General features: G+C 47.8%; 10 protein-coding genes across 17 annotated transcripts; 5 read left to right on the top strand and 5 right to left on the bottom strand.

Annotated features, from left to right (window-relative positions):
• Positions 1 to 24,233: 24,233 nt before the first annotated feature.
• On the bottom strand, positions 24,234 to 30,026 carry FBXO2 (F-box protein 2). The gene is made up of 6 exons (XM_068414310.1): positions 29,946 to 30,026; positions 28,171 to 28,446; positions 26,934 to 27,060; positions 26,740 to 26,835; positions 26,215 to 26,350; positions 24,234 to 25,786 (listed from the first exon to the last, which is right to left on the bottom strand). The coding sequence occupies exons 2-6, from the start codon at positions 28,418 to 28,420 to the stop codon at positions 25,652 to 25,654; spliced, it is 744 nt and encodes a 247-aa protein (XP_068270411.1). The 5' UTR covers positions 28,421 to 28,446; positions 29,946 to 30,026; the 3' UTR covers positions 24,234 to 25,651.
• A 90-nt stretch (positions 30,027 to 30,116) lies between these two features.
• Positions 30,117 to 33,543, top strand: LOC137671071 (F-box only protein 6-like). The gene is made up of 5 exons (XM_068414309.1): positions 30,117 to 30,566; positions 31,196 to 31,322; positions 32,042 to 32,137; positions 32,472 to 32,607; positions 33,315 to 33,543. The coding sequence occupies exons 1-5, from the start codon at positions 30,308 to 30,310 to the stop codon at positions 33,459 to 33,461; spliced, it is 765 nt and encodes a 254-aa protein (XP_068270410.1). The 5' UTR covers positions 30,117 to 30,307; the 3' UTR covers positions 33,462 to 33,543.
• A 1,162-nt stretch (positions 33,544 to 34,705) lies between these two features.
• MAD2L2 (mitotic arrest deficient 2 like 2) lies at positions 34,706 to 41,528 on the bottom strand. Its single transcript, XM_068414311.1, has 9 exons — positions 41,451 to 41,528; positions 38,883 to 38,934; positions 38,516 to 38,634; positions 37,931 to 38,002; positions 36,949 to 37,049; positions 36,732 to 36,826; positions 36,567 to 36,640; positions 35,503 to 35,595; positions 34,706 to 35,204 (listed from the first exon to the last, which is right to left on the bottom strand). Exons 2-9 carry the CDS (start codon positions 38,920 to 38,922, stop codon positions 35,163 to 35,165), a joined length of 636 nt encoding a protein of 211 aa, XP_068270412.1. The 5' UTR covers positions 38,923 to 38,934; positions 41,451 to 41,528; the 3' UTR covers positions 34,706 to 35,162.
• A 7,197-nt stretch (positions 41,529 to 48,725) lies between these two features.
• Positions 48,726 to 54,319, top strand: DRAXIN (dorsal inhibitory axon guidance protein). Its single transcript, XM_068415194.1, has 6 exons — positions 48,726 to 49,185; positions 50,524 to 50,705; positions 51,258 to 51,369; positions 51,722 to 51,811; positions 52,068 to 52,157; positions 54,207 to 54,319. The coding sequence occupies exons 1-6, from the start codon at positions 48,726 to 48,728 to the stop codon at positions 54,317 to 54,319; spliced, it is 1,047 nt and encodes a 348-aa protein (XP_068271295.1).
• A 6,875-nt stretch (positions 54,320 to 61,194) lies between these two features.
• On the top strand, positions 61,195 to 69,631 carry AGTRAP (angiotensin II receptor associated protein). Of its 2 annotated transcripts, XM_068414803.1 has the most exons (5): positions 61,195 to 61,300; positions 66,564 to 66,598; positions 66,821 to 66,932; positions 67,525 to 67,723; positions 68,728 to 69,631. In XM_068414803.1, the coding sequence occupies exons 1-5, from the start codon at positions 61,274 to 61,276 to the stop codon at positions 68,832 to 68,834; spliced, it is 480 nt and encodes a 159-aa protein (XP_068270904.1). In that variant the 5' UTR covers positions 61,195 to 61,273; the 3' UTR covers positions 68,835 to 69,631. The 2 variants fall into 2 exon arrangements, with proteins under 2 accessions (XP_068270904.1, XP_068270905.1); XM_068414804.1 differs by lacking the exons at positions 61,195 to 61,300; positions 66,564 to 66,598 and adding an exon at positions 66,637 to 66,728.
• Positions 69,632 to 73,146: 3,515 nt separating this feature from the next.
• On the top strand, positions 73,147 to 88,353 carry C17H1orf167 (chromosome 17 C1orf167 homolog). 5 transcript variants are annotated; one of them, XM_068414719.1, is made up of 20 exons: positions 73,147 to 75,826; positions 76,384 to 76,427; positions 77,011 to 77,230; positions 77,410 to 77,585; positions 78,068 to 78,165; positions 78,537 to 78,720; positions 79,149 to 79,330; positions 79,657 to 79,843; positions 80,016 to 80,238; positions 80,837 to 81,006; positions 81,172 to 81,268; positions 81,674 to 81,816; positions 82,330 to 82,538; positions 82,887 to 83,031; positions 84,733 to 85,000; positions 85,577 to 85,826; positions 85,933 to 86,164; positions 86,273 to 86,408; positions 87,181 to 87,291; positions 87,994 to 88,353. In XM_068414719.1, exons 1-20 carry the CDS (start codon positions 74,534 to 74,536, stop codon positions 88,051 to 88,053), a joined length of 4,428 nt encoding a protein of 1,475 aa, XP_068270820.1. In that variant the 5' UTR covers positions 73,147 to 74,533; the 3' UTR covers positions 88,054 to 88,353. The 5 variants fall into 5 exon arrangements, with proteins under 5 accessions (XP_068270820.1, XP_068270821.1, XP_068270822.1 ...); XM_068414720.1 differs by having other exon boundaries at positions 73,923 to 75,826; positions 77,047 to 77,230; XM_068414721.1 differs by having other exon boundaries at positions 73,923 to 75,826; positions 85,577 to 85,685.
• A 1,024-nt stretch (positions 88,354 to 89,377) lies between these two features.
• MTHFR (methylenetetrahydrofolate reductase) lies at positions 89,378 to 99,454 on the bottom strand. 3 transcript variants are annotated; one of them, XM_068414469.1, is made up of 12 exons: positions 99,279 to 99,454; positions 97,450 to 97,701; positions 96,081 to 96,319; positions 95,657 to 95,767; positions 95,279 to 95,472; positions 94,554 to 94,804; positions 93,692 to 93,826; positions 93,203 to 93,383; positions 92,627 to 92,809; positions 91,140 to 91,241; positions 90,784 to 90,903; positions 89,378 to 90,250 (listed from the first exon to the last, which is right to left on the bottom strand). In XM_068414469.1, exons 2-12 carry the CDS (start codon positions 97,689 to 97,691, stop codon positions 90,053 to 90,055), a joined length of 1,956 nt encoding a protein of 651 aa, XP_068270570.1. In that variant the 5' UTR covers positions 97,692 to 97,701; positions 99,279 to 99,454; the 3' UTR covers positions 89,378 to 90,052. The 3 variants fall into 3 exon arrangements, with proteins under 3 accessions (XP_068270570.1, XP_068270572.1, XP_068270571.1); XM_068414471.1 differs by lacking the exon at positions 99,279 to 99,454 and adding an exon at positions 97,256 to 97,343 and having other exon boundaries at positions 97,450 to 97,537; XM_068414470.1 differs by lacking the exon at positions 99,279 to 99,454 and adding an exon at positions 97,287 to 97,343 and having other exon boundaries at positions 97,450 to 97,537.
• A 203-nt stretch (positions 99,455 to 99,657) lies between these two features.
• CLCN6 (chloride voltage-gated channel 6) lies at positions 99,658 to 116,646 on the top strand. The gene is made up of 23 exons (XM_068414749.1): positions 99,658 to 99,741; positions 100,772 to 100,831; positions 101,886 to 101,951; positions 102,507 to 102,572; positions 103,267 to 103,333; positions 103,753 to 103,859; positions 104,040 to 104,166; positions 104,783 to 104,850; positions 104,959 to 105,017; positions 105,678 to 105,810; positions 106,708 to 106,821; positions 107,074 to 107,240; positions 108,128 to 108,254; positions 108,597 to 108,723; positions 109,066 to 109,219; positions 109,318 to 109,477; positions 109,620 to 109,726; positions 110,341 to 110,527; positions 111,141 to 111,298; positions 111,986 to 112,142; positions 113,644 to 113,751; positions 114,421 to 114,546; positions 115,904 to 116,646. Exons 1-23 carry the CDS (start codon positions 99,658 to 99,660, stop codon positions 115,982 to 115,984), a joined length of 2,610 nt encoding a protein of 869 aa, XP_068270850.1. The 3' UTR covers positions 115,985 to 116,646.
• A 10,411-nt stretch (positions 116,647 to 127,057) lies between these two features.
• Positions 127,058 to 129,537, bottom strand: LOC137671579 (natriuretic peptides A). Its single transcript, XM_068415176.1, has 3 exons — positions 129,372 to 129,537; positions 127,507 to 127,792; positions 127,058 to 127,241 (listed from the first exon to the last, which is right to left on the bottom strand). The coding sequence occupies exons 1-3, from the start codon at positions 129,489 to 129,491 to the stop codon at positions 127,225 to 127,227; spliced, it is 423 nt and encodes a 140-aa protein (XP_068271277.1). The 5' UTR covers positions 129,492 to 129,537; the 3' UTR covers positions 127,058 to 127,224.
• A 4,457-nt stretch (positions 129,538 to 133,994) lies between these two features.
• Positions 133,995 to 135,012, bottom strand: LOC137671578 (natriuretic peptides A-like). Its single transcript, XM_068415175.1, has 3 exons — positions 134,740 to 135,012; positions 134,313 to 134,607; positions 133,995 to 134,136 (listed from the first exon to the last, which is right to left on the bottom strand). Exons 1-3 carry the CDS (start codon positions 134,851 to 134,853, stop codon positions 134,111 to 134,113), a joined length of 435 nt encoding a protein of 144 aa, XP_068271276.1. The 5' UTR covers positions 134,854 to 135,012; the 3' UTR covers positions 133,995 to 134,110.
• Positions 135,013 to 135,582: the final 570 nt, after the last annotated feature.

The raw sequence follows: 135,582 nt of genomic DNA, 5'->3' as shown, positions 1-135,582 counted from the left end.
CCCTTTGGTTGCCCCTTGGCAACTCTGTGCATGGGCCAGAAGTACCAGCTGTGCAGGGCTGGGGATCCTCTTGCTGCTGAAAACCTTGTCTGAGGCTCTTGGGGGCAACAGGGCTTTGGTCAGCCTCTGCAGAGGAGGTCTGTGTCCTCAGGGCTGTGCAGCTCTTCGGAAGTGGGGAGTTTGTGCAGAGCGTTGAAAATAATGCAAAAAAGTGTAGCTTGCCTCTTACTGGGTATGTTGTCCCCATGCCCCCCACTTAAGAAAATATTGCCCTCCAAATTCAATCCTGTAGCCCATTATTCATGAGGTCATTACTGTTTAATTTAATCACCAAATGTCAGCAGAATCCCATTTATTCTCCTAGCTCACTAGAGATTACCTATTTATTTTACATTTCAAATGAATTGCTCGTTATTCTGTCATTCTGGGATTTTATTCTGTAATTTATTTTGTGGGCCCTGACAAGTTGAAAATGAGCCCTGGCTCTCTCCTCTGTCTTGCATGTTAATTGTCAGGCCCACGGTTCAGCTGTTCACTTGCAGGACCGAGGGACCTGACCCAGTATGCGGGGAGGGAAGGGAACCAGGCTGTGTAATCCCCCAGCTGCTGTTGCTGATTCAACTGTGACAAGAAGGAAATAATTTTTCTCTTCCCTCACTCCCCTGCCTCTCAGGTCAATGTCAAAGGACAGATTACCCTGTGCAACTTGCTACTGAAATACATCGGGGCAGTTCAGAGGTGTGCGGCGTCCCTTACGGTGTGTGGGTGTGCGGTTGGAGACCTGAGAGCAAAGGCTGCAAAATAAAAATGTTGGGAAGAATACACCAGGGTATAAATCAGCCTTCTGTTTAAATGAGGTTACGATGAAACGGTCTTTGATGAGGGCCTGTCCTTAGGTTGCCTATTTCTAGCTGCTCTTTTCCTTTTCTTGCTCTTGTTTTTGTCCTACGTTGGTGCTGGAGAGGATGGACCAGCGCTCTGTTCCAGCTAGCCAGGTCCCAGGCTCCCGTGGTACCCCCTTGCCTGGATGAGGTCCTGCTGTCTGCTGGAGGTCCGGGTGGCTGAACTCATGGATCAGCTCCTTGCAAACAGGTTGTTGAGCTTGTATGTTTGCCTGGCTACCGAGATCACTGTGAGCAATCTTGAGCCCCATCCAGCCTCTTTCTCCTTCCTTTTGCAGAACACACAATATTATGGAAAACCAATTTTCTTCCAGATTAGTTTTTTATCTGCCAATTGAGAGCTCTGCGCTATTTCTCAGCTGCCCTGTGAGCTGCTGGGACCCATGGGCCCTGCACACTGCCCCTTTATTATCCAGCAGAAGAGCAGCTCTTTTGTGCTGGAGGGAAGACTTGTTAAGAAAATTCACAAAAGGCCAAAGACACTGGCAGGCACTAGAAAGAGCAAGAGGAGAAACTGAGAGGATACGAAGGGGGATTTCAATCTTCAGGCTCATTTCTTGGTGGAATATAAGCTGAGCATGCTCTCAGCTCGATGAGAGCAAATGGCAAAAAATCCCCCGGGTTTGTCTGATGCTTTCCCTGACTGACACAAATCTAAAGCACCTCATTGATTTTCTGCTTTGCCCAGCCTGATATCAGCAGTATGAGATTGCTCCTATTTGCTGGGCTGAGTTATTGCCTGCTGCTTCCAGGGAACTTCCCTGGCAGGTGTGAGTTGGATGGGGTGGACCTATTTGGCTTTTTTCCGAGATGCTGCTCCTGGACACAGTATTTTCCCACCCTTCTCAGCCCACGTGATTCAAGGGCATGTTTTTGGAAGTCACTGTTTTACAGGACTGGGAAAAGCTTTCTTGGATCTGCCTCACCATCTCTGGGAAGTAAGCTACATCGGTCCAGGCCAATACTCATGTAGCCCTACTAAGAAATCCTAGTGCTGTGAGTGGCTGTAGTCAGACTGTGCTCCCTTGCCTGCACATCTCCACTGCTCAGCCTGTCTCGTCTGATTACTAATATCCAGGGCAGTGGCTAAGAGACATTATGGGGTGCTACTCTGCAAGGGGCAGATGGTTCTGCAAGCCAGGCTGGTCTGGCTGGGGGTCTCCTGTGGTCTCAACCCCCCTGCAGAGATCAGCAAGGCCCAGTGTGTGCTGGCTGAGGCTGTGGGGTGGGGTGGGGGAGCTACCTGAACAAGCCAGCTGCCTCCTGATGTGCACTTATGCTGTAAGCTGCTTGAGGAGCACCTTTCAGTCCTGCTTTGCACAGCACTTTGTGCTGAGAGGAACATGTCCTGAAACAGGGTCTTTCAGACATGGCTGCAGTACAAGCAATTGCAGGGAAGGATGGGGTGGCCAAGTGCTCAGTGTTCGTTCTTGTGAACAATGGCTTGCAAAGCATAATTTTCCAACCGGATGTCAGGCGTGTTTATTTCTGGATACTTAAGTACTCTTGACTTGGCCCTAACTGAATTTGTGTCCTAGCATTTTTCTTAATTATGCTCTCTGATTCCTTTGTGTCAGTGTTTAATTGGAGCTTAATTGGGAGAAGCAGTGGTATGCATCCTGCTAGAGGAAATGGATCATCTGCGTGTCTTGTTCGTGCTCCTGGCAGGCTCTCAGGAGGAGCCCAGTTAGATCTTGGCCTCATCCTCCCCGTTCAAGGTCAGTGTCTCCTCTGCTTCCCTCTCTGCTGCCCCACTGATGCCAGGGATGGCTGCTGAGTCTTTTGATCGGCACCTGTCCCGGAGCAGGGTGGCTGTGCTGAGAAACACGAGGGGCCAAGCAAGCTCTCCCATGTGTCTCCCTGCACCCTGGCTCTTTGGGGTGTGATGGGGAGGGGTGTCAGACCATCAGTAGGTGCTCGGTGGAGGAGTTCAAGTTCTGCGTGGTTAGATCCTGCTAGGTGAAAGGCTCTGGAGCCCTACTGAGCACTCCTGGCTCTGCCTTCAGCTGAGCATGGGATGACGAATAGAGGTTATTCCCGCAACTGCTCCTTCCGCCCATTAACAAGCAGTTAATGGTACAGAGATCCAATAACAATCCCTCAGACTGGCTCCAGAGGTTGTATGGCAGTGTTCCTGCCAAGCAGCACCTCTTGCATCCTCCTGTGGCTGGAAGAGCTGTGAAGGGGATGAGAGGACTGCTGCAAGGGGAGCGGGATAAATTTAGAGGCTTCAGCTCCTTACTCTGCCCCCATAAGGTGAGTGTAACCATGACTGACATAGACATAGCAGCTGGTGTCCCTCTGATACCCAGGGAATGCAGGTCTCAAAATCACTGACACTGCTGCAGGCAAACACTTGCTTTAGGCTCATTTTCCCCAAGACTCAGTGTTCCCAGGCAGGTCGGGAAAGCAAGGAGCAGTCTTGGCTCAATTCAGTAGGCTGTGTGCTGGTTGGGGTGGCTGTTTGATGTTGCAAAGCTCCTTGTACCTCTTAACTGTAAAAACTCCTGCTCCTTTTGAAGCTGTGTAAGCAGTCATATTACTGAGAGCACTAAGTAGAAAATGGAGCCCCTCAACATCTTCCCTGCTGGTAACACTTTGTGAAAAGCTTCCTTTCCTTTTAAAAGGGGTGAAGAGCCTTGCTTTACTGCCAATAGAAGACGCATTTCTCTGGCAATCGGTGTAAAATAAATCTATTTAAATAGAGGTAATTTGGTGCAAAGGAATTGATTTTGCTATCACAGTATGTTGGATAACGCTAGTTTGTTTCTTTAAAAAAAAATGGGGAAGGACTACAGTTTGATACTTTGCAGAGCCGTATAGCTGTCTCCCTCCATATTTTTGCAGCCTGTCTCAGAGAGATGTTGCTGGCCCTTCTTCCCTGATAGGTTTAGTTTTGCTGTCCCATTTAGCATGAGAAATGGCTGGCTGGTTAGTCCAGTCCCACACTCCAAAAATGCTCATTTAATTTTGGATGATCCCACTTCTAGAGGAGATGAGGGGTGGCATAGAGATGGCAATAGTAAGGCTTTGGACACCCACGAGCGCTGGTAGAAGATGCAGGGGCTTAGAGCATCCAGTAATTGTGCCATTGGTTACCTGCAGCTGAGTACTAAAAAATGAGGTGTCTAAGGAAAATGGATTTTTGGTCAGCTTAGGCTGTCGAGTGGTAGAGCTGGCTCGTTTTGTCTCCGTTCTTTCCCTCTCTATCAATAGGGTGCTCTCCAGCACTGCCAAATTACCCCAAAGCCAAGTCAGGACATGGAGGAGAGCAGAGCCCTGGCAGGCGCTGAGCAGCAATGCGGTGGGGATGGAGCTGACCCGAACACGTCTCTTCTCCTCAGTGCCTTCAGCCATCAGACCTTTGAGGGTGGGGGTAAGATGTGAGGGGAGGGTTGAATCATGGCTTGAAAAACACCAGATTTCTTGGGGTTTTTAATCAGAAAACCTTTCAAATTTACCTCTGTGGCCTGGCTAGTCTAATAATAAATTGATTTCTCTGCGCCTTGGCATGTTTTACAGAAGCCCTGTCAATATAAGGCACTTGATTTAGTCAATAAGAAATGGGCTGGGGACTTCAGACTGGGATTTAATCATTGCAACATCACTGGTGACATTTGAAGTAACAGATTTCCCATTAACCTGGGGAACCCTGTTTGGCTTGTTCCTGCAGTGCCCTCTGATCAGCTGCTGTTTGGGGGGGAAATCCCTGCACAGACACTGGTGGTTGTGGCTGCAGGAGCAGGGAGCTGAGCAGTGATGGGGAAGGGAAGAACAAGACTCCAGACCGGGCTAGTGCTGCTGACTCAGCAGATGCTCTGCTGGCTCGGTACTCATGTCCTACTGTCGTGCTGCAAACTTAATAATATTTGTCAGCAGCTAATTAACACAGTAACAACTGCTTTCTGCCAGGAAGCTGCACAGACCCTGCAGATCAGAATGCTCTGCCCTGTTGGGGCGAGGCTGGGGCAGAGATGGGTTTGACCCCAGTCTTCAGTGAGTAATAGCAATGCTGCTGTGCACCAAAGGTGGTGTGAAGAGCTCTTGTTGCTTCCGAGGAAAGGTCACCGCTTGCAGATGGCAGAGGGTGGTGCAGCCTATGAGCACAATGGGGACTCATCAGACATGGAAAGAGAAGTGAACTGGGCCCTGCTGCGAGGTGGGGAGTCACGCTCTCCAGAAGCACAGCCACACCACTTGACCCATCTGCTAGTTGGCAGGTTTTTAGTGTATTCTGTCTGTGTGCAGCCAGAGTGTGCTGTCTGTGTGTGGTGGTTCTGACCTGTCCAACCAAACCTTAGTGCTGGTGCAAAGGCTGTTCAGGCAGGGGTTGATTTGCACTTGGATGTGGAATGTAGTCTGCAGGGCTGGTAGCTGGACTGCTGCAGCAGTGGGTCTCCTGCCAAGCCACTGAAGTCCATGGAAACCTGAGACTTCAGCAGGCTCTGGAGTACAGGGATGTCCAGGAAACCACACTTCTCCATCTCCCATCAGAGCTAAGTGGACATGAGGCATTGAGCTTCTCCCTGCAAAGACACGTGCTGCGCTCATTATGTCATCTGGGTAGCGAGCTGTCGCTTGCTTCACTTCCATGAGGGTGGCATTTCCCCCTGACTTGGGGCTGCCTGCGTGAGGCTCTGTCCAGACCCCCTTCTCCACACCATCACTGTGCACCATTCCCTTCGCTGCTGTGGGAACAGAGGTCTCTTCCTTGCTCCAGTGGAGCTGAGATGCTGCCTGCTCCTCCTGGGCCTGGAGCAGGAGTTGCTGCCCATGGGTTGCTGCCAGCTCTCTGCCTTTCATGAGAGCCCTTTCTTCTCGGCAGGGCAAACAGAAAACCCATGACCCCCTCTGCTGGCAGTCATCTCCTGGTGAAATATTATTTCAACCCAATATAAAATTCATTCACATCATCATCAGTGTGAAATGAGGAGGCAAGGGTTTTCCTTGCTTTTCCCATTAAGAATAAATCTACCCTCAGAGACAGCCTGTTTACTCCTTTAATGAGCCTCCGCTGTCTGAAGCGGGATCACTGCCTGCTCGGCAGGATGAGCCACGCTTGCTGAGCACCCTCTTGTCTTTCTGTTCCTCCTACCAGGAGTGGGAAATACCCCCGAGTCGCCTGGGTAAGAGCACTGCGCGTTTTGCTGTCTACGGGAACTGGATAATACCCTGAGCTGGCCCTGCTTGGCTGCAAAGCACTCTTCTCTGGCTTGACCTGGATTGTGCAGGAGGGTGATGCATGTTTACTCCAGCTGCGGTGCTGACCTAGTAACTAGGAAGTAGGGGTTTTTGTTAAAGGATGGAATTGGTCCAATTTGGTCTGTACAAAGCAGCTTTTTAAAGCTGGTCCTGCTGTGTGAGTTGAAAAACAGTGCTGAAATTTAAAAAAAAAAAAACTATAAAGAGGAGATCTTGAAGACTTTATCTGAATCGTATGAATGCTTTCTGCATTAAAGCATTACTGTAATGAGAATGTGTCAAAGGCTTTGCTGGAAAAGCTATTAAAACAGATTAGAGCATCTATCTGCACCATAAAAAGGTCCTTTTAGTAGAACTGCCCATAATTCCAGCTGTCACAAAACAAGAGACTCCTGAAATGCCTTGTGAGCAGCCGTTAAAACTAGGGAAGACTCGGCCACATGGTCTTGCTTTGATTGTTTTCAGTGCACAAAAAGTACTTTGACCCTTGGGCTGTCATTGCTCAGGGAACCTCTGCCTAGAGGGATTAATGACCTCTCATTAAACCAAGAAAATCGTCACCTCAAGTCCCAGCAGACTGTGGGGAGGAGGATGGAGGCAGTGCTGTGTGATGTGCTGCATCAGCTGGCTTTCCCTTGGTGCCCAGACCTGTCCCCACCTCCCTGAATGCAAATGTGAGCTGGTCAGACAAAGGCTGGTGTGACCCAGGGCCCGAGAGGAGCTGGTGTCAGCACAGCTGGGGAAGAGCAGTTTGCAGAGACCTGGGTATAGGTAGAGATGCTAGCCTAAGGTGGGACGAGAAACTTTGGTTTCTTTAGAGCTATAACAATCAGAACGTGTTCTTTTCAGTGGAACAACTTCTATTTTTACCCACATGCACTCCTTTCTCCAGCAAATATATGGGTTCTTTTTAAAAATAAAATCCTCCCCCATGTCTGAGATTTTAGCTTGGCTAAAATGACATTTTCACTTGAGGAAGGATAACAAAGGAGGAGAAATATCTAGTCACCTTGGTCATGATTCCCCCCATCCCCAATGAAGTAGTGGAGATATAAGGACAGATGTACAGAGCTGAAGGAGCTGGGGAGTATCTGAGAGACAACAGAGGCAGGATCAGTTTAGCATTAATGCTTTTGGGTTTCTGCCCTAGTAACAATTCAGACACCAGTCCCCAGATCCTTGTTTTGATCCTTTTGAGCTGGGAATATAAAAGGAGTGCTCCTCCATATTCAACAGATGCATCTGAAGAAGGTACAAAGGGGAGAGAAAGTGCCAGATCCTTTAACTTCTTTGAAGAACTGAGCATATGAAAGAATAGTTTTTATTTTAAAAGGGGGGGAATTAGCAGGGTTTAAAACTTCAAGAAAGGGAGGGGGAGGAGAGGGAAACAATTTTAACCTATAATTGTTCTCTCTGCATTCATTTTACTACTCCAGAGGCCGTTCCTTGTGCTGTGACTCCTCGCAGATTTTCTTACTGTTGTCCCCGCTCCTAAATGCCCTCTTTGGGCATGATGCTGCTTTGTCTCCTCGCCTCCCCGTTTTATTCACTGCCAAAGAGTGAGGTGCAGCCCTGGGAGGAGACCTGGCCTCGCCATTACACTCCTAGTGTATGGCTCATGTCAGCACAAAGCTGTACCTGCCTCTGTGGGTTTTGGTTTTGTGGGGTTTTTTTAACCTGTCTCTCCTTTGTCCATGTGTCTTCAGCCACCTCTTTGTGCTGTGATGGTTCTGCTTCAGCCTAGAGTGAACAAACCTTGCAAGCACTGCGTGGTGTTTGAGATGTCCCCTCTGATCACACAACAGAGCTTGTTTAGACAAAGACCTTGGCACGGGCAGATGGTGTCTCTGCTGTCTTTGCTTCTGGCATTTTACCTTGAACATCGTGCTTTTAATGCATCCTCCTTTGGAATAATTTGTCTTGCAGTCTCCACCTTGTGCTCCTTTCCTTTGCTGATAGCACCAGGTTGTGTGTCAGACACAAGCATTTGGGATGGTGTCTGTCTCTCCATCCTTTAACAGATGCTTATGCCAGCTGAAAAATATGCATTACATTACCAAGCAAATAGCCATGGCTTTTGATGGGTGAAGAGGGACAACTGTGCTTAGATTTGGGGGCACCTGTGCACACCCTCACTTGTGATAATAGTTGCTGGTTTAGCAGTGAGACTGCATTTATTTTCCAGTGCTTTGGTTGTATATATAAATGAATTTATAGTTCCGTTTTCTCCATTGAGATCTGTTGGGGAATGCTACTTTTGTATATCAATTCTTTTAACGACTGTGTAGGAGGGTGACTAGCCCTTACAGCGAGAGCATCTATGAAAGTGGTCCCTTGGCAGCAGCGTGGTTTGCAAAGGGTCAGGTTGCTTTAACAGACATGCAAATTACTGTTCTTGTATTGAATCCCAAAGCAGGTGGAATCCTTAAGAGAAAATACCAGGACAAGCCACATCATCGCTTTGCTATTACTGCAGAGCCCTGAGCAGTGACTGTAAAGTGCTGTTGCGTTTTATTTGCTTCCATTTACAGTCAATTGACTGACCTGCGTTCTGCATAGACAGGCACATGATTTGAGCTTAATGAGTCGATGGCATGTGGGACAGAGACAGGTGGCTCCTCTAAGCATGGGTGAAAGGCCCATTTATATGTCTTATGTTAAAATTGATGGGAGTAGATAATATCCAAAGTACGTTGGCATTTAACAGCCATGGGGACAGCTGAGAGAGTTTGTAATGCTCACCCATACGAGCACCTTGTAGCTCCAGGACCCTCTGGGGCTGGAGGTGGTGTGGGTGGCAGATGCAGCAGTGGCTGTGTCTCCTGAGGGCTCATTCCCAGTGGAGAGCTGGTCTCCTGGGGCAGGTGGGAGGCAGCTGCATAGCTTTGTCCTGTTTCTTTACCAAAACAGCTTGTGCATCTGCAATATTCTGCTGCAGTGATTCCGGAGGGACCCTCAGCAGGGGCAGAAGGCACTGCTGTAGACATGTCAGCCGTGGTTTATGTCTGTGCCAGCTTCAGTTGTGAAGTGTGGAGTTGTGGGTTTCTTCCAGGCTGCCTCAGTTTGAGAAAAGGCACCAGGACCCAGCCCTTAACAGAGGCAATTCACTGTCACAGGGCGTCTGGCTCAGGCACAGTGCCAGGCTGAGGGCTCAGAGCATCCCCCATCTGATTGTTGCTAGAACCAGCACGGCCCAGAGCTAAGATTGGTGAACGATCCCCTTGCTCCTGCTGCTTTGTAACATGGAAATAAACCATTTTCTATATATGAAAGCCTGCAAGGTAATTAATATCCTAGCCATTAAATTCCACTGTAGTATACTCAGTGTTAATAAGCTAGCTAAGAGCTCTGCTTTAAATTAATAAGTTGCAAATGACCCGAGGGCCACTGCTTCATGCTTGCTTTTTTCCCCATTTACCCACCCAAAATTACAGAATTTAAATAGAAAGACAATTTTCACTTATGAGCTAGTATCATTATTCATAACTGGAGAGTTGTAAGGAATAAAAAGCCCTTCTGGTTAATTAGAAACTTCAGCATCTCAGGGAAATTTGGAAGGGAAGAAAATCTGGTTTTGACGGAGGTGTGCAAATATAAAGCACAAATTAAAAGGAAGGGTAATGTAATTTGTGCAGAAATTTCAAAATGCTTGATCCTAAGGGTCCAGCTGTCCTGTGCAGGCAACGATCTCGCTGCAGGGAGCATGGAGCATGCCAGGCAGAGTTGATGCATATCCAGGATGTTTCCCCACCTCCTGGCTGCTCTTTCTCAGGAGAGGAAGGTAGATGGATGCGCTCCAAGAAGGAAAGGGGGAGAAGAATGGCCTGATCAGCTTCTGATCGGAAAGAGCATGTCCCTTTTTCTGGTCATGCTGTACAACTCTGGAGCTTTCTTCTGGCACTGACCTGCTTGGTCTGCCCTTGGTGAGCTGCGTGTGAAATGTGAGAGAGGCGCTTGGAAGGGAGCAGGAGCAGAACTGGGCAACTCCCCTCGAAGTCACAGAGCTGGGACTACTGGGCCAAAATCCCCTCTGCCCTTTGAAAAGGGTCACGATGGGAGAAACTTGGGATGCTTTTGTGTGTAACTATGGCTTTTTTTTCTCGCTCTCAGGGCTGTCAGCCTGCTATCCCTTACCAGCAGCAGGTTCTCTAATTAAAACAGATTAAGGGGAGAACACCTAGAAGTGTAGAAATGCTCTGCTAATTATGTGGCTTGCTCAGCAGGAGGGCTGGGCTGTGGTTTTGTTAGTGGCTTTTCTAAGAGAAGGTGGCACTGCTCAGAGATGCTGGGGAGAGAGAGGGAGGGAACAGTCTTGGAAACTTGGGTTATTTATATCCAATTTGTGTGTGTTGATCGGCCCGATTCCTGTATTAACGCCGCTCTTCCCACACTCTCAAAACCTGGTGTTTCTACTGAGCTGCTGTGTTCAGAAGCATCTCTGATGTTGTGTACAATCCCCCTGCAGCTCCAGATGCTCGTCTTTTCTTCCATCCCTACCCCATCCCTTAGGGACAATTAGGGAAGAGCTTGTAAATTCATAATTTACGGACCTTTTCAAACCTAGATTAGTTCCTCCAGTCTATCAGGTGAATACATATTTATAAGTGTTCTTAAAAATGCGCCATCCTTCACTCAATGAGGTGTAATGAATCCATCATGTAAATACATGCTCAGGTGCAGAATGGAAGAATCCTTAGGGAATTTTTTAGAATTATTAAAGGGATGTTCCTTGAGTAGCTTGGCTTCTCTCAAAAGTGATAATAAAAGTGACTTAACGATATACAATGCACAGATCACTTAGTGGATGTTTCTTCTTTATCAAAAGCATACTGGTGCTCTTCAGGCAAGCAGGGTCTTGTATCTCTGCAGCTTGGTTCATGTTAAGAGTAGTAAGTTAAAAGCACTTAAGGAATAACTCACCTATGCTGCTGAGATCAGACTCTGAAGAGTGCATCCTCCAAGAGTGTGTTTTCCAAATATAAACCCAAAAAATTCAGTTATTGATACAAGAAATGGTGTTTGAGATGCCTGAACCTGAAACTACTTGCTCTTTTCTGCTCTGGTAAGACATAACCAGTTCTGCATTTCTAGTTTGGGTCTGGTAGGCTCTCAGGAGGAGACTGACTTGTGTGCTTGTTGGCTCCGGTGCTGACTCATGGGTAGCCTTGAACAACCAGGTCTGGTTTCCTTCCTTGTACTGCAATGTCTCCGACTGCAGAACCTAGCATTTATTACTGTTTTGAGTATTTAGTTTAGCATTTTTCTACTCACAAATGTTGGTAGTGAATCTTAAAATAACCCTAGGGTGTGTCTCTGGGACATACCTGTGATTACAGTTCATCAGGGCTGTAAGTGCCTCATTGGACTGATGCCAGGGCACTCAGTCACTCTCAAAGTCAAACTTGCCTCAAATCCTCCTGCTGCTAAGTGGAAGAACACACTTCCTCCAGGTTACTGAGTGCCAGGGGAGAGGAATACTCAGTATTACAGCTGGAAGTGAGCCTTTCTCATCTTTAAAACAGCTTAGGAAAACTTGCAGACTCCTATCCTGACCCTAATTAATAGAATCTATTCTACTTTCATTGCATGCAGCTACTTAACTTCTTAGAAAGGAGGAAATAATTATTCTGGAGTGTTAACAACTATCCTAATTTAATGTTGCATGGAATAGCTGATGCAGAAAGAAATCTGGGATTTTATGGCTACAACTCTTCAGAGTCTGCCTACCCAAAGGGAAAGGAGCTTTTTACCCAGAACAAAGGGAGCATATTTTGCAGAGCAATGAGTCAAGAAATACATAGAAAAGGGGCAAAACATTTTTCTCCAATGCCCATTTTCCTGCAGATTTGTTAATTGCTGTGTGCCACAGAAGACAGCAGTTGCTCCTTGTCGGACTAGCAGGAGGAAAGATGTATCCTCAGCCCAAGTATTTGCAGGTGTACGTGGTAGCCTTTGTCTGTGCTGCTGAGTTACCTCTCTGCCTTGATGTAATTTACAACAAAACTAGAGGTACCAGAGTCAAAAAGTTGTGTGTGCATTGGGAAAACTGCATGTTTCTAGTCCAGACTGAGTTTGTGTGAACCCTACTCTCGTTAAATCCATGAGCAACTGAGTGCACGCTGCACGTTACCAGTTGCCACCAACCATAGTCCCCAAGTTTAAAAATACAAAAATAGGTCAAGTATCTGAGCATGGGCCTGCTGGGCAGAACGGAGATCAGCGTGCAGGAGAGGTACCTCCTTTCCTCCTGTCAACCCTTTTTCTCATAAACAATACACTTGTGTGTAGGTGCTCTGGTTTAAGCTGGGTTGATGGTGCATAGTTCTCTTTCAAGGCTCTGGGACTCCCCCACTGAGCTCTGATACAAAGAAATTACTTTTGGGTGCCTTTCTAAACCCTGATTGCTTGTAAGCAGTTGTGGGACTCTGTGTTTGGGATGCTAAAGTCAGGGCTCTGCCAGCACAGAGGTATTCAGGCTGTTCAGGTATGGCCTTCCCAAGGGCTCTGTGTTCAGGTGTGCCAAGCTGCTGGAGAGGATCCTACCACCTGCCCCTGCCCACCCCCTGCTCTGTGGGAGGCTGCAGAGAGGTTTGACTGTCGCTGCTGGCTGGCAGGTCATTGATGGGCGAGACCAGCTCCTGGCACTGGCTGCCAGCAGATCCTTCCCCAGTGATTTCTTTTCTCCTTTTATAGTGTCCTGTTAAGTTTGTCTTAAAAAATTACCATTTCTAATGTTACAGCCTGAAGAGGTGGTTGAAAAGTTTCATTAATTGTTACAGCTTATTATGGTTTTAATTACTGCATTTTTTAATGTGGGCTGAGCTTTCTGTAATGTGGATGTTTGTGCTCCCTTTTTTCTTCACATAGAGTGCTTTACTATCTAATTACAGTGGACTTCACAGAGTTAGCTGAGGGGCAATATTAATTACCCTTTGTCCTAGCTCGTCTCTTGATGCGTTTTCTAATTTCCCAATTATTTCTTTTTATGTTCTTTGCACTGTGAAGCTAAGGAATAAAATTGAATAACCACGAAGGTCAAGGTTTTGGGAGGGGAGTTGTGTGCAAAACCTCCTCAACTGGTTTTCTCCACTGTTGATCTGTGCTGCCACAGCTGGATGCAGCAGGGAATCCAGAGCTGGGGCGTAGCTCTCTCGGTGCTGGTTTCCCTGCTCCCTGTTCTTTTTCTGCTCCTGATGTTGGAGTGATGGATTTCACCCCCTGCCACCACCACAGACTAAGCCTAATGGTAAAGGGAGCAAGTAGGGGAGATGGAAAGAGGCAGCTGGCAATGGTGCTGTGTCCAGGTACTCATTAAAATCTCCTCCAACTCTCACAATACCCACTAATGACTAATTAGTTGTGCTCCCAGTGCCCCCACTGCAGTACTGATTGATTTAATAAGCCTCTCCACTGCACGCAGTACCCCTACAGAAAAGGGGGGTTACACATGGCACGCAGATGCCCTGCTGGCACTGGGGCACTCCCAGCCTGACCAGTGGCCAAGGAGGCGGGTGTGCTGTTGTACCCGCGGTTGGTGATGGGTTTGTCTGGGCATCTGTGAAGCCAGCTCTGCTGCTACAGGCCTTGTCCCTGGCAGTGAGCAGTGGGGAGTGCTGGCTGCTCTCCTGCCCCAGGAGATGGGGAGCAGGCAGATAACTTGCGGCGTGTGCTGATGGTGGCCTGCATGCTCCTCTGGCTCCTGCTGTAATTTACTGAGGCCCCGTGGTTTATTAACTGTAGTCTTGGAATGATGGATGGTGCTTGTTTAATGCAAACCTGCCTTTGGTGCTGCTACTTCAGCAGCTGCTGATTTGTTTTCTTCCCTCCTCTGCATCAGAGCCGGCAGTAACCTAGCTGGGATCAGGATAAGGCACTGTTTGCTCTGACCTTGATACAGGCATGAGCTTGTCCCTTTCCTTCCAACTCCACCAGCCCTCTCCTCTCCCCCTTGCCTTGGTAAGAGCCAGGTACAGGGCAGAGAGCACTGCACACACAAGCAGGAAAGCCGTGGGTGGGTGGCTGGTGACAGCAGGGCAGCACCCCGTGGGTGCCAGTGGGTTTGAGGGCAGGAGTGGGGAGCACACGCCTGCCAGCTGGACAGAGCCAGCACAGGGACACCGAGAGCCGCCTCTCTGGTCTGCAGCTGCACCTCGGGAGGGGACCCCGCTCTGCCCGGCGTTCAGAGGACATCCTGCCTGCGGGGCCTGGAGGAGATGAACGCACTCCCCGGCTGCACTGCCTGGCTCTCCTGTGCAGCCTCCAAGGGAAAAGAGGATCTGCTGCCCTGCCAGCACCTTGGCGCTGGGCAGAGGCAAGAGCCAGCCCTGCCACAGGGGACAAGGAGGGAAGGAGCAGTGGCTGTGGGGCAGGAGTGAGCTGGCCTGGCCCCTGCTGGTGTGTGGCGGGGAGGTTTATTAATTCCTTTTTGCTGCTGTGTTACATGGCCCATTTGCAGCTTTTTCTTGTCTGTTTTGCAACTGTGAAATGAAGCACAGTAATCAAGGAGGGTTTTAATAACCATCCCAGCTCTGACATTTAAATTACAGATGGCATTTTCAATTAAACCGGCACTCTCAGCAGGTTTAATTTAGCTATCAGTTCTGCTCTGTTCTTTAAGTGCTTTCTTTAAAACAGTGATGAATTTAAAACTTGCTCCGAAGGGAGAAGGAGCTGAGGAGGGACTGAAGCTGTCTGGAGAAGGGGAAGCCCCTTCAGGGGACACTGAATGTGCAAAGGGAAGCCAGAGACTGAGGAGATGAGACATTCAACTCCCCCAGCACAGATTTGTGCACAGGATGCCTGACACGCTGCTCTTCCCAAGTGTCATTTGGTGTGCCTACGTGTGTGCACACAGTCGCAACACTGCTGTTCCCAGCTCTGCTTAAACCTGAGCCTGACAAGAGAAGACCAGGAAGGGCATGGTGGGAATTACTGGTTTGGTTTAAACTTAATTGTCTCCCTGATGGCTCTGGCTTGCTTTCCTCATTAGTTACTGGATGTACTGGTTGCTGACACACCGAGCTTGGTTTGCAAGTCCTTGTGGGCCCTGGGAGCTGCTGTTGCTTGGGGCTGCCTGTGCTGAGAAGTGTCCTGCCCCCAGGCCTCTCCCAGGAGGAGGCAGGGAGCAGCAGAGGAAGGGAAGCAGCATGTGAGTTGTGTCATTCAGCTGGGGTAAGTGCTGCTTTTGAAAGCCTGTGTGGCCTGGCACTCTGAATCTCGGTGGCCTGCAGGCAGAATGGTACCCGGCTGGAACTTGCTCTATAATGGAGGCAAGGATGAAGCTGGGACAACCCCAGCTTCTGTGTGCCTGAGCCTAGTCTGCTGCCTCGCTTGTCAGGTGGACACAGCTGCTCTGTACTTAGTACAGATAATGCCTGGTAAGCGGCCCTGGAACGTGGGCTGTGTTTTCCCTCGCCTGTCCTTCTGCACGTGGTGCACGAGTCTCTGGGTCCTTGTGGCCCTGCATGCTCAGGTCCTGCTCTTCTCCTCTCTCGGTATGGCAGCCATGGTGGACAGCCAGTCTGGGTACCTGGTGCTTTCAGAGGATGAAGTTATAGGGCTGCCTGCTTCCAGATCACTTCCTGATCTCCAGGAATGATATCCTGGCTGATTTTTCTCGAGGCAGGTGTGCTTCCAGTCCTCTGTGGCAGAGCTCATGATCCCCTAGAGGTCAGAAACATCTCCTGTTCCCTCCATACCCAGGTGAAACAGCTGGAGTTCTGCCCAGCACAATTACAGGGCAAGAATCACTTGTGATACTGATGAAGGAAACTCATTTCAAGTAGCACAATTTGGGAAAGTCCTGCTTGGACCAGAGCTCAAAAAGGGGATGGGGTTGGGAATTGTGATGTCGATGGCCGGCACTGCGGAGTGTCTTGCTACAAAGACCTGGAAGTCGTAGCTCACGTGAGGGTGTAGTTCAGGACAACTCAGCCATTGTGTGTTCTTATGGTCATCAGCTGGTGAGTTCTGTGACAGAGGTGTGTGGCATAAATTAAGACCCTGGCCCTGAGCCGTCCTTTGGGGGAAGCCTGCTTACTAGGGGCTGCTGTGGCACTCGGAGAAGAGCCTTTCCCCTTGTGCCGAGGAGCGCGTCTGCTTCCTCGCAGCTGTCGCGTGGAGCCTCCTGCGTGTCTCTTCAGTGTAAAACAGGGCTGGATAATTTCATCACCGCTAATAACATTTCTAGCGAGGCAAGCTACAATAATGATAAGGGTAATTGAATCTCACGCTTCAGGGATAAGTTGAGCTCAGGAGGGGGATCAGGGAGAAATTCATTTCCCCCTTCCCTGTGGAAGCTGCTTTGCACGGTCGATCATTTGTGTTGAAAGGTTGATGCTTTCCCTGGCACAGGGGCTGGGCTGACCCTCCCAGCTGGGCTCCAGAAGATCCCTCTTGCCTGCTGTCTGTCCTGGGTGCTCTGGTCCGTGCTGGATGGTGAACCGGATTTGCCTGCAGTCATTCTAGGAGAAAGTGGAAAGCGGTGATAAGGGGAGGTGAAGCACTGCTTGCCTGAGGCTATCAGTCAGTGTGAGTGGGCAAGGGTGCCAGGAGGAGCAGAAGCAAACTGCAGAGTTAGCCCCTACGTGTTGTGTTCCTGTGCAACTAGCTTGCTGTAGAAAAAGCATCTGAACACCTGAGAGTGGTAAATTGTTCTGTGCCTAGAGCGCTGCTTTGACTTTTAACTTTGGAGGGATGAGCTGACCTATAGGGACGTGCGATGAAATGAAGAATATGAAGCCAGGCTGTCCGAAGAGCTGCTGAGAGAATACCAGCTCCGTGGTCAGCTAACAGCTATGGGCTCTGGTGAATCTAATCCCCAGGACCTGGAAAGTCTCCTCTTAACCTGTTGTCAGAATAGCTAGGAGTTCTAATTACTGCAATCGCATTACAAAAATAGTATTTGTGGTGCAAACTTAATTTCAAATAGTGTAATTTGAGAAAATTCTGACTGGGTTAAATCTTAGAGGGGGCCTAGGAAGCTAAATGTGTCTGCATAACTGGTTTGTGTTATCCTCCCAGCTCCTAATACCATCTAGAGGTGGATGCATTTCAGTGGGGTCTGAGGGGATCTCGTGATACCTTTCTCTTATCTCAAAGGATCGTTGTCATTTAATTACCTCATTTATGCTTGTTGGGAAGCTTAAAGCATTCTGAGCTGTGGGAATGAAAGGGGCTATAGCGGATAGTGTGTTATCTGTTAACAGTGATGCAGCTCAGCTAAATGGAGCTTTCAGGCCTATCTGACAGGGTGGGAGCTCTTGCTCATAGGACCTGGCTGGCTGAGCTGGAGAGAGGAGATGCCTGGCACACGATGGGAGAAGGATGTCTGTAGCCAGCCATCTGCCCCAGTCCCCTCGCTGTACTTCATGACCATCCCTTCGGATGGATTTATTTCCCCCAGTGCTTCATCTGGATAGGATTAGGCACTAGAGCTGTCTCAAGGTCTGTAAGTGGCCATCTGAGACCTTGAAAATGAAGTGACCTGTTCAACAGCCATGCAGGGAGACCGTGCAGAACAACATATTGAACCAGGCAGCACAGAGGTGTCCAGGAATGCTCTGGAGTCTTTCTTCACTTCTAGGAGAGAAACCTCCAAGCTCAGCTGGGCCAGTCCTGGAGGGAGAGCCCAGGAGACAGGAAAGCATTTCTATTCATTTTTCCCCTTAGCAGCTGTGAATTATTCATGGAACTCCACTGACGGAGTGCTGGGGAAAGGATTTCCTCTTCATTATTTACTGATCTCTTCAGAAGCATTACACTTTTTTCTTCTTTCTTTTTCTTTTTTTTTTTTTTTTTTTTTTCCCCCTGGGATCTCTTTAGGAGCAGAAGTTTGTCCCCCTGGACTTTCAAGGAGTCCTTCGCCATGTGCCTTTGTTATTTATTCTTTATAATGAAGCCAGTGTAAAGAAACATCCCTGTCATTAAACAGTCTTCAGAGCTGTGGTTAAAAGATTTCCAAGAAGCAAATGAATGCCTCGGTGGACTCTGTGTCAATTGACTCATGATGTGATTGATGGTGTCTAGTCTCTTATCGAAGCTGTCCTTGATGTCTATCACATAGTTCCTTCCCTGACTGTGAGCATGGGATGAAAAGGATGCAGTGGGATGCACAAAAGCCCTGGTGACCATTCTGGGAAGGCGTCCAGCTGTTTGGCCTGGGACTAGGTATCTCTTGAGGTTACCAATCCCCAAATATTGGGCTAATACCCTTGGATTTTTTGGTCAAGGCTGTGGTATGTGAGATCCATGCCTTGTAGCAGTGTCACTCCTTGTTCATCAGACAAAGTCTGGGTCATGTTCCTGTCACCTCTGCATCGTGGGGTTTCTGACAATCAGAGAGGCTGGTCTGTGCTGGCATGTCCTCTCTGTTCTGGGGTTGGGTGCCTGAATGAGACAGTGACACGTCTCCTACCTACAGGCCCACACATGATGGCATTCACACGCGTGCCTGCACGTGCCAGGAGACACACTGAGTTTGCTTCTCACTGGAGTTTTGCTCTTTTTTCTCTTCACCTCCAGCCCTAGCACTTTGTACAAACACAGGTGTTGCAGGCTCTGCCTGTTGTTTTTATTGGACCATTTGCTGTATTTCTAAAGGTGGTGTTCATCCTTATCTAGTGACTTGCAGATACACGTAGGGTAATTTCTCCAGGTCTGTTTCCAGGTGGAACTGTGGTAGTGTCAAGTCGTTAATTGGGCTATGTGGTCTCTGAGGCCAACTTTAGACTCCTGATTACCTGTGCGGAGGAGCCAGGGAACTGCTGCTGTGCATATTGATGAAGACAAGCTTTCTGTGGGAGCCTGCCAGGCTGGGGGGTGATGAGCAGAGCTGAAGGTAGGACCCAGAGAGGGGAGTGATCGCTGGTATCAGGGGAGGAATGGATCAGAGGGTGTGAATGGCACAGCAGGCGTCGGTGCAGGTGTGGCTGTGAAACAGACCCTGCAGTGTTGCTCTTGCAAGCAGGGCAGTCGGCCAGAGCTGGAGCAAAGCCCTTTCTGGGACACTGTGGGCAGAGAGAAGGCACTGACACTGCGGCTCTTCCTATGGGGCTCTGTTGGTGTGCTCGGACTGTTGTGTGTTACATCCCCTGTGTTGTTCTCTGTCTGCTTTTGTTTGTGCTTGCCGTGCAAGGTCTGCCTGCCCGTTCGTAAGGCGCACAGCTCAGCGGGACTCTGGTTCCCAGGAAAGCCTCCTGGCAACTTCTGAAAGACCAGAGGAGCAAAGTGGATTGAGGCATGAAACTTAGGCACAGTCCGAAGGAAGGCAGCAGTTCATCTGGACAGCAATTGCTCCCAACTTGGCTATTCCCACCTCCTATCCAAGATCGTTAGACTTAAGAAGGAGCAAGTGCAAAGGAAGGGTTGAAAGCAGCCTGGAAAAGCTTGGCTGGGGTTTCTGGGTCGGAGTATACAAGTCATGAGGAAAACAGCAGCCCCTCTACCTCTCTGTTAGCTCTAGCACTCTCTGCAGATGCAGGGTAGCCGTCTGGCCAGGCTGCGGTGTGGGTAGACAGAGAAACAGGCATGCTTAGATTATTCAGGCAGTTCAAAGGTCTCTGCAGGCAGCTGCTCCTTGTGCATGTGTAGGGGAAGGTTGTAGCATTGCTGATGAGTATAACCTGTAAGGGAGGAGACCCAGAGTGTGTTGCTGAAGCCCGGCAGTGCTTGGCTCAGGGCTGTTCCCAGGTTGGCACTGACACCCAGGAGGGGCTCGGCAGGACAGGCTGCCAGTGTCTTGCAAGACAGATGTCACTGTCCAGCACTGCCACTCGCTGTGTGGTCCCTTTTTGCCTCATGTGGTAGACACTCATCAGGCACCCCGGGGGTGTTTCCTGGCTGTTTCTCTACCTGCTGGACATAACAACCCTTTTCAGCTACTTTCTGCCACACAGATGTGCAGCAGTGATGTGCTCAGGGAGGGAGAGCTTGTGTGGATTCCCATCTGACACCAACCGGATGGTGTTACTGAGGGAAGCAGACCTTGAATGCTGATGGGACTTGGAAATGAAATGAAATGAAATGTCATTCATTTTGCATGCAGGCAAAAAGCACAGTAAATGAAAAGATTAGATGGAGTATGCATGAAGGGAGAGCTCTTGTCCTGATCAATAATTTAAAAATTCCCAGGCAAGCGAGAGTTAGGGCTGCATGTAGAGAACAGTTATTTGAGGCTTAAAAAAAAAGGCAGCAGCAAGAAAACCTTCCAAGAAGCTATTAAAAAGACTAGTTTGTTCAGATTTATTGGTTGCGCTTGAGCTGAAGGCTGCAGTTAAATGTAACTGGAACTTTTGCATGTATAGGAATTCATAGTTACTTGTATTAAAATTGCCTTAAACTCTGCACGCCATGATAACATAAGGGAGAATAAAAAAACTAAGAGAGCCCTCTCCACTTAGAGGAATGGCTTTGTCGTACTGAAATCGTAACAATTCAAGTGCTTTTTCTTAATGTGTGCTGATTGTGTCCAAACTTTTATTCTGCGTGGCCACTTGCTGTGATGGAGGCTGTACGAGGCAGTGAATGAGGCTTGGCTGGGGGGGCAACGTGGTTCAGAAAACAGGGCTGGGGGCTGGGAATGCTTGGCTGTACCCGCAGGGTTCCTGTGTGACTCCCAGCTAAGGCAGGCTTATGTCTCTGCCATCCCTGTGGTAAAATAGGGATAACAGCTCATGGATGGTAGTAAAATCTGCCGGTAGTTCAGAAGCACATAGGTATATTGTGGCCCTCGTTCCTGGAGCAAGCACTGTCTAGATACAGATCAGGAATTGAGGCATCCCATGTTTTGTTTTTTTTCTTTGTAAAGATATCTTGCCCTTTAGGCTTGCCTGCCTAAAGCCCCTTTCCCCACCTATTTTCCATCCATACTGAATCCCAAGCTCTCTGCTAAGAACAGAAGCACTGACCTTCATAAGTTGTCCATCAGCAGCATCTCCTTTACTGTAAGGAGTGTGTCAGACCATAAATACAGCAGCTTCTCAACACCCAATGGCAACAGATCAGTATAATTTCCTTTGTTTTATCTGGTTTTCCTCATAATCACTGCTACCATCAAAATTTCGAGAAAAGAAGAGTCCTCTGCTCCTTCTAATGTACCATGGTACCTTTTCAGCAGTGGCATAGTGGCATCAGGTATGAGTGTTCCTTGCTCTCTGTGAAAGGCTGATTTGAGGGGTCTCAGCTCAGATACTCCAGCGAACAGCCCCCGGTGGTGTCATCTAGGAGCTGTCGTGCTGCCTCTGGGATCCCCAGATCCGGGTGTGCCAGTTAATCACCCCAAGCAAAGTGTCAGAGCCTTGCAAGTAAGGAGAAGGGTCAGCTTGTGTGTGCTGACAGGGTGGCATCACTGTGGGCTTGGATCCCCTCATCTCCTTGGATACACCAAGGAGTGTTTTCCTATTTGTTGTAATGGCTTTGGATCGGTGAGTTATCCCCCTGTCTCTGCCCACTGCTGCCCAGCCCTCTCACACATGAGTGCTGTGTTTCTTGGCTTTGTGCCCGTGGTTTTGCTTGCCAACAAGAGCTGCCTTGTAGGGGTTATTATGTGTCCTGTCACTGCTGGGTGCACTTGAACCTGCAGGTCCCCGAGGGTGCAGTGGGAAGCGTGGGCTGGAGCTGTGCTCTGCTCGCCCAAGCCCAGGGTGACTGCGAGTTTATGCCGGGCAGGATGGGGGACGCAAGCATCTGCAAAGGACGGCTGGGGCTGCTGCCTCATTTCTTTTTTAAAATGTTGCTTAGAAACCAAACTCGGTATTACCTAACTGCACCAGATCTGCAGTGCAGAACTCATTGCACAAGGGGAAAAGAGGTTTTTTTTATTTTTATGATTATTTTCTACTTTTTTCCCTTTACAAGAAATAACTCACTTTTCAGCTGTTGGAGAAGGTAGTAATTGATCTAGAGCTTTGCAGCTTGCCTACCAGAATGGTTTTATTCGTAATGTAGGAATAAAACTCTGTTAGGTCAAATACACAGCAATAAATACAAGAAGCACATTAGTTTTAATATATTGGATTATTCCACTTGGTGGTGATGGGGAAAAAAACAAGATTTAATTCCCCTGGCAATGCAGGCAAATAAAATCGCTTTCCCTGCCCATTTTTTTTCTGTTAAGTCATTTTTGTCTGCCAATGCCAGTGCTGCAGGCTTTGACAGGGTTTAATTTTTTTTACTTTTTTTTTTTAACCTGGTGTGAAAGTAAGAAGTATTTTTCTCCAAGTAAATTGTCCACAAGTTCACTCAATGCCTTTTATTTCTAGCCGTTACAGGTTCCTTCCCTGGTGGGATGTAGGGAGCTCTCAGTACTGTCAGAAAAACGGGGATTGCCATGAACTGGCTTTTAGCTTCACTCTGCTGATGGAGCAGGGCAGGGGGTTCAACACAGCTGTTCCCCTTTTTCCAGGCAAGCTGGTGTTGGTTTCTGTTCCTACCCTGAAGCTTCCCAGCTTCTCCATGCCAGCTGTTTCTGTGATGTGATGTACCACCCGCCTTCAGTGCCACAACATCTGTTGCGTCTTTCCTTGTGTCCCACAGGCTAGTGGTGGCTCAGGGCTCCCGCAGGGTGGTGAATGTACCCAGCAGCACGTGGATTTCTACCGTGTGATGTGCCTTGCAGTGCTGAAGTCTTTTATCAAACCCCATAGTCATTCCTTGTGCCAAGCCTTCCCTCATTTTCCTGGGAGAGCAATGACATTGGGTCCTTTTCCTACAATTCCTGCTCTCCCCCGAATTTCTATTTTGTACCAGGAAGAGGACAGATGAGAAGAGGCAGGAATGATCTTGTTTGTCATCCTGGCAGATAGGTAGAAGGTGGCTCTGCTGTGGACCAGGCAAATAGCAGAGAGGCTGCAGCAGAGATTTAGCTTGGATAACAGAGAGGAAACATCTGAGCACGGTGAAGGACTGTAAGGAAGGATTTGGGGGAGGTAAAGCCTTCATAGCCAGAAAGCTTTGAGAAAAGGCTTGATGGATCTGTGTCAGGAGTGATGTACAGATAGGGAGGGGTCTGCTATGGGCAGGTGAAGGGGACTTAGAGCAGGCAGGACTGGGGGGAGTGTGTATATGTGCTGGTTTTAAAGTATCCTTGTGCAAATTGGCAAGAGAGACTGGGGAAAATAGCCAGGTAAGAGTCTCCCTGTGGTTAACCGAGTCTTTGCACGGTATTCATCTGTCCGGGCAGAGTTACCGCTCCAATAAGCAGGGCTCCTCCACCAGCACCTAGGCTCTATCTGATTGTATTTGTGTAAGATGAGAAAGACTTCACAATAATCCTGCTGGCAATTAATTGGCTTTTGTTCAGCAAGAGTGAACAAGATCTCATCTTAATCTGTTTCATTATTTCTCCTTGTATGGCGCAGTCAACACCAGATTAGGTTTAATTTACAAAAAAATGCAAAGTCATTACTCATATCTGGATCAGGATTTTATCTGCTTTGTTTTGCAGTGCTTCATGTGTTGATATTAATGAGAGGAGCTGCATAGTGTGTGGTGGGGTGGAAATGGCACTGCTTGACTTCAGGACCTTTTGGAAGGATTGTAAGTAGCAGAGCTCTGATATCATCTTTCCTCTACCCCCATCTCCTGCCCTTTCTTGAGGAAGAAGCTTTGTGCTCAGGAAAACTGCCCAGGGCAGTGGGCCACAATCACAGAAGGGTTAGGGTTTGTCCTGAGGTGAGATGGTGGCTTAGGAGAGGCTCAGTTTAACAGTTGCATCACGATGTGGAATATTGGTCCTCTTGCTGTACTGGTTCCTTAGGGACAGACAGAGGCCTCATTTCTTCTGTGGGGCAGAGAGTTGGCAGCCAGTTGAATATTAACTAGCAGCTTTGCCAGCTGTATTAAAGGCTGTGGTGAATAAAGCTGTGTGACAGGTTCAGGCTGCTGGGTCGGGGAACAGAGCAGGTGCCTCTTTCTGGGAGACTCCTGGTATTATACAAGCTACGATGACTCCTGGTTTTTGGATAGGACTGGTTGACATCACACCATGTAACAGAAAAAGCATGCGTAAGCACAGGACACAAATACCCAGCACACAAGGGAGGATCCACACACAATAGTGTCACTTTATTATGTTTGCCTGGACCCTGGCTTGGCACGGCTGTGGTCTGGAAGGCCAGTGTGCCCTGGGCATCCAGGGGCAGCAGTGCAGGAAGCCCGATGAAGCAGAGCGTGCACAAAGTGACCAGCTCGGACGCTGCCTCCTTTGGCTCCAGGTAACGGTAGCACAGCGCACTTGTAACGGTGCACTTGGATGCAAAGTGGCGTTCAAGTATGTATGCACTGGCAGCTGGGGAGGGGCAGACAGACAGATGGACACAAGAATGTAAAGTGCCTGTTTCTCTAGGCACCGCCAGGTCTATGACGGGGATGCTCTCCCAAGAGGACTGACTAGCAGAGACAGGCTTGGCTCAGGGAAGCTTTAGGTGTCTTTGTTCAGAGTGGGGGCTCACAGCCCTGAGTGACAGCGAGAGGCACTAGTGGGAGTACGTACGAAGCGCTGCCTTGTCAGAGAGCACACGGAGGGGGGGCAGATGTGTGCTCTTCTTTTCGCAGACACTGTCAGTAGGCAGGAAGAACTGAGATCGAGTGGGGCTAACGACAGCTTTGTGTGAGGATCTCCTGCCTGCCAAGAGCCATACTGTGTGACCAGGGTGCTTGTTGCATTGAAGCATGCAGATGCCAGGAAGGGGCAGATGAGTTTTGTTTTCATTTGTTCCTGGACCCCCTCCCCAATTTGCTTCTGACCCATTTCCCTAAGTCCTTGTCACCTTTCCCAGCAATTACTCTCAGTTGCTGTCTGATTGAGGGAGCCAAATGAAGCCCCAGGGTTGGACACCAGAGAGGTTTCTGTTCCCAACACTTTCCTTGATAAATGGATGCTGGGAACAGTGTAAGAGAAAAGGATCCAATCCCTATTGCTTTGCATTATCACTAAAAATTAAACTGGGAACGCAGAATAGCACTTGGTGGCCAAGCTAGAGCTCCTGTGAGGCAAGCAATGACATCTATTTCTTATAAATGGGAGAAGCCAAGATTCTCACTGCAGGTCATGGAAGCAGGTGGTGATAGAGGTGTGACAGGGCTCTGCATTTCCCTGGTCTGTTCTCAGACACAAGGTCTATGCTTTTCTTCCTTTTTTTTTCCTGCTCTTTAACTTCCAGAAAATATGTGCAAAGTACCCTTTAAAGTGCTCAAGTCTAGGAAGCGGGCAGGAGGAGTGTCTAGCCCAGGCTGGGTGCGAGGGGTTAGTGGCTTAGGAGAGAAGTAAGGTCTGCAGGATTTTTAGGTGATCTCATGTCTGATGGAGAACATCAGTGCAAGCAGCGAGGCTGAGTCTCATGTGGTGCATTCACAAATCTATTCACATTCTTTGCATAGTCCTCTTGAGGAAAGATGGATGGTGGCCCCTGGCATCTTGCACGCACGTTCATACGCAGAAGGGTTGTATGCTCTACAGCCCGGAAGCAGCACCATGCAGAAACCATCCAAAGGCCGTGGGATGCCCTGAGGGAAGTCAGCTCCAGCATGCAGGCCCCAGTTCAGCATGGCTATGGCTCCACTGTCACGCTGCTGTTGGTAACACGTACGCCATACCATCCCTTCCAGAACAGCGTGTCCTGGCCACCGTGTTCAAAGCGGACAAAGCGGACCCCAGGCCCATAGTTGGAAAAGGTGTGGGAAATCTTTGGGACAAGAGACAAAATGGTTGTTGGTAAGCAAACCATCATAAACCTACCCTTCTTTAGTGCACAGAGCCACCAACCCGACCTGCCTGAGTTACAGCTACCAGGCTGGGTAACAATGAGGACATTTACAGGGGGAGTTACTGGGAGGAGCTTTGACCCCATTGTTGTTCAGAGGCCACTGAACCTTTCCCAGTTGGGCATCTCCTTCATCTTACACCTGCAGTGGTGGCTCAGCAGTTTCCAGGTGTTGTGTAAGGTAGCCTCCCAGTATAATCCCTCTGTTCAATCCCAGGGTCATGCCTCCACAGAACACATGACAGAGCCCTCTCCTCCTCCAGCAGAACTCTCCTGCTTCTCTCTGCTTGCAAATATTCCCAGTTCATGCAGGCTGGGTGTCACCTGCTGAGCCCACAGCTGTAACTCACCTCAGTCCAGTTGGCATCGTTGTCCTGTGGAATGGCAATAGTCTCACTTTTGTACTCAGCCAGAACATCCTCATTCTCTGAGAGCAGCTTCACACAGAGCTCGTAGAGGCAGCCGGCATCACTGCGTCCTGCATACCTGCAAGGAGATCCAAGCTGCTCGCCTTACCTGTGTGAACTCTGCGAACAGCCAGAGCACGCAACTGCATCGTGCTGAACGCAGGCTCTGCCAAATCTCATCAAGTTACTGGGGCCTTGGTTGAGGTGGAAATCTGTAATGGTTCTTACCCCAACCCACCACCTCCCCTCATTCACAACAGGAACCTGGTCTTTAGGGGCCACCTCCACCAACAATTCCAAGCCTGTGGGAGCTGCCTATGGTGCTGTAAGCCAAGACCCAGCCCTGTCCCACATCTAGGGGATCCTGGCAGCTGAGGTTTTAAGGCCCAGTGCAGGTATATGCCCTCCCTGCCCCTCCTTCTCTCTCTTGACTCTCTGCCTGCCTTCTGAGGCACCCTTGCTACTTACCAGTCTTTTACCACAACTTTAGGCTGGGTTGTATCCATCAGCTCTTCCCAGTAGCCCTCAGCCCTAAGGTCAATGACCTGAGCCTTTCGACACCATCTGAAACACAAGATGTTAGTTGGTACCACAGTCTCCCCTGGGACTGGGGTAAACCAAGAATGTCCCCTTCCCTGAAGAAGAGAAGCAAGCAGCCTTACTCGTAAGATGTAACAAAGTATTTATGGACCTCTTCACTAGGGAATTCTTTTCCAAAGTCCCCAGGGAGCTCTTCGATTTTCCAGCCATCACCTCCATTCTCTACCTCTCCCCAGTGCTGCAGGTCTTCTGCAAATGGCAGAAAAGAGACTCGGATGAGCCGTAGTTTCTGTGGGCCTGAGGAACCTGACCATCTCCCGCTGGGCCCTTTCTCTGGCTGGTGAAGGGTGTGCTGTTAGATGCAGCACTAATTTGGTATGTAGATTACGGAAATATTTGTTAAGTAGAGGTCAGGCAAAAACCTTTAGTCCGTCTGAGCTTAATATTAACAAACTTTAACATTCCCCACCAAAATGGCTCTGTACGTGTGGGTTTATTTAAGAAAGGACTCCAGTGAAATTACTGAGGTATTCTGAACTGTGTGTCAGCACTTGCAGTGTCATAACATAGGAACAGCCTGGGGAGAGATGCAGATTGCTTTATTTCTAAATTTTCTAAATTGCTAAGTGGTATTTCAGCAGTATGGCCTTAAACACTGGGCTTTGCTGGTCTTAGCCAGGGGGAACCTGGATGTGGGAAAAGCTTGCAGAAAAATAATCTGTAAACAAAATGGAGAAGCTGTGTTGATATCGTTTTGGTCTGTGATGTGTGAAATGTATTTGTTGCTGCTTGGGTTGTGAGGCTTGGTCACTGCTGAGCATCTTGGAGATCTGGCAAGCGAAGATTATCGGAATAATGGCAAATGGGTACGCGCACAGCTCTGTAACATGGGCTGTGGTAAGGAGGGTACAAACAAGATTTGCCTGAGCTGCTTGAAGGAAGGGAGCCTGAAGTGCCTGGTGAGCTCAGGGCAGACTAGCTCCTGCGTGGGGAAAGGCTTGATCTTTCCTGTCATGGTTTGGCAAGAAGCAATCTAGAAATGCAGCTGCCTCTGCCATTACTGCATTGGATGGGGGGTTCTGTAAAGGATACTTTTGTGTCTCAAATGTGATTCAGATCCCTGCAGGGGCTTATATAAAGTTGGCATCAAGTACAGCCCTTTGCAGAGGCTGATTATCAAAGGCCTTCATGCCCATTACATGATTTGACTGTGTGCATTAAAGGATTTGACTCTTGGGCAAGAAGAAAACACTGCAACCTGATAGCAACTAAGATCTTTTTTCAAACACTGGAGATGTCTAATTCCCAGTGACTGGTCATCTCTATGAAATCTTGGGGCTTGTCATGTTTGTCTCTCACCTTCACCACATGGGTTCTTGATGAGATTCTTCCTTTTCTTACTCAGGAAGTAGAAGTTTTGCCAGTTCTCTGCGTTCTCCTGAGACTCAGCTCCAGTGAGGCCTTCCTGCTGACACTTCAGGATCCAAAGCGCGGCTCCATCGACCAGGTTCTTCCACTGGCAGCAGACCAGGCGGCACGCCAGCACCAAGTCCACCGCAGGTATGGAAGCCAGGATTCTGATCAGGACTGCTTCAGGGAGGGACTCCATCCTTGGGCCAGGCTGGATGGAGCTTTCTGAGAAAGGGGAAAGGAGTGGCGACAGTGTCCTTCAGACATGGGGCCCCCACCCTCAGTGATGTCAAACTGATGCATTAGAAAAAAGGGAAAATAAGCATGTTATCTGAAAGCATGATTTTGGGGGCATAGCCTGCTTCCTAACCTCCAGGTCTCTTGACCCCTATTTAAGTTAATACCCTGAAACACATCAGCAGGTTAATATTTAATGTTCTAAATAAAACCCTTAGTTAAGTCCATCCACAAAATGCGAGACTTTGACATCTGCAGTCGTGGATGGTTTGTCAGTTTCCCAGACTGGAATCAGTCCTTCCACAAATCTCTGCTGCTGCAAAAATCAGCTGCTTAGTAATGACTTTCTCTGCAGAGGGAGGCACCCGGGTGTTTGTTCTGCCTTTAAGACCATCACTGATAACCAGCGCTGCAGAGCAGCACCTAAAGATCAGCAGTGAGCATCTTGCCAACCACATTTGTGGTGGTTTCATTCTGTATCTGAAAGGCTTTCCCTCAAGGGGCTGGCACTTAATCTCCTTAGTCATGAGCCTGTATAAAGCATAGATCTGAAAATAACTCGGTTGATATTCTCTAATATTCCTTTTTCGGTGGCCTTATAACCTGAGCAATTAAGTCAGAAGTGTGTGCTTTAACTTCATGTGCTCATTCTGCACGCTGACTCCCAACAGCTCTCTGCTGCCCTGGGGTGTAGGGCCGGGTGCTGCAGGAATACGGGAGGATGAGTGTGCAGATTCAGAGCCCGTGTCCTCAGGGTGGGTTGCACTATGATGCTGCTGTTTATCTCAGCTGAGTCCTGGTGCTGGGAAGCTGCTGAGACTGCAGCAACTGCATAGACGCAGCCAAACTCCTCAGGAGTGAGGGGTTAAGCCTGGGCGAGCTCTAGGGACACAGCAGGTTAAATATCCTGACGTGCTACTTGATAAAATGTGGCAGTGCCCAATCTGGCAAGGGAGGGAAGAAACAGGGACTCACTAACAGCATCCTAAATCTAGATGTTCCAGATGCAGAACTGCCATGTGTCCTCTGTCTGCACCGCAGACAGCGGGAGGAAACTGTCATTTAAAATTCTCCGGCTTTCATGGGGTTAGTACTGGGTATTTTCCTCCCTCCCAACCCTCAACCGCAGTCCTGAAGCGTAAAATGTGATTTTTAAAAAGCAAAGAGATCGTGCTGGTGTCACTCCTGCAGGAATCCCGTACGCTTCGCCCGCTCTGTGCCAGGGGATGGAGCATTGCGGCTCCCCTTGCTCGGCAAGGATCTCCCACCCTCGGGGAAGGTCCACCCCGACTCACGGCGTCCCACGAGCCGTCTGCCATCAGCAGGAGCTCCCGGGGCATCCTCCACCCTTCGCCGTGCTCGGGCCGCGCTCCCGTTCCCTGTTTGCCCCCACCCGGACCCGTTCCCTCCCGTGCTGCCCGGGGAGAAACCCGACGGGTCACAGCGCGGTGCCCCCCAGTCCCCGCGGCGGTGCCGAGCGCTCCTACCTCAGGCGCTGCGCGGCGGCGGAGGGCTGGGCCGGGCCGGGCCGGGCTCCCCTCATAAGGGCGGCGGCTCGGGGCGGGGATGCCGCGGCGCCGCCTCCTGCTCCGCCCGCCGCGCCCCGGCCGAGGCGGAAGGGCCGGGGCCGCCGCACATCCGTGTCCGGGGCCGGGGCCGCGCCGGTGCTCGCCGGGGCTGGGTTCGGTCCCGCTGGGGGCGGCCCCGCAGCCTGGGGCAGGCGGTTTGTCGTGTAGTTCTGTTAGTAACCAGCAACGACTCAGTTCATTTCCCGCAGCGCTGCGCTGTCGGTGCCCGCGGGTCTCCGTCGCGTACCCCCGCCGCCCGTCACCGGAGCCGCCGGCCCGCGATGACAACCATTGACGACCTCCCGGAGGATGTCCTGGTGGAGCTGCTCTCGCTGCTCCCGGTCCGGGACCTGATCCACGCCTGCAGACTGGTGTGCACGCAGTGGCGGTACGTGGTGGACCTGACCATCCTGTGGAAACGCAAGTGCCAGCGCGAGGGGTTTTATACCCAGAATTTGGATAGGAGCATCTCCGACTGGAAGATCTTCTATATGCTCTGCAGCTTGAAGAAAAACTTGATCAAAAACGCCATTGCTGAAGGTTGGTTTATTTATAGTAAAGGACTAAGAGTTTCCCAACAGTCAGAATGAGTCAGTTCCCTGCATCACTGAGGTACTGCTGGTGGTTTGGGACTGTCCAGCTACTGACGGATCTCTGCCGGGTCAGATCCACAAGTAAACATACGCAGTAAAACTACTGTGGATAGATAAAGGATTGGTAAATACATATCTCTGGTTGTGACCAGAAAAATCTCTGGAGTCACTCAGGCCCCAGCAGTGCAAACAGCAATGGTTAATTTGCACAGCCAGTACAATACAGTAGTGAAACTATCGGGTGTTGGGATTAAACATTTGAGCAGATGGGGAATCTTTGGTGTCAAAGACTTGACTAATATGACGACAGTAATTCTACTTTATTACTGATGATGAGTTTCTGATGTGGTCAGAAAGTTGCTACCTGTTGTCCTAGCTGCTGACAGCCATGTTAAAAGTAATGACAACATAAAGACAGGAGTCACTTTCAGCTGCAGGAAAAATACAGTATATCTGAAGACTCATCAGAGCAGGTTCCTGGTTATTCTTCTGTAGCTGATTCTTTAACAAAAGCAGAGATGCTGCTGGAAACTGCAGTGAGGTCCTAACGCTCACCTTTGATACCTGTGTCTTTAGAGAACTTTCAGCACTGGAAAGTTGATAAGAACGGTGGAGATAAATGGAAGATTGAGGCTCTGCCTGGACCTTATGGAAGAGAGATGCCAGACCCCAAAGTACACAGATACTTTGTCACTTCATACGGGTAAGAACTGGATTCCAGTAACCTGGAGCTGGGAGACCTGCTTCCACCTGTCTGTCTGCAAAGGCACTATGGTTAGAAGGCTTGGGGCAGGTCACTGAACCTTAGCCCATGTGTGGGAAAAGGAAGGAGCTTAATTAATCTTTTATCTAGTTAAAGAGATAGGTGTACTGCGGAGAGAATTAATCCCAGTATGTGCTAAATTTCTCTGTCCCTACCAGGAATTTCCTGTCACTTTTTTGTAGTCATGATAATCCACATGGGATCCTGCTTCTCTTCTACCAAAGGCAGTGGCAAAGGTTAAGGTTTGGCAAGCTGATCAGATGTGCTTAGCTGACAAGGTCAAAGCTCTGTAACCCCTCAGAGTGGTGGGTGTGTTTGTCACGCTAACAGCTCCCAACAAAAGCTGTCAACAGAGGAGGATTAGCTGCTTTTACATCCATTAAGCAGTAGTTTTCTGTTACCAATATATGCTGTACAAGCACAGGGACCCCTCTTAATCCAGACTGTAGGTAACAATTCCTTCTGTCTGGGGTGAAGCAGATCAGTTCACTTCCTTGTCTAGTTCTGGCTACGGAAAAAGGCATGTCTTAGCCGTGTCAGCCTGGTGGGCACAGTCTGGGTGGGCTTTTGGTGAGAGTAACGCTGTCGGGGAAAGTGTGGACATTGAGAGGGAAGAGATGTGTTTTGGGAAGTTGTGAATATTCCTTTTGCTGTTGCAGGCCATGTTTGAAGTCCCAACTCATTACCCTGCAGAAAGAAGGATACTGGAATCAGTTGATGGATGAGAAACGGCCTGAAATTGTAGTCAAGGACTGGTAAGTGTATGCACTGAAAACTAGAATTTCTGGCATTGGCCTAGAGATAAGCTAGGCCTCTGAAGCTTTTCATTCTATAAAATTAGTTCTTTATCCTTTGGGAGTTGTAGCTCTTGAATAAAGCATAAGCTAAATCTAAGTTTATTCAATAGGCTGTAAGGAGGTGGCAATCCTGTGAAGAGCAGGAGAGCTGGAAGGTTTAGAACTTCACAGCTCTGGGGATGTTCCTTTTCCCCTGCAGACAGGGATCCCCTTGGAGGCTGTTTCTGAACACTAAAGAAAACTGAATGCTGTATGTACAACCCTGCTCCTTGATTACTCCCTGCCTCTCTAGGTACGCTGCCAGATTTGACTGTGGGTGTCGCTATGAACTGACAGTGAGGCTGCTTTCTGAAGACTACATTGTCCTTGAGGAGTTCCACCCCGAGCCAGTGGTTATAGAGCAGTGGAGTGATGCAATGTGGAGAGAGGTAGGCAGCAGCCCTGGGGGCAGTAGCTTTACATCAGTATTGTTACACTTGACTCTTGCAAGTCTTCTTTGGCCAAAAGCCCCAAGTGGACCTTCCTTCTCTGCTCTTCAGCCTCCTCCACTCAATACAAAAGGTAAGTCAGTCCTTGCTGTTGACAGTGCTGAAGGAGTAGTGCCATGAAAGAGCTAGGCTCGGTTTGGAGGTGTTCAGGGTTTTCTAAAGAATATCCCCCAGGCTTCTGTTATTTTAGCTCAGTCTCTTTTTTAATTGTTTCTGTTTTTCACTTAAGTTTCTGTCTAAATAACTAAGTTACAAGAACACAGTTCTTGTTGTTATTGGATCAAAAAGCTAAAGCTACTGCATGGATCTCATTTGAAAGTATTGCAGATGTTACTTTTCTAAAAACTGCTAAAGATGGTCAGCTGGTTTGATTGGCTGTAGATTCCCAGTTACATTGTTGCTTACGTGACAAGTGTACCTAAGAATGGAGCTTAATGTTATGTTTGACTTGGACAGGATTTTAGAGCAGAAGGCAGAAAAAGAGAGGCTTTTTTCCCATCCCTCAAAAAGGGTATGATGCACTTGCAGTGAAAGATATAAGAATGAGATTTTCCTGAGACCAAGACTCATACTGGAGTTGTCTGAGCGTCTAGGTCAGTGCTGGTTTATTTAGGCAAATGAAGACAAATTTTCTTCTTTCTCTCCAGGTTTCTCACACCTTCCAGAATTACCCAGCTGGAGTTCGTTACATCTGGTTTCAGCACGGAGGCCAAGACACGCAGTTCTGGGCAGGATGGTATGGGATCCGAGTGACAAACAGCAGCATCACCATCGGGCCCCTGACATTGTTATGAGGACAAAATATAAGTGTTTGCTTTTAGCTCAGGGCCGTAACCAGCTGGTCTCGGGTGTATTTATTTGTCTGTACTCTCTGGGTGAGTGTCCTGGCTTTGTCTTGCACAGCTGATCTCAGATACAAGCAGCTAGTTCTTGTTCACAACAGAACTTCTGCAGGCCCAGCCCTTTGGAAGGACTTCTGTCTTCATCTTTCATCCTCCTGTACCATGGATGTTGCTGCAATTACTAGTGCTCTTTCACAGGAGGAAGTCTAGGACAATTAAATATGACCTGTCTTTTCTAGTTAATGTGTCCTTGTGCTACAGCCAAACACTGAGTCTTAAATAGAAACTTTCTTGTTTGTTTACAGAACTTACAAAAGATAAGGCTAAAATGTTTCATTTCAGATTATCAATGCTGTCCTCAAGGGCTCTGCTACAGAAAGACTTCCTTTGGACGGTATTTCCCCGTTTCAGTTTAGTTATGTATAAAGGCATGTATCTTCCACATCAGACCTTTCGTAGCATAAGAAAACTCAACCCTTTTTCATAAATGCTGTGTCACTGGTACTTTAATTCCTTACCACTTCTCTAAGGGCGTGTGATCAAAATGGTACGTGCCTTCCCTGTCCAAATACAGCCCATGGTTGTTTGAATAAACAGGTAGAGAAAGGGGAGATGATAAACCCCTTCAGGCAGCTACCTTAAAACATAAGTGCCTTTTGATTGCGCTGGGCTTTTTCCATGCTACCGTTGTACTACCGAAGTACTTGGTTTGTACTGAACGTTGAAGCAGCACACAGCCTTGATCTATAGTGTTCTTGCACCTTTTACTTGGAGGAAGCAGGGAGGTACTATACTGGCTGTCTTAGCAAATTGTCTGACCAACAAGCTCAGCTCAAATACTACGAACCATGTCTTCTACCCCTGTGTGTATAGAGCCAATACTAAGGCCTTCTTCCATCTCCTTTGATAGGTGTAGGACTAACAGTGTTTCCCTTGTCTGTTCTCTGTTAGGAGTAGGACATTGGGCAAGTGTCCTCGCTGGACACACAAATTCCACCTTGCTAACGCCACTTGTGGGTGGAAGCTCTCCCATGGTAAGGGGAGAAACCAAGGTTGTGGAGCCTCTCTTAGGAAGTGACAGATTCCACGTATGTTGCAGGAAAGCGATGGAAGCTTCACATAAAATACCAAGCTCCATACAAAATAAAAATACTTAAGGAGGGAGGCTGGTTTGGACAGAACTCAGCCTAGTTCAGTTGGAGTAAAACTTAGTATTTATTGAAGACTACTTGGGACAGTCACAGTGGACAGACACTACATAAGGCCTCACTCACCCTTAGCATGAGCCCATTGCTCTAGTGGAGCGTGTAACAGATCCCTGTACATCGCTACCACTGCACAACGGATAAGGTGAGAACTGGATTTGTATAAAGCACTGACTGCACACTGCAGTTGCCTATATCCTGCCCCCAGAGATTCACTGTAACAAAACCTGTACTCACTCTCACACGAGTGCACATGGGAACAGGCTCTGGCTCCACATTCCAAGTCAGTTCTATATACAGTGGTAAGAGCACTTGAAATAAAGAGGCAGCAGCTGCTCTACATTCACCCGGAAGGCCAGCTGAGGACACAGTTATCAAGGTATGGTTTGTGAGATATCTTATTCCACTGGAAGATCAGGTGAAGCTTGAAGGCAAGGAAGATGTGAAGTCAGGTGCCTTTGTGGGCTCGCTCTTCTACATACAGCTGCATCTGGAGGAGACAAACAAGCATCAGTTCCGTTTGATACGCAGGTATGTGAGTGGAAAAAACTCTGCAATAGGCTAAATAGGAAAAGTTTGTGCCTTCGCCCATAACCAGGTTTCCTGCTTTATTATGAGGAGTCTTGCCCTGTTTTGGTTACTGGCACAGGCATCTGCAAGACTAACCTATTGCTCAGCAGTGTTAAAATTATCACCCTCCAGAAAACTGCAGAGCTGGCACCAGAGTAGACAAAGCTTAGCACTACAGGCAGTTTCAGCCACCTCTTCTTCCAGAATGCTCTGCTCACCTTTAAGATATCAGATGTCATCGTTTTCAGGGGAATAAGCCGGGGGTCGTGCATGTGCACGTCTTGCTCATCAGCGAGGATCCACGGGAAATCCTAGGGGCAGGAACACAAGGGGCTTTATTTGTGTTAAGGGAATGAGAGATCTAGTGGCTGAGGGAAGAAACAGGTAACTCAAACTTTTCATAACAGCAGAACTTAACACTTGTACACTTGATCCTGAGACCTGGCATAATTATCTTCAGTTACAGCATCAAACTATAATGTTAACCCACTTATTCCAAAGGTAACACCTCACTTCTTTAACAGATACACTTTTAGCTCTCCTGAGCTAACATGTTCTATTCTTTACACCAGCATTTAATTGCAACTCCCAAAAGCTCAGGGCATGGATTTCTGTCCTGCCTTGCAAGGTTAAAGGTTGGCCTACTATACTACCACTTTCCACTACTAAGCAGTACCGAGCAGACTTCCATTTTGAAACAATTTTATACTTCACTAGCTTTATTTATTGTGCCCTAGGACACCCAAAAGAACTTGGCTTGTAGAAATGTTTCCCTGTACGTAAGCAAGGATTCTTAAAAAAAGTCTTGCTTTAACAAGTGATGTGCACACACCTTCCTGCCAGATAAAATGTATTTGTGCACCCAAAACCCACTAGTTACTTGAATCATCTTCCTTGCTATTTATAAAGAATCAGCCATCCACACATAGTGGATGTGGGGTAAGGGCTTTTTTGTTGTTGTTGATTAAATTCAAGTACCTGTTCTATATGTCAGAGTACTTTTCAGTGACTGAGCAGGCACTACGCAGTAAGTATTGTTACAATCTAATTCGGGCACTGAAGCAGCTATTGTCTGCAATTGTGGCTGGTGTGTGGTCAATGTGCTCAGTGTAAACCGTTTTAACACATTCAAAGCAAAGTTGTGAAGTGCATCACACGAAGGTAATGTACATGTTCAAAATATCTAGTGGTCTTAACCTTAGAGATGCCAAAACTCTGTAATTTCCAGTCTTTGCTCTGCAGCTTGCTCACACACCATCAGGGAGCCAAAGACATCACTCACCTTTATCACCTGGATCTTTTCCATGTTCCTTGTGGCAGCCTCCCGTGTGTGAACCAGAACTGTGAAGGTGCAACCTGCAAGCCAAAGGGTAGGCTCCACATCAGGGGACAACCAACAGAGGATCGGACATTACCCCTTCTAGTCAGGCTGTGTAGACACGTTTACCTGGGGGATTGTTGTCAAGCACAGCATCGCACACGCTGATCTTCAGGATGAAGGCACGCAGTAACTGCTCCACGTGGGACAGCAGGGACTCTGAGCTGGTGAGGAGACGGCAGTTGTTACTGGCATGCAGCAAAGTACCGGGGCCTGGAGCTGCTTCCAGAACACCTCTGCAGAGGCAGCGTCGGATGCCATGGGCAAACAGTAATGGAAACTTTACCTGATGGAAAGCAGCGGTGGCTGGGTGATCTCAAAGACGAATCTCTCCACAGGGTGGTGCTCTTTATCCAGGATTACAACTACAACTTTCTCCACATCATTCTGCAAGAACAGAGACAGAAAAATCCCTTCCTTAAAACAAGCTGTCTTCTGCCCCCCGTGTGCCTCACTTAATTCTGATAAAGTGGGAGTATGTTTATTTGGTTGTGGCTCACAGCACTAGCAGTTATCCAAGGCTTGAGCACTGTCAGATTATTCTTACCAATCAGAAAGCAAAGCCATTTCTTGCCAGATGTTAAACTGATAGCTTATTGCTAAAGCCTAGGGAGAGGAAGTGCACTAAATAGTACATTTCTCTAGATACTATTTTGGAACAAAGGAGGAAACGTACAGCCATCTCATTGCATCACTTGGGAATGGAAAATGATGAGGAAGTTAAGATATGCTTAGACCATTGGCCAAATATAGCAGCTTTGTACTACTGCAATGTAAAACCAACCGATTTCCATTCTCTAAATGTGCATTAAGTTTGCTGTAAAGAGCAGAGAATGCAACATCTGCCAGCATCCTCCATCCTGAAATGTTTCACAGGGTCACTCCTTTCTCTTACAAAACCTAGAGTTCAAACCTACCTTTGCTTGCTGGCTTTACAGCAAAGCAGTCAAGCTGTTCTGCCAGACAGGTATTCAAAAGCAGAACATTAAGTTAACATGTAGGATGATATAACTGAAAATACATAGATGTATATCCTCACGTGCATGTATTAGATGCAATAAATGCCAATTATCAGCAGCAAGGCAGGGCCTTAACTGCAAGCAAAAGTTATGGATGTTATTTTTATTTTTGTCAGGAACTTTATCAGCCAGTATATTGTATATGGTAAATTTGTAAATAAATTTTGCAATGAAGACAGTATTTATGTTCTCTTACTTTCTACCAAAACACTTGCAGTACTTTTGCCCAGGTCCCTGATATGATCTTACCTTCTCCAGCAGTGGCTTTACACAGTGCAGTGTGTCCTGGATGTACTGATTCAGCTCCGGGTGGCAGGACATCTGTGGCAAATATAGTAAATAGTCAGAGCTGTGTTCTAATGTTAAATGGGAAGATTTAAACAGAAGCACACAGTGTGTTACAAGGCACTTGAGTCATGCTTCAAATAGCATTTTTTACCACTGAGTTGCCAATTCAAACCTGCAGTTCTTTCGTGGAAGGGTTAATTAGCTGAGGCAGATCACTGTATCCACCCAGCTGTAGTGTATTAGGAATATAAACCCACAACAGCATATGGGGAGGAATAGTATATTCCAACCATCTCTGCTTCCTAGGAAGCACCCTTTCATGTTACCTTACTGCACAGAGCTGGGGATCTGCCTGTTCCATGAGTACTGCTGTATTCGCAGCTAGAGGGCTGTTTTCCCTTTTGACAGGAACCAAGTTCACTTCAAAAATGAGTTTGCACATTAATACAAACTCTGAAAGTGATTTAGTTTGTTCTGGTGAGTGTTGACTGATCCCTGCTATTTTGCTTGCCCACGTGGCTGGCAGCTTCCAGGAAAATCTCCTACCTGGACAGGTACATTGTATTTTTTCCTCTTCTGAAAGATCCCAATAGGGTAAACTTCTCTGACATACAAGATAAGGTGAACAGCCACTTCCAGAAATTCTGAAAGAACATCTGCAACAACTGAAAAACAAAAGTAAAGGATGCTGAAGTAGGGAGCAGGGGAAGCATGTAGAGCAATACCATATACTCAGAAGAATTTCTTCTTTTTTTTTTTAAGGTATTTGTTTCCCCACATAAATTTCACCTGCTTCCCCTTAGCTGCAGGAAGTTTAGGGATAGGGCAACCCTCCAACAACACTCCCACAAACTCATGTGCCAATAAGAAGCCTTGCAAGCATACTAGTTTGAGGCTTAGCACAACAAATTACCTTGCCCAAAGTTAAGGTCCTGCCGTGTGAGAGTGGTCATCTCTCCCAGAACCTGGAAGTAATCACAAAAAGAATGTTTTATCCTCTGGCTCCCATATTATTAATATAGTCCACTCACGGAGCCATCCACTTCCCTAGTGCCACTGAGCCTCAGACCCAACAAACTGTCCCTGTGCTTAGTCACAGGCATATGAACACTGTTACGACAAATGCTCAGGGCCCACCGTGAAAGGGTTAAGCACCATCTGTAACCCACAACACGTCAGAAATCACCAGTAGTACAAAAACCAAAGACAGCATCATTGCTGTGTTCTGGCTCACACCTCAGACTGATAGATTAGGCATAATTTAATTCCTGCTTTTTTTAATAGGGTTTTATTTAAAAAAAAAAAAAAAAAGTGAAAATCTGCCCAGTTCACAGTTCTTCACTGTCTCCCTCCTTTTTTGATGCGTTTTGCTAGGACTGGAGAATTCATGATTTCTAAGACACAGGAAAGTTTAGACAATCACTTTTTAATAGCACAAGGAACACATTTCTTTTTTTAAAGCCACACAAGTATTCTCGTAACACACTAGAACATACCCCTTTGCTAACCCCTATATCCTATTATAACACAGGAACTTCTCGGGTCTATGGGTTTACTCTCACTACACCACCATGAAACACCGCTTGTTCAGGGCAGGATCTGCATCTTCCATTGACACTACACAACCCAGGTACTCATCACAAACAGCTTCAGAGTGTCTCTCTCTAGTCCCAAGGACACCAAACCCTGCACAGCTCCATCATTAAGTTAACATGGAATTTGTCACACAGAATCATGGAATATCTTGACTTGGAAAGGACCCATAAGGATCATGGAGTCCAACTCCCTGCTCCTCGCAGGACTACCTAAAACTAATCCATAGGACTAAGAGAATCTTCCAGATGCTCCTTGAACTCTGACAGGCTTGGTGCCATGACCACTTCCCTGGGGAGCCTGAAATTTGTGACAATTATAAAGGACAGCACATTATTGTGCCAAATTGAATGCCGTGTGGCACCAATCAAACAGCAGTCACTGGGGTTCAACTTTCCACCAGCTCTCCTTATCTAGTGGAGTCTGTACCTTACACATTTTAAGCTACAGTGTACATAATTTTCTATTACAAATTTTAATTTGTTTAATTATTTTAGCCCTACTTTTTGCACGCGTGCAAACTAACCACTAATAGCAGCACCATTGTTCATAAACTGTGTCTTTAAATGCCTCCAGGAGCACCGTGGCTCCATCGGTACCACAGGTGTCCTGCATCGCCCTCTGACAAGGCACAGCCATCCCAATCAGCTGTTTAGCCACTGATTTGCAGCTGCTTCAGCTGGAACAAACCATGTTTTTCAGACCTACAAAGAATTACTTCAACCTTCACAAAATAGGGAGCTACTCTCTTCTCCCTTTTTAAATCGGAATCTTATCATTATATACAAAGACTTCCTGCAATATGAGTGATCTGCTACAACAAATAAAATTAAGACACTTAAGCATCTCTCTAGCACCCCAGCTGCAGTGACTCTCAAATATGTACAAAAGAGCTGTATCAGGGTATCTTTTTAGAGGTTTAGGTGCACATCCCCACCTAAACATCACCCTTTCTTAGACCGAGGCCCCAATGAGGCAACAGCATCCCAAGAGATTCCCTCTTGAACACAGTCCCAGGGTTAGGCCTATGAATCACACATTTAATACTCCCTCAGCTTAAGGTTTTGGAGTAACTGATAGGAGCAATGCTGCAGTTAATAGCTTTTCACCTATTAATTTTAATTTGCTGTCCCATATATACGAGGTCAGCTTCCAGAAAAAGCCATCCCACCTTCCCAGCATAACAGAGCGCTGAGGGATGGCTGGGGGAAGCGAGAAGGAGCGGGCGTCAGGAAAAAGAAAGTCCACAGTTCATTCGTGGTGCTTTTTGGAAGCTAGCAAGTCCTTACTGAGGAAATTTCAGCTGAAAAGGGAAGCAAAGGAGGCAGGGATCTGATGTGATTTGTGATCCGTCATCTTCAGGGTGCCCATGGCTATTACAGGGGCTCCTGCGCTAGCCCAGAATGACCAGCACAGGCCTCCCCCATCAGCCTGCGCTGCGCCCTGCCCGCTCCGTGGCTTCAGAGCAAAGAAAGGAGAATCACCGAACGCTCCTTCACCGTTTCACACACCAGTTTCTCTAACGACTGGACAGACGGACGGACAGACCGCCGCTGCCGGGGCAGGGGTGGGTGCCCCGGGGTGCCCCGCTCCCACCGCTCCTCCACAGACAAGCACCGCCTTTACCTCGGTATCCCCCCCTGCATTCCTGAGCCCGTGCTGCCAGGCGATCCGCACCGCTCCCCTCGGGACAGCGAGCCCGGCCCCGCACAGCCCCCCGCACAGCCCTCCGTGCCCCGCGGCCAGCCCAGGCTCCCGCCCGCCCGGGGACCCCCAGGGACCGTCATCGCCTCGACCCCGCCCGCCCTGAGCCGCGGAGGACCCCCTGCGCCCCTCGCCCCCGCCCGCTCCCTACCGGTACCCGCACCCGCCCCCGCCCGCTCCCTACCGGTACCGGTCCCCGTCCCCGCCGCTCACGCCCGGCGCCAGCGCGGGTGGCCGGGCGGCGGCGCGCGCGTGATGACGTCAGAGCGGCGGGCCGCCCGAGCGCCCCCTGGCGGCGGGAGGAGCCACCCCCGCGCCCCCCCCCCCGCTGGCTCCCGGTCGGCAGCCCCGCCGCCGCGGCTCGCTCCGTTGCAGCGGGGCTGGGTGCTCGGTGCAGGGAGCGGAGGACGCTGGTCCCCCGGGCCGGTTTTCCACCCCGTTAGCGTAACGCGGGGGAGCCCTTGCGGGGAGCGGGAGCGCCGTGCCCGCCCCGCCCCACCGTGCAGGTGAGCGGGGTCCGGCCGCCACCCCACCCGGGCCGGGCCGCCCCGCCTTTGTCCCCGTTCTTTGTCTGCCCCGGTCCCTGGCTGGGGCAGGGACGGCTCCTGCCCTCCCGCACCTTCGCACCGGGCACCCCCGCGCCATGCGCCCCTCGCATGCCCCCGCGCTTCCCCCCAGCTCCCCCCGCCCCTCCCAGCCCCACCTCCCCCCGCACCACGCACCCCGGTCCCCCGGGATTCCCGGCGTCCCCAGTTCCTCTCCACATTCCCCCACTGCCTTCCCCCTGTCTCCTCCTCCTCCTCCTCCTCCTCCTGACGGGTTTGAACACCCGCTGCCCCCCCGGCAGACCTGCCTCCCCTCCCGCCGCACGCACCGCCGCTGCCCTGCCCTGCCCGCCGGGCTCAGCCCTCGCCGAGGAGCCGCGCACAGGTAAGGCACCGCTGCCCGCGCCGCGCTCACCTTGTCCCCAGCCCGGGGCCGGGGGAGCGTGCTCCGCCGAGCTCATTTCCCTTCGCAGGGATAGGGGAGGAGTGGGGGGCACTTTCCCACTTTCCGTGCGCCCCGGAGGAGACAAAGGCGGGGGGTGACGGGGATCCCCGGGACCGCCGCCTCTAGGCTGCCGCCGCCGGGACGCCCTCGGTGCGCGGTAACTCGGGTGGCGGCGGCACCGCTCAGCGACGGGAGCCTGGACAGCGCCGGTGCCGGTGCCTTCAGCCAGCCCTATTGTCACCCGTGGACAGGCTCCAGGCTCTCCCGCTCCCGCCGCCGCTCTGCCCCCCGCTCGCCCTCGGCGCGATGTGCAGCGCCGGGCACCTTGCGGGGGTGTGCAGCGGGGGCTTGGGGCGTGCGCCCCACCACCCTACTGCAAGTCCCTGCTCCCTCAGGGGCAACAAGCTCCCTCCCGAGACGGCTCTCCCCTTCCCTGGAAGCAAAGTCGCCTCGGACAGGGGCGTCAGCCCTCGCAGGTGGGTGCTGAGCCCCTCGCGCACCCCGGGGGTACGTCCCGGCTCAGCCAGCGCTGCTGGGGAAGTGCCCGAGGGGTGAAGGAAGATTTTCCCACCGAGTCATTGTGTTTGCAGAGCCGTGCGCTGCCATGCCCCAGCCCCTGAGTACCCGCGGGTTATTCTCTGCTCTTCTGCTGTTGATAAAAGTGAGATCTCCTTTCTGAATTAAATCAATTTGGCATCAGTTAATGGCTTATTACAGCTAGTAATTCATCATGCAGGATTTAAGTGACATTTATCCAATTCACACCTGAAGTCTTCCGTCAACCAGAGGGTTTAATGGAAATGGTTTTGTATTCCCATCTCCTCTCCCTTGCAGAAGGAGGCATTAATCCTACACATTTTGGTTCAAAGTGAGAATGACATGCAAAGAAAAATGTTGAAAGCACAGCTTAACTGTTCTGCCAGCCGGGACACGTCCGTGTTTCCCCCTGCCCAGTGAAGACAGGGCCAAATCTGCCCCCATTCTTCCCTCTCACACTGGTGGGTGCTTTCCAGCCGGGTGAGCAATGACCTTTGCTGTTGATTGTGTCTCATTTGTCACTAGGCACTGTGCATTAAACTGGAGAGTCTCCTCTGGTGTGCTGACAGCAAGTGACTATATCTTGGATGCTAATCTCACACTCATTGCTATTTTAATCTTATTATTGGGTAGATTCTGTTTGATAGCAAGTCGCCTGTGATGGCTGTGTCAGCCACTCCGTGAAGTCCCAGAGGGAAGCAGAGCAGAGGGTACTGCATATTCATGCATGTGCCCCTCTTCCCCTTCAATACAGTGACTTGCTGGGATGGTCTGTCCCTGGAGGGTGTTGGTGCTGCACCCACCATGCTTGTGCACTGGCACTGAGAGCAGTGAAGCTCTCTGCGCTAGTCAGGGTAGGCACAGAACGGGTGGCATGGCTGTGGCTGAAGGCAAGAGGCACGTAGTGACTTGAAGGATTTGCAAAGGTGCCCAGTGTTCACTAGAGCCAGGGTGCTGGAGCTTAGTGGTGACTTAGTGACAAGGACAAAACTGCCAGCCTACTCACAAGTCTGGGCTGCAGGAGAGGGGGTTCCTGGGTCACACTGTGTGAACAAGCCACTTCTCAGCAGTTAGGAGGGCAGAGCACAGTCTGTCAGCCAGAGCTGACCAGTGAAGGGAAGGGATCACCTGGGCCAGTGGGTCAGCAAAAACAGAGTCCTGGTTCCAGCCCTTCAGCTACTGTTGAGTGGGTCATATTTCCAGTGGTCACTGGATATGAGTTGCCCCAGGAAGACGCTTTGTGGAGGCACAGGGGCAACTACAGCTACTAGTCAACCCCCTGCAAGCCTGAATCTCTATGTCCTGGCTTTTGTGCCACTAGTGCAATTAGTGCATTAGTGAATTTGGCCCTTTCTACAGTGGAGTGCTGTTTGGTGATGGCAGAAAGTGAGAGAAAACAACACAAGCAAAAGGGAAGCAGATGTGTCAAAGGGTGGTGGCGGGATTCAAGTAGCCTAGCCTAAATATCTGCAGAGGGGAAATCTCTCACACCAAACTCAGTCATGAGGGACACAGAAATGGTGACGATGGATACAGAAAACCTAAGAAAGGAGGAGGGCAGCTGCAAAGAGAGACCCAAAAGGGCTGGAGATCTGTGAGCAGGGAACTCTGCTGCTCTGTCGTCCCAAGGATGTCTGGGCTGGCAGCAAAAAAAAATATTCTTTACAAAGTGAGTGTGCAAGAAATGTTGGAGAGAAGAAAACTGTTATTACTTTTGCTCCAGGGAGGAAAATAGAAGGATGTATAAAAGATTACCTGTCTGCTTTTGGGGACCCTAGAAAGCTGAGAGAGATCCCTTTGAAATGGGAAAGTCTCTTGGCAGATTGTGTATGAAGCTTCCCAGCATTTGCCTCCAGAAACAGAAAAACAGATGGAAAGAGACCCAGCAGGGAAGTGAAATCTCATTTATCTGCACAATGCCATCCTCCTGGCTCCAGCCAGCTCTCTGCATGTTAGCTACCATAGAGCCTACCCCGTCCATTCCGCTCCAGGCCTTCCCAAGCCCATCCATCACCCTATGGCTTCTTATTTACAGGGAGCCTGGCACACGAAGCTGGGTTTATTGTCTATCATCCCTGCCACACATGCAAGCACACTCAACACCCGTGTAGATGCACATACACTTTGCCTATTGCTGCAGCTTGGGATTGTCTGGAGTCCAGGAAATCTTTACGCACTCCTGCCAACGTCTGAGCTTATCAGAGCCAAAGAAAAATATGGCCCAGAGTACGTACTTGGGTCTAGCTTGGTTCAGCCCTTGAGCTTACAAAGTGCATCATTTGTGGTCTGGGGTGATAAAGGATCTTGATATTCTCTGTTTTTCCATTCAAGAGTATTGTTCCTCTTAGCTGTGACATGAAGAACATACATGAAAGGTTAAAGCCAGGACTGTCACGTATCTTATTTTAAGTCAGATATGCGAATGAACGTAGATGATCTGATTGTTCCTGCTTTGTCCAATACAAAATAAATACAGCAGGGGCAGTTTCAGAGCCTATTTCCCCACCAAGATGACATTAACTGTATTTATAGCGGGAAAACACGCCTGAGTTTCTGTGTACCTACTCAGCCCATTGCTGCCTTGCAGGATTATACGCAGAGTACAGAGTAATAGCAATTATATCAGTGAGTCCAGAGGAAGAGGCTGTGCACACGGAAAGTTACCCAAGATGCAAAAAAACCCACCCTTATTTCCCTTACAGGATTGTGACCATCCTCTATTAACCCCAAATGGATCAGAAACAGCAGCTGAGAGACAGCACTGCAACTCACTCATCAGCCTTGACCCTGCACCCTGGGTAGCTCTGAGGCCTTATCTTTGCTTCACACATGTTCTTGGTAGTAGGAGATTTGCTACCTCAAGCAGCAGGTGGCTCATAATCCTGAGGGTATATAAAGGAAGTGCAAGGCATTGGGTGTAGTAAGGAGGATGTAGGTCTGGTGTTGTGAAGAACTACAGGGCAGCTTAACTTGGCAAGTACTTCAGCTATTTCCTTTATTAATATATGAACCCTAAGAACAGGATGAGTTCTGGACTTGTAATGTGTGTTTGTTTTAGAGGAATTTAGAAAAAGCATCTCCTTACAAGGCCAGACTTCTTTTCTGCCTGGCATATGTCTCATGGCAGAATTTCACCCCTTTGCAGAAAAGGTGCACCAGTAGTGTGAGAACATTGCTGCCACCTACATCAACAAGCCTGGGGCTAGCACAGACTTCTTTTGTGGACTGTGGTTGTGACAGAGGAGAGGGTGGTGGAGTTTGGTGCTCAGACACTAAGGAATTTGAGCACTGAGGAGCACTAGGGATGCTGTTGTGTTATCTAGCTGCCTTTTGGAAGCGTGAATTTTACAGATTCTGTAAGGTAAGAGAAATGGAGGAAGTAGGAAGAGGTTTCTAAAGTTAAAGATAGATCAGGGCACGGAAAAAAGTGGTTAAGTTTGGGACTTCTGTGCCTCTAGCACAGCAGTGTTGCATTAACACAAGGTACCAAAACTTGTCCATGCACTGTTTTGGTTTGGCAAACAGCTCAGACCTCCCCTGACAACAGTGCAGTACAGGTATTTATCTGTATTATTAATGCAAGATTCCCAGTGACACAGCATGTTAGCCTGCCCTCTCAGCCAGTGCAGAGATGAGGCGACCCATGTGCTCTAGCTGCGCTTTCATCCTGTCATGCCAACAAGACAGTTGGGCAGCTTAAATAAATGTCCCCTACACTTTGAAGCAGACCTTCTGTTTAACTGCCCTGAAGCATTTAGCTGCTTTCTAGCTCCTGCTGAAAACCAGAATCCACAGCTAATGTGTCTGTCAGGTTCACCATCAAAGGGCCCATATCTGTGTGAGTGAGAGTGGAGACACCTGCCCTGCATTCTCTTTGCACTTGCTTTCTCCTCTTGGCATTTTGCCTACAGATGAAAAGGTAAGATGCTGTTCCCAGCTCTTTGAGTTGTTCTGAGTGATGCCTTGATCCAGCTGGTTTGCTCTGGTTCTTAAAGAGAAAATCCTAGGAAAAAAACAAAGACTGTGGATGCAGAGCTTGGGTTTTGCATGGTTGCTGTTTGTTGCACTGGTTTTAAAGCAGGACTTCAAGTGCTTTGTTAACAGATTTAGCTGTTGGTCTGGTTTTCCTTTGTTCCAGGTAGCTGCCAATAAAATACTACTTCATAGTGTTATGCCTTCAGCAAATGAACTACCCAGCACCTCCTAAATGAGTCCTCAAGTAGCAGTTTGTTGTCCTTTGTGGCCAGTAGAAAGACCTGCCTTTCAGACACTGTGTTAAAGAGAAAGCCCCTGTGCTGCCTACCTCTTTCTAGGGGAGGTCTGAACTGAAAATTTGCTCCCAAGCTCTGAGCAGTAAGAGAGATGAATCTTGGAAAGGCAGAATCGGCTGGTGAATGAGTGAGCAGGCTTTTCAGTTAGGAGGATGAAAACATCTCCCTCTAAACTCCACAGATGCTCCATAAGGCTGGAGCTGTTACGATGGCAGAGGTTTCACTGACTCAAAACACTCCACATCTGTCTCATGGGTTGATAGAAAAATAGGAAAGAAAGAATCAAGGCTATTCTTAGGGTGTCTCCTGTCAGCTCCACAAAAAGGTACTGAGATTGGCCTCAAGGGATGTTACCTGCTGCCCTTCACAGGTGACGATGACTGGTTAAGCAGCAAAGCACCTGGAGGAGGGAGTACCATCCATTGGAATTATGCAGCAAAGTGGTTCACCTGGTGAACAGACAGATGGGAATGAAGTGCAACTGGGGGCTGTAACTGTGACAGTATTTCTCAAATGTAAGCATAGGCCTGGTTTTCTGTCAGTCAGTGTCACAGGGAACTCTGGCTTTAAGCATGCCTTCATGTTGCCTAGTCTGAGAAAGCTACCCCAAAGTGAAAGGCTGCACTGGAAATGCTGAAAATCCCTTTCCTCTTTTTGTGGGAAAGGACAGGGGAGAATGAGTTAATGAGAGAAATCTCCAACTTGTGCAAAAGCTGTGTCTCACAACACAAACATAGGAATGAAGGAAGACCCTCAAAAATATTACAGTGAAGCAGAATGAATGAGAATAGTCTGCAGCCATTGTGCTGAGGGACTTGGTCTCAGTGTTCTTTGGACTTAAATTACCCTCCCAGTGAGAGCCGTACCTGGTGGGGTGAGGTGAAGTGACATGTGCAGGGTCAAAGAGGGAAAGTGGGACAAACTAGAGAAGACTCAGTCTGCCTCCCTGCCCCTTGATCTTTAGACCAGCATCCCATACTCTGCTGACAGCAGAAGATTTGTTTCTCTGCTACACTCTGAGGTGTCAGCACAAAATTTCCAGTGTTTTTTCTTCCCTTGACCAGTTTCAGCCACCCTGAAGCAGTATGTGTATGCATGCACATGTCTCTGTCTTGAGCTGCTCAGGGCTGTTGCTGGTCCTGCGAGGCCACCATCTGCCTCCAGTTCTGTTCATCTTGACATCTTCATTGCAAGGAAACCAGCAGTGAGGAGGGGCCAGTGCCAGCCAGGCCCAGGATGCCAACCTGGCAGCAAACAGCCCTAGCCAGACAGCTGGTGCTGTGCAGGCGGCTCAGGAGCTGTGGCCCGCAGGAGCCAGCCTCCCCAGCCTCTCAGAGGGTAGGCTGTGAATGGGAGGGTAGGGGGCTAGGCAGGAATCAAAGGGAAATGTCCTACTGATTAATGGCCCTCATTTGCACATGAAACTGGGACCTCTCAGCCCTGCAGGCCCTGCACGTGTGTCTCAGCTGCTGTATCTAGGGCTGGGAGAGGAGGAGGTAACCAAGGAGGACAAAAGTCACTTCTAGCTCTGGACACCACAACTGTTTAAAGTGTCCTAGGTCTGAATCTTGCTTGCCTTTACAGTTCCTAGAAATTGGCTGCTTATTTTTTCTTCCTTTTTTTTTTTTTTTAATTGCAGGTGAGGCAGAGCACCCAGGATTATGGCAACTTCTTCCACCTTCTTCTCTCCTTTCCTTTTCCTGTGTATGCTGGTTCTTTGTGACATCAGTCTTGCAGTCTCCCTGGACCCTGGCACAAAGCTCAAAAATGTCCCAGAGAACAACAACCACCTTCAAAACCAAGAGATGTGGCTGCAGCAGCCCAGAAGTGGGCACCACCACAAGCATGGCTTGGCCAAGAAGGAGAAGGTCCATGCCATGCCTTCTAGAGGGCGACCGGCTGGGGAAGAGGCCCTCAGAACGGGTAGCAGAGCTCCTGCTGTGGAAGAGCTGGTGGCAGAGGGACAGCCAGCAGCCCTGAAACAGAATAAGGATGTGTTTCTGGGTTTTGAGTCCCCATATCCTGAGAGGGAGAACCAGTCCCCTGGGTCTGAGAGAGGAAAGAAGCAGAACCGAGACCATCGGCGACACAGCCGCAGGGACAGGCTGAAACACCACAGAGGTATTTGAGCTCCAAGGGAAACTGAAGCTGTTGGGTCACTTGAAATGAGTGTCACTTGTGTGAGGGCAAGAAGATGCAGCTGTGGTTGAGCCACATGGGTGTGTGGCGGGTGTGGGAAGTGTGCCTGCTCTGGGGAGAAATCTGCCAAACAAAAGAGGCACAAGAAGAAAGGGGAATTCCAGCACCAGAGGTTTTAATTGCTGACTGTAATTTCATGAAAATGACCTGGTTTGCCTTACAGGGGGAGCTCGGAAAGTTCCTAGGACTTGAGGGGTTGTTTTGGGGTGGCCTGCTTTGATTTTGCTTTTTTAGCAAATGGTTCAGTTTATGAATACACATGTCTAAGCCATGCTCAATCTCTCCACTGACTTTAAAACATGACCAGAACTAGAAATAATACCCCTCCTTCTCTTCAAGATCATTTTCTTCTCATCAGAGCTTGTATTCTTCTATATTTATGCTGAACTACAAAAAATATAAATTTTGCATATGTGAAATTGCACTAATTGGTTTAAAGTGTTCCTTGTTTTTGACTGGGACTGCTTTCCTCTGCAAGTCACGTTGTGGGTGCGTGTCTCTGTGGTATGGCATGCTCAGTGTGGTGAATCTTTAGTTCTATTAATGCCAGGCAATTTGTGTCAATCTACGTTATTTGACAAGCCAGGTGTCAGTATCCCTGAGTTCCAGGTATCACTCCTCCCTGTGGCAGTAAGAAAAGCTCTATTGTTTTCTCGGGGGACTGACTAAACAACTCACGTTAAGCAATATAGAAGAATATGCAACACAGCTGCTTTGAAGCAATATTTGCAGACTACAAAACAGGCCTGTTCCTTTGGTTTAACTTAAGGTCTATATTTAAATTAATACTTAGGAAAAGCAGGGATCAGGCTGTGGAGATATTCTAATTTCAAGTTAGGCAGGCCCTGACTTGAGCTAAATTGAAATAACCCACTACTAAAATCAAATAAGGATGTGTTCACAGGTATTTGCAGCAGCTTAACCCATTGGTTTAAAAATGGTTAAACAGGTACATTTTGTACTCTTGAGACCAGAAGAGAAAATCCTTTGCTTCTTAAGCAAGTGATAGAGGTATCTTCAAGGTGTGATTATGTATGACTGAAGTGTGTAAAAACCAAGATGCATATACTCTGGACCTGATCTATCACTTTAATTTAATAGCACATGACTCTGTTTTACACTGGTTTAAACAGCAGCTCAGGGCTGTAGAACACTGGCCAGTGGCTGGATGAAATCTGAATTCCTTTGACTCAAATCTATGGCACACAGAGAGAAAAGGGATGAGAAGGCTAATGCTACTGTACCTGTTGCCCTCTGCAGGGAAGACTCCTGGGCCAAGCTCCCTGTACAAGAAACCTGAAAGCTTTGAAGAACAGTTTCAAAACCTCCAGGCAGAGGAAGCTACAATTCTGACTCCCACTATGCTTCTCATCACTGCACTGGAACTAGCTGTTTCTACAGAAGAGCCTCCTGTTCTTCCAGCCACATCACCACGGTCACAGGTAAAGAGACATCTGGTAACTGCACTGTACCTCTGATACAGACAGAAATCTCCTGCAGATAAGGTCCAGTTTCCTTCCCGCCCCCCCTCCAAGCACAAGGTAAGTGCTTGTTTAACACCAAAGACCTCCCTCAAAAGCAGCTCTCTGTCTTGGAGACATCTGAACACCTCTTCTTCATAAACAGTTCCTTTAATTGTTTCTCTTCCCTGCTCTACCTCTCCCTTAGCTAGCCAGCTTCATTCAGCTTGAAAGACCAGAGAAGCAGTAGGAGCTCTTGGCTGGAGAGGCAGCATGTCCTAATGCTCCTTGCTTGCCTTTTGTCCTCACATAGAAGCAGTGGAAACTTCTCTCTTGGCTTCAGCTGCAATAAGGGAAAGCTCTTCTCTTTTGAAAATGAGATGCCAAGAATCTCCAATGGACAGGACAGAGGGCGGGGGGGGTGGAAATCATAAAGCCTTTTTAAGGTCTAAAAGCACCAGGAAAATTTGCAAAGACTTCAGTGTCACTACAGAAGTGTAATTCTTTGTCTCTTTGGTTTCTTGTGGTTTGCAGGCCCGCCTCAGGCAAGATGGGGATGTGATGCCCACCCTAGACATGGCGCTCTTTGACTGGACAGATTATGAGGATCTCAAACCAGAAATGTGGCCATCTGCTAAAAAGAAAGGTGCTAATCCTCCCTGTCCTCTTTCCCAAAAGTCATTCTGTAAGGCTAGTCCCATGGTTAGTGTTCACAGACGTGCTGACGAATGCAAGATCACAGTGGTGGGGAAAGAAAGAAAAAGCATAATGCTGATTGTGTTTTGTGCTCAGTTTCAGATGTTTCTCATTTTGGATGCATAGTTTGAGGGCAGAGGAGAAATGATAGATAGAGGGTTGAGAAATAGGGAGTATATTAGACTATGAAGGTTTAGAGTTCAAACTCTTGAAGTTTGAGGCTGTTTTTACCCCAGAACAATATAGTTTCCAAAATAAAAACACTAGCATGAAATTTTCTATCAGCATCTTTTTTTCCATAGAGAAACACCGCAGTAAGAGCCCCAACAGTGGAAACGAAACCGTGACGGCTGAAGGAGAGCCATGCGATCATCACCTTGACTGCCTCCCAGGTCGGGATCAGCTTGGTAGAGTTATTTCTCCAAACATCAGATTGTTTGAAATCCAGCCCAGGTTCTAATATAAATAAATAATAAAATCCTGACTTTTAATACTGATAGAAAGTGGTCTGCAGAAGGAAGGGCAGAGGCTCTCTAGGCGTGTTGTGGGAATAGATGATGTCTGTACCATGGAGCTGTCATGGGTGTCAGTAGCCCTGCAAGGGAAGGGGATAAATGAGCTGTGCTGACCCTTGTTCCTGTGTTGCAGGCTCTTGCTGCGACTTGCGTGAACACCTCTGCAAACCACACAACCGAGGCCTTAACAACAAATGTTATGATGACTGTATGTGCACAGAAGGTGAGTTCAGCTCTTCCCTCACCTCCTTCCAGCTGGCTTTGTAGTTGGCTGCATTGACTCGGAATAGTGGTTTATATGTGAAAATAGGAGCCAAGCTCTGCTGCTCTTCACTTTTCCCTGCCACTGATTCAGACTGTGACTGTTGAGTCATCTAGGATATCTTGTTTTCCCTCTTGAAAACAAAAATCCTGGTATGTACAAACCTAACAGAAGAAGCCACAATGTAGTAACACTTCAATGGTTCTTTCAAGTATCACAGGTTATAAAACCAGATCCCTATCCTTGTTTTACATGACCTTATGCCTAATATGGCTTTTCTGAGTTAATTTCAACTGAACTTGTAGCAATTTAGTAGGTGTTGGCAGGACAGAGACTTTTGTTTCTTAAACCTATTTCTGAAGAATCTAGGGCAGCCCTTAATAGGCAGTTGTGTTATGAAGATGTTGAAAGGCACTCTTCTAGTCTGAACATGTTCAGGGTCAGCTCCAGGCTCTGGGTCTTGTCTGCCAGAACAAAACTCTGGTTGCTAAATTTTTTGTGACCTGTGTGAGGTACCTAGTTACTTTGACCAGGTCATTCACCTGCTTTTTTACCCAGTTAAACAGACTGCTTTCCTGGAGTTCCGATGTTAAATGATAGTCTTCACCTTGGGTGTGCCATGAAACACTTGAAGGTCCTCATCAGAGACAATGTTCTTAGCCTAGAAAATTGTTTTTGCAAGCCTAACGAGGGCTGCCCCCAGCCCTGCTTTATACTTAAGCTAGTTACAAGTTGATGCCAAATGTGCATCCTTTGTAGGATTAAAAAGATCCCCAGAGATGTAGGGTCTGGATACCATAGACAAGATAAGAGCAGAGCTCTGATCTTGTGTGCTCTCCTGGGAGGCCAGACTGCCCTGGGGGGGGATTGATAATGAGGGGTAGAAACCCAACTTCTCAACATAGCCCAGGGACATGCACTCCAAAAGGCTGCTCAGTGACCTGTGACATCGGCTGGGTCTCCCTTGTACAAGTACTCAAGGACAGTTTATGGGCTGTCTCATTATAAAAGCTATAAATCTTCAGCCTCGTCCACTCTGGGGGTGCTGGCACTGTTGCTATCTGCTGCTTGCTCTGGAAGTAGAGAGAGCTGCAGTTCCTAAGATGATCGGATCAGCTCCTGCCAACCTCAATGACCACACCCTGGGCTACTGAAAATCAGCGCTTTTGTGAGAATTATCTACACGTAGGCTGTACCCTGCCTGGCCCAACTAGCTACGCATTCTGGTGTAACAAAGTCAGACAACAGACACCAAAAGATAAATCTATCAGTGCCAGACACCAATGAGTTACCCTGACCAGAAGCTCCCACTGCCTTCCACTGCCATGGGAGAATATGTACTGATGTTTTTTACAAATAAAATGCCTTTTTTAACGCCTTAACGCTAAAAATATAGCTAAAAATATAGCTAAAAATATAGCGTTGATATAGCCTATCAACGCTATATCAGATAGATGCCTTCAGACTCTGTGTGTTGAGCATCCAAAACAGATGAGTGAGCTTTGGACCAGCAGTGAGACCTCCCAGTAACAACGCTGCAAAGTCTCTTCTCTCCTCTCCTGAAGGTTCAGGGAAATAAATAGCAAGGGGAGCTCCCTAGCCATTGCTGCTGCACATTAAGTCCGTAGTAATTTCCCAATGGAGAGATCATTTAGACAGTAATGGGAAGTAATAGGGGGAAACCAAGCAGGGCTTCCATAAAAACACTGGAAACAATAAGGATAATTCATTGGTATTTCAAGAAGCTAGTGAAACCTTCTGCCTGAGCCAATGAATCCCAACCCGGAACAATGAGCCAAACAGAATAGCAGGGCCCAGGAAGCAATATGCTCTGCCCATGTGAGGCATTTCTCTGCCACCTCATTTGACACAGCTCAGGCTTCCCAGTCCTGGGACTGTCCCCACTGCAGCAGGCTCTGTCATGAACTGGGGCCGAGACTTAATTGTTTGATGCTACTGCTGTAGTGAGCCCTGGTCCCTCCTGCTCACTTATGCATGTCTTTTCCATAGGGCTACGCTGTTATGCCAAATTCCACCGGAACCGAAGAGTGACCCGGAGGAAAGGGCGCTGCGTGGAGCCTGAATCGGCCAACGGAGAGCAGGGATCATTCATTAATGTTTAGGAGAGTGGGACTCCTGCCTGGATGGTCAGGAGCTGGAGTCAAACTGTTCATACCTAGCAATGGGAATTAGAGGAAAAAGTCAAGCAAATGACTGAAGCTGCAGGCTCTGAACATGCCAGGTTCCAACAAGACTGAAACTTGTGTTAATTATAAATAGAGTGGCCTCAGCCTTTTCCATACCAGGGCTGCATTCCCCCTCCCTTCCCTCAGCATATTCCTGCCATTGAGCTGGGTCCCCTCTCCCAGTTAGTAAGAGATGATCATGACTACCATTCTGATGGTGCTGGTAGGAAAAGGCTCTGCAGTTTCATCTCCTCCTCTCAACAGAGGCAAGATAGGAAAGATCCTTCAAGTCAAAGGGGATATGAGCTTAAACTTTACCCCTTAACTATTGCTTGAGAAGAAAGGCAGATCCTCCTTAAGGATCAGAGGTTCCTAGAGGATAGGAAGCTTGTAGCCTCCAGGCAGAATTGAAGATGGGAAAAAGATCAGCAGGAAGCTGGCTGCCTAAGTGAGAGGGGACCCTTTGACTGAGCTCTTGCTCTCTCCCTTGTTCACTGCTACAGACAGATATTCCCTAGCTCTTACACAGTACCACTTCCTACCTGTCTTCTTTGGGACCGTCCAGTCCCACTCCTTCCTTCCTTCTTTTCTTGCTTCCAGAGAACCACCTGGTTTATGCAAGAATGTGGCAAGACATCCCAGCCTGCAGCTCTCACTCATTTAGTTATCCTGCCAAGTCTGTTATTTTTAATGATTATTTTTAGGAGCTTTCTGGGGAAGTGATAGTTTTCCTAGTGAGCCAAAAATAAAGTTTTTGGTAACAGGAGATAGGAACAGGCTGTTCCGTTGTAGTAAATCCTGTGACATGTTGCATGTGTGTTTCCATGATGTGTAAATAAAGATATGATAGATGTCCTTTGTGCAACCTTCTGCTGCTTTGACTGCACCTAAGGATGTGGCAGCTCCCAAACCTATGAGGGAGCTGGCCAGCAGGTAGCACTGACAACTTCAAGTAATCACACAGAGCAATTGTGCCACTTGGTAGAAATATTTCTCTACCCAAATTGGGCATCCAAGCTTCCCTGCATCCTCACTCAAATTGCAGCTAACAGTCAGTTTCTGCCTGGTGTAGCCATCCAGATGTTTAGAACTTCTTTATATTACTACTTAGTTACTGACCTCAGTGATGTATTGGAGCAACACAGGCTACCTGTGTTAAACAGGAATAGTGGTAGTTCATAAAGGTGTTATTTTCTACTGCTAACACCCCAATGCCCCTGGCTTCTGATGGGAGACAGCTCTGAAGCCTTTTGTATTCAAGAATCTGGAGATGTACAGCACTTTTTGTAGGAATAGAAATAATAATCCTGGTGTTGTGGTCAGAATCCTCTTTATGCTGCTTCCCTAAACCCCGCTGTGTTCCATTTAGGTAGGCAAATCTCCATTTTGCACTCCTGTTTCTGTTGTAGTGTCACTCTACATTGTGTATTCACTCCAATGCTGCTAGCATAGTAGTTTATGCCTCTAATATGATGAGTGCCCAGTCATGACTCCAGAGATATGCTATGAATACAATATTAATTCTGACCCACATACACCTGCACTGCTAGGAGGTACGCTAAAGGAGGAATTTGTAAAGGAGCAGTTATGCAAAACCTACCATTTGGCTGGATGTAGCTATTTAGATTTCTGCTTACAGCATTACAATCTTAGCCCAAAAGGCAGCAGTAAAGAAAGGTGGTTTGGCTCCAGCTCTACGCCACGGCAGCAAGGATGCAATTTGTTAACCCAGAGAGAGAAATGCAGCCCCTCCCTCAGCCCAGATGCAGAATAGTGGGTGGTGCTGCCAGTGCTATTGTCAGTGGAAGCATGAAGGGAAAAAGGCCTTAATTGATCGCAGTCAATTGCAGAGCTCTCAAACCCCGGTCTGTGTGACACCGATTAGAACCACATGCACAGCCATTACCAAAGCCAGGTTTTGGTATCACACTGCTTTCCAATGTAGGAGCCGAGATCTGGTTGGAAGAGTGCAAATGAAAGAAAGCAGGAAATTTTGCACGGGTCTTTATCCTTGGTGACGCAGGTATTCGGTGCCCCATATACTACATACAGAATCCTTGTAGGATACTGGGCAGTGTTTTGGGCAAATCATTTGAAATACAAGCAGGCTTAAACAGCAAGTCTGAATTTTAAGCCAGAGCTTTTAGACTCCAAAAGGAGACTTGCTTCTTCAGCTCTTACTCTTTCAGCTTTTTGTCTGCTGTTAACTCTGAATGTAAAGATAAGATGATTCTTAATTGGTGGGATTATTTAAATGTTTAAGGTCAGTGAAAATTCAGTTAATTATTATAAATCAAGTCACAGGATTATTGGGTTGATTGCTCATATGGAGTTTCAGAAAGAGAGCCCATGACCAGGACTCATTCTGTGATGTTACAGAGGCGAAGCAGAAAGGGTGAGCAGCGGCACAGGCACATGCTGCACAGCCACAGCGGTGTGAAAAGCATCAGACAACCTGATTTATGTGTCAGCCAGATCAACTACTGACTTCACAATTGCAGTGCAAAGGAAAGCTGTTGAGTAAATAACATGCCAAGGTGTGGAATGCAAGACCAGCCTGTGATATAAAACCCCAGGGCAACATTTGTACAAGTCCAACCCACTTCTCAGTGTAGCAAAGCTTTTTAGTGCCACTCTGTGCTGTTTCAAGAGCATCACAGCAGCTGCAGAGTGCAGTATCCCTGGGTTACATTTAGCAACCTTCCCCTTCCTTCCCAGTATCTCCCAGTTGCAGTACAGTCAGTGACAGTTCTGCCTTTGCGGGCATTAGGTCTGAACAAGAGAGAGGGACACAAATGTCAAGCAAGTTTTGATTTATGTGTTCTTCTGAACTGATTGATTGAGAAACTCAGATTAGGAATTGACACAAGCTCAGCTTTTCTACTGCTCCCAGTGAGCTCAAGCCAGAGCTCTTGCAAGATTTTCTATTGTCTTGAAAGGACTTCGCATCAGGCCCAAACCAGCCATAGCAGGGCTCTGTGGAATAATTTTTAAAGTTAATTGCAGGGCATGCATGCAAGAAAGGTGAGTGACAGAGTCCCACCCAAACTCCTGCTCTACAGCTACTGCTGTTAGCAGCCTCACAATGAGTCCAAGGGATATGCATCATTTTAAACCACTTCTCCAAGGGTGAGAATCATTAGACATGGAAAAGAGAGGGCAGCGTGCTGATTTGACATAATCATCTCAGCAGCTGCCTGCTCTGCAAATGCTATTGAATCTCAGGGATGTTACTGGCAGTTGCCAAAATTATGACTGCGAGGGAGACAAGGAGTGGAAGCACAAATTAAAACACTTGGGAATCATTCTGTCTCAGGTCTGTAATAGTCTGCATTCATTTTAGCTTAGGGGTGTTTTATTGAAACCCTCTCCCCTCCTGGCCTCCAGTAATTACCCTGTTGTCAATCCACAGTGTATGAAAGTGCTTCAATTTCAAACCCCTGCTATACTAAATTGTTCAAGTCCATGCCAGTCACTCTCTCCTACATAAAGCCTGGAAAAAGCATTGCTTTCACATTTTTTTATCAGAAAAAATGAGGGCTGTTGTTTTCTTGGAATGCTTTGAGTAATCATATGTACCCCATAAACCAAATTCTGGTATGTCACTTCATTTTCTAGAGTGCCAGTGAATCTTCAAGAGTAGTCCCTCAATTATATCTCAAAGCTCGAGTTAGATTTTAGAAAAACAGAGGAGCAGCTCTTCCTTGCTGAGATTGGAAAGGACTTTCAAGTGTGCTTGTCAAGATACCACATTAGTGTAACCCTCTCCGCTCCCCAAATCATCTTGCCACAGACTGTTTTGCAGTGAAGTTGCAGGAGGAGGCTCCCCACCAGCAGGACAAAAATGCCCTTGGTTTCCCCTCCAATACAAATAATGTTTCTGCTTGCTCATTTCCCATTGGGATTTAAAAGGGAGTTTGTAGAGTCAGGACAACTTCTATATGCCCTTCCTCACTGCTTATTCAGAAAGGCTCTATTGATAATATATGCATCTGTGCCAAGCTGATGCCTTCTTTGCTCTCAGCTTCACAGCCAGGAGCACAACTCAAAGACACCATTGTCAGCCACAGCCTTTAGTTACCTTCAGACCCAAGTGAGGGACACGAAGGGCAGAACTACGAGGGGTGAGCTTGTCTCCATCCCCACGGGCGAGACAAGGGCAGCAGGAGCAATTGTATTAGCTTTACTTCCCCACGGAGTTGCTATCACCTTACCCACCAAAGGTACAGTGTCCTGAAAACACAAAGGAAAGCATTTCTGCCTTATTAGCCTCACTTTTATGCTGTCAGGAAGGAAGCCAGCTGTGTATTAGGTTTTTACTCAGCCTACACAAGACACACCACCAATATATTTGACATAAAGCAGCTAATTGCTGGATATTAGTTGTAGTGAGCTGAACTTACCTAGACCAGTCTTCTAGTCAGGAAAATCTCCATATCCTGTTTCTAGTCTCTTGGGTCATCTGCTTTTCCCTGCAGGTCTTCTTTAACTTGCTGCTTATCTTTCTCACCATGTTTGTGTTGCTTTGAGTTATCAAGCCTAGGGAAGGGAACAGAAACAGCAGGTTACACAGAGAGGCAATTTACAAGGTACAAGCAAAGCAAAGCAGAGATAAAAACCAACCAACCCCCAGATCAGATAGGTGTGAGAGACGTGCAAATGCATAATGTCTATCATAGCTCTCATTGTTTTCATATCCATGAGATCATTAAGACATTTCTAAGTCCCTTGAGTCCATGACATGCAAGCCCAGGATATAATAAGCAGTGCTGAATTAATTGCATGATACATTGATGAACAAAATGAAGTACTTTTATTGTACAAAGGGAAACAAATGCTTTGCATTAAACAGCAGTCACATCAATCCAAATTATGACTCATGCTGCATAAATGATGAGACTCTGTCTCACTCAGACTGAGAATGCTGAAAGGAGCAAAGATGCCCACATACTGCTGCATCTAAACAGTGCTTATACTGAAACTGGGACAGTGGAATTTGTCTTTATAACAAATAGTTCTCCTTTGATAGATACCCATCCTGGCAGAAGGGCATCCCTATTGCACTTCGCACCTAAACACTGAGGCAGCAATGGCTATTCAAAGTCTCTCTTCATCTTCCCCTCCACCCCAGGTGCCACAACTTCTTGTCATTTAGGGTAAAATCCAGTCCTTGTCATTACTGGGACCACTAGCACTGATCCCATTAGATGCCACTACTTCTGTGAATAGAGGCAGGGCTTCCCTGCAAGACAGAAATGGAAATGAAGTCATAGCTGATGTGACAATAGATGAGTTATATTTCAATCTTTCATCTGGTAAAGTGGCACATTCAGAGATTCCTGGGGGGTACTTTCACAGCCTTTTTTTTTTTACTGCTGTTCTGAGCTCTGCAGCCAGTCAGTTTTGTTCTGCTGCTTCCTCTGGTTAGCATTTTCTAGGTTGTTTCATTTTGGCATTTAATTTAATACTTTGCCTTGGGATATCTTCAAGCATGCTGCATATTTGCAGTCAATAGCATTCAGGGTGCAGTGAGGGACAGGCAGGTAGGGCTACATTTGTGCCTTGTTTGAGAATGTTTGAGTGTAGGTTCAGCATTGCACGATTCTCATGCATAACCTTGCACTGCACTGCCTGGAAATGAGATTGAAAGATGACTCATATATTTCCACATTCAGCTTCTGCAATGAACTTCTGACTCCTTGCTCATTCCTTAGAGGGCCCATCTTTTCTGTGAGAATAAATGATGACAAGAAAGCAACTGACCCAGTAAAACATTGCAGTCTCACACTGCAGACAGGTAAAGCATACATCGGGCAAGGAAGGGAGGGTTTGAGAGGGGTCATCCTGACTTCTTGGTTCTTTTAGTTCACTTGTCATACTTGGGGAGAAGACTGCTATTATGAACTGGACAGCAAATGGTGAGTTATAGCTGTACTGGGTGGGGTTGGGTTGATCACTTACCAACTTCCCCAGCTCTAAAATGGGACAAGCTTGCTTTCAGCACGAGGTGGAGAAGTTGGGACTTGTATCAGGCTTTTAGGCAGAGTTCAGTCATCTAGTTCTAGGGAAAAATCTAGGTCAAAGGATGCAACTAAGTATCTACCAGCCATTCTAGCTACATGGCTAGAGACTGCACTGCTCAACCCCAAACACTGACCTGAACTTGACTCTGTTATTGTGTGATACAGCTAAGCACAGATAGCACCTTGCAATTGCTTTTTTACTGGTGTTTATCAAGAGTCTCTTTGTCACTCCTCACCTTTTTGTCACAGTACTGATGTGTGGACAAAAGCTTTCTCTTCCTCCAGAGAGCTGCTAAGTCCTGTACATGCATTAACCTTCCTGGACTCTGACTACAGTCCAAGTACACTGTCAGACCTTCCCCCGGCTGTATTATGTGTTTAAGTAGCAGGCAGAACCGTTTGGCTGGGTGTTTGGAGCCAACAAACTCATCCAGAAACACTTTTAACCTAGTGGGGACTTTCCGTTTTGGAAACAGGTGCTGTGCAACACACACCAGGCAGATGGAGGATCCAGACCATCTCCTCGTCAGGAATACGGCCGTCTGACAAGACATCACCGCTTGCCACCCAGTCCGCAAAGGCTCCCTCCAGAACCACCGTGCACAACGCATGTGGCAGAGGGCACGGTTCGGCGCAGGGGCCTGGCCTCCACCGCCCTCCCGGCCCGAGGCCCCACGGCTGCGGAGGGGCTGCCAGGGGGCTGGGTCCGGCCGGCCACCTCCGTGGGGCGCAGCGGGGCGGTGTCCCGGCTCCTCCCGCCCCGCCGCCCTCCCCTGGGCGGCCCGGGGCCAGCTCGCGGCGGGGCCCGGCCCAGCCCCACGTGAGGCGGCCCCGCCGCCGGGAGTCACGGGCCGGGCGGGCCGCTGCCATGGAGCTGCCTGCCGTCAACCTCAAGGTAGGGGCCGAGGGGCCGAGCCGCTCCCGGGCTCCCCCGGCGGGGCAGGGCCCTCTCCGGCTGCCCCGTGGCCGGCCGCCCGCTCGGTCTCCGAGGGAGCAGGCTGCCCGCGGCGGGGCCGGGGCTGCGCGGCGCTGGCCGAGGCCCGGCCGTGAGGGGCGGGAGGGCGGCGAGGGGCTTTATGCGGGGCGGCAACGCTGTCCCTCGGGGGAGCAGAGGCGTGGGGCGGCGGGACGGCGGCCCCGGGAGCGGGCGCTTGGCGCGGCCTGCCCTCGCCGCTCGCAGGTCTGGGGCTGAGGGCCTGCTCGGGAGACGTGGAGGCCTCCGAGGAGGAAACACGGGTGTTTCTAAACCTTTTTCATCACGCGGGCCAACATTGCAAAAGCTCCTGGTCATTAAGACCAGCAGGCAACGACTCCAAGGTTCTGCCTTGCTTCGGGGCAGTTGCTAAAGTGGCCAAGGACTGGGTGGGGGCAACAGCTGGTTATTAACTTGTGTCTGGTTATTAACTTGTGTCTGTGGAGGTTTGCAGCTCAGCTGACCAGAGCTAATGCAGGATAAACACTACACAAGATCCCGAGGAGGCAAAGTTTTTGCTTGTCAAGCAAAATAGCTTAGAAAGATGATCCCACTTACTTTGGGGTTATTATCCAGTAGATAATTTAAATTGCTTCTCTGTTGGGGGGGCTTCAGTTGGGGGCAATTTGAAAATTGTGGTGACTATCTAGTAATCAGAGGAATGGGAAATAAGGGACTTATCACAGTTGTGTTACGCTTTTCATTTTGGGAAGCACAAGAACATCCTTGCGGAGAAGCTGGAGGATGTTAAAGTCACATTTTTGCATTTGATGTTGGTGTTTGATATTGAAGCCTTCCCTGATACCAAGCAGATGAAATTTTCCTCTATTTCTTTTTTGCCTTTCCTATTTTTAGAGCCCTGAAATTTCTAGATGTGCGTGCCTTTTTCCAGCTTCACTACTTTGTGCATCTTGTTCGGTCCGGCAAGTTTCAGGTGCTTTCTTTGGTTAAAACTTTGCCCAGAGAATGAAAGCATCACTGATCACATCCACCTTTTTCTGCTGTTGATTCCTAAAGCTGTGAGCAGTGGCCTTGGAGCAGGCTGCCTACAGGTTGGGTTATCTCAGCTGCTGTTATGAATTCAGCTTTGTACAGGAAGGCTTCCATGTGGCTGCACTAAATAAAAGCTTGGCATTCATATGATGATGTTTCCCCCTCTTACTAGTTCAACACAAAAAGTAGCTTCTATTGTTAGAGGCAGGTAAGCAGAGGGATTTTTTGAAGCCAGGCACATGGATTGTATTACGTTCTGGAACTAGCAGATACTTTGCTCTGACAAGTTGGGACTACTGTGTGATTCCCACGGCACGAGGAAGATTAAAAGATCTTGCCTTCTGCTTTGTTTTTTAACTTGGTTTGATTTTTTTTCTTCCCCCATGCTAAAACAACAGTGAAAAATAAGGCCATTTAATTAAAAAGTTTGCCAACATGACATACATGTTCTACCATGGGAGGTGGAGATCAGGGAGATGAAAAAATACAGACTTCTTGAATGAACGAGTCAGCATGTAAGTCACTGTGACAACTCAACTGAAATGTTGCCTTTCTTCTCTGGTTTCAGACAACCATTCCCAAATCTCTTCCTAGATAAGAGTGAGCTTGTCCTGGGCAAATGGTTTTCAGTATTAAAAAATTCCTTGTTGTCAAGTCTGCCGGTACTGCTCTGGGGCTGAAGAGCTGGGGAATAGGGAGTTAATAATTGTACTTGCATCTTTGTACTTTTCCTGAGTTAGGGCCTGCTTCCCTGAAACATATTGCAAAGGTGGGAAAGATTCTTACTCAGAAGGGAATGGGAAATAACACACATGGCTGCTATTTATTGGCATGATCTCCTTACAGTTTCGGTGAGATTAAAAAAGATGAGCCTCGTGATAGGAGTAGCTCCAAGAAAACTGCATGACTGAGCTGTGTTTGTGCCAGAACATAGCAATCCTTAGCCTTGAGGTCTCTCTTTAAGCTACTTTCAGAGCTATAAAATTAATGTAGTGGGCTTTGCCCTAGAGTAGATGAGGAACATGCTCATGAAACAGTATCTACTGGCTCAGCTCCAATAGTAATGCTCAGGAAAGCATGTGAGAAGCAGCATAGCCATATTTTTGCAGTGAAACCTTGACACCTAGGATTATTGCAATAACTATGCAGAGCCTCAAAATACAAAGCTTCAGTTTGATCAAGCCTGGACAATGCCCTACAATCCATGTGCCTGGAAACACAGGTTTTGTGCTTGGGCATTTTGAAACGCTAGCTCATAGAATCAGAGAATAAGTTAGATTAAAAGAGACCTCTGTGTGTCATCTCGTCCAACCTCGTGCTCAAAGCAAAGCTAACTTCAAAGTTAGATCAAATAGCTCAACTCAAAATTCAGCTGACTTTTAAAAATCTCTAAGGATAGAGCCATGACAACCCTGTTGGATAGCCTGTTCCACTGCCTAACTGCTCTCATAATTATCACTCTGTTACAATAATGAGGAGCATCCTCACAGGTGGCCACTCAGATCTGTAGTTTGGTTAGTATATGCTCAGGTGAATGTGTCACTCACATGAGAGTAGATGAGCTCACTCTCCAAAAAAAAAAAAGTAAGTAAAATGTAAAAAGTTAGATACTACAAGAAAATAATTGTAATTTGGAACCAGTTAATTTTTAACTTAGTAAAAATTCAGCCTTGTGCAGGGTTCTATGCTGAAGCACGTTTAAAGGAGTGAGTTCCTGTTCCAAAGAGTTTCCCAGCTAATGAGACCCAGGCAGACTCAGGCTCTTTTTATGCTTGGTAATTAGTTCCATCACATGCTGGGATTTGGAGAGGGAAGGAATTCCCCTTAGCTCTCCCCAGTTTCCAGTGGGATGCTTTTAATTACATTGTCATCCTTCTGCCCAGAAGGGATGGGGACAAAAGTCCCACCTTTCTTATTTTCTGCTCTCAGCACTAGTTCAAGTCTTAGGAGTTATTTTCTCAAAAGAAGAAATGTATGCCTTTCTTTGGTACAGACTTCAGTCCTTGAACAGATGGAAAAACTTTGAATTCTGCTGTCTCATCAGGACACTGCCTGCAAATTATCTCATCTCACATAGTGGCTGTAGCTTTAAAGAATGTTTTTCATTAACACTACATTTTCTATGTTAAAGCGTACCAAGACCACCACCTAATCCCATAGTGCCCTGAAGAACTGTCAGGTAAATTGGGCTAATAACCAGGAAGGGAATGCCTTGTTTTCATTTCAGCAGTCTCTCATACTATCAGCCCTAGTTTACCTGACTTTATGCTGATGACTAGGCTTGCTTCATAATTTAATAACTGCAATATTGATCTAGACAGCTTTAAAAAAAAAAGCCACCCTGCCTAATTAACTGGTGAGCCTTGAGGGGTCTTGTGGGTATGTAACATGCAATTAAATACTACCTAATTAAAAATTTCCCTGATGTTGTGGTAGTCTCTGGAGTAAATGCTATTTGCACGTCTACATTCTTACCCAAGAACATCTTGTGTTTTACTGATTAGCAGTTTCTGCCTGGTCTCTGTGGTACAATTTGGGAGAAGGGAAAGCGGGAGGTGGTGGTGAAGCATTTTGTAGGCTTTCATGAACAATTAAACAAAATGATTAATAAAAATCTATTTAAGCAGTGTTTGAAGTTACAGCAAAGTCTAGGCTGCTCAGGGTGAATGCTCAGCAGATGTGCTAGGGTACTGCAGAGAAGCAAGAGCTCTGTCTTATTATAAGACATCTACATTGTGGTATCTTGGCAGAGCAGCGTGAGCCACAGCAGATGCATCACTCCTGTTGATTTCCTGGCTGTGCTTCACTCATGTCACAGCTTCACTGGTTATTAATTCTCTTCTCGAGCAACTAGTTTTGTATTAAGTTAGAGCATGGATAGTAATTTTAAGTCAATGAATGTAGCAGGATGCCAGTAGATCTTAGGTTTTTTTTGTAGTGTCTTAATGCTCCTATCTGCAAACAGCTTTCCTGTGTCCACCGAGTAATTTAGCCTTTTGCTACTTGCTCATTTCCCAGTTTTCTTTGTTTTTTTTTTTTTTTGGTGGGTGTATGTGGAGGGGGTGTGCTCCAGAGGGGGTTTGGTGCTGGGTTGTTTTTTATACTGAGGTCAGTATAAATGCCAATTGGAGCCTTTCTCACAGCTAGAAAGAAATGGAAGGGTGCATCTTTCCCATGGATCCTCTGATCTGTCCAGGCTTCAGCCTTCCTTTTATGAGGTTGCTAATAGAGCCTGTCTTCCATATTCTTGTTTTCACAAATGTTTAGAGAGTGAATATGGGTGATCTCCCTTTGTTGAGATTGGCCAGCAGGCTCAAAAGCGAATGAGTGCCTGGATATAGGTATCGAAAAAGGCTGAAGTGGTATATTTTTGTTCCCATTTGCTGTCTTAATAAACATATAGAATGTCTCCTTGGTTACAGAAGTGTCAAGTGCTGGTGAGCAGAATCCTTGTGTCGCTTGTTACAGTAAGATGCTTTCTTCTTGGATTTGTCCCCTTGAGCATGAGGATCAGGATCATTAAGGACACTTGCAAAGTACAGAATCTGTGACAGCATTATCTCATTGCTACTTAGGGCACTGCTGGCATTTGGTCCCTGGTGGCTTCACTGGTAGTGAAAAGGGCTGTGTACTATGGCAGGATCGGGTTCTTGGGTGGCTAGAAGATGCCTTCAGGTCTGTTGATACTGCAGTGAGATTGAACCACTGCTCTGAACAGACTGGAAGGAGGTAATAGGAGGATTTACTGAGGACTGGAGTGAAATTGCTGGGAGCTGCAGGCATGGCTTTCCATGGACTTCTTGGTAATGGGATGCCAGATTGGTCATGTATAAACTGTGCTAGCATAGTGTGAATCAGATTGCCCGGCTTTCTGTACAAATTCTTCTGGAGTTCCAAAATCAATAACCCATTTAGAAAAGACTAAGTGGGCTCTGAATCAACTGTTGACAGAGATGACAACAATAATGAATGACTACAGTGTAGCACCACAGGAAATTCTCAGCAACAGAAGCAGAGAAAAATGATTTTGTCTTCACTGTCCCAGTTGCTACGCCAGCTTTCTGCACTGGTTCATGGGTCCAGGGCACTCTTCAATCCATCCCTCAAAAACAAGATGGTGTCATTTCATGTCAATCCTCCCACAGTTCTCCCAACTTGCTGACCTGTCTTCCTCTCTGTTCTTTTTTCGTAGGCCATCATTCTGGTACACTGGCTGCTCACAGTGTGGTGAGTGATTTTAACTGGCCTGGCCTGAGTGAGAAGAGGGTATTCCTTCAAACTAGGAATGGGACATTCTCAGGGAACCAGCACTCCCTGTTTGTGCCTGTCTGTGTGCAAGAAGATCCTAAACCTAAGAGTGAGGTGTTTGTATGGGAACAGGGATGAATGCAAACAAACTGTTGCAGGCTTATTGTGAATGTGGGCTGTTTTTTTGGTCTTGTTTGGCAGGGGATGCATGAATTACATGTTTCCAGCCTCCTATGCCTGGGGGAATTTCAGTGTCCTTGCAGTGGGGATCTGGGCCATTGTGCAGCGAGATTCCCTTGATGCCATCGTGATGGTGAGTGTGAGGGTATTTGCCCCCATGAGGCTGCTCAGGGAGAGGGTGGAGGGCAGAGACAGCTTCTTTGAGTCCGCGATGATTTTCAGCTGTTCCCAACAGAGCAGTGAACAAGTCAAATTCCCTGGTTCAGTTGTTTTGTTTTGTTTTTTTAAGAGAGTGTATAAATCTATAAGCACTGTAAACCATGGTGAGAAGCATTCACCGTCACTTATTTTGCTTCTCAGAGGTGAGGCATACTTGATTCTTACTTTTTTTACCTGCTGTTGTGACTTGTAATGCCAGGGGAGGACTGAAAGCATTTTATATGCTTGAGTTGGAGGGGCTTTATAAAACCCTTCTCTGAACATTAAAGAGATACTGTGAGAAGGTGTCTGACAGATGTGAAGAAAATGCACAAAATACAAGATCATTCATTTAGGAATCTCTGTCTACATGGGGCAGTATTGAGGGTTAGCAATGTGTGAAACTGGGGCGAAGGCATGATTGTGTGAGCACAGATCTGGCAGGAAATAAACACTGTAACTGACTGTTAACTCCTAGTTATTAATCCCCTGTTCAGTTCATGTCCCATTCTCCCTTTTGTTTCCAGTTCCTGACTGGCCTGCTGCTCACAGTCCTCACAGACATCATTCACATCTCTATCTTCTACCCTCCAAACAACCATCTCACTGATGCGAGGCATTTCAGTATAGGCATGGCCATCTTCAGCCTCCTCCTCAAGCCTGCATCCTGCTATTTGGTGTATCGAATGTATCGGGAGCGTGGAGGAGAGTACACCTTTAACATAGGTAGGATGCTTTTCAACCACACTATCCCAACACAGGCATGATACTGTCTGAGAGTCTCCTCTCAGGCACAGATTGGAATTCAGACACTTTGTAGTTTCATATGCTCTCCTGAACTGTCTTTCTCACAAGATTTTTCACTACAAACTGTGTGCTGTTGTTTTGTAGAATGTGGTTGACAGATTCCCTCTCTCATTTCCCTTCTATCTGGTGTTTTCCTTTTGAACCTAAGTGTGTTGCATTTTTCCTGTTCTTCTCTGTCTTGTTTTCTTTACACACAAAATCCCTTTCTGTTGCTTGGCAGCATCCTTGCTGCTTAGAACAAGCCTCTGATATGGTTTGGTGCCCACCTTTGATTCAGTTGCTTTCTAGCCATGGCAGATGCCTGGCCTATAGGTAAAGAGCTGTCCATACACATTCTCTGTCTGTCTCCTTTCCCTGCTGATCCCCTGGACATAAAATGGTTTTGTACCAGTCTTGTACTGCAGGCAAATTGTTCATAGTGCAATTGGGAGCACTGCTGGATTCAAATTTACTGCCATGGTGTGGCACCCCTGAAGCATAGCTGCGTTGTTGGGAAGAGTGGTTCATGGATGAATCATGCTCTTAAATCTATGCTGTCAGCTAGCCCTGGTTCCTGCTGCTTCTGGTTTTGTCTGTTCTTTTTCCCACTAGATCTCATAAACTTGATGGTGCTGAAATATGCTATTGCAGGAGCCTGTTACACTGCTATGTAGTATTGTGGGTCTTGCTTTCCACACAGCCATATGGCTACTAAGAGAGCAGTTCTCAGGGAATGAAGAGGCATGTTCAAATGCATTTCAAGTTATTTTGCCTTTGTTGGAAGGATGAGTTTTTACCTCCAGTGAGAATCACAGAACACAGGTGCTGGGGACCTGGTAGAGCAGCTAATGTGGTGTGCTCCTGAGCTTCTGGTTTCGTCTAGCGGATTCAGTTCTTGTGCTTTCTTTTTTTTCTTAAGCTTGTTCTCCTCCCTCCCCATTCAGGTGTCACTCGTGCAGGCCGGGATCGCAGCACCTATGAGCCAATTGATCAGCAGGATGCCCCTCCACAGTGGCCTGACTCAAGCAAGACAGCCCAGCAGCCGTACTGAGGCCCTCTCTGCAACAGGGAACGGAGGCTTTTCTCACCCAGTCTAGCCTTCCACTCTTCCCATGTCCGTTCTGATGGAGCAAGACCTGCTACTGAGTGAACAGGAGAGGAACTGATTTTGCATTTCTTTTGCCTCCCTGAAGGTTAGGCAGATGGGTTCCTGCAGTAAGTCCAGAAGATCTGAGAGATGTAACGTTAAGCACTGCGACTCTTTGTAATCCCAGTACTCTCCTTTCCTCCCTCCTAAATCCCACCTCTGTATGTGTGAGTGGATGCACCTTCTGGAGTCTTTCAACTCTTGCATTGTGCATCCTCTGTATTTTAAGTAGGGGAACCACTCAAAATACCCCTGGACAAGCTATCTTTAAAAGGCTTATGGACTGCCCCTAAACGATACAGTTTAGCTTGCTTTTATGCAGATAGATACATTTCCAGGAAACATCTGGGAGTTCCCTAGGGCTGTTTTTGATGGTGTTATTTAACTAAGATTTATGACCATAACTCCCTATGCTAGCTGTGGTGGTTTGCACAAAGCTGGGGTTGGTATGAAGTGCTTTTACTGGGCCAGGGAGCTGCATGTGCTCCCAGTATTTGTCTTGGGTTTTATTTACTGATGCTTTTATGCAAGTTTAATGTCCTTCAGGATACTTAAAATGGCTGTTGAATGTAGGTTATAGATACTCTGTGCCTTGAAATGTCCTGTTGCCTTCAGCTGCCTATCTTAACAGAACTTGAAATGTTACATTTTTCTAAGAAAACTATAAAATGAACACAGTTTTTCTGTGTTAGAAAAAGTTACGCTGGTCACCTATGTCTCATTTGAAACTGTAGGTATTGCTGAGGGTTTGGGACTGTAACCAGGCAGTCAGGGAGAGTCGTTATAGGGGAAGGTCTACAGGGCTTCGACAGCTTTTAGTCTAAGCTTTACTCAGACAAGCAGAGTGTACTGCTTGTAAATGTGTGGGTGATGAAGGTGGGCTAGTAAAATGAGGATTGGGGAGAGGAAAAGATGGGTTTATTTACACTGCAGCAGTGAGCTCTGTGGGGTGTGACAGACTCTAATCTTACACACAATAATCTGCCCTGTTGTGGCTTTCAGGGTAAAATCCTAAAAAAAAAACCCAGACGTTCAACGGGATTCTTCTTCAGAAGAAAAAGAGTATGTCAGCTTTGGCAGAATGAAAACACTAGTGCTAGGAAGACCTGTGTTTTGCTAAAGCAGGTTAATTTTCAAAGTATACATCTGTTATTCTACAGATGCGTTTCTCTTGACAAGACCTGCTGCTGCATTGACTGTTCAGTGACCAAGAGCCCTGTTAACTTTGCTCTAACCTCTAGAACCATGCCATTTGTATTTTTAAAACCAAGCACTTTTCTCCCAAGTTTGATCGCTTTAAACATAAGCAGATGCTTCCTCCACTATGCTGCACAAGCACTACGTGACCTGCTGCCGTACCTGGACCATCATCATTTATGCTTGGACCAAGCATATGGTAAATGCCATAAAGTGCAATAGTGTGGTTCACTCTCCCAAGATGACTCTTGTGCATTCATTTTGCAGGCTGCCATGCAATAGGGCACAGGAATAAAAATCAGTCTATTCTTAAAATCAGATGGGGAAGAAAGAAGAATAGGTAAGAAGAAATTTCTGGGGCTTATGGAGTTGCAGAGTAGGTCTTTATATTCAGTTAATGTTTTTTTCAACTCTTCAGAACTGTACAGTGACAGCACAGATCCCTGAATAATGCATTTAAATGCTCAGTTTTTTTCTTCCCTAGACCTGTGAAGCACAGACTGAAAACAACTGTTTTAAATGGAATGATTTTTGGGTATTCACACGGACGAAGAGTTACACCTAGTGAGGCCTTCCTAGCCAGTCTCCATTGCAAAAGACTCCACAAAATCTATCGATACCCATCTGGTTGGCCTGCTGTGTGCTTTTCTGTGGAGAATTTAGCACATCTGGGAGCTCAGGGGAGCTGAGCAAGGCAGGAGTTATACTAGGCTTAGTATGCCTGAAGGATGCCTATTTTGGGCAGTAAATCAGAGAGGTGATAAAAACGAGGTCCCTCTCCTGGCTTGTGAGGAGGAGGGTGTTTTTTTCAGCAGTGCTCACAATAAGCACCAACGCGCTCTTGGATCAATACCTGGTTTAGCCTGTGGGGGTTCATGGAGCCTGTCGTGCTGGAGCACAGCCTTGCTGATCCGGGCAGCCTGGCTTCACCGCGGGGCTCCTCACCCAGACGTGCAGCAGGTGGGATGCTCTGCTCAGGTTTTTTTTATTTTGCTTTGTTGTTTTAAATCCCCGACGTGCCGGGGTGTTTTTGGCGATGAGCTGGCAGCTCTCTAGGATTACCCACAGCCCGCCCGGGGCAGGTGCCTCCCTCAGCGGCACCGTCCCTCAGGGGCGGGCGGGGCGGCCCTTCCCGCCCAGCGCGCGCCGGGCTCGCCCACGCTCCCTCGGGGGTGGCGGGGCCCGGCGCTGCCGCCCAGCGCTGCTGACCGGAGCCGGGACGCGGCGGGTTCGGGCGGCCTCGCTGGCGAGGAGGAGCAGACCGTGCCCCCTCTCCTGAGAGCTGCCCGGGGGAGCCGAGCGGCGCCTCTCGCCGGCCCGCCTCCCCTGGCTGAGCCGCCCCGCCTCGCCCGGCCGCCTTCGGGACGCAGCTTTAATTAGCCGTGGGTGAGAGCGCGGCTGTCCCGCGGCCATCTGCAGCCCCGGCGACGGGCGGCGTTGCTAATCGCGGGGGATAAGCTGCTTACGGTGACCCAGCTGGAGCGCGCCCGCTCGCTGCCGAGGTTGGGGCGTTGAGGGGGGACAAAGCTGCAGGTTTGCCCCAGCGCTCAGAGGCGCAGGCACCAAGAGGAGCGCGGCCCGGTGCTGGCGAGGCCCAGCGGCATGTCTGGCGGCGGCTGTCAGAGTGAGTAAGTGACCATGAGGAGGGGTGTGAGGGGTGCGTCCGCTCCCGGAGAGCGCTGGGAGCCGTCGGGGATGCTGAGGGGAGCCTGGGGCCTGCGCCCCGGCTGTGCCAGCTGAGAGCAGGCCTGAAACGGCTCCCGCGGGCTGGGGCTGTGGGTGATGGCCCTCCCGCGCCCACCACCGCGTCCCACGACGCCAGCAGGTTCTTGGCTGGCAGCACGCGAAGGGAGCTGCTGCGTGGCTGTTCCTCAGCTGCCGGAACGGTGGCTGCCCTCTCTGTGGTTAGGGGAAGAGCAGTTGTGTGTGCCTGCTGATCTTGAAGTAGCGATGAGAGCCTCGTGTGATGGCGGTGATGGTTTGGTTTGTAAGACTGAGCAGTGGGGGAGAAGCCTTGTATCTAAGGCGTGTGAAGCGTGATCTTGGACCAATCACTGGTCCCACCTTGCAACATGAAATGGATCAGCCTTGATCTGCAGGGATGGGAAAATCAGCATTGTCTGTGCGTGCCTGTGTGCTTATTATGGGCCTGTCATTGTTGTCGTAATGCTAAAAGGGCATTCACTTGAAAGAGCTTGATTTACTTTTCATGAGCTGTGCTATTTACTTCCTTTTGCTTATAACAGAAGTACATCGATCAGCTTAAATTTTGTTTGCTTAATTGGATTTGTTTCAGGTTTTAATGCATTAGTGTGTTGCTGCCAAGTATATATATAGTAAGAATGTGTTAAATCTTTTAGTTGGAAACATCAAAGCTAATATAAAAACCATTGGTCATGGATTTTGCAGTTTTCCAAATCTGGGGCTTGCCTTGAATATCTCTTTTGGCCTTAGAAGAAGTTTTTAAAAAGTACTTCATAAAATCTTGGTGCCTTTTGAGTAAGATTAGCTACTGCTAAAAAGTGGTTACATTGAAGTCCTGAATGGCAATTTTGGGGAGGCAGATAAACATGATTTTTAAAGGACGCTCTCATTGCAACACCACGTGACTATCTCCTGTTGCTTTAGTAATTGAGTTTACTCCCCAGTTTGTGGTGATTACTGAAGGAGTTTGCATGTGAGAAGGACAAGCGGGCTGTTTGCAAACAGGGATGACTGAGGCTCAGATGCTTTCTTAGAAGAGCATGAGATAAACATAGTTTGGACAGAGTGCAGTTTGACCAGAGGCTTTCTGGTATTCGAGTATGTTTGAAAAAGACAATGGGCATTGATTTCATAGGCCATGCTGTCTCTTTTTCTTTTCAGATTGGCTTTTTTAAGATGATATAGGTGTGTGTGTCTTTCACAATACCATTTTCATCTTTTAAAAGGGAGGTGGAAAAGAATGGTGGTTAGAATCACAGAGTGATTGACAACCTGCTTATAAAATTTGAGGGAATGAAAGCATAGTGCCCTCAAATTGCACTTACCTGTTAGCAGTAACTTACAAATTCGTGCTCTGCATGTGTGTTCTGTGTATAACCATCTGACTTAGTGGCTAGACTGCAAATTAGGTCTCCCATCTATGCTGTAACCCTTCCAGGTTAGGGAACAGTGTAGATTCTCTGGATGTGTAAACATGGTTTCATCGTTTAGTGTGGACAAGAAGAAATTGGCCTGCGTAGCCTTGAACCTTTGCAGGGTTCTAACATGATACATAAACAAATTTTCACTTGTTAAGCAGTTAAACAGTACCTTAAGTCGAGGCACTACCTTTCCTATCAGCCCTGGAGAAAAACACAAGTGTGTAGTAGATCTGAGCTGGATTCCAATCAATGAAGAGGAGTAAACTTTGTACTCCAGCTGGAACCATGTTGCTCTGACTTCTGTAAAACCATTTTCTTTTAGACCTGTTCTTGTTTGGTGTCATGTACATCTGGTTAGATGTAAAGCTTCTGGAAAAGCAGCTACAGACTACCTGGTCTTGGCAGCAGGATAATTCAGCCTTTCTAGCAACAAGTTCTTTTTGAGGCTGCAGGTGCATGCATAATGCTGGAAGTCTTTGTTTTCCCGGGTTTCTGTTGAGAACTGAGTCTGTCCGCTGCAGTCATTCCTGCTCTGCCAGACATGATTGTCTGGTGAGAAACGGGAAGAGTAGTGTCTGTAATACTTTCAGGACTGAGGCTGGTGGATGGGAGACAAGAAATTCATAAGGAAAGTACCCAAAGCCTTTGGCAAACTAGGCAAGATGTGGTGAGAAATATGCATGCTCCCTTGTTTATATTTCTTCTTATTTTTCTTCAGAGCAAAGAAACATTCAGAAGAACGTGAATGTTGATCTGTATTTGGGCACTAGAAGTCGAGTAGACATTTCTCATCGCTCGCTTGGGGCTGCGGCATTCAGTGTAACTCCCAGGCAGACAGCAGAGCAAGGCCGGCTGTGTACCACACCTCTGTCAGCTGGGAAGAGAGATCCCAGGCTGAGACAGACTAATCTCTCCTGCCCTTCTCAGCCTTTCCGGGACACCAGCAGTCAGTTCTACAGTTCCTGCTTCCTGCAGCAGAATAATCTTTGCTCTAGGCTGCACCAGCACAGCTCTAAGTGTGTGGCTGATAGGATTCCCCATCTTGCTTTGTCAGTGCTCCCTGCTGTGAATCTCCCTCAGAGACACTCACGCCCTGAGGCTTATAGTTCAGAAGGGAGAAGGAATGAGAGTATTGGCTTTCCTCAACACCACCATCAGAGAGCAAAGGCAGCTGGTAGCTGCTCCATACATGCTCCTTGCTGTCACTGTTTAGAAAGTAGGAACAACAATAGCGACTATCCAGTGGAAAACCAGCAGCATCAGCCTCCTGCTGCTGCTTGTATGGATCCTGTGAACCCTTCACTGGTCAACGCACATTTGTCATCTCGTACTGTAGATTCCCCTCTTAGGCATGAACTAGTGGTGTGTCCCTCTTTGAGGAGCTCAAGTGACAGTGTGAATGCTTCTAGTTCAGCTCTGACCTTGAGGGATCTCGATCCATCTAGTTTGGAGTCCCTTCAGTATCTGTTGCAATCCTCACAGATTTCTGCTAGCTTGTACTGTTCAATCCAGAGGCTTAAGCAAGAAACTGCTTTGATGGGAGTACGGGGCTCCCTCCCTCTAGAGCCCAAGTCTTCTCCAGTCAGTGGCAGTTTGTGCTTTGCTTCTGATGATTCAGCTCCTAGTACCCTGAGCGCAGGAGAACAGCTAGCTGGAGTAAAGACCAGTGCTACTCAGGCAAGATTGAAATGGGGTGTCCCACTTGCTAAAGACTGGAGCCTTGGTGCAGTGACAAGGGACATCAGTTGCGCAGAACCTCTCTCTGTCTCTCACAGATATGGATGCATTGATTCGAACACATGGAGAACCAAAATTTCAGGTGACATCCAGCCAGAAACCCTCTCTTCTGGGGTGGGCTCTGGCAGGCTAGTGGATACAGAAGCATATTCCTCCTACAATTGCTCCCCTTATTTCAGATGCCAGTCCCAGGCAAAGCCAACTCTGGAAACTGGTAGTCTTTATGTTCACACAAAAAGTCATTCCCTTGAAAAGGTTCTTAAAGGAGAAGAGACATCTGATGGGGCATCCCTGTGTTCTGTATCTCGGAAGAAAGACCCAGCCAGTCTGTATCCAGAGGGTCTGCAGGTGTCACTAGAGACAGATTTGGAAGGGGCTCAGATGAACGTTGGTGTAGCCATGTGTGGGACTCCAAGGGAAGGGTCTGTGAGGGTTGCTTCTCCTCCTGGATGTAAAGAGTTTAGACCAGTCCAGCAGCTTAGTATTAAATCTGTAGGAGTCAACAACTCTGAAGCTCATGTTAAGTCCAGCAAAGAGTCAGAAGAGGTATGTGACTCTAGATCACGGGCAGCCAGAAGAGTGTCTGTGGTGGGCAGCAGCCAGTCCAGCCCTTTCAATATTAAGGGTGAAGAAGGCTTTGGTGAATATTCTGACATAGATTGCATGAATGTGAACAGAGAAGCAAGGAGAAACAAATACTCCCACCAAAGCAACTGGAGGAATTGGGAAGCTGGCGCAAATCTCGACCAGTCTGAAGAACCTTCTGTGGAGAGGAGTGCCAAAGAACCATGGTGCTGTGAAGAAGGGAGCCAGACATGGGGAACTCTTTCCAGAGAGGTGAGGGTGTGCTCACTGTGTAGCATCCCTGTTCACAGATATTACTTGTGCTTGTTTCTGCTTCTTGCTAGAGGTGCAGCATTGAAGTACAACGGTGGTGGGGATGCTTGTCCTATAGCTTTTTCTGGCACGGAATGGCCAGATTCTCCTCTCTTATGGTCCTGCTCCATCCCAACATACACATCTTTCTGTCTCGCATGCTTCTTCCTAAAGACCAGCTTGTTAACTTGGTTGTTCTTGGGAATGTAAACACCTGTTTATATTCTCTGGATCTACATGCCGAGGGAAAGCATTACAGTGGTTTTTACTCTGTGCATAGTTGCAGGGCCCTGAGATTGCAGTTTTGTTGTGCTTTTCCATGTCTGAAGTATGTAAGAGTATTCACAGAGCAATGGTGGGGGCAGTGTCAAAGGCATCTGACATAATACACTACCCTGAGGCAGCACTGTTCTGGTCTCCATCCAAAATGAGTTGCCATGCTGGGCACAGACAAATTCTTCAACAGAGTAGAGTAGTGTGAATAATCATGTGAGTTACTGTCTTTTGTCTGTTTGCAGGTCTCGAAGAACAGCTTCTGGTCATTGAAGGTGAATGAGCAAAGGTAAAAAGACTCTGTATTTATGTGTGAGTGTGCTGGTAGTTAACAGGGGAGAAGAACTGCTGGAAAGTGGCTAAGGAGCCACGTTCCTGGGAACGCTTGGTTTTAGGACTTAACCTCCATTATTCTGCCATGGTTGGCTCAGGGGCAGCATCCATTTCTTTTCAAAGAGTTGCCATCTAGAATGGAGCATGCTCTAAAAAATAATTTCTGTATCTTTTCAATTCTAGCTTCTAAGTTCAACCTTGATGTTGCTAGCAATGAAAAAGCGTTGGTACCATATATGCTACTTTTCACTGCAGCAAATTCCAGCGTGCTCACTGCGTAGTTAGCAAAGATCAAAAACTGGGTTTATCCAGGAGATGGGATTCAGATTTGTGACCTGTGGATAAGATGTGTGTGTGATTGCTACCAGTTTAGCAACAGTGATACCTTAATTTGGTGTGGGGCTGCAGGTTTTTCACTCGTCAGAGAGAATGATTTGAAATACCTCAGCTTGTTGGCTGAATTCTGATTGCCACCTCCTGGCTGTGTTTAACTTTCCTTTCTGTTAACTGGAGCTCACTTTTATTTTTTTCTCTTTAAGTTTCCATCACTTCCGTGACAGACAAATGCTATCTAGGTGTTTCCAAGCATGGAGGGGGCACATCCTCTGGAAGAGGGCTGCAGCCAGGCAGCTTTACAGACAGCAACTGCTTCAGAAGGGCCTTGATGCTTTGCAGAGGGCTGTGCACCAGAGGAGGATGCGGCTGGAGGTAGCCCAGCAGAGACATGCCTCGGCTTTGCTAGCTGTCAGCTTCCGCAGGGTGAGGATGGGCTAGGGACAGTAGAAGTGGTGCCATGAGTTTTCTGTTGTGCAGTCAGAGAAGGCAGAAATCCTATTTGGACAGGGAGAAGGAAGGGGTACCCTTGTGAAATTCAGTGATGTGGACCCTGATACTGATACTCTGCCTGCAGTTTGTTCTAATCGTGGTTTCTCCTTCAGTGGAAGGAAGCTGTGGCAAAACGGAGCAAGAAGCAAGCTCCACAGCGTGAGCCATATTCTTACACCCAAAGTTCATCAGTGGGGTTTATTGGAGTAGGAAGATTAGCAACTATGACAACCTCAGCTCAGCACCAGCTTACAGAAGGATATTCAAAGGAAGCTGAGCAGGCTTGTAGGTAAGCTGAGAACATTCTCTTTCTGTTGTCTTGGACAAGTGGAGGTTTACAAAGGGAGAAATTTTTCTGAAATAGTGGGAAACTTGTTTCCAGGTCCTTGAATGTGTTGCTGCAGATAAGCACTGCAAGAATTAGTAACTTAGTTTTAAGAACTAAACAATCCTATTTCAGAGCTTGTCTGCACTAGTGTTTTCAGTCTGATTTGAGCATCTGACAGAAATACTCCTGTACTATTTCTTGAGTTCAGCTATCACCAGCATATGTGATACAGGCATAAATGAGGTTGGAGTGAGGCAATACTACAGTCTCTAGCAGGACAGTAGAGGTGTAAAAAGAAAAACCTTTTGTTGTGCCTTCTGATTCTGAAGGCAGAAGAACAAGTCCAGACAAAAAGAGAGCTACCTAGGGAGAAGGAAGGGTCTGGATTCTCTTCTGTGAGTGCCTCTTTGGACATACTAAAAGCATGCTTGTGACTCTTTCAGGGTGGAGGGAGAACTGTGGACACGGCTTCATCGTAAGCAGAGAAGAGATGAGTTCTGCTGGAGAGCTCAAGCAATCAGAGATATGAGACGGCTAGCTGGTAAGCACACATGCCGTAGCCTTGGAACAGCTTGGAGTTAATTACTGTTTCACCATGTTTCTTGGTTTGTGTCTAGCTGTTGCTTTGACCTGACTCTTTCAGAACCTGATCCTGCAAATAGCCGGGCTGGTGTCTGTGATGGTGGAGGGTGGCCCACTTGCCGTGTCATACACCTTTTGCCTTGTTCCTTGTATTAATTCAGCTGCAGCAGATGCTGTTGCTCCAGCAATGTGAGCTGTCTCCCTTAAGTGCCCTTTCTCAGACAGCTGGAGTTCAGCCAGGGGATGTTTGCTGTGTGACACTAAGTTGTTTGAAGTTCTTCTAAGTTATTTTTCTTTCTGTCAATCTCTTCCTGCCCTGCAACATCGCAGCTTTCAGACTGTGGCGCCTGCAGAAGGAGCTGCTGAGCAAAGAGGAAGACAGGCTTTTGGAAGCCCGTGCTGTGCTGGAAAAGAAGCAGCTACGAAATGCTTTCTGGGTGTGGCGTTCACGATGCTTGGAAATGGAACAGATTTTAGCAGTGACAACTCGGATCCAAAGAAACTTGGTCTCCCGGTAAGTTGACGAGGTCTGTTCACTGTGAAAGTCCAAGGAATGACAGAACCAACACAGATGGTAATGTGTTGTTCCATCTTAAAGCCATCTATTCTTTTGTCTTAGATGTTAATAAAGATGAAAGGAGGGATAGAAACACAAAAAGGAACTACTGTGGCCAGACATGTTATGACTTGCCACCTGTGCACTGCCAAAGCTTTTTGGTCCTGACCTTTGGTGTCCTGAAAGGCCAAACCCGAGAGCACCCACTGTGCTGCTGTGCTGTAAGCAGGACAGTGGCTTTTTAAGGAAATAAATGAATAGAAGCTCAGAAGATGACAGCTTCTGTCTGTCTTTCCTGAACTAAACCCAGTCTTAGGAGGAGACACAAGCTTGTACACTGTTCACATGGTTTTCCATGTGGTTTTATTTTCTTTTGGTTTTCTTAGGTGCTTCAGTGCATGGAAGGAGATTGTTGAGCAGAAGGTGCTTTACAGGTGTAACCTGGCCCATCTCAGAGCAGCATCGCTGAGGAAATACTTCCAGCAGTGGGTTCAGATGCTGCAGGTCAGAGAAGGCGATAAGCAGGCAATGGTGAACTTCTTCCTCCTACGATGGAGGCAGCATTATGGTGAGCAGCTTTGGGCCTGTGCAGAATCTAAGATTTGGAGATGCTTAGGCTCCTTCCTCCTCTTGTATGGGGAAAACCAGCTGAAAACAGCCTGATAACAGAGAGGGTCAGGTGATACATGGTATTAACAAACCAGAGTGGGCAGAGGACTAGTTGTTCTGGATGTGTCTGTGAAGCTACAGGGAGATTTGTTGCTCTGCTTCATAAACCTAGCAGAAAGTCTTAAACCTTGCTGAAAAGAAGCGGTTTGAGGGCTGGGCTGGGCTGAGTTTCTTAGGAATGCCTTCTGACAAATGTTGTCTCTTGTCACTCTGTAACTGGTTAAGGACCAGTTACAAGCTCAGTAGCTGACAAGACTGCAACAAGGAGTCATGAAGATCAGCTGTTGTGGACTGTAGAGAGATGTTTTCCTGAGAAAACAGGCTACTCTTTTGATGACTTCTGCCGAAAGGTGAAGCTCCAGAGAGCGTATCTGCAGTGGAAAGCAAGGCTGTGCGAGCATCACAGAGCTGAGTGAGTGAAGAGCCAGTTCCTGGAGCCCTGCCCTCATTAGTAGTGTCCACCTGACTCTCAGTTCCTTCTGGAAGACCCCCTTTTACCATCTATCATCCATCATGTCTGTGCTAGCATCCCCCTCTGGTATCCCTTTTCAATCACTTTGCCATCTCAATATCTTCTGTCTCAGTTCTTTCTCTCAGGCTTTAGAGCAATGTAGACTCAGAAAAGCTCTGAAATTATGGCACCAAAAGTGTCTTATGCTGAAGACAATTGAACAAAGTCCTAAGCACTTGCACAGGACTGACTATGAAGAACCTCTTGCCATGCTGTTTTCTGATGACCTCTCAACATCTTCCGGCTTTGACAGCAGTGCTCCAGCTACTCTGGCCTCTCAAAGCTCATTGGAAAAGGTGAGGAGGTCTTGATACATCCAGACAGCTCTGAGGTATTAAATTGCTGGGATTTTTCAGGGGAAAATTTCTGTTTCAGCATGATACTGTCATCGGCAAACTCTGCTTAGGATTTAGGCCTGAAGAGCACTGAGCCTGTAGGGTCATGGAGTTTAAATGTGATTGGAAATCGTGAAGTCACTTCTCTCTGTGCCCTTCCTGGTTCATCATTTAGTGATGTGGCACTTAGCTAGTGAGGTTCTCCTGTGCACTTGCTCCTGTTTGTGGTTGCAAGGTGGAAGGGATGAGGCACAAAGAGCCTCATCACCGAGAAAAGGGGAAACGGGCATATATGCACTCAGTGAGGGTTTGCTGTGTTTGATTACTGGTTGTTTTGGGGTTAACTATTCCCAGACTAGTATAGAAAAAACTTTCCCATCACGTATGTGTTTGCACTCCAGAGCTGTCCTTGCTAGCCTCCAGTTCCTTTGGGTGCATCCTGGATTTCCCTGAATCCTTGCCAAAAACAGGAGTAAATGGCATGGTTGGAACTGTTAGCTGAGTGATTCCATTGTGGGGACACTTACCTCACAGCATGTTCTTCCCTCCATACCTGCAGGAGTACAGTTCTAGTGACAGCAGCCAGCAGAGCATCTCTTCTGTTCTGACTGCTGAGGATGTCACACACATGCCGTATTACAGTTCTTTCCTGCAACTACACCAATGCGCAGAGCTACCAGCTGAGCTGAGTGGGAAGATGTACTTTCCTCCACGGAGTACTGGATCTGGGTGAGTTGGAGACTAGTTCCTTGGGGTGCTGGTAGCAGTGGCCCCTTGTCTGGTCTGGCTGAATTCCTTCCTTCTGGCTAGTCCCTCATGTCATCTCACAGCATCCTTCTGGATACTTTAACCTCTTCTTTCTTTCCCTTTTTCCCTGACACTTTTGTCTTGCAGAAGAAATTGGTTTGTGGGGGGTCAGTTCCAGTCTTTGGCACTTCAAAGTCCAGACAATAATGTCCAGCCTCTCACCAGTTACTCTACATGGGAAGAGGTAAGGCTGGAAAGTGGTGCGATGCATGCAAATGTACATGTAAGTGTTTTCTGCATAGCCCAATTTAGCGAAGAGCCCTTGGGTTTCAGTATCATCATATGGAAGGTCTCACTGCTGTTCTCTCTTTGTTCTTCTCTCTCAGACAGAAGGTTTGGGAGATTGAGGCATTTCTCAGGGTAACTTTTCCCTGCCATTTGCCAGCTGAGTCAGAAATGGGCCATGTGTCAAGGATTTAAAAGGGATGTGTTAGACCTTCATGTCTGGATGTTCATGTGGTGTGTGTGGGTTAGCAACAGGGAGTTAAGCAATCATAGAAGTCACAGCAGACAGGAGAAAGGGCTGAGCTGCATGGAGTGACTGATACAGCAGCAGCTCAAGGCCCTTTTTTGCTTTTCTGGATTCCAGGACTGCGGTTCTGACAAGGAGGTGAAGAGTTGCTGGCACCAAGCAGAGAAATGCTGCCTGCAGAGGTACTTCATTGTCTGGTCAGCTCGGACTCAGCAGCTTGTAAAGGCTGAGCAGTACTGCAGGCTCATTCAGCTGTCTCGGTAGGGATTGTGCTTTCCAGAAATTTCCTAAAGCTGTCTGTTTTGAAGCTCTACACTTGCTTTTAAAAAAAAAAATCTTCCTCTAGCTACTTTTTTCTGTCTTCAGTGGGAGTTTTGCAGCCCATTATTTTGTTTGGTTTTTTTTTTTCCTGCTTCAAAATTATCTGAACACAATCATTTCTGGTTTGGTGGGATGCCTCACAAATTAGAGCAAGCCCAGCACTGCTGATAATAAGCCCTGGTAACTTCCTGTCTACTGAACTGGCCTTGCTCTCTGCTCAGTCGGAAGTTGAAGAGAACAACAGGCTTGGCACAGCTAGACAGAACACCTTACTCCCAGAAACTTGCCCTGTCCATCCTTTCCCCTGACATTTAGTGGGGAAAGGATGTTAACAGATCAGATCTATTTCCTAAACTCCCTCGTGTGTGTTTATTGTTAAAGTTTCGGTTACAAGGGTGTGAATCTGTGTGAGTTGTTGCTACAGTTGGTCCGATGGCCTTTGTCTTTCGTAGAGCCTTTCTCAGCTGGCATCACTGGGTTGTGGAAAATAAGAACCGAAAAGCAGCAGCGGTGCTAAAACATCGAGTTCATTGCTGCCAGATGGCTTTCAGCCTGTGGAAGAAGAGACTGGCCCAGAAACTGGAAGCCGACCAGAGATTCAGGTGTCACATTCACCAGATGACTGCTGATGCTCTGTGGCGTTGGCATTCCTGCTGTCAAAGTGAGTTACCCCATCCTGCAGCAGCACTTGTGTATGTAGGGGAAGGATGCTGTGGGAATGGTTGGGATGGAGAAAGTCCTGCTTCTGGTTGTAACTGTGTGCCCTGTTCCTCTGCAATGGCACATACTAGTCCAGGGGTCAGTAAGTGCCTGTGTTACTGCTTTGCAGACAAAAAACTAGAAGGCGAATTGAAAAGTCTCTTCAGCTGCTAAATAGAAGACAGGAAATCTTAGAAAGTCTGGTCCCATTTGGTATTTGCAGCAGATGTATTCTCTGCTCTTGTCTGGACTTTGCGATGGCAAAAAAATCGTTGTGTTCACCTCAGCAAGCTCTTGTGTTCTCTCACAGGGAAGCGTGCTATGAGAGAGCTGCAGCAGCGATGGGCTCTGCACAGCTGCCAGGAGAAGAAGAGATTTGTCCTGCAGACATGGTATTGCCAAACAAGGAAGCAGAAATATGCTGCTTTATTCTGGGAACGTCTTCTCCTGCACAGGTTTGTTTCCTGCCCTCAAAGCATTTCCGAGGGAAGCTTTGAGTGAAGAGCAATTTATAGGGCAGAGAATCCAGTGTATTCAGACCAGAACTTGGGTTTGAAAGTACAGCTAACTTGTGTGTAAATGGAGCTTCTGTAGCAGTGCTCCCCTGGGGGTGCTCCTACATTCAGGGGTCTCTTACCCATAGGCTCACACTCCCCATCTCATTCTTCTCATTCAAAACTTCTTTTCTTTCCAGAACTTCTGTTCAGTCTTGGTTATGCACTGTGGTATTTGTAAACTAAGCAAGGGAGATGCAAACAAGTTTGTGTAGTTTAAAAAAGTGAAAGTCTCATTTCCACTGGAATTATTCAGTGTTTGCCAGAAGGAATACTGGGCAGAGGTCTTACAGAGATCTGATGTTTGCAGACCTGAATCTTTTTGATTCTGGACACAGTGTGTTGATTTTAATTTAAACTAATGTGAAAAAATTAGTTCAATATATTCCTGCAGAAAAGCAATATTCAGTAAAGCCTATGAAGGGAAAACCATGATATTCAATTCATCTCTTACTGTTGTTCAATAGCTTTCTCACTGAAATCTGTTTTGTTTGTGGTTTATGTTGTGTGAGGCTACTGTCTGCCTGAAATGCAGTGACATTCAGGTTGTTCTCTTTGAGGTAATTCAGGAGGATAAGAATGAAGAAGTTTATTTATGCCAAGATTCGTTTAAGGCATGAGAAGTGCAGGTTTGGCCCTAGCAGATTTCCTTTTGAATTGCAGGTTCAGGCTGAGAGGAGACAAAGATCTGCAGAGGAAAGAGCAACTAAAAACCCAGTAAAACCTTAGTGGCTGTGATGCTTAGACTCTGCACTCACCCCACCCAATTGCATTTTCTTCCGCAAATCAGTCTCTGTGGTGGCACCCTAGTGGGAAGTGTGTTTCAGAGAAGTCCTTAATGTTGCTCCTTCCTGTAGAGTGTCTCCACTATTAATCTTCCTTCTGCATTGTCCTTTGATGAGAGGGCACTTCTAATTTCTCACCTGGCTACGGTACAGGCTGAGCCCTGTCTCTTCTGAGGGGGGCATTTTTCATGCTAGGATAACCTGCAATAGATTCTCTTGATCTTCAGAGAAGCCTGCCAGGCAGAAGATATTTACACCTCTGAGCCATGGTGCCGTGGGGTGATTTGCATAATGAAAGTCCAAGTGGAACAAGGAACCAAAAGGACAAGGCAGGAATAAAAAGCAGATTGGCTTCTGGGGTTGCAGAGCAAGACTGGCCTCCTGTGCATCAGCTTGCAAGACATAGAGGAATTATTGTGGGTGCAGATTTGCAGTGCTGTTAATAGTAACTCCTGTAGACATTGATTTTTTGGAATAAAATTGTCTCCATAAAGATACTGTATTATTCTAGTTGTACACCCCATGCACACAGGCACTTAGTTTGTGACAGCCAAGAAAACAATTAAAATCTGAATCTTGACAACAAGCTGCTGTCTTAAATCCAGCCTGGTTCTGCAGCAAGCAGACTTGAGGAGTCTTCAGTTCAGTCCCATGCTGAAGGAGACTTCAGCAGGTTTATTCTCATCCCATGACTGCTTACGTGTGACACTGCAGGGTAGGGTGGGAAGGTGGAATTTGGTCTATAGCCTGTTTGGTGCTGACATGGAAATCTGACCTGAGGCATCTGCTGCTTTTCTGTGCTTGTATTGTTTTTCAGGTGCCTAGTCATGTGGGCCCAGGTCACTGCTCGTAGACTGAGGGAGCACGAAGCCCTCTCTTGTTTTAAAAGGGAGAGAGAGCACCGTCTCCTAGTTGTGAGCTTTACTGAGTGGAGGCTGAAATTCTTGAGAGCTGAACAGCGGGTACTGGGAGAGAGAAACCACAAGTGGCAGGGACCCTCTCAGGGTAAAGCCTGTCACCGCTGGCGATTGGCCTCAAGAGGACAGCAAGCCCTGCGCCTAGGATCTGTGGCTACTGTAAAGCAGGTAAGAAAAGATGAAGGTCCCTGTGAGACAGTTATTCTTCACTGCCTGTTCTTTCATGAAGACCTCAGTTGGGTCACTAGGCACTGAGATACAGTGACAAAGCTGGGATAAAAAACCTGGTGTGACTCATGATGACTGCTTAGTCCCTACCTTGATATTCTTTACAGACTGTGCACGCAACTTCATCACCATAATCTGGCAGTGATTGCAGCAGCCATCTGGAGCACAGCAATAAGGAATGGGGACATTTTGACCAGAGAGACAAGAGCACTCCTTCCTCTTTGCTCAAAGATGAGATGGGATAATCACTGTCCCTGCAGAGCAGAGCAAGCTGTCAGAGTTGCAGCTTTTTTCAAAAAGCTCACAGCTAGCAAACCACAAAGAGGTCGATTGATTTGGAAGGGCTGAGTCAGTCCTGCCGGGATCTCATCTGTGCAGTTTCCAGCCTGGGGTCTAGCACATTAAACTACCTGCAGGGATATGAACGTAAATGTATCTCTAAGGCTAGTTTGTGTGTATGCTGTATGTGCACATTGTGTTCAGCCTTGGCTGCAGCTGTGTTATTTCTGTTTGCAGACCTGCAACTACTGGACAAAAGCAGCTGCCTTTTCCCAGTGCTCACGGCAGTGCAGTACCCTGATAGGTGCTAGGAAGAGCAGGAAGATATCTCTGTCTTGGTCCATGAGTAAGAAGATGCCCCCTCTTCTATTCCTTTCATGGGGCCATGTGGGGAGTGTGAGTGAGGAGGGAAGGGAAGTAGTGTTTGCTAGACAGATGACTGGGATTCCTCTGTGGAGTAGGTGCTCATGGCAGTTGAACTCTGACAGTGAGTTGCTTCTGTCTTCAGGAGCCAAAGGCCTAAGGGCTCATGGCAGCTCTGATCTCTCTAGCTCCAGGGTTGGCTCCTGTGTGATTCTTCTTTTCTTTCCTAGAAAGCAGAAGAGGCAGAGAAAAGGATTCAGCACGAGCTGCCCCTCTTGGGCTTTTTCCCAGTGCCATTCACCGCTGGCTGGTGATCTACAGAAGCCAAAACAGGGGTGAAAGGCTGCTGCTCCCTCACCTAGCAGAGAGACCTGGTGTGGTAGGACCCTCTCCTGCACATGCAAGGATCCAGGAGAACAAAGCAGAGGTGGATTCAGAGGAGTGGAATGAGAAGTGGCTTGGGTAAGTGGAGTGGAGTGCTCTGGGCTTCCTCTTGTTCCGGCCATCAGGGAAGGACTACCTTATAGGGCTGTTGGGCTGATAAAGCTTATTTTCCCCTCTTGCCTGTAGGAGGAAGTATCTGAGGTGGTGGCATCACACAGTGATACTTCGCCGGTGCCAGTGTGACAGGAGACTGCACTGTCTGGCAAGGCGATGGCACCAGTGGAAAGAAGCCAGCAGGATGGTGATACTGGCCCAGGAGTTGGTGAGTGTCGGATGCTGCCACCAGGGTGGCAGTGATGGCTGTTACTGGGCAAGCCTGCTCTGCATGCAGCCTCACACGCATCCTGGGAGATGAGACCCGGGGATTTAACAAGTACCAGTGTGCACCAGAAATCCTGGTTTGCTGCTGTGGCTGGTTTTTCCATCTTTCTCTTTGAAATCCCAGCATGGCAGACTGGCACATCCACATTTAGTTGTGCTTTGCCCCATCTTACAGATGGGAAGCTGAGACAGGGTGATTTGTATAGATTGTCTGTAGGCTGTGCAAAAAGTTTACAGCAAGTATTACAATCTGTGTCCTCATCTGTGTTCCTGATACACTCCTCTGGTCTCCACAGCCTACCAAGGGCTGTCGTATGGCCTCCCCTTCTGCTCAGGCCCCAGCCATCTATGGAACAGACCCATGTTCTCTCTGGCTTCCTGGGCATTAGCTGTGTGAGATGTGCTCTGATCTGCCCATGGGACAAGATGCCGCATGTATAGCGAGCACATCCGTAGTCACTGAGGAGCTGTGCCAGAGCACTGGGGGGGCACTGTCCTTTCCCCAGGGTACTGTGACTTAATTAGCCACAATATTTGCAGGAGGCAGTAGTTCAGCAAGAGCTTTGTTAGTAGTCAGCTTTGTTCTTTACCAATGCAAAGTCATTCAAGAGGGACTCGGGAAGGCAACTGGAAGCAAGATGGGACTAGAGGGAAGTGAGGAAATTTGCCTGCCAGAGCCCAACTCATCTGTGCACTGTCTCTTTTCCTGGCAGGACCAGCAGCGGCTCATAGAAAATGCCTGGAGGGTGTGGAGACGACGACATTTGCAAAGCTGTGTGGTGGAGAATTTTTTGAAGGAGGAAGCCAGGAGCCTACTATCTCAGGCAAGCATTTATGATTGCTTTATTGTGTGGACCTCAGTGGACCAAAAAGCACCCCAAAGGGACAACTGGCGTTCCCTGTATCTCTCTCCCTTCACAAAGCATTTGCTTAGGGAGAAGTTGAATACATTGAGGAATGGGACTTGCCTATAACAAAAGGAAATAGCTTCCAGCTTTATATGGGTTCATATATGGCTGTTTTTCAAAGCTTTGTGTCAGCAGTCAATTTCCCTGATGTGTGCCCCCTTCCCCACTGTTACCAGAGATGTTAATCTACTAATTCCCTGCCTCTCAAGAGCCCACTCAGGGAAGAAACAAGCTCCACATTCGTGCAGCAGGGCTGGCAAATTGCTATAAATGTGAGTGAGCAGGCAAAGCCTTAGAGCTCAAGTAGCCAGTTTGCTCCTCTGCCTGCCTCTCAAAGATCCATGCAGGATTAGGTCCTCCTTTAACGAGATGAGAGCAAGTACTGAAATTAGAGGGCAGAGGGGGCACTGGTCTTCCTTTTCTCACATTGATTTGTACTCTGCATTTCACTTACCGGCTACAGGAACATAGGGGAGACAGGGAAGGGCTCTGAGTGAATGGTGAGGCAGTTGGCATAGCCATTGCTAGAGGAAAAGCTGTGTTTACGGGTGCTGTGAGGGGGGCTGCAACCCCTCAAGGGTAACCTGAGTATTTGATTTGTCCACTTTACTATTTAAGGCCTTTGGAAGGTGGCGTCAGCTAACAGCATTCCAGCTCAAGGACAAAGGATGCTGCTGAATGGTGGGGGCCTGCCTGCAGCTGCTGCTCATTTCAGGACACGTGGAGGATACAGATGGCTGTCACAACAAAGAGCTGGCCCTGCACAACAAGAAAGCCAGCGCTCTGCTCACGTGAGAAAAGCAGTGCTGCAGGCCAGAAGCATGATAGCCAAAGGACAGCTAGGAAGAGATGGTACCTAGTGAAAGTTGCTCTTTGAGGGACTAATCTCCTACCTCCCTAGAGGCACAAATTTGAGAAGTTATTCGCTTTTGTTGTTGCATTCCCTTCTCCTCTGGACCCTAATTTTGCTGGAGTTCTGATTAAAGGTCAAAAAAACACCTTATAGGCTCTCCCTTTACTCGGTGTTTTTTCCTAGACAGGAGCTTAGTGTCATGCAGGGGAGTAAGCAAATACATCAGTCTTAAAAAGATGAGCATCAGTCTGCCTGTGCAAACGCTACACCCTGATGATTCCAAAGTCTGGACTGTCCTCGATAGGTGCAAACACAGGTCTTTATTTTCAGATTTGTCTCTTCCCCGGGGGGGGCGATTCCCACATGGCTCCCACCTCCTCCCCCTGTCTAGGTCCATCAGCTCTTCATTAAGCCTTTCAGTGGGTGGCCAACCTCTTGACTGGTTCCTGCTGGTTCCTTTCTGTGCTGAATGGGCTAGGGATGAAGAAACCTGCTGGGAACAGCTGAGCACCAAAACCTTTGAGGCAAGACAGGCGTGTCTGACCCCCAGCCTTCCCATTACTTGCTTCTGTGATTGATGCCCTGTAATTACCCCGGATATATGAGCCCAGTCTCAGACAGCTGTAATGAGAGGGTCTGAACAATCTGGAAAAGGCTTTTCTTCCTTGCTTGTTTGAAAGAGATGCTCACAGTATGGCAGGGATCTTGAAATCCCACTGGGAACTGCCCCAAGGTCTTGTTTTCCTGGCCAGTGGTAGCTTTGCAGGATTGTTAAGTAACACAAAGCAGCTTCCATAGCTCCCCCAACCCCTTATTTCAGTGCTGTGGGGCCTAAGGCTGTTAAGAGTCATTAGGTCAGGAAAGGTAGGCTATCTTCCCCTGGAAAAGGGCCACTACAACTCTTGTGACCTTGCGGAATGGAGCCAAAGGTTGTAGCTAGTTGCTTTTGGTAAATTCTAGGATTTAAGCTTTCTTTGCTCTATCACGGAGCTTTGTCCATACTTTACTTAGGGCATGTGTTAAAAGTGAAGGCAGAACTGCACCATAAACAGTTGGTTTTCTTAAAACTTTCCCATGTGCCAGGCTGATAAGTTTACAAACAACATGAGCATTTGCTACTTACAAGCATATGGCCTAGTACAAGAGACATTTGTATTTGTGTATTTTATTGGACTTAATCTAAGAAATAGTGTGATTCCTACTCAGTCTCATCCAGAAGTGAAATTCACATATTGCTATTAAAACGAAAACAGGAAATATAATAAAAGGAGAAAAGTTAGGGAGAAAACTTGAACCTTCTTCTGGAGTGAGTGCATAAGAGCCTGATATGATCAGTTATGTAGAAATACATCTTAGGAGTGCAATGTAAAAGCAACTTGAGCTGCTTTTCAGGATTAGTAGCTGCTGAAATAATCTCCTGCATATAGGCACTGCTGATAGGAGTGTTTCTGCCCCCAAGGCAGGATTTCTGGCATGAGAAAGTTACTAGAGTCCCACTGAGCTTTATCACATTGATGCACAAGAGTTCTCTTATTACTGTAATCAACGCAGCCATGATTAGCACCTCTTCATCCTGCAGAGCTGGCCTTCAAACTTAGTCTAGAGCCTCAGCTCAGAGGTTCAGATTATTCTGGCTATTGTTCAGTGAGAAGGAGTCAGGGAGCCTTTGTGTTGGGGTCAGAAAAGCATGTAGTGTCGGTAGATCAGAGCTAGCCTGTTCACTGGGTTTAGGAGTGTGTGGTCCACCATCAGCACAGGAGCTGCTTCTTCTCTGCCCGAAGTCAGTGGACGGAAGGAGGAAGAAAGGGATTAGAAGAGGAATTTTCACTGCTGAGTCGGAGAGTTCAACAGCTCAAAAGTATCATCCACAACCTGCCAGAGGCAGTTTTCAAGTGGGAAGTCATTGTCCACCAGGTTGACCAAGTAGTAGTTGTCATGGATGTACTGGATGATCATGCGAGAGGGTGACTCCTCTTCATAGAGCTTGGCCCATTGCTCGATCCACAGTGCAAAGGCCTCATCCTGCCAAGGAAAAAAAAACGTTGTTAGTGGTGTAATGCACATGTTAGAGTGCTGCATTTTCATACTGCCTCATTGAGGACAACCAGTGTCACCTGGCCAGCCTGTGGCCTGTTTCTTCTCAGTAAAAATTGCAAGAGCTGAGTAAGGAGGCTTGTGCTTTGCAGTCAGCGGGAAGTGCCCTGAACGCAACTGTTCAGAGCAGAAAGGAGCCAGGTTTGCAGTGAAACGGCTCAACAGTGCCCCTGTGCGTGTAAGAGCAGAGGGAGAGCGACTGCCCGGGGCTCTGGGGGCCAGTACCGTGACAGCGGTAGCTCCCAAGCCTCCTGTTACTGGGCTCTTGGTGTCAGTGAAGAGCTCTTGCTGGAGCAAAGTTCTCCTTACACTGAGGGAGCAAGAGGAGCAATATCTGGACCTCTGCAAGGTAATAGCACAGCAGAGCTCAATTGCTAAAAGTGTCACAGACTAAAAACAAACCAGACACTCTGAACTTCCAGGGCATCACAGCAACACATCCAGCAGAAGGGAGCACTCACCTTCCAGGAGAGGAAGCTTACAGGATCCACTACAGTGGGCTGGATGATCTCTCTGCCTGGGAAGATGCCCCAGGTGACAGCATTGGGTTGCAGATCTGGAGCATTGGTGATATTCTGGCCCTGCCAAAGGAAGGAAAACCTTTCTGAAGCAAGGAGGGAGGACTGAGTGAGTTGGAACAAGTGCATTTACCCTCTCCTTGTCAAGAGATCAGACAGCTGCTGCACATCACAGCTGACTTGTTTCACTTCCCCTTCCCTCCATCAGCCCCACTTTGTTCATAGTGATACCTGAATCTTTGACATTTGCCTCTCTCCCAAGGCGGTGAAAGGGAAGTGTCCTGTAAACAACAGCCTACCTTGACATTGACAATGTGGTAGTTCACTCTCAACTCATACTTCTTCAGCACTTTCAGCAGTGCCGTGACGATCTCACTGGAGGTGAAGAACTCTAGGTATGCCTGCAGGGGTGGAGAAGGGGAAAGAGAATAAGAGCCTTTACTCATGGCAGGGCTGGGACACATACAGGAACCAAGAGAACAGCTGTACAGTCTGTGCTGCTTGGAAACCAGGCAGCTTAAGACTTATACATCTATTCCTGGAAGTATGTACTATAGAGGAGGCTTGAGCAAAAGGCAGAGCAAATTAGTAAGAGAGCTGGGGGAAAAAAATAAATTAGGGAGAGCTGAGCTAACAGCCCAGGAGCTGAGGAAAGCTACAACCTTCCTGTTTTGCACCCACATAAGCAGACAGGCTGGAATAAGCTCCAGACAGCGTAGCCACAACTACTGTGCCTGGGCAGCAGTCTGTGCCAGACAGAGTGGAGTGCTTGGAAGAGGCCTGAGCTTGACCTCTGTTCTGCGTGGTACCCTATGAACAGCAGTGTCCTGCCAAGGCAGCCCAGTCTGGCAGGAGCAGAAGTCAGGGTCTCAGCTGGGCTCTCCCAAGCACCCTACCATTCCCCATCCTCATTTTTTGTTCACGATTCTCCCTGTGTGCCTATACAGCCTCATTCTGTACTTGCTGCATCTACGGCTGCTCTGTGCTTGGCTGCTCCCAACAACTGCTTCCCCTCCCCCATTTCCTGGCTATTGTGTGAGATGATGGATTTCCCTTCACCTCGGGGGAATTTTTTCCTTTGAAAACATAACTGCATTTGCCATCTGCTGGTCTCGTGGCTTTAGCGGTTTGGATCCCTTTTGAACAAGGCTGCTTTGTTTCCTAGTATGAGCCACTTGCTTGGCATTTACCTTGATGGGAGATTCCTATCACAGCCATTAGTGGCAAGGCTCTAGGGCCTGAAAATGCATGACAGGAGGAGGCAGGCATGGGAGATAAGACTGCTTGCAGGCCAGAGACGGAACCTGGCAGCTCTCTGAAGAGCACAGCGGTAGTGCTGTGGGGTGGGGGCAATTGGTGGAGAAGTCTGCCTTGGAGAAGGACAGATAGGGGAAATTTTAAATGCCCAGTTATTACCATGAGAAGCTGGGTGGTAGGGATACTACCTCATTGATTCCCATTTTATGAAAAACCTGAATGGGATCAGGTGCAGTGGGCAGGCACGTGTTTGTATCTAAAATTTCATAGCCCTGCTCTAGAAAGACATTACTAATAATTACTTGCTGAGAGTAAAAACAAGAAACTCTAGATGTTCAATAGATGTTTTGAGGTGGGGGAAAACAGGGATGACATAGTCTGTCTCTTGACACCAAAAGAGCTTTGCCTCATCTCAGCAAGAAGGCATTAAGATAAGGAGCAGGCAGAAGGATTATCTAGGACCGTTCTACCTAACAGAGACCAAACCAGGTCATAACTCTTTGCTGCCCAGCCCAGAGTAGTGCAGTACCTTTTGGAAGACATAACCCGCGCTGGGCCCCCAGCCTACAATGGGGTCTGTGGATGGTTTGCCATTGATGTTTGGCTGGGAGTTGATAGTCAGGATTCCTCGTCTGTTAACCTTCTCCAGCTGCTCCTTCAGAAGGTTGGTTTCAGTAGCAAGAGGGTCGTCATTCCAAGGCATACATGTAACCTACCGCAAGGAGAAAAGATGGCTCACAATGGATGTAACAACTTTTTCGTTACCATCTAGATGCTGAAGGAACTCAGAAGTGCCCTAATGGTCTCAAACACACCTACTTCAGGACAGAATTCCCAGGTTTGATTTAAGGGACAGAATATCCTCAACTCTAAGAATGACTGCTGAAGTCTATCGGTACTGGTCCTGTCATACTGTAGCAGCTTTCCTTTTATGTTGAGCCCTAGCTCTAGCTGTTGGATTCCCTTCAGCCACTATCTCAGCAAGTCCTTTTGGATAGGGAAGTGCCAGTTCTTGTTTAGAAGAACAATGTGGTACCAGGAGCAAGAGGAAATACACACTATCATCTGTGCCACGCTGACCATCCCTTCCTGGACCATCACTCACCTTGTGCCCGTTCTTGTTGGGCTCTCCAGTGATGTAACACGTGAACACCTCAAAGACACTTTCCTCACCAGTCAGCTCTTCTCCCCACATCTTCAGGAGCTCCTCCCGGGGAGACTTGCTCTTCAGGTAGAAGAGATAATAGTCCTTCAGTTCCCCAAAGGCTGGAGAGGAGGAGTTACCCCTGTAAGGAGAGCAGACACAGGATTAACAGGCCACTGAGGAAGATGAGCTGAGCTAGTGATGCAGGAAGACAGCCATCCAGGAAGAGAAGTATCCAACAAAATCCATCTAGAGACCAAAAGCCTCAACATCTTGGTGCCATTCTCCTCACCTCATTCAAATCCAAGCAACTGGGGACTACTTTAAGAAGCCAGCTGTTCTGTCAAGCCCAAAGCATGCCCAGGACACCCACAAACAACAAAGACCAACTGCAGAGCAGGCTTTCATACCACATCTCTACCTCACTGCCATTGCAGGCTGACAGCTTACCATCGGCCATTGGGGAAATCGTCCCATTCTTGAGTTCGATAGATGTAACTCTTCGGCCTCGAGGCCCAGAAGATTGGCCGAACATCTTCAACTCTTCTCTTGGGGTGAGCGCTGACTGCCCAGGGCAGAGGCCGCCTGCATGGGAGGAGTGGAGGTTAACAGTTCCTCTGCTGACTTTCCACTAGAGGCTAGAAGCCCTTCCCCTGGAGAACTTTGCCTCTGGGGCGAGCAAGTAACAAGGGCTGAGAAGAGTTCTATTTGTCAAGAAGTAGGGCAGAAAACTCCTCTTCCTTTATGGAAAACCTTTTCCCACTCAGTTTCCTCAGAGGATGCTCGGTAGGTGTCTATTAAATGATTAAATACAGAACTGACCCCTGAAATGGGGTGAGGTAAGGGAAAAGCACTGTGTGAAGCTATTTTTAACAAGAAGAAAATACAGTTATCCATTTTCCTTTGCTTCCTCTTGTCTATGCCAAAGCCTGTGGACTTGGAGAGAAGTCCACATTCCCTTTATCAGCTGCAGAGAACCCTAGACATCCACAGCAGGAGCCTGTAAGAGGGGTTGTGACAGACCTCAAAAAACATGTTTCTTCCAAGTGGCAGCTCTAAGAGTTTAGGTTTTTAAAGTTCCAGAACAGGCTACTTTAAAGCCACTTGACTACAACAAATTCCTCCTTCAGCTGTCCCCTCTATTCCTCCCAGCTTTTGTCAGAGACCTGAACTTCTAAATGCAGAAATGTGCTAAAAAAAAAAAAAGGGAGCAGAGAGGAGGGGTGCCAACCCATCCATTGCTTGAGCCTTCAGTAGATGGGATGGATGGATGTGACAGAGGAACTAACAGAAGCCAGCATATTCTGCTCACCTCGGGTCCTCCTTCCAAATGCCCAGCCGCTTAAGGACTTCAGTAGTAGCCACTTCCCGATTGAGGGTGTAAAAATGGAGCCCGTGCACCATGCCACTATCCAACAGCTCCCGGCACATGGACACTGCCAGCTCCACCCCGTAGTTCCGGATAGCTGCGTCATTGTCCTTGATGGGTTCAATCACATCTTTGATTTCTTGAGGCACTTCCAGCTTGGAGAGCTTCACCAGCTGGCGCAGGGAGTGGTAACCCTGGATGAGGATGCAGGGGATTTTAATTTTTTCCAAGGCCCTTTTCTGACCATCCCAGTAACACAGGTACTTGATCTTGATTTTGTGGCAGGAGATTTAGAATTGGGGCTCCTGGATTCTACTCCTAGGCCCCATCTCTAGGATGGTAATGGTTATGTCGCTTTAGGTGATTTCTTCCCATTTCTTTGCCTGAGCCCAGTATGCTGACAGTGATGACTAGTACCTTAGGACTGGTAGACCATTGTCCTTTATATCCCTTTTTGCCATATGGGCACAAAAAACCTTTTAAGCTTGTTATTACATACTTAGGAATTTAATTTGGCAAACCATCTACAGATTTATCGTATGTTTAGCACACTCACTTCCCAGAAATTTCATGGAGGATATTTACAGACCTCTCTCAGGCCCTGATCCCCAAATACCCAACATCCTCGATCCTTATTCCCTCCCTGAATCAGAATTACTGGATTTCACCTGTATGGGGAAGATGCCAGGAATAATGGGGCAGGTGATGCCAATGGCTTGACAGTCCTTCATGAACTTGAGAAAGGTTTCTGATCGGAAGAAAAGCTGTGTAATGATGAAGTCTGCGCCAGCAAAGACTTTCTCCTTCAGGTGCCTCAAGTCTGCCTCATAGCTCTCTGCTTCAGGATGACCCTTGGGGTAGCCTTTGGGGGGCGAAGGGGGGAAAAAAAGAAAGTGAAATCCTGTTGGTCAGGACAACACGTTAGAAATTAGAAAGTAGCCAATTGGACTGTGCTGTCACTTGCAGCCCACAATCCAGAGAGGGACTGCTGAGCTGATTTCCCTACCTCGGACCCTACCCCACACTCCGCAATGAAAGACCCTTACCTGCCACACAGATGTCAAAGTAATCATCAAATTCATTGCGAATGTGCTTAACCAGGTCAACAGCATAGTTGAAGCCATCTACTTCTTCCTCCCATTCCTCACCGACAGGATCTGAAAAGAGAACAAATCCACAGCTCTCTCCAACTGTTTGCTCGACTCAGATCTGCTAGTGCTGTAAAAACCTCCTGCTATCAAAAGGAAGACTAGATGAAACCTTCAAGTTTGCAGTTTTACCCATGGACTGCTTTTGTCTACCCTTGAGCTGGAGGGACTGCTAACAAAGGGATCAGGTAAAATGCAGTCTCAACATTTAATTCCCACAGCAGAAGGAGCCTCTAAATCTTATTTCTCCATTTTAACCCTGGAATTGAACACAATAGCAATACCACCTCAGCCCTACACATCATAGGACAGAAGGATTCACCTCCACGCAACGCCATGATGTTCTTCAGCCCAAGCCTCTTGGCCTTCTGCAGATGCCCCGTGATGTCATCCTTGGTCTGATTGCAGCATGTCATGTGCAGGATGGTCTCCAGGCCACAGTAGTTGACCGCAGTGTTGGCAATGATCATGGAAGAGGTTTCCTTGTCAGATCCTGGGTCCCCTGCAGGGTGCCACGTCACGTCAATGAATAGTGGGCCACCTGCTCCCATGCGGTCAAACCTGTGGATTTTAGAGCTGTGTTAGCCTACCAGGTAGCCAGCTCCCCTCCCTATGCCTGGGATATCTTGCTCACTGCTGGAATGCCAGCAACAGGCAGAGAGAGCTTGGATGAGAGCAGCAGAAGAGACCAAGAAAAGTGCTGAACTAGGAGTTTAGCAAGTGGCCAATGTAAATAAGGAAAGTCATCCTTTAAGGCTGTATGAGGAGGAGCTTACAATCTCTTTGAAGAAGAGGCAACTTAAGTGTTCTCTGTAGAATAAAGTTCCTCTCAGCATGCTTTATTAGACTGTTATGTGTTCTGATACACAGCCATGCAAGTCCTGTTCCTTTTGAGATGGGAGACTATGCTGCAACCCCTGTTCCCAGCTTTAACTTGTAGAGGCCACAAGTATGAAAAGATGGACCAGATCTCTGTTCTGTTCTGAAGTGAGCCTAACAGAAGAGACAAAGTCTCCCCTAACTTGTCTCTCTCCTGCTCTGGGTTGGAACAGGCCCTTCTGTTTGAAGTAAACCTGGCACTGGCATATAGCAGTTACAAAAAGAGTTATGAAACTCCCTCTTCTCCTCCAGGTGAGTACATGGTGGCTCCTGGGCTCTAGGATAACCTTTAGCTCTGCTGAGAACTATCACCTTTAATTTAGCATGTAGATGGGGACACGTATCTCAGAGGCTAAAACTGTAGTTCTCAGTAATACAGAGGCACAAACCATAGTGGCTGGGTGATTCTGAAAGCAAGGGGGAGTCTCTGTTCCAGAGACTTGGGCACACTGCCTATCAAATAATATTTTCTGCTTTTAATAGGAACTTTTCTGCTCTGTTTTACCCCAGCACTCTGCTTCAGCCCCAGAGCATGACAGTGGGGTTGCTCCATCTTCACAGAACATGGGAGAAGGGAAACAGTCTGGCCTCCTCAGTAACCCCACCATGACACTTAACTCTTCAGGGCCTCCAAGGGAAGACAAGTTACCTGGTGTCCATTACCCTCCTCAGCAGGAAAGCACAGCCCCATTACCTGCTTCGTCACCTGGAAGGGGAGACAGAGCATGGGCCAGAGCCTGCCTCATTAGCTATTTCCCAGCCCTCCACCAAAGACACTTCATCTCTCCCCTCTCCCACCCTGCAGCCCTCACCTGGAGATGAGATTGACAGCAGCATTGGCTGTGCGTGGAGGGAAAAACTCCAAGGAGAACCACTTGTCTCCAGAGTCCTGCCGTCGGCGCATCTTCTCCCGCAGTCGCTCATGACGGTCAGCGTCGAGGACAGGGGTGGAGCAGCGTGAGCTGTCCTTGGAGCTCTCGCTCCCGCTGCTGCTACCACCATCAGACTTGGAGCTGGAGCTGGCACTGCAGGTATGCTGGGTCTCATTGACCATGGTGAGCTCTCTGGAGGAGGGGAACAGAAAGAGCACAGTGGGTACAAGACAGGACACAGACCTCATCAAGGAGCAGTTATGGCTGGGGTGGGCAGCAGATGAAGGAAGCCTGTGCCAAGACCCATTGCAAGTCAGTGGTACAAGCAGGTCTAGGATGCCCAAATCCACTTAGCTCCCAAAAGTGTTCCACCCTATGCCTTTAAAATTTGGTAGTGATTACAGATAATTAGAGAAGAGCTCCCATAAAATCTGGATCCGTGTTATTTGCTTATGTACCTGCCAAAACTTAAAATTGTCACTGGGAAGCAGCAAGCTGTCTGAGCATTATGTAATATTGGAGCCTGTTTTGGAGGAAATGGTTCCATGAACTAGTGAACACGTTGTTCTTATCATAAGCTCTGTTGGTTTAGGTCATCCAAGAAGACTTTGAACTCATCTTCTACTGTTTACACTGAGTTGCCAATCAAGTAAAACCCTTTGGGAGAAAGTCTACTTTTACCACCTGGGGACCTCTCCACATGGCAGGAGATATGAGAAAGAAGCACAGGACTTCTGCTGCCAAGAGGAACTGAGAGTCTTAAATCTCCTGTTTACCAACATAGCAGGTCATGGTCAAAATCAGCAGCACAGACCTACTGACAAGTGAAGCAAAAGCAACTGGGTGCACAGGAACAGCCTGTCTCAAAGGACTTTGCCTGATAGCCACGTGTCACTAATCTGGGAGAATTATCCCAAAGCATACGTTGGTGATCAAGCTAGCAGCGCAAAATCACATGCAGCAAACTCCCAATGTCTCACTTCTAGCAAGCGTGCCCCAGCACCAGAGGCAAATCAAAGGACCTCTCTTTTCCCACTTCAGATTTAATGCCCATCACAAGTGAAAGGTTCACATATTAATGTCTCTATAGGATGAGACTTGCTGTTGAGGAAAGGTCCTTATCTTACTGGCAATCTAGAACCACAAAGAGAGAAGAAAGGCCCAACAAATTTTATCTACAAGCAGCTTTTGGAACAGTTTCCTTGCCATCAGATGCATCGCAGATCTGCTGGCAGAAGCTTGCATATATTGCAAAGAGAAAAAAGATCCATCAGCTCTGTTGGGTCAGCACTCCTGCTCCTCCATCTCTGCTATCCTGCAGCGCTCAGAGCAAAGATTTGTGGCCCAGCACATTGATGCTGATCAGCACGGATGTGCCTTTGTGTTTATGTGATGCTGGTGGTGCCTGTTTGCTTCGCTGTGGGGTATTTTTGCCACTTCCAGGCCTGAGCTGACACCCACACACACAACGTGGAGGTCTGCATCCTCCTAAGCTTAGTTTTACCACCCGAGCTAAACTTGGCCGCACAGATGTGCACTTCACATGGGCCGTGCACACCTGCGAGGGACTCGTCCAGGGCCTGGCTGTCCCGGGCCACGGCACCAGGCTGGCAGCCCTACGGGCCAGGCAAGGGGCCCGCGGCTGGATCCACCGCCTTGCCAGCGGGGCAGCTGACGGGGCAGCGGCACGGCCACGGAAAGGCCGCGGGGGAGCCCGGCACCTCCGCGGGCTGCCGGGGGAGAAGGGGCGCCAGCAGCGCCGGGGGTACCTGCTGCCGGGGGGTCCGGGCGCCGCAGCCGGGCTCGGGGCCAGGCAGGGATCAAGCTGCAGCCCGATCACTCCTTCACCTCAGCTGAAGCCGCTGGGAGCGCGGCTCGGCCCGAAGCAGCGGGCGGCCAGACGGGGCCGCGGCGGGGGCTCCCCGGGCGGCGGGGGCGGCGATGGGGCCCGGGCCCCGCTCACCCGGGGGCGGCGCTGGGCGCGCGCGGCCCCTCCCGCCGCGGTCACGTGGTGCCCCGCGCGTGCCCTTCCCCGACATGGCGCCGCGACCTCAGCTCCCCCCGCGCGCCGGGGGCGGGGCAGGCGGCGGGGTCACGCGCGGCGCGGCGGGTGGGGCCGGAAAGGGGCGGCGGCGGCGGCGGCGGAAGATGGCGGGGTGCGGGTCCGGGCTGTGCTGCTGCTGCTGCCCGCGCTGCTGCGGCGAGCGGGAGAGCCGCACCCCCGAGGAGCTGGTACGGCCGCGGCCCCGCGCACCCCCGGCGGTCCCCGGCCTCGTTCCTGCTGGCGGCGTCCTGGCACCGGGCCTCGGCCCGGCCCCGCCGCCGCGCCGGCTCTGGGGAGTGCATGAGGGCGGGCGGCTGTGAGGGCGTTGAGTGTTGCTACGGTGCTGGGCCCGGTGCCTCCGCCCCCGATGCCGGCGCCTCAGGGCCCGGTACCCCCGCCCACAGTGCCGGCGCCTCAGGGCTCGGTACCTCAGCCCGCGCTCGGCCCAGCGCCTCAGTGCCAGGTACCCCGCCCCTGGTGTCGACTCCCTAGACCGCGCTGGGCCTGTCGCCTCAGGGCCCGGTACCTCAGACCCCGGTACCTCAGACCCCGGTACCGGCGCCTCAGGGCTCGGTGCCCCCGCCCACAGTGCCGGCGCCTCAGGGCTCGGTGCCCCCGCCCGCGCTTGGCCCGGAGCCTCACGGCCCGGTGCCTCAGCGCGTTCGCGCTCTTTTTGCTCGCGCCGGGCCCGGTACCTCAGGTGCTGTCGCCGGTGCCTTAGCCCGCGCTGTCCCGGTACCCCAGACAAGGCTTGCTTTGGCTGGGCCGGCTGTCCCAGCCCCTGCAGCAGGTTCCTCAGCCCGTGCTGCTGCTCCTCCCGGGGTACGGCATCCCGTGCAGGCGTTAGAGGGGAGTGGCTCTGGCAGGGGCTCTCCTGGCACAGGGGAGTGCTGTCTGTGCAAGTTTCTTGGCCTGTGCCTCCTTGTAACTGGGTGTGAAGGAAGCTGGGATGTGGGTTTAGTACGCTGCTTTACTGTGCTGTGGGGAGCTCCTGTATAGTAGTAATACAGTGTGTTTTTGCTGAGGGGCAAGCTTTAACGTAAGGCCCTATACAATTACCCCAAAGTAAGTAGTAGTCTGGTGATCCACAGTCTGACTTTATGAGGAGTAGTGGCATAGGCCTTCCCTAGTTTTGGCTTTACTACCAATGTTCACATGCACCTGTACATGCATTTTTCCCCTGATGATTTTCCTTTCCCATGTTTATTTGTTTTGCAGACAATCCTAGGAGAAACTCATGAAGAGGAGGATGAGATCCTTCCACGCAAGGACTATGAGGTGGGAAACTAACTGATAGCAGCTTGTGAAATTAATGTGGGAAGAACTGCAGACAGGTTTCAATCTGTTTGAGTTTGTAATGGAACAGGTACTCAAAATGCATCACTAGTTAGATTGCATTGGTACCAGCAGAAATACCAAGAGTTGCTGCACTTGCAAAGAACTGCTCCTTATAATTACACATTTCTAGGTTAAAGCCTTGTGAGCAGAGCTTGAACATCAGCTGCTTAAGTCCCAAGTCCTGTGAGAAAATTAACTTTCAGAGCCTGCTGCATTGTTCCACTTTTTAAATGTGAGATTTACAGGCTCTAGTGGTCTTGTTTCCTCATGACTGTAGAAAGCATCTGTAGCTACTTCGTCACTGTTGCCTTACTGCTGTCTCTGATGCCACGCTGGCTGGCAGCAGATCTTCCCATCTATTGGATCCTGCTTCTTAGAGGAGATTTTTGCTTTTTGCATGTCTGTATGGTGGCCCTGAGCTATTTAGAGCAGTTCCTGTTAGCATGGGTGTCACCAGCTCAGCCTGTTACTGCTTGGCTTGAAAAGGTGAAGTTACTGTAGATAGAAGTTAGTGGTACTTTGTGAGTACAACTGGGCAACTCTATATTGCTTTTAACATCCTGCTGTGATAAGCTTAAGAATTGATGCTATTCATCTGGAGAGGAATTACTGTCTAGTGTTGTGTTGTAGTGAGGGGTTAAATATAACGATCTAGTGTTATCCTCTGCTCTGTCAAATTGGAGGTGCTTAAAGAGGTAAAGTCTAAATCTGTACAATGTGACTTCTTTAATTTAAAGGTGTATTAATCAATCATGTTCCTGTTTGGTTCCCTGTCTCTCAGCTTGGGCAGTGAAGTTGGTCTGTTTTTTCACTTCCTGATTCTCAGTGTCTGGCTCTGCTGGGAATATTTAAGTTGTTTCCAGGAGTTTTTTCTCCTACTGTTGTTTGCAAAACCTACTGTGAGGGTACCAATGACTTCTGTAATCTTTAACAAGGGCTTCTATCCATAGTTTTTTGTACGATCCGTTAAATTGACCTTTTGGCATTCTTTCAGAGCTTGGATTATGATCGCTGTATCAATGACCCGTACTTGGAAGTTTTGGAGAGCATGGACAACAAGGTAGGACCTTGTTCTTTCTTTTTCATTAGCTTGAGAGCTAAAACTGTGGAAATTGCCCAGATAAATTTGCCCAGAGAAGCTGTGGATGCCCCATCATTGGAAGTGCTCAAGGCCGGGTTGGATGGGGCTTTCAGCAACCTGACCTAGTGAAAGATGTGGCTGCCCATGGGAGGGGGGTTAGATGATCTTTAAAGGTCCTTTCCAACCCAAACAGTTCTATGATTCTAAATACACTCCACTGCGGGAAGTTTTGTGGGTTTTTTTCTTCTTTGTGAAAGAAAATCTATGTGCTCTCTTGGTTTCTCTATGAAAAGAATAAAAATATATGTGGAGATTATAGCTCCCAGCATCTGTTCTGATCCTCAGGTTTAACGTGAGCGAGGTGTTCAGCACTTTCAGTTCTCTGTTTTCAGTTTGCTGTTGTCACCATCTTCTGTTGATTTATCACTCTAGCTGTAATTGAGCTGTGGAGCCCAAAACAGCCTTTTTCTGATCCCCATTTCTATGTTGCTTTGACTTGGCTTTTTTTTTTTTTTTAATCCTCTTCCTAAACAGAAAGCCCAGAGATATGAAGCAGTGAAGTGGGTGATGGTTTTTGCTATTGGAGTCTGCACAGGACTGGTAAGGGTCATGCTGTTTGGGGAATGAGGAAAATTCGGGAGACTAAGCAGGAATAATTTAGAAGTCAATAGCTGAGGAGTAAAGAGGAGGAAACATTCTCCTTCATGAAGTGGGGAGCTTAGTAGCTGAAGTTGTCTTTTGGGAATTATAGCACATTGTTGCAAGATTATTTTCCAGAAAGCCTTTTTTTCTTTCAGATCTTGCCGTGCTTTCTTTGCAAAGTATTCTGGCAAATCCTTTAATTCGGCATACAGGAAAACTTGTCCAAAGTGAGCACTTAATGCAAAAGAATGCTGATTTACAGTTGAACTGTGTTTTGTGTTTGGCATTACTAGCTTCACTGCATGTGCTTTCCAGAGTGTTTGAAAATGAGCTTTGCTAACTGTATGCCTCAGTTAAACACCAGCTTTCTTCTCTGCCCTGAAGTACATTGTGGGTGTTAAAACTGCTGCCAGTTTAGTACTCTGAAATACATCTCTTCAGGACTAATTCTAGGATGGATCTGTCCCAGTGAGAATGAAGGAGGCAGCAAATCTGAGCTTCTGAAGTTACTTTGCTCTGAACAATGCTTCTTTTGCCTTCTGCATCCTCTGTCCTCCCATGTGTGCATACTTCTGGTAGAACTTAGTAGCGGGTGGTCTTTGTTATTTGTATGTAGTAATTTCTGATGGCAGATCTGTCTTCTTTTTCATAGGTGGGCCTCTTTGTGGATTTCTTCGTACGGCTCTTTACCCAGCTCAAGTTCCAGGTGGTACAAAGCTGTATCTTTTAGCTAGTGTATGGGTTCCTGTTAGATTCAAGTGACCTAGTGACCTTTTCCTTTCTGTTGCCATGTTTTGCTCAGAACAGCTGACTCTCAGACTTCTGCCATCAGTCACGTTGATGATTAATCAAGTTTTCAACTTGTGTATGTAATTCAGCCCTTGAAACCAAGAAATGGTTCCAGTATCATGTACATAGGCAAAGGCTGATCACTGAAAGAATGAGTGGTGTCACTTCCTTGTAGCTCAGTCTTGAGCTCCGACAAGGAAGCCTGGCTTCCTGATGGGTCGTGTCAGCTGCCCTGGCTGGATCAGGAAGCGCAGGCTTGGCTCCTGATGCCAGTGGGACCCCCAGACAGTACCGAATGATTGCGTGTTGGTGGGGGGAACGTTGTTGTTTTCCTTGACTGTACCTGCAGCGGTGGAAGAATGCACTGAGAAAGGCTGTCTTGCCTTGTCCTTGCTGGAGCTGCTGGGATTCAACCTGACCTTTGTTTTTCTTGCCAGTCTTCTGGTCCTGATCCAAGTAAGACTTACGTCCACGGCTTCTCCTTACATAGCCTGTCTTTGCTCTCACAAAGGTCCTGGGTATGAAGTTCCTGTCTTGCCAGAAGCACTTTCTGCCCCAAGGGATCAAACAAGCTTCACAGTGCTAATTGATTTAGCTAAGCAGGGTCAGCACAGCATCAGTGTTTCTTTTCTGCAGCCTGTAGCAGCTGGATCAGGAATTCCTGAAATTAAGTGCTACCTCAACGGGGTGAAGGTTCCAGGGGTTGTGCGTCTCCGGACAGTGGTTTGCAAAGCTATGGGAGTGCTCTTCAGTGTGGCAGGAGGTAAGAGGGGCTGTGGTGGCTTGATCTTGTTGGGGTAAGGAATCACTGAAGGGGAAAAAATGCTGTCCCTGCTGTACATAGGGCACAAAAGGCTTCTCCTGCCTTTCTGGTAAAATGATTTTGATGGGCTGGAGCAGAGTCGTGAGCCCTGAGTGCATACATGGAGCAGAGCGACAGAAGGATCAGGACTATCGGGGGAACAGGTGCTTTTCTGGGTGGGCTAGTCAGAACTGGTTCTTTGTGGCTCAGTCCAAGAGGGAGACCTGAGAATTCTCCAGGACACGTTGTCTAGAGCAGCCTGAAGGTCGCTATGCTCTAGGCAGCAGGGCAGAGTAACCTGGAGAGGGCAGAGTAACCCGGAGAGTTCAAAGTCCTTGTAACAGCTCTCTTTGGTTCCACTCATGTGGAGTGCCAAGTGTGGAAGTCCTCACAAACATTTAGGGGGTTGAGGGGGCAGGGGTAAGCACCTTCCTTCACCTTGAGGGGAGAGGGAGGAGCTGCAGGCTTGGCATAGGGAACTGTGCCATGGCATGAGAGTGGTGAGCTAATCTCTCCTGGCATTGTCAGCAAGGGAGAGGGAGAGAAGTGTGTTGCCTCATCAATCCTGTTTTTCCAGGTCTTTTTGTTGGGAAGGAGGGTCCAATGATTCACAGTGGTGCTGTCGTGGGTGCAGGTTTGCCACAGGTTAGTGCTGGCCTGGGTCGCTGGCCTGGTCACACCACTGCTTTGTAAGAGTACTGTGAGGAGGAAGTTTCCATCTCCTATGGCTCTAAATCTTTACTTTGTTTGTAGTTCCAGAGCATCTCTTTGAGGAAGATCCGATTTAACTTTCCGTATTTCCGCAGTGACAGGTACTGTACCCAGGATGTGGGGGAGGGAACAGGAGGATGAGTGAGCAGACTTCCTTGGGAGAAGGGTGGCGGGCTGGAATGAATCAGTCGATTGTTTTTTCAGTTTCTATCTAGTGTTCTGCAGTTTCATTCTGCAGCAAGGCAACACCAGGACTTGACTCTTCCATGCTGCTCTGCTCTGGTCTCCATGTTCATTTATGTTCTCTGATACTACTCAGCAAATCTCTACCCATTAAAACCTTTAATCTGAATGGTTAAATGGCTTCGTTGTTTGGGTACGAGCTCAGTTACTCACCCCTTATGACCAAAATATACTAGAGAGAAGGCTGGTCTGCCTGAATGTGAATAAAATCTTACCCTTACCTCTCTAAGTCTTTCAAGTGATGCTGGAACCCCACAGTTTGGGATGGTTCCTGGTATACTGGGCAGTTGTATAGTGCCAGAGTTTTGCTCTGTATTGGTGCTCTAGAGAAAGAGCATGATGCTGCAATGGCTTACTGAATAAATGGCATTGCCTTCCATGGCCATCACTTCTCCCAGCTGTCGCTCCTGTATCCCTGGGGTATATCCATAAATGGGAATGGTCTCTTACTTTGCAGAATCTACACACCTCCTGAGCTCTACTTTGCTAAACTGAGATTTTTTTCCTCTTCATTTCAGGGATAAAAGGGATTTTGTATCTGCTGGAGCTGCTGCGGGGGTTGCAGCTGCCTTTGGAGCCCCAATTGGGGGCACTCTTTTCAGCTTGGAAGAAGGTTCCTCCTTCTGGAACCAAGGACTTACATGGAAAGTGGTGAGTAATGACTCTGGCTCTTTTTGTGTGTCTCTTCCTTGAGCTGGACCTTTGGGAGGGCTTGTCTGTGGGGGCATTCAGATTATCCTGTCTCCTCCTGAGTTCTCCTGGCAGGAGAGAGATTGCCTGCTCTATCAGAACTCCAGAATTGCTACAGATCAAGAGCAGAGATGAGTCTGGTAGTATCTGCAACTATGAGACAACTCTAGGCAGCAGATTTAGTGTACCTGGGAGGAATGGCTTTTGTGCCTGGGCTCTTTGCAGCCCAACCCTTTGGGAGCAGATGGAGTAGGCAAGTCCTGGATTTCTTTCTGCTTTTCTGTGCCTTGGGGAGCTGTATTGCAGCAATGCCCTGTGCCTTCACGTTGCTGATTTCTCTGCATGTAGCGCCCACTTTCACAAAGTTGACAGTATTTTTAAAATGTATTGGATTTCATGATGTTTTTTGCATTTCTTGTGCCAAATGTCCTATTGGTGGGATTCAGTTAGTCTACTCTTTCTCAGCAGGAATAAAAGGGGCAAGGGGATTTGCCAATATAGCAACTCTCAGAGCCAGTGAAGACCTCAATTCCAACTCTATAAACAATCTGTGTTAGTGCCTTGTAATTGATTTGCAACTGCAAATTAGCATCTTTGACAAAAAAAAAAGCTTTTGCTGCAAGAATTACTAGGTGAAATTCCTAACTTCTTGTGTGGGAAACCAAATTGGATGATTATAGTAGTCCATTTAGCCCTGCTCTCTTTTGCAGGGTGTTAAACCTCAGCAGGACTATTTTCCTAAAGCTTCAGAAGGCCCTGAGGTTCTCTTCCCCAGGCGTGTCTCAAAGAAGAGCTGAGTGTGCCCATCTTAATTTGGGGAATGTTTATTTCTTCCTTTTTTTTTTTTTACTTCCTCAGCTTTTCTGTTCCATGGCTGCCACCTTCACCCTGAATTTTTTCCGCTCTGGGATTCAGTTTGGAAGTTGGGGGTCTTTCCAGCTCCCTGGGCTGCTGAACTTCGGGGAGTTTAAGGTAAGATTTAGTGCTGTTATTGCCACCCCCACTCCAGTCTCTTGTCAGTTCAGTGTTTCTTTCTGATTTTTTTGATGCTTGTATTTCAGTGAAGGGCAGCTGATATTTAGCTGCAATACATTGACAGCCTAAGACAGAATTGTTCCCTTTTTGTCACAGCTGCTGAAAGTCTCTTCCTGTGGAGACAGAAGCATTGGTAGGAAATTGCAGCAACTACTCTGATGGGGTTTTTTTATGCTTTTCTGCACGTAGTGCTCTGAGTCTGATAAGAAATGCCACCTCTGGACAGCTGTGGACTTGGGCTTCTTCATTCTGATGGGGATTGTGGGAGGCCTTCTCGGAGCCACCTTCAACTGCCTGAACAAGAGGCTTGCGAAGTACCGCATGCGGAACGTGCATCCCAAGCCAAAGCTGGTCAGGTATTTGTGCTCTCTTGAGTTTGTGCAGGGATCTCTGATCTGTGTTCAGTGTCCCAAAGCAAAAACATCAATCTAGAAGACCGAGTGAGAGGGATTGGAGGAAATCCCAGACTTATTATTTTTGAAAACACAAAATGAAGCCTCCATAGAACTTAAAAGTGAACACCAGAAATGAGATGTTACAGTCCCTCTGCGTTTTTGTAATTACTCTGGTGGTACAGAGAGAGCTGCAACCCCCCTCACAGGGTCTATGGAGGGAGCTCTTTATATTAAAGGCTCTAGCTGAACAAACCAGAGCTTTGTCTCCATGCAAAAGATCTCATGTCTTGTCTAAACAGATGTGGAAGGAATAGCTGATGCCACTCTCTTCTTTTTTTGTCTTGGTTAATTAAATCCACAACTGAGCTAATATCTGTGCTATTTAGAGAGTGAATTGCCGTGTAATTCTGGAAAATAGACAATTCCTAAGTAAGAGGCCCATGATTAAGAAAAAAAAGTGTATTTCAGCAGTTAGAAAAGAAATATGAGAGACTATGCATCAACCTGTCCAGTCCTATCTAGACTTTTACCCTGTAAGAATCTACAGAACATTGTTTCCATGTGAACAGCCTCATACCTGAACCCTTCCCTGTGGCTTTTTATACGTGACAGCTAATGTGTTCTGTGGGTAGAAATAGCTCATTTTTGGGGCAGGCAATTAAAAAGAGGAGTTAACGCAATTCCTGGCAACCAAGTCATAATTCAGCTTGACTTGCAGGGTCCCCTGCTTCTGATGTTAACTGTGGTGACTGCTTTTCAGCAGTCTTAGCAAAGTCATGTGCAGAGCTGGGACTGGGTTATAGGGCTAAGTGTGGCTTCCGTGTATGGTTTCTATTGTGTACTTGCAGAGTCTTGGAGAGCCTGCTGGTGTCGTTGACTACCACGGTTGTGGTCTTTGTAGCCTCCATGGTTCTGGGGGAATGCCGGCAGATGTCTTCCACCAGTCATAGTGGCAATGACACTCTGAGCCTGCAGGTGAGGAATCTTATGTGAAGATTATATGTCCTCATCATATTGTTCACCCACCAGAGCAGCACAGGCACGTAATGAGCTTTTGACAGCATGCGGTACATAACTTCAGTGAAAGCCTACAGACAGTTGCAGGAGCGTAGGGTAATAATGAAAGCTGTCCTTTGTGCTTTCGTACTTTGGCAAAGCAGCTCAAGCTGTGAATCAGCATTGATGCCGCATGCCCCGTCTCTGCTGTTGATGTGTGGGCTGACAGCCCTATACAGAAGGGTTACTCCCATTCTGCACAAAGGCTAATGTAGGAGACAGCGAATTTTAACTGTTTGTATCTTTTGTGTCCTGCATTAGAGTATGTCAGAGGATGTGAATTCAAGCATCAAAACTTTTTTCTGCCCGAATGAAACCTACAATGACATGGCCACACTCTTCTTCAACCCTCAGGAGTCAGCTATATTGCAGCTCTTCCACCAGGACGGTGAGTAGCTAGGAGGCAGTGCCTCGTCCCATACTTAGGCTTCAGAGCTGCTTCTTACTTGAAACAGCCTTGTTATAAGAACCACAGGGCTAAGAGCATCGTCAGGCCTTCATGGCTCTGGGGGATGCTAGCACAACAGGTGAAAGCTGCCTCCATGGGAAGAAAGGCCTGCTTTTCCTCTCTTTTTCACTTACTCATTGTCTTCATGTGTGTTTGGACTGGGGAGAGTAAGTAGCTGTTGTGAGATGAGCCTGCTGTGAGCTGAGGGGTGGATGGTGCAAGACTACTGTCTTTGTCCGACAGACCTGTGCCCCTTTAGTCATGATTCTTCTTGTGTTGCAGGTACTTTCAGCCCAGTCACACTGTCCTTGTTCTTCCTTCTCTATTTCTTACTCTCCTGCTGGACATACGGGATCTCTGTGCCCAGTGGTCTTTTTGTGCCATCACTGCTTTGTGGGGCTGCCTTCGGACGCCTGGTCGCCAACCTCCTCAAAAGGTGCATTGAGTGTGTGTATGTGTGTGAGATGTGCTGCAGACACCAGCTAATCTCTCGCTGAGGTTATTCTAATCTCCGGGCTCTCTGTTTTGCCCTAGCTACATTGGCCTGGATCACATCTACTCAGGAACCTTTGCACTGATCGGGGCAGCAGCGTTCCTGGGAGGAGTGGTCCGCATGACAATTAGCCTGACCGTCATCCTAATTGAATCAACTAATGAGATCACCTATGGGCTCCCAATAATGATTACCCTCATGGTGAGTGCAGGGTTTTAGCTCTGGCCTCTTGCAGGCTGCTTGAACGTGCTGGCCCTGAATCTCTGTTCCTTCCAGGGCTTTGATAAGCCAAGGAGTCTTGTACTTGTAGCACACCTCAGTAGACCTTCTGTTTGCTCTGCAGGTAGCCAAATGGACAGGAGACTTTTTCAACAAAGGCATCTATGACATCCACGTGAACTTGCGAGGAGTGCCTCTTCTGGAGTGGGAAACAGAGGTGGAAATGGATAAGTAAGGCTGCTCCTCTTGGCAGGGCTGTGGGTTAGTTTGTGGTAGGGTTGTTGCCCAGAAAGGAATGCTGTAAAGCAGGCAAATGATGCCTCATCTCCAAAGAACCTGGCTGCTCTGAGAGGAGCAGCTGTGAGGATCGCTGTGAGAGGAACTGAGAGTTGTGCACCAGGCCGGGGGCAGGAAAGAGGTGCTGGAGCCCTTTTGAGGAGGGGTGGACAGGAGGAGATCTGAGGAGCAGATTTGTGAGGTTCAGCAAGAACTCTGTCAAAATGTTCCACTGGACTTTGCTTCTTGCAGAATTTCATCATCTTCCCATTTGTCATCTTTTCCCAGTAGTGTTTATAAACACTTTCTGTGTTATAAGTTGGAACCTTTTTCCTTACCTATAGTGCATTACTGATGCAATGTTACATTTAAAAAAAATTCAGTTGTGCCAGCACAGCTAATAATGCAGTGAAGGTGAGCACATAGGTACAAGGAAGGAGCTGGCAGAACTAAACTGCAGCAGACTCCTTCAGGATCTCATTTTGGGACTGGTTTGTTTCCTTGTTTGTCCATCACCAGCCTTCTGTTGATGTGATGCATGCAGCAATCTTGGATTTCTGTTTCCTCAGATTACGAGCCAGCGACATCATGGAACCCAACTTGACATATGTCTACCCACACACCAGGATCCAGTCCCTTGTTAGCATCCTGCGCACAACAGTCCATCATGCCTTCCCTGTAGTGACTGAGAACCGGGGCAATGAGAGGGAGTTCATGAAGGGAAATCAACTAATAAGTAACAACATCAAATTCAAGGTAAGAAATTGTTTGTTTGATAAGTTGAAGGGTAGAGAGCTTTGTTTTGCAGGGGGAAGGCCCTTCCTTTGTTATCTAGGCTTTTGTCAGTGCAGAATTCAGGTCAGAGATAAGCGCCTACTGCAATACAAAATTTTCAAGGGCTCAATTTCATTCCATTCTTCAGGTCATGGTAAAGGCAGAAGAGTGGGCTGCATTCCTAGAGGCAAGAGTTAAGATAGACATGGAAAAAGTTTGGATTTGGCACTGAAATACTGAACCCACTATTGAGGTCAGTAGTAGGTGCCTACAAGCTTCTCTTCTTTGTAGGAGGGATAGTGTGGCAGATGCTTTATTCTTTTGGGAAACTTAAAATTTAAGGTCAGAATGAATAATGAACATGCTTGTGGCATATTCGTGCTCTAGCAAAAAAGAGTGCCTGAGTTCCTAAACTCCAGGTTCTCTGTCCAAGGAGACTCCAGTCCTGTTGGCTATTTTTACAAGTACTGCAGCAGCACTGACTAAGGAACACCTTATGTGGTGACATAAAGCTATGATCAAATAGTTCGTAGTCACTCTTGGGTAACTGTTGACCTGCTTAGGAGGGTATCTGAAAGTTGTTTATTGTATGCAGAAATCGAGCATCCTCACCCGAGCTGGAGAGCAGCGCAGGCGCAGTCAGTCCATGAAATCCTACCCTTCAAGTGAACTGCGTAACATGTGTGACGAGCACATAGCAACGGAGGAGCCACCAGAAAAGGAGGATCTGCTGCAACAGATGCTAGAGAGAAGGTGAGATCCTGTTAGACACAAACAGGGTGTTTCCCTATGTTGAGACGTGTTGTGATGCTTCATACAGTCCCTGACATCTTGTATGTCAGAGGGTAGTGCTAGTATCCACGTTTTAGTAGAAGTGACTTGTCAGGTCTCATCAGGCAGTGCTGGGGCTCACCCCTGTGACTGAATCCTCAGCTAATGTCTTGATGGTGTCCAACTTGTTAAATTTCCTTGGTGCCATAATACTGATACCACCTTTCTGGTAACTGGGCTGAGTCACCAGACTTCTATTGCAGTCGCTTCCAAGCAGAAGCCCTGTCTAGTGAATCAGTTTCTAACCTAGTGATTGTGACTCTTGTGAGTGGAGTCCTGACCCTGATATTTTGCTAGATGCTTCAGCTTTTATTAGAATCTGAATAATTTGGCACTGAAAACTGCTTTAGTAGCAAGTGATTTGAAATTGAGGGTTAGGAGACTGTCTCCATTCTGCTTCTGTTGTCATACTCTGCCCATGGTAATGGCTCTTGACCCCTTTCTGCTATTTTGTTTGGTGGAGAAAAGATTTGCTTGTCTCTAGCATGAGTCCCTGAAATGTTCAGGAGAAGGTTGCAAAGAGCTGAAATAGCTGATGTTGTTTTGGAGGCGGGGCTATGTGTCTCTCCTTAAGTTCATTCAACTTATAACACGTTAAATCTGTCACAGATATACTCCCTACCCCAACCTGTATCCTGACCAGTCTCCCAGTGAAGAGTGGACCATGGAGGAACGCTTCAGACCTTTGACCTTCCATGGCTTGATCTTGCGCTCACAGCTCGTCACCCTCCTTGTCAGGGGTGTTTGTTACTCTGAGAGCCAGTCGGTGAGTCTTCCTAATCTGGAATTGCAGCAGAGACGTCCCTACTGTCTCAGCTGAGAAGACTGGGAACAATATTTATGGGCTGCCAAAATGAATTTACCTGTTTTTACACTTTAAGGAATGCATCTGTGTTTTAAAAGCTGCAGACAGATAATGTGAATTCTCCCTTTCAGCTCTAGAATAGAGAGATTTAATTTCTGTTTGAGCACCCCCAGGAAAAGAGGATAGCTACTGTTCAAAAATAAATGAACAGACTTGTTTGTTGCATAAAGGTGCAATCCTGTCAGAACTGGAGAATGGAGGGCAGATGTAGATACAAATAGAGCAACCAGCAGTGTATACTGTGTGTTTTTACTGCTGCGTGCCAAGGTCTTAACCAGGAGTGTGTCAGTTGTATGACAGATCAGTATGAGCATTTGTGTTTGAGGTCCATCTTCCACAAGGCTGATTTGTTGCTGCCCTCCAGTGTTGAGTGTAGATCTGTCAGAGGCTGGAGAGCAGATCTGTTGCTCTCTCAGCTAAATGCCTGTATAGGTTGGGGCTTGCAGTGCTGCGTTCTGAGATGAGCTGCTAGAATTACCTCTTGTCACGGTTTAAAGCTGGGCTGGCTATTAAACCTGCGGCAGATGCCCTCTGTTATCCCCCCCCTCCCCCCAGAGGGAAAGGGAAAGGGAAAAGGGAGAGAGACTTCTGGGTTGGAAAATTAAAACCGTTTTAATAAACCATAATAATGGAAAAGAGTATAATAATAATAATAGAAATAATCAAATATATACAAATATATATACAAAACCAAGATTGAGCTCCCCTGAAGTCAGCCACGTCACCACCGGCACTGCAGGGCAGGCTCCGGGAAGGCCCAGCCTGGGCCTAGCGATGGTCGAGAGCTGGATTCAGGGATGCACGGATCGGGATCGGGGGCAGCAGGAAAACAGACGGAGTCCTCCCTGGACACCGGCCATAGCAGAAAGAGAGCGAGACCCTCGCGATCCCCCCGCTTTATACTGAGAATGATGTGTATGGGATGGAATACCCTCGTTGGTCAATTTTGGGTCACCTGCCCTGTCCGCTCCCCCCTGCAGCTGCGACCCCCCTTCGGCTCTTCACTCGTAAGCAGTGAGGAATTCAGCAGTGACCTTGGTTTCTCTCAAGAACAAGTACAGCAAGAGCCTTACTGCACAACATCCCTACCGGTGCCTCAGTGATAACTACAAACTTCGAGCGTTATCAGTCCTGGAAGCAGACACTGTCCGCAAAAACATGCAGTTAGTTTCAGAAAGTGCAGTTACTTAGAGGAGACTTAGCTGAAAGTAAAAATCACTGAAAGGAAAATCGGCCTGGTTTAGGCCAAACCAGGACACCTCTGCAGAAGTTGTATGTGTGGGCATGGGGGAGAAGGAGATCTGGGTGAGCGATTGGGAGGCATCGTTTGCTGTGCTGCTTGCAGCCCATGTGCTGTCTGGGGGTGAACACATCGGTTCAGTGGGATTTGTTTTAATTGCAGAGTGCAAGTCAGCCTCGTCTGTCCCATGCAGAGATGTCAGAGGATTACCCTCGCTATCCAGATATCCATGACCTGGACCTCACATTGTTGAACCCTCGCATGATAGTGGTAAGAGATGCACTGCAGTGTGACAGTGTTTCCTGCTAGATGTTTAGGACTGTCCTAGGCCTTTAAAAAAAGCTGAGAGCATGTTTAAGTCCACCCTGGGGTGCAGTGACCAACATTCTGTACTTCTCATGCATTCAGTCAACCTTGTCTGCATGTGGAAATCAATCCTGATACCTGCTACAAGGTAACATTGCACACAGGTGCTTTACTTTCAGAATAAGATGTTGCCTGTCTAGTTTAACTTCCTTCTAGATTAGACTCCTGTCTGGGTAGGGTTGGGCAGTCAAACTGCTGATATTTGTTTGGAACTCTGTGTGTTGGCAGCTCAGTCAGTGGCAGGCCTGTCATTGTCTTTGTGACAGGAAAGTTGCTGTGTAGGCCAAAGTGCTTTTTTAATATACATTCTTATTTTCATGGACCTGCATTTATCCTGCTCACAGGCTTTCTGCAGCATTGGGCTCTTCAGATCATGAACTACAGTGTTCAAACAAACTGTGACAAAGTCAGGTTCCTGAAATAATTTTGTATTTGTGGACAAATAGAAGATGCCCACAGTCCAATACCCTGTCCAGAGATCAGTGCATTGGAATTGTAGGAATTACTTGTTGGTGATTCACAGAGATAGTGAAAAATGCCTCTTGTAATAATATAATTGTTTTTCTTTCTTAGGATGTCACCCCCTACATGAACCCATCACCCTTTGCTGTCTCTCCAAACACTCATGTGTCACAAGTCTTCAACCTGTTTAGGACAATGGGACTCAGACATTTACCTGTTGTGAACGCAGTTGGAGAGGTGAGTCCTTATCTCCATTTTGTCTTGGCTGAGCAAGGAAGCCACTGTTGTTTTTGCAATGCTCTTCACCTTTGGGAGAATTAAGATCTCTTAATGTCAAACAGAAATGCTTTAAAGAGATTAGAATGTGATCATCTTAAGGCCCTGAAGTGTTGTTGATTACTGTGACTTTGTTACCATCTTTTGTGTCCAAGCCTGCTTCCTGCTTTCCCTGCAAAGGGCAGGACATGCAGTCTCTCTCCTGTCTCAGGTTGGCAGCGTGTGAAAGCTCTTACTGTCTTGTACCTGTTGAGAGGCCTTGAGCTCATCAGAGGCCACTAATTTGGCTTCCTCTTTGACAGCTTTATTCAAGGCCAAGAGCAGAATTTCCTGTGTGTTGGGGCAGGAGGTTTTTCTGCTGGAAGGGAACTTGCATTCTATTCTTACTCAAAGGAGCAGCAAAATAAAGGAGTCTTTGAATAGTTTGTGTTTGATTCACTGTACTTGTCTCTTTGCCATCTACAATGCTCAGGAATAGTCAGTAGGTGTCAGTAACTTCCTATAAATATAATGAGAAACTGTTTCCCTTAAGCCTGAACTGGTCTGTCCCTATGGGACAGCAGTGCTTTTTCTGCCTCTTGGGGTTCCTAATAGCTACTCTGCAGAGCCTGTTGGTTGAAAACGAGATGTTGATTCGTTCCATGCTTAGTACAAGGTGCTCTTGCAGTACTAGAGAGCAGCCTAGTTCTAAACTCTTTCAACGTGTAAAATCACTGGCGTTTCATCAGCTGAAATGTGTGGCTTGACTGTTTCCCCAGCAGGCTGGGAGAGGTTCCTTTTTGTGACCCGCCAGCTACTGATGGCCGGTGTGCGGTCACTATGTAGCTAGTCTTTACCATTCCTCTGTTCTGGTCTTTAGAGCCTCCTAGAATGTATCTGATATGAGCTATCTGCAGTCATGTCATGTGGCATAGCAGAAATGTCTCTAATGAAGCCATAAGAGACAGCTTTGTGATTTCCAGTTACAGTTTTTGCTTTCCAAAGGATTTAGTTACATCCATATGCTGTCTGACAGGATTTTCCTTCCTAGAGAGGGATAACTACTGCTGTGTCCAGACACGATAGCAGCAGTTAAATTGTCTGTTTGGGTGTAGTTAGAGCAGTCTCTTGCCTGTAGATAAGTGCTGGGAGAGGGAGGGGCATTGTTTTGGTGAGATTTGAACTTGAACCCACTCTAATTCAGCGTTGGTCAAGAACTGCTTGCAGGTTCCCTCTTTTTGGGGGGCTGGAAAGAACAACAGCTCTACCATGCATGTCGCTTAGTGGCACATCTGTGATACTGACTTGTATCTTTTTTCCTCTTTTCTTCCTCTTTAAGATTGTTGGGATAATCACTCGGCACAACCTGACCCACGAATTTCTGCAGGCAAGACTGAGACAACACTATCAGACCATTTGATGCCCCTGCCCACCCTGCCCCACTGTCGGTCTGGCTACCTCCCTCTTCCAAGCCTGCACATGCGCTCGCATTCTGCTTGGACCCCACAAGGCCCAAGACTTGCCGTTTGGCTTCTCACATGCATATCAAGCCTGGGGAGCTGGAAAACATCTTGCTAGCCAGAGAATTAGAGGAGCTACCTGAGCCCAGAGCTGTTGATTGGTTTCAGGCGCTTGGTTTGACCACTCTTGATCCAGGTTTTTTCTTTTCCTGTGCCCCAGTTATCTCCTTTCATCAGATGTTGTCCTGACACTGTATGTTCTGCTGTTTTGTTTTGTTATGGTTTTTTTTTTTAATGGTTGGAAAAAAGAACCATCTAGCTCCACTGTGTCCTGTGCAGAGAACTGCAGCATCTTTTCCCTGTCCTTCTGTATGTCTCCCTTTTCCTCTTCATCCCTTGTTCCTGCAACTATTGCCTTATTTGTGTGAGAAGGGGGTCGCTGTCAAGGCTGAGAGGAGATACTGAAGTTTGCAGTTATCAAATAGCTGCTCTGGAGGATGGATTTTCTCAAAAGCAGCATTAAAAAATCCAACTCTTTGGAAATATATCTCTCTTTGCGGGTGCTCCCAGTTGCCCATGTTTTTCCACTCTGGCTTCGTTTGTTCCTAATTTCTCCTCTTCTTTCATGGGGAAGCATCCCTGCTGTGATGTTTCTGACAGCAGCTGACTTTTGAGAGCAGCTCAGCAAATCAAAAGTTCAAAACAGTTCAATTCCAGTTGCTGTTTGGGATTATAAATATTTAATAAATTTGCGAAGCATCTCAGAGAAGGGAGATATCTTTTCCCTGTTAGCTGTTGCTATTATCTCCCTGTAAGAGACTCTTCTAGGGCACTTTGTGGCACTCCACTTTGTCACTGCCCTGACCCTCCTGCATTTCTTGGCATTTGTAGGCACTTTGTCCTTGTACTGATCCAACAATGAGAGCCTGGGACACCTTTCCAGCTAGGGTTACAGACCAGGGAACCCCAAGTCCTCAAAGCATGGTGAAGTGCTGCTTTCTGGAGGCAAATAGAACTGATGCCCTGTCTCTGGACTTGGTTGAATTATCTCTGTTATGAGAGGAGCTGGTGTAATTTCAGGCTGCCATACAGGAGGGATACTTGGTGCTGGTGACTAACAGGCAGGAGCTGCTGCAGGATGATAAGTGGGGCTGTCTGTGCTCTAAAAATGCTTGGCTAATGTTTGCAACTGCAACAGCCGAATATCTGTAAGGGTAAAATTGGCACTTAGAAGCCAGTTGCAGCCAGTTCACTGCTTTAGCAGGTACCATCCTGGCCAGCACCTGTATTGTTCCAGCAGGCACCTGCCCTCCTGAGTTTTGCATACAGATAACCCTCAGTGGGAAGCCAGCATGGTGCCTCCAGGGGCTGCAGAGCTGATTGGCTTGATAAAGCACAGAGCATTCTCTCAGCCAAGAGACTGGGCCAAGTACCATGGGGAATGTATCCCAGAAAAGCTTCTACACAGCCTCTGAGCTCTCCGGTTTAACCTGTTGCCTGCCATAAGGAGCTAGCTAGGTGAGAGCTGTGGCAGAAGGAAATTGGACGTTACTGTGTTTTCTGTATTCAGGAACTCATCTGGGCTAAAAATTTTCCTGACTAAGCCTGAAGAAGTTCTGCCCTTTCCTTACCTGTGTCAAAACTAAATCTGTTAAAGCAGCCTCTTTGACTGACTTTGTGGAAGCTGACTGTTCCAGGGCACTGCTCTGCAAACTGCTGGCTGCTGAGCCCTACTGCAGTTAGGGTTAGGAGGAGGTTTTGTGCCCAGGGCACCATCCATGGTCTTGATGTAGGGCTCTTTAAGTCACTGGAACTCTTAGATGTTCGTGGATTCTTTGCAGACTGGATAGTTGGTGGACAGATTATTCTCTGACTGTGCTTGCAGTAAAGACAGCTGAGTTGTTTTGTCCAGCAGATGAGGGAAAAGTTGGTCTTACAAGTGGTTCCTGAGGCCAAGTTTTAGGGTAGAGTTGATCCTTGTCATACAGTGCATGGCAGGGCTCAGCTGGAAAGTTTGGTTTTAGCAAAGCTGTTTGTAAGCACTTAATTTTTTTCTTTAATTTTTATTCCTCTCCATTGACATCTGGAGGCCTTTTTTTCCTCTTGGTGTTTTTTCCCACCTGCTGCCTTATTAAGAGAGGAGGGGCAGATCTTTCTATTCAAGAATGGATTTATACCATTTCCACAAAGGAAGGAGTGGGCTGTGGTACGTGCACTGGCAGTTGTTGCAAAGGGAGCTCTGTGTGTCCCAGCACCCTTTGTTAACTATGGCTGCTCTCCAGGGCTGCTTGGGAAGTGACCTATCTAAAGAGCAGGGAATACGTTCATTCTTTTCCCTTTCTTACTGTGGAACTTGTAGCAACAGCTCTTATCTCCTCCACTGAAATAGTTTTGTGGCTTCTGAATATCCTAGCTCCATTTCAAACAAGGCTTGCGAGCTCTTAAACTTCCAAGAGTAAAGCAAAGGTGTTTTCCTGCAGCCAGTACCCATCTTGTGCCTTCAACCTGGACTCCTTACCTGGGACAGGTGTGGCATGTTCCTTAGAGCATATGAGTTGGCATCGGCTGCTGCTCTTGACTTGCAAGTTGTTTCCCTGTAAGTAGAGTAAGGATGTTCTCTCAGGATAGTCTCTGCAGATGATTTCTAAAATGCCTGTGTTCCCTGAGCTCTGCTCTTGCACTGAGCTATCCCAAGAAACTTCCAGCACCCTTTCGCACTCCCTGAAGCTGGACAGTAGGTTTGAAATATGCTTCTGTCAACTTACCTTTCATTCGAAGGATTTGTGCTCGTGGGCGGTTACAAATCACAGGAATCCTGTTTTGATGGGATTTCAGATCACTCTAATGTGGAATTAGCAATCCCACACTGTCAGAGCACCTGTCAAGAATGCCCTGTGTCTCTCCATAACAAATCTTTTTCCTCTTGCTAATGTTGAGTGATTGTGTGTGGAAGGTTTCTTCTCTTCCTGCACATGAATAGGGCTCCTTAGATTGCCTTGAGCTGGTCTTGTCCTGTTTTATTTCTGTACACAAACTGCAGCAGTATATTTTGCTGCAGGATGTCCTGTCATTGCTCCTGAGGCCTGGAGTTAGGCAGCCCAGACAAGACAGGCTGCAAAATCTTGTCGAGGTGTGTCTGAGCACCAGCTGCGCTTCCCCATGAGAAGGCCACTTGCCTTCAGCCTGCTGTCAGCACTGTCTGCTCTGCCTGTGCATCTATCTCATTCAAATGTTTCAGCTGGAAAACACACCCCTTTCACTCCTTCAGTAAAGAATTTTTATATGAGGATGGTGGGTGACCCTGTCAGCTGCTTTAAAGGGAAGTCTCAGCGTGCAATCACTGGTATGTAGCCTGCAGAAGGGGAATTACAAGTCCATCTGACGTTTGGAGATGCAGCGTTTCCCTTCTGCTAAGGATTGATGCAAAGGGGCTTGTGTTGAATCTGTCTTGTTCTCACACTTTGGTCACTTAGTTCCTTTCTTACAACACACTAATGCTTCTACTCTGGCTCTGGTTGCTTAGTGATTTACCAAGAAACTTACTGCTAACGTAGGTGCCTGTAACCTTTTACTCAGAGCAGCACTAAAGGTGTAGTAACGAAGAACTGGATTAGTATTGATGGCAGAAGTTAGGGGGTAGTAGGAGGCATTCTCCCCTGCCTCATGGATTCCTGTGCAGTGTTAATTATGTGGTTTTGAATTGTTAACTTACTGTGAGCCATTCCAATGGTAGCAACTTACCTTTCCATTTGGTTTTTTGCACTGTTTTTTTGTTATGAAATGATGTAAGCTAATTCCACAGTGTATATAAATTGTATTTTTTTTAAATTTGTATGAATATATTTTTATTTGAACTATGGCACTTGGGAAGTATTCATGTAACCATGACATGTCTGAGAGTAAAATGTTTGTGTGTCCCCTTCAGCACTTTCAAGGCCTTTTGATGTTTCTAGTGTTGTTTTATTTTTGCCCTTTATTATGATAAAACTGGCAGAACATGGCAATATCCAAGAACATGATTTGAGGTAGATGAGTAGTTGCTATTTATGAGCTGTCTGTATCAAACAGTTTGCGCAGAAGGTGCTCTGAGGCTGGGCAAAGATAGGAATTAGTGCAGTCTTTTAGGTTGTGACCACTCTAGTCCTGTGTTTCCTCACAACAGCTGTTTAAAAGGAGGGAATTATCAAATATTTGATAAGGAGCTGAATTGTGCACATTGTGCTAGAGACAAGTGCTGCTTTTCTTACCTGAGAACTCTTGCTTTCCACCTTCCTCCCAGTAAGTTAATGAAAGACATTGACTGCAGTGTTGCACCTCTTGTATTACAAGTGTCTTCTCCAGGATGTGAAAAATCTTAATTTCATCTTTAGCTTTTATTTCGTTTGTGGCTAACTGCCACTGTAGCATAACAATAGAGGACATAGACTGTCTTTTTTCTACTTTCTCATCTCCTGCTCCTGAAAAAAAGGGAGTGGGAGAGGTCTGTCTGTCCATGCTTACAGACACAGCTTGACAATTTGGTGTTATGGAAACTTCCTTGCAGCCAAACCTCCTAAAGCAGCCATCTGGACTGATGCACATACCAGACATTTAGAGCCTTTGTCAGCTTTAGGGCTGCTTTGGGTGTCAAGAATATATGCAAGGTGATTCCTGTTGCAGAGAATAAAAGCATTTAAGTTTCTTGCCTGAAGAAGGAGGGATCAAAACCAGTTATAAGTGATGGTTTGTCTTGCATTTTCTCATGGGTGGTAGAGGTGGTTACTAGAAAAGCCATGTAATACATTTATGCTTAAAGCAAGCAACTTCATGTTTGGATTAAAATCCCTTTCTACCAAGGTTTATAGACTCATTAAATCCAACCATGTGTCATGATCCCCATCCCTGTAAACTGTGTATCCAGCAGAAGAATTTAGTGTTGTTCAGTGAGATTTTTTTTTTTTTTTTGCTTTGCTGGCAGGATACAAGCCGCCTACTTCAGCGTGTGTGCATACACATACAGGTGTGTATCATGCAATGCGCACTGGAAGAAGCAGAGAGTGGCTGCTCTCAGCTTTGTGCTTGTGTGTGAGATGAGAGAATGAGGCTGCTCTTCTTGTCCAGGGTGCTGAAGCGCTTTTCAGCAGCAGTGGGATACACTCAGCCTCTTTGGCATCCACTGTAGCTTTTCAAATGCAGTGTGTGAAAAAGCTTGTCCATAGCTGGAATGAGATGGCAGTGAGTTCCACCACCATCTAGGAAGTGAGGGGTGTCAGTTTGTGAGGTTTAGATGTTGAGATCACTGTTTAAAAGTAATCAGGATGTGCCCTTCAAATCAAGATGCAGTTTCCAAACTGCAGAAATAAAAGCCCAAGTCTCTATATGGGCCATGTATGATTTAACATACATTTTAGTGATTCTTAAGCATCTAGGAGGAGGAGGCTGGAACACATATATACAAGTTTAAATAGATGAGCATAGAAAGCAATACTGTGTTGAAGAACTCATGACTCTAACAGAAAAGACAGGACGACCCTGAGAGCCTTGTTGACTCCCTCAGCAGCTCCTTGATGTTCATACTAGAGAATATCTCTGTGGGATGACTTTACACATTGATTTTTATCTTTCTTTTGCTTCTGCCCAATTCCCAGCATAGGAGGCCTGACCCTAGCTGCCTTCTCACTGCCTTCTCACTACCTTCTCTTTTCTTAAAACTTCCCCTCCCCGAGTCTGCTTCTTTTTTTTTTATACAGAATTCTGCTGGTTTTCCAAGGCAGCATTGAGGAGATGGGACGGTAGGGGGAAGGTCTTACAAATCCTCCTTTCTTCCTTCCCACATAAAAGACCCTAAACTGTGATTACAACTGTAAGCCTTTATTTTAATCTTTTTTTAATGGAAGTATATCACTCAGTGATAGAATCTGCTGCTAGGAAAACAAAATATAGGCATGGTATAACCTGTTTACAAAGGGCAAATTGTACTGTTGACAGGGGAACTGATGTGCTCAGGATTCTTTGAACTAGGAACCCCAGTCATACTAAATCCTTGTTTTGTTCAGATAGGATGATGGGAGGCTGGTCTCAAACTATTACAAGCAATCCATCAAAAGGACCAAAGACAGCAGCTGTTTGTGGTTACCGGCAGTGAGGTTCAAGAGCCCATCCTGTGGTCTTAAAGTTTCTTCCTGCCTTTTTATTTCACTCTGGTGTTTTCCTTCTCCTCACTGTGACACTCTGATCTTGAGACCTCTTCTCTTTATACTTGCAATGATGGCAGGAATAAGACTCAAAGAACAAAGCTCATTGCATGCTATTACTTGCTCTGGTAAAGGATTGGGGATTGCCGCCAGCAGAAGATTCACTTTTGAAGTTATTTGTCCATAGCAGCTGTCACTGGAGTGGCGATGTTCCAGCTCCAGCAGGGAATGACAGCACAGGGACATCTGCTGCAAGAAACGTTCTTGGTTTGTTTCAAGACATTTCACGCTTCAAAGGTGTGAGAAAAGCACCAGAAAGGATCCCCCTTCCTTTATCTCTCAGCAATGCCTCTGGACTCTTCCTTGCTTGGTGTGAAAATTGAAACAAGTGTTGAACAACTGGGTGCCAACCGTGTAATGGGAGCTGTACCTCTGGGTAAGCATGTGAGAGACTCAGGGAGAGGCTGCTCCCAATACAGCAGAGTTGTCAACACGCTTTCTGCTAAATTCTGAAACGTGTGACCATGCTGCTGGTAGCCTCTGTCTTTGGGCATGGTGCCAGCGTACTATCATCTGTAAAGAGTTGCTGCTTAGGATGACTGGGACACGCTCATCAAGCAGGTGTCAATCAGCAAAGGCCTTTGGGGGCCAAGCTTCAGTGGAAGTAAATCAAGCAAGCTGGATATGGCCAGATTGTTATGCAAATTGGCACAGCTCTACTCCTCCCTGCAGCGGCAGAGGATGTGTGCCCTATACTTCAAGTATGATTTCTTAGAGAAGCAAAGCAATGGTGACAGCTCCTCTTGGCATTCTGGCCTGCAGACTGGGATTTCAGTGAAACATTTCATCTAGTGGGAAGCTGGAAAGGGGAATAGTGCAGTGTCTGAGGAGAAACCCTCAAATCTAATTTGCAAAAAAAACCCCCACGCCAACCAGACCACACTTCCAAATGAGGCTCATGCCTTACAGTGTGTATGAACCATGCTAGTGTAATTACTGTGTTTCAAAGTTCAAAGGAAAGAAAGCTGCTGAATTATGCACTGACAGTCGGGGTTACTGCCAGAAGCTATTAGGAAGTGAGTATGAAGTCTGACATTGCAGGAGGTGGCAAATGTCATCAGAGCTGGGTGGGGGGTGTTAGCCTGGTCCTTCTCTGATCTCACTGGGATGTTTCTTCCTTTGCAGAATGAGCATGATAGCACTTGGGGTAAGTCCTAGGTGCTGTGTTGTAGGGGGCTCATTGAGGTTTATAATGCACTCTGATGCCTGACAGGGTAGAGGGCAGGATTTCAGAACCCTTCCCCATGCTCAGTGCTGAATAGTTGCTCGGAACCTGATCTGCATTAGCTGTTTTTAACATCAACTCTTGCTTTGCAGTGATAGCTTTGTCCCAAAGGCATCCTGTGGTTAGACTGTTTCTGAAGTGGTTACGATTACAAGGTACGCTGACTCCCTCTGTTGAGGCTGACTCACAGCACGGTTCCTAAAGCAAAACTCTTCACTATTATTGTCACATCACCAACTTTACCTTCCCCTGGGGATGTTTCTCTAGAAGGCTTGAGGTGTATCTTGGATAGGTGTGAAGACTTAGTAGGAATATGTTAATCTTCAGTTCATGCCCTCACAAAAACCTGGTACTGCTTGTTTCTCCTCCAGTCCAGTCCCATATTTTCGTCCAAAAAGTTCTACTAGGATTAGTTTCCAAAATTTACAGGCACCAAAGGCAGATCCACTACAAACTTGAAGGAATCTACCTGATGTTTAGCTGTGGGTCTGTGCAGAACTGGCTGCTGCCGGAAGAGAGCAGGGCCTAGTTAAAAGGAATAGCTGCATCCTTTCATGGATGGCATGTCCAACTGCAAATCCACTGTGGTGACCGCAGCAGCAGAAGAAATAAAAGGCTGTCAGGTTAGCACCTGATGTGTATATGGGACGACAGGACAGTCCTTTGAATCTTTGAGCCATGAACACATGTCCAAGTTGCTGCAAAGTAAGGTAGAGCATGAATGTGTACTGTATCCCATGCTGTGGTAACTGCTTGTGCCTCTTCCCCTGCTGTAAAGGTCAGCCTGCTGACTTTGGTGAAGAACAGAGCTGCTGCACTTGCCATTGATACTGCTGGGTCACAGTGTATGTGGCTGTTCTGTGAAACAGATGATAAATTCATTCACTTGCTAGCTTGCTCCAGGATCCTTCATTTCTGCACCTACAGGCTGAAATGCCTGGCCTTGCTGAAAGCAAGTTCCTAGTAGAGCCTTTAATGTTTTCTATATGCACCCTCTTGGCCACAGTCTTTCTGTGCCCTCTTTGGAAAGTGATCAGTACAGCTCTAGAGAGAGAGCCTTAGCTTTCAGGTGTCTTGGCTTTCTCCATAAGCAGTGGGCTGCTTCTGCCTGTGTGCTTCTTTGGGACCGGCTGTTCCCAAGCCTGTTCCCTGTTCTCTCTCATCCAGCTCTCACAGCAACAGTGGTAGCTTTGCTTCTCCTTGGGGGTGATGCTCTTTGCCTGTAGAGCCGCTCAGTGCCAAGTTTCTCTCATTCAGCTTTTCCAAGTGCGTGTTTCTGTGTGCAGTCCTATCCTGACCAGACTGTGAGATTCCCCTGGGGGAGCTTTACAGCTCAGTGTGTTTATGGGAGTAGCAGTAAAAATCCAGCCAGAGAGATGCTTTTTTCCTAGATTACATACTCTCAATTAGGTTCTCCCAGACCGCAGGGTCTATTAACATAGTCTGCAAGCCAATACAGACTTGTTCCACCCGGAACTGGCTTGCTGTTAATACTGGACCCATGTGGCTTTGGGTCAGGCAGTGCCAACTCTTTTTGCCATTTTTAGCACATTCCACCGAACTCATTAGTGTTTTGTGCCTTGAGGGGCTGACAGGGAGGGACAATTTACAGTGTCTATGCAGGTTTTGCTTGACTGGGTAAAATTCAGCTCCAGCAAGGGCTGTTATTGTTAGAGTATGAGGATTGTTTTTACTTTCCTTTATAGCAGCACATGGGAAGTCAGGCTGTTGCCCGTTGCTAGTGTGGAGAGATCCTCCTGCATGTTTCTGTCTCGCTGCAGCGGAAAGCAGGTGGCTGCAGGGGTGTGTTTGGAAAGCCTGTTTGAGAAGACAAAGCCCCATTGTCCCCACAAAGACTCTCCAAAGGGTGACTTCATTTGTGAAACTGCCTCTGAGTAAATGCAGTCACTGTAGCTTTTCACTCCAGAGGTGTCTCATGGTAGCTGCTGGGAGTCTTGACCGGGGAATCTGTTCTCCTGCCAGGGAAACCCATGTGGGCCCTATTGCACAGAGTATTTTATCTTTGGCTGGTGCTGCTGGAAGGAGAGGCTCTGACATGTGATTTGTGTTGCACTGGGTGTTGTTCCCTGTTGGAGTGGAGCAAAATGATTCCCTCAGAGTAGGCTTCTGCTCTTCTTCCCTAGGGAAGAATCACGAGGCCCAGCGTGGCAGGGGGCACGCAGGTGCCTCTCAGACACCATATCAGCAGTACAGGGAGTGACTGGGAGGGCAGCTTGTCAGAAATGTGATGTGTGACATAAGCCCTATTGAAGTGGTACAGCAGCCTTGGCTGTAAACAGGCATGTGCAGGAGTGGTGTGCCATTCAGCACTCAGACTTAGGGTTTCTCTCTCTGTAGCCATGGTTCCTGAGAGCTGTTGTCAGTAACTGTCATGGCTCTGGTACATCTGCCTCCACGTACCCTATCTTGGCCAAGTATCATTCCTCTCCCTATGTGCACATGCATGAGCAAAGTCAGAATTAGACTTCTGCAGTTGAGTGTGGCCTGGTGCTGCTGTGTTCATAGGCCCTGAATGAGCTTTCCGGGGTGCTCAAGTAATGGATGCTGGGAACAAGACCCAAAATTAGGTGTTCAAAACAACGCAGTTTCTAGCGGTATGTGCAATGACAGGACAGTTGTGTTGAGCCTGGGCTCAATGCCATTGCTGTGGCTGACTTGGGAATCTGAGCTGTTTGGTCCTTGGGGTGCTAACTGAGGGTGGTCTTGGCAATATAACCCTATTGGTGGGGGGGCACGGGAAGAGTGTGGTTTGGGCCAAATTCAGATCATAGGTGTGAAATCTGGCTACAAAGGCTTAAATGAAACCTGTATCAGACTTGCAGTGTTCCCATTAGCCAAGTTTAGAACAACTTTATGAGGGACCATTCCCAGAAAGTGATAAATGTTATGTACAAGCTGCTTTGTCATTGGAGTGATCCCACCTACCCTCACATGAGAAATACCGTGACAGGATTCAAGCCCACTGAGGAACTATTAAGAAACACTGGGGATCAGCACCTCAGCCACATGCAGAGTGAGACAAGACACAGTTAATGATGTATCTTTCTGTTGATGCTCGTAACCTTTATTTGGTCAGTGCTAGAAAGCATATACAATGAATTCCCTTTCCTCCCTCTGGTTATCTTGAAACTTGTGGAGTGTTATGATTTTTCTTATTTCTTTGCATGTCAATTTTGCTTACATGAGGGATCTGTGGCAGTTCTCTTGACTGAATAATCTATACCAGCAAAAGGACTCTCTTGTTACCGAAACCCTGTCTATAGGAAGACTCATGTTGGTCTTTCAATGTTGAGCAAGCTTTTTTTCCTGTTAATCTGTTATAATTTCTTAGTGCAGAGGGAAAAACTCTAGTGAAAAATTCATTTTCATTTCTACCAAGTTCATACTTTCTCTGTCTTGTGTAAGTAAGATCCAGCCTTGTGGGTACCAGAGTACCAATAAAACATAGGCTTTTGACTTTAGAAAAATACAAGAAATTTTAATGCAACAGACAGGAGAGAGAGGTCCAGCATAGATGTCTAATGTGTTAGTTTTATTTAAAGATGGTCTCTTGGTGCTAGAGTAAGAAATGTTCTTTAAAAAACATCAAATAAATAAATAAATAAATAAATAAAAATAGGAATAACTTTCTGTTGGAGAGCTTAGAAAGCATCCGGCTTTTCGTTGTGGGAGGAACGGGTACTGTAAAGCATTCTTCGGAGGAGGGTATAGGGAGGTTGTCCTAATTCTTCCTGGAACCTGCAAGGCAAACATGAAATAAATGTTACTAGAATCTCTTTCTCTCTCAGTATATGCCACCATTGTCAGCAGTGCTTTTACCTATAACAGCAATAGACACAGAGTTTCTTTTGAAAAACCATTACTAGCTTAAATATTAGGCTAAAATTAATTATTTTCTCAAACTGTGTCTTATTAAAGACTTAAATGACAACCTGCTCCTCCCTTGTCGCATAACACAGATGCAGTCTGTTCTGTTCAGTGAAATGGCTTAGGTGGGACTCACCGTTGCAACCCATTCCACTGAGGGAGCCGATTCTGTCAATTCTCCTCCCGAAGCAGCCAGAATCTCTCATCATCCTGGGCATCTGCAACCCCCTCAGTCTCTTGAGGAAGGGGTCCCTGTAGGACAGAGGGGTGCTGGGTGCTAGCCTGGGTTCAGCCTTCTGGTCATCACTGTCATCTATGAATTCTGGTGGGATCTCCTCCTGGGTTTTGGGTTCTTGCAGGTCAGGATTGGACTCCAGGGCTTCAATCATTGCAAACTTATCCTCCAGTCTTTCCAGCAGAGCCTACAAGGTAAGGATTAATTTCATGAAACTCCTAGTTTTGCGGTCATTTGCTAGCTCTTCCCGTCATCCAATTCTGCATTCATCAATGGTCCCATAGCCAGCTCTAGGGAGACTGTCGGGTTGGATCCCAGTGTTGCTGGTGGCACTTGAGCTCTGTCCTCTGAATCCCTGTTCACATTAATTCCACCTATGGGTAGCTCTAGCTGAGAGCTGACTGAAGCTGATTGCCACCAAAAAGTGTCTCTTACTGGTAAGGTTAGAAGAGCTCTTGGCAGAGGAAAAAGCAAGGTCTGAGTTGCACAGGGAGATACTACTCAACCCACCAATGGTACACAATCTCAAAGTACCTCTGAACCCACAGTCACTCCTGTATTCTCAGAAGTTGCCCGCAATGCTGCTTGCCAGCAGTTGGCTTTCTCTTCTCTTTATTTTTTGTTAAGACCACTTGCTTTCTTGTCGCCCCTGGCTATTTCAGTGGACATCACTTGGAGAAGCTCTTGGTGTTTTCACTAATCTCTGCCCCAGAAGTCACAGATTGCTGCTCCTTAAAGTAACATGCATCTCCCTGAAAATACCTGTATGCTAAATTTATGTCTGCTATGTGACTTCTTCCCGGTACCATTCTGTATAATTTTTAAAGCTTTGTGTAACAGGGATCAGATAACCTCCTCAAGGGCAGCTCAACCCATTCGAGGAATCTAATTGTCCATCTAGAAGTAGAGTGGAGAGAGGAGTGAGCCTTGTGGCTGGCTTGACAGTGAATGCATTTGGAAGCCACTCTTCTCGGCTAGCTGCTGGAAACAGCCTAGAGACGTGGGGCAGTTTTACATTTGGCTGACACTGTCCTAATCATCTTAGGGAGTTTGTTCTCAGTGTCTGATGCTGCAAAAAGTTGGACCAGTCCAAGGAAATGTTTGAGCTTTCAGACTTCATCTTGCAAGACTGAATCTTAAGCATTATTGTGCTGTAACAATGGATGTTCTCTAATATCATTCATTAAAATACGCACGTGGTAATTTCATAGCTCTAAAAGCTTTTCTGGATGAGCCACACTAAACAATCATACTTTAGCAACTTTTCTAGAAGTCTGACTTTGGGTGCTCCACTTTACCTCCTCATCTCCCATCCACATGCAGCCAGTTCTCTTAAACCCACAAAGCCAGAGCTGTATGGCTGCCCTGCTTCACCGTTCCTGCCGTTTAGTGGGATAAACAGCAGCAGCCCGCCTGAAAGGTCTCTGTTTGTTCTTATAGAGCTACTGTGATGATTTGTTCCTTCTCTGGGACTTTGCTCCCAGGAAGATGGATGTTTAAGAGAAAAAGAACTAAAAACTCAAAGCAGACATCCTACAACATCAGAATTTTGTTTCCCACTGCTACCCAGGAGCTCAGGTGAACCCAGCACTGGAGGATATTGCTCTATACAGCTTCTCTGAACCCCTGTGAAGGACTGAGACTTTGTCCCCCAGCGTGCGATCACTGATGTGGCTATCGATCGTGCAAAAGAAAGGCAAAACCACTACCTCACACCCTGCTAAGCACCCCAAAAGTTTAACCTTGCAAAAGGAAAGGGTTCTCACCTCCATGCTGGCCAGTTCCTTGGCAGGGCTGAGGCTGTAGATGGGGTTGGCTGTGCTGGACTGGAGTTGGATGAGCAGCAGCAAGAGGAAGCCACAGGAGAATGAGCCTTTAGTGTCCATGGCGCTGGGTTTGTTGGGAATAGTGAAGTTCAAGCTGTTTCTTCTGAGATGTCTCTTCAGGTCTCTCTCTTCCTTGTCCTATCCTCTCTCTTCCGAAGCTTGTCTTTTATACTCTTTGGGTGTGATCTCTGCTTCCTAGGTTATCAGTGAATTTATCTGGGGCACATTCCAGTCCCATTGCCGGCATGCAGCTCTGTCAAGGGAAGATTCCCTTTATTAGCTGTCATTAGGCAGCAGCTGCTGTTGCTGAGGAATGTATGTCACAAGTCAGTGATTTCATGTCACTCCCCTCCTCTTGATACCAGGCGCTGTGATTACATAGTCCAGTTGGAAATTCTTAGCAATTTTCTTTCAAGAGACCCCTATGGTCAGATTTATGGAGATGGGAAACAACCCTGAAACTGCTCTAAACTCTACTCAGTGAGAAGTTTTCCATAGGGAAATCACCTTTTACAGGGAAAACAATAGGCTTGTGAGATGACTATTTGGTGGAGAGTAAAGGCTGAAGATAAATCTACTTTTTGGACATCTAAAGTATCGTGCACACTTTCCTTCTATATATGGACTATGCACAGCCACCGCATACCACGGAGTGTGCTGAAAATCCCAGGTTTGGGCCACTTCTCTTTTCCCATTGCTGTTGAGGTGATATCACCGTTGAGACTTTGTATGTTGCCAACAACAGAGGCGCCCCGATCTGCACCTCAGTACAGACAGTAACTTCTAGACTGACTCTGCAGGGACACCGAGTACTTCCAGCCCCCCCGACAACTGACTTCGGCGCCACTGAAAAACACTAGTCTTTGTTAGCAGCTAAATGTTTAAATCAATGGGATTTCTTTAAACATCGATGGTAAGGCTTGACCCTACATCAATAAAATTTAAAGAAGAGATGGTCAGATTCAGGAATGATCTTGTACTGTCATACAAGAAAGCAGCTTGCTCGGCGAGAACTTTAGATGCTTTCGGTATTATTCAGCAACGGTATCAGAATCTGGCCCCAAGGACGAATGAATAAATTTGTGTATATGTGTGTTTTGGGAGGGGTTAAAATGAAATATTTAGTTTAATGTATTAAAACCAAAAAATATTTATTTGTTTCTTTGAGAGCTGAAGTTTTCAAGAACTAAACTAAGTTTTCAAGCTAAAAACTGCCTTGCTTAAATGAGAAATTACGAAAATGCAGATTTGCTGCAAATTCCTCTTCCAGCATTGTCTTTGTGCGTATAGTGCAACTAAAAATTAATCTTTTTTACAGAACTGCAGGAGAGTTCTAAACCGTGAAGCATATGCTTATCCTGCATTTTCCTAACGTTTCTTGTTATTCTAACTTGAAACAAGAATGAATATATAAGCAAATTGAATATGTCAGTCTAGTAATAATTTGTTGACTTTTAATATGAATATAGATCTTGAAACAATCTCCTGAGTACAGTTTCTAAATAATAATAGAATGATAAAATATTTCTCATGTCTTAAGTGTCTTAACATGATGTTTGTGTACAAACATGTGCACACACTGTTCACATGATCCGCTACCAAAATTGTACTAGAAAGGACATTCTCAAGGTTGTGAAGTCAAGCTCAAGTGCTACTTTTTCCTAATATAGCCTGAAGTCAGCCCAACTCTGCGTGTGTTCTGAAGCCCTTTATTATAAGAGCACTCCCTATTTTTCCCCAGTGCTTTGTTTTTTCAGTGCATGGAGGCAGTACTCGTTTTTCGTATTATTGTGTGTCCCGACCCATTCTTTTTTTGTGCTATTAAGAAAGAACTAAGATCCTGATGATAGCTTTTTTCTTTTTAAATTAACACCCCATACTGCAGTGTCTGTAATTCACTAATTAGTTACAAGCATTCTCTTACTGCTGCTCTTGGATGAGTATGTGTTTGTTTGCACCAGGGCGTAACTTCATTTTGTAAACTGAGGAAGCGTGAGAAGATAAACCAGAATTATTCATTAATATTGAGTGTTCAATTTAACATAACTAGGATCTGTTATTGTTTTATTTTTTGTTTCTTTCCTTTCACTCCCCCCCCCCCACCCGCTAAGTATTCTCTAGTGCTGTCTCTGTGCAAAAACGCTCTGTTGCTTGATCTGAGTTTTGCCCGAGAGCTCAGCACGTCTGTAAAGCAACCCCTGGGACACAAACCCATCAGCAAGAAACCAAGGAACATAATATCAGTCACAGATGAGAAATATTTAGCTTTGAGTGACCTGTCCCTGTGAAACAATCCACTATTCCAGGATTGTATTCGATAACCTGGACCCAGAGATACTCCTTTCTTTTATTGGTTTCCTGATTTTCTATCTTCTGTATTCCACAGCAAAAAGATGAGATATAGGGGCCTGACTTCAGCCTTGACAACACTTTTCTAAGACAGGGAGATTTCTGTGCACTGTTTAATGTAGTATGGATGAAGTATGTAGGTGGGATAAAATGGCTGCCTGTCACAGTAGCTGTTATATTTTCAAAGCTACATTCTGCCCTCTATTATCCGTCTCGCAGTCCTACCAAAGCAAATGGAGCGTAAAATGTCAGAACTCAGCTCATTGTTGAAGCTATAAAGCTCACTTGTTTGTTTGCTTGTGGTATCTCAGTAGCATCGCTCTGGCAAGATTAATATGAGCTTTAGGCTTTATAGCCCAGTGATGGAGAGTCAAGACCCAGGCGTTGCCCATGCTCAGCTGGCCATTTGCCTAGCAAAAACCCTGTTGGGAGTCTTAACAGAGCAGCAGGTTCTTATAAGCAGCATACTGTGACTGGTTTTAGGCTTGGGACATTGTCACATTTCCCCAGCATCCCAGGGCATGGGACAGGAGGTGTGGGGACATGAGGCTCTGTTAGAAAGCAGCACTGGCTGCTCAGAGCAGAGGGAGTGCACCAAGGGTGCTGCGGGCAGCCCCCGTGTGTGGATCCCTGCGAGGAGGAGGATGGTACAAGGACAGAGCTCAGCTGAGGGTGACACTGCCCCTTCTCCGGCACGGTACTGAGATGTCTGACATGTCCTTGTTTTTCAGCCCTGTAAGGCAAAGGACTGTAAGCCTAGGGGCTGGTGTCGCATGGACTCCTGCTGATGGATCTCTCCTAACTGATGCCCCTACCTGCTGCACATCCTTCCAGTGATGTCTGTTCTCCTATTGCCATTTTGCAGCTGAAAAGGGCTGGAGTGTGAGCTGATTGTAAAGAGCCTTTGTAGTCCTACTCCGAGTTAGAGGCTGGATTTGGATGCCTTTCATCTCCCACTGTCTAAACCCTTTGACAAGCTGTGCCATACCCCACCCAAGCTCTCTTTCCCTGCCTTGCAAGTTGGTTACATTAAGAAGGAAATGAAGAGATGAGGCCATCAGTGCGGGAAAGGGAAGGAAAATGTAATAATGTCCGGTGCAGGGCATGCAGCACCGACATCACAGGACAGGCCATACTGCAATTAAGATAGTTAAGTGGGGTCTCACTTTTTCCATGGGGGAGGAAACTTGTTTTCATCCCAAACATGGATTATTTCTCCCGCTGATCCGGATATATTATCGCTGTGATGGGGCTGCCTCTTCCTTTGCTGGACCCTCAGCTCCTTCAGAGCAGGGTGTATGGCAACGCCTTGAGCCTTTCTGTCTCTTTAGGGCTCCCTGTGCTGCCCAGCCTTGGCTCGAGAGGGCTTTGCACAAAACCGGGGCAGAGGAGCGAGGGGGCTTCGCTGGAGCCGAGTGACATGAACTCGGGGAAAAGCGATTGTGTGAGCTGCGCTGGGCCGGGGGACCTGGGCTTGGCTGCGCTCGGGGCCCGGGCAGGGGGGAGGCAGAGCCCCGGGCAGGCGGGGGGAGCCCCGGGCAGGGGGGAGGCAGAGCCCCGGGCAGGGGGGAGGCAGAGCCCCGGGCAGGCGGGGGAGCCCCGGGCAGGGGGGGGAGCCCGGCGGGGCCGGCGCTCGGCGTGCGGGGCGACTGGCGTCTGTCCCGGGTGCTGAAGGCCTCGCGGCCCTTCGCCCGCAGCCGCAGCCCTGCAGCACCCGCTGCCAAATGTATTTTTAAAGCGAAGGAGCCCTTCTGTCCTTAGTGGCACCCCGTGCCGCTCCGCCGTGCCAAACTTGGCACTGACACCAGCCGCTTAGCCCGTGGGACGGGGGCGAGTGTAGGACACTACCTGGAGTTAACCCCAAGGCCAGTGCCCCCCTCCTGGGAGGATTCACAGCGAGCAGCGGTGAAGCTATCGTGAAAAGTGTCCCAGCTCACTGCCACGGTCCCAGAGCTGGCATCGGTGCCTGACGGTGCCTCTCCAGTGCAGCGTGGAGGGTCACTGGACTGGTCGTTGTCCTGGAGAGATGCAACTACCATCCTTTCTGCTGCTGCGACCCTCCAGCAAAGGCTTGTCCAGATCTGGTGGGATGCTCTGGCCAGGGTCAGGGCCAAGCCCTTAGGGCAGAGGGAGAGGAGCGCTCTGGAGGGGGTTTCTGTTTCCTCTGACCGCGTGCTACGCCGTGACCAAAAAAACACTCACAAAAGGCAGTGCAGGCTTTGTACAAAAGTTTATTGCTGCATACCCCACGCCCGCGGAGGCTCCGGGGGGAGCCTGGCTGTCTGGCCGCTGGTCACCGGCCTGGAAGCGCTTGGGAGCCGGTCCCGGCTTCAGCTTCTGCCTTTCCTCCAGAAACCTGCGAGAGAAGGAGGGCAGAGAGCTGCTGGGAGCCGCTCCGAGACTTTCAGCCGGGGACAGCGGCCGCTCTCAGCGGCTGCCCCGGCCGCCTCCGCCGGGACGGGCCGGGGCGAGCTCCGGCCTCCGCCGCTTCCCGGAGCCGCAGGGAGCCGCGGGCTCTGACCCGGCACCTACGGGCTCTGTACTGGTTGCATCCCAGCCCCGTCTGCGCGCCGATCCTCTCCATCCTCGTCCCAAAGCAGCCGGAGAAGTGCCTCCGTCTGTAGGCGGAGAGGAGGCTCCTCCACTGGCTCTGCCCCTCCGCCGGCCGGGCAGGGCTGGGCGCCGGGAGCGGGGCAGCCGGCGGGCCGCTCCCCGCCCCCGGGAGCTCCCACTCGGAGCCGCCGTCCTCAGCCCCGGCCACCGGCTCGTCTTCCAGGCCCGGTTCCCCTTCCTCCTCCCGGAGCTGCCCCAGCGCCTCCAGGAGGTCCTGGAGAGAGAAGGGGAGGGGAGGGGAGAAGCGGCGGCCGCGGTGGGGACACAGGGATCCCCGCTCCTGCCCGCTTCGCCCCGGCGGGACGGTGCGGGTGGCCGCCCCGGGAGTCCCGGCCCGCCCCGGTACCTGCAGGGACCGCAGCTCCGCGCTGTCCTCGCCGCCGGCCGGCTGCGCTCCTGCCCACGGCAGGACGAGAAGCAGCAGCAGCGAGGCCCCGCAGCACAGAGCCGGGAGCTGCATCCTATCCTATCCTATCCTATCCTATCCTATCCTATCCTATCCTATCCTATCCTATCCTATCCTATCCCAGCTGGACACCCTGTCGCTGCTTTGCCCATGGATGCCTCTCCTTATATCCCCACTCTCTGCCCGGAGGGAGCTCAGCTGCCTCCTGCCAGATCCCCGCAGGAGCCGGAGTGCCGCATTCTGCCCCCCAGCTTCGATAAGGGAACTGGTTACAACTGGCCCCACAGGTGACCCTCCAGGAGAGAGGGGTCCCCTGAGAGCAGCAAATCCTCCAGAGGGAGAGAACTGCCCTGAGTCATCTCCTCCCCTCCTGGCAGCACTCATTTTCCCAGTGTTTTCCTCCCTCTCCACTCTCCATCACGTTAAGTGGGATTTGATGCGGTGAACGGACCTTGCCTCACATCTGCAGGCACACAGGAGCTGTGAGCTGACCCAAGCAGGGGGTTGATTTTCCCTCCAAGGGGATGAGGGATGGATCATTTCTCCTCCATGGGGGAGAGAAGTGGGGGGAATTGGAATTTTTCCTCTGTCTCTGCAGCAGCTCCCCACAGCTTTTTCTTCTCTGTATGCGTATTTTTGTACTATGTGAATAGACCACATCCTGAGATTTGCATTTAGGAGACTTTCCTTCCTTGCAAATTCATGTGATGATGGTTCTTGCCTTCCCCTGGCATTGTTGGCAGACCCTTCCCTCTGTAGCTAAGAGGCACTAACCTTTTAGTG

This window comes from Nyctibius grandis, chromosome 17 (genome assembly GCF_013368605.1).
Source record: "Nyctibius grandis isolate bNycGra1 chromosome 17, bNycGra1.pri, whole genome shotgun sequence".
Classification (NCBI taxonomy): Eukaryota; Metazoa; Chordata; class Aves; order Nyctibiiformes; family Nyctibiidae; genus Nyctibius; species Nyctibius grandis.
The sequence above is the reverse complement of the archived record's forward strand: the minus strand, read 5'-3'. Positions and strand labels throughout refer to the sequence as shown.

What these genes read in the sequence shown, in the direction of transcription:
- LOC137671071 (XM_068414309.1), top strand. Translation starts at nt 30,308, where the DNA reads ATGACAACCATTGACGACCTCCCGGAGGATGTCCTGGTGGAGCTGCTC. An exon ending in TACTTTGTCACTTCATACGG is followed by an intron (nt 31,323 to 32,041) that starts GTAAGAACTGGA and finishes TTGCTGTTGCAG; the next exon opens with GCCATGTTTGAAGTCCCAAC. An exon ending in GAAATTGTAGTCAAGGACTG is followed by an intron (nt 32,138 to 32,471) that starts GTAAGTGTATGC and finishes CTGCCTCTCTAG; the next exon opens with GTACGCTGCCAGATTTGACT.
- AGTRAP (XM_068414803.1), top strand. Translation starts at nt 61,274, where the DNA reads ATGGAGCTGCCTGCCGTCAACCTCAAG. An exon ending in CCCTTGATGCCATCGTGATG is followed by an intron (nt 66,933 to 67,524) that starts GTGAGTGTGAGG and finishes TTTTGTTTCCAG; the next exon opens with TTCCTGACTGGCCTGCTGCT. An exon ending in AGAGTACACCTTTAACATAG is followed by an intron (nt 67,724 to 68,727) that starts GTAGGATGCTTT and finishes CTCCCCATTCAG; the next exon opens with GTGTCACTCGTGCAGGCCGG.
- MTHFR (XM_068414469.1), bottom strand. Translation starts at nt 97,691, where the DNA reads ATGGTCAATGAGACCCAGCATACCTGCAGTGCCAGCTCCAGCTCCAAG. An exon ending in CATCATGGCGTTGCGTGGAG is followed by an intron (nt 95,768 to 96,080) that starts GTGAATCCTTCT and finishes TTCTCTTTTCAG; the next exon opens with ATCCTGTCGGTGAGGAATGG. An exon ending in ACCACATTGTCAATGTCAAG is followed by an intron (nt 90,904 to 91,139) that starts GTAGGCTGTTGT and finishes TTCCTTTGGCAG; the next exon opens with GGCCAGAATATCACCAATGC.
- MAD2L2 (XM_068414311.1), bottom strand. Translation starts at nt 38,922, where the DNA reads ATGACCACTCTCACACGGCAGGACCTTAACTTTGGGCAAG. An exon ending in GGACCTTAACTTTGGGCAAG is followed by an intron (nt 38,635 to 38,882) that starts GTAATTTGTTGT and finishes TTTGTTTTTCAG; the next exon opens with TTGTTGCAGATGTTCTTTCA. An exon ending in AATACAATGTACCTGTCCAG is followed by an intron (nt 38,003 to 38,515) that starts GTAGGAGATTTT and finishes TATTTGCCACAG; the next exon opens with ATGTCCTGCCACCCGGAGCT.
- LOC137671578 (XM_068415175.1), bottom strand. Translation starts at nt 134,853, where the DNA reads ATGCAGCTCCCGGCTCTGTGCTGCGGGGCCTCGCTGCTGCTGCTTCTC. An exon ending in CGGAGCTGCGGTCCCTGCAG is followed by an intron (nt 134,608 to 134,739) that starts GTACCGGGGCGG and finishes TTCTCTCTCCAG; the next exon opens with GACCTCCTGGAGGCGCTGGG. An exon ending in ATGCAACCAGTACAGAGCCC is followed by an intron (nt 134,137 to 134,312) that starts GTAGGTGCCGGG and finishes CTTCTCTCGCAG; the next exon opens with GTTTCTGGAGGAAAGGCAGA.
- FBXO2 (XM_068414310.1), bottom strand. Translation starts at nt 28,420, where the DNA reads ATGGAGTCCCTCCCTGAAGCAGTCCTGATCAGAATCCTGGCTTCCATA. An exon ending in CAAGAACCCATGTGGTGAAG is followed by an intron (nt 27,061 to 28,170) that starts GTGAGAGACAAA and finishes TGCCATTTGCAG; the next exon opens with AAGACCTGCAGCACTGGGGA. An exon ending in TACTTTGTTACATCTTACGA is followed by an intron (nt 26,836 to 26,933) that starts GTAAGGCTGCTT and finishes CTTGTGTTTCAG; the next exon opens with ATGGTGTCGAAAGGCTCAGG.
- CLCN6 (XM_068414749.1), top strand. Translation starts at nt 99,658, where the DNA reads ATGGCGGGGTGCGGGTCCGGGCTGTGCTGCTGCTGCTGCCCGCGCTGC. An exon ending in TGGGTGCAGGTTTGCCACAG is followed by an intron (nt 104,851 to 104,958) that starts GTTAGTGCTGGC and finishes CTTTGTTTGTAG; the next exon opens with TTCCAGAGCATCTCTTTGAG. An exon ending in AAGGACTTACATGGAAAGTG is followed by an intron (nt 105,811 to 106,707) that starts GTGAGTAATGAC and finishes TTACTTCCTCAG; the next exon opens with CTTTTCTGTTCCATGGCTGC.
- LOC137671579 (XM_068415176.1), bottom strand. Translation starts at nt 129,491, where the DNA reads ATGGACACTAAAGGCTCATTCTCCTGTGGCTTCCTCTTGCTGCTGCTC. An exon ending in AGGAACTGGCCAGCATGGAG is followed by an intron (nt 127,793 to 129,371) that starts GTGAGAACCCTT and finishes CTTACCTTGTAG; the next exon opens with GCTCTGCTGGAAAGACTGGA.
- DRAXIN (XM_068415194.1), top strand. Translation starts at nt 48,726, where the DNA reads ATGGCAACTTCTTCCACCTTCTTCTCTCCTTTCCTTTTCCTGTGTATG. An exon ending in CCACATCACCACGGTCACAG is followed by an intron (nt 50,706 to 51,257) that starts GTAAAGAGACAT and finishes TGTGGTTTGCAG; the next exon opens with GCCCGCCTCAGGCAAGATGG. An exon ending in GCCATCTGCTAAAAAGAAAG is followed by an intron (nt 51,370 to 51,721) that starts GTGCTAATCCTC and finishes TTTTTTCCATAG; the next exon opens with AGAAACACCGCAGTAAGAGC.
- C17H1orf167 (XM_068414719.1), top strand. Translation starts at nt 74,534, where the DNA reads ATGGATCCTGTGAACCCTTCACTGGTCAACGCACATTTGTCATCTCGT. An exon ending in GTTACTCTACATGGGAAGAG is followed by an intron (nt 81,269 to 81,673) that starts GTAAGGCTGGAA and finishes TCTGGATTCCAG; the next exon opens with GACTGCGGTTCTGACAAGGA. An exon ending in TTGGCATTCCTGCTGTCAAA is followed by an intron (nt 82,539 to 82,886) that starts GTGAGTTACCCC and finishes GTTCTCTCACAG; the next exon opens with GGAAGCGTGCTATGAGAGAG.